At 39.1% G+C, this 144,179-nt stretch overlaps 1 protein-coding gene across 9 annotated transcripts; it reads left to right on the top strand.

The window, feature by feature from the left end:
* The first annotated feature begins 40,663 nt into the window (after positions 1 to 40,663).
* Positions 40,664 to 119,547, top strand: myt1b (myelin transcription factor 1b). Of its 9 annotated transcripts, none has more exons than XM_072556730.1 (23): positions 40,664 to 40,803; positions 51,404 to 51,510; positions 53,200 to 53,254; positions 53,594 to 53,624; positions 55,419 to 55,481; positions 55,749 to 56,017; positions 58,733 to 59,626; positions 63,633 to 63,767; positions 65,275 to 65,365; positions 66,510 to 66,617; positions 67,610 to 67,821; positions 68,224 to 68,426; positions 72,366 to 72,626; positions 75,013 to 75,167; positions 75,828 to 75,890; positions 76,018 to 76,086; positions 76,669 to 76,731; positions 78,536 to 78,619; positions 90,890 to 91,111; positions 100,567 to 100,658; positions 102,556 to 102,659; positions 108,326 to 108,469; positions 118,063 to 119,547. In XM_072556730.1, exons 3-23 carry the CDS (start codon positions 53,200 to 53,202, stop codon positions 118,204 to 118,206), a joined length of 3,462 nt encoding a protein of 1,153 aa, XP_072412831.1. In that variant the 5' UTR covers positions 40,664 to 40,803; positions 51,404 to 51,510; the 3' UTR covers positions 118,207 to 119,547. The 9 variants fall into 9 exon arrangements, with proteins under 9 accessions (XP_072412831.1, XP_072412833.1, XP_072412827.1 ...); XM_072556726.1 differs by lacking the exon at positions 40,664 to 40,803 and adding an exon at positions 41,128 to 41,233 and having other exon boundaries at positions 118,066 to 119,547; XM_072556725.1 differs by lacking the exon at positions 40,664 to 40,803 and adding an exon at positions 41,128 to 41,233.
* Positions 119,548 to 144,179: the final 24,632 nt, after the last annotated feature.

Below are 144,179 nucleotides of genomic sequence, written 5' to 3'. Positions count from 1 at the left end.
AAGTGTTTGATCAACATTGTCTTAGACGCTTTTGTTAAAGTAAAGATGCTACTAATTCAGATTGGGGCAGTTAATGGCAATAATGATAGCCAATAAATGTTGGCTTAGTCCGTGACACCCAGGACATGAACAAATAAATTTGTTAAAATTGTTGTTATGTATAAATATGTATCACAAGATATAATACCAGTTTATTTCAATTGAGAAATGAAGGCAAAGACCAAGAGCCCTCCCATGTGGCAAGTTTGAAAATGGCGGGGGTGAGGGTACACTTAGACAGTTTTCTTGATTTTATTTGATTGTTTATAACACAAAGGGATTTTGTTGTACTTGTGCACAGACCACTGAAAGCTAGACACACCAAGTAGTCAGGAAAGCTAATGGAATATTGGCCCTTATTTCAAGGCTGCTCAGTACTTTAGTCAAATGCCCTCACGTACGAGATCAACATCCAGAATAGACATTTGGGAGATCTAATAAGAGAAGAATTTACACAATGAATGGTAGGTCCCTTTGGGAATAATAAGGAATAAAGGGACCATGGTGTACAAGCCCATAGATGTCTGAAGGTGTCAGCACAGGTAGACAGGCTAGTGAAGAAGGCATATAAGATTGCTTTCCTTAGCCATAGAATATAAAAGCAAGGAAATCTGTTACAATTTTATAAAATATTGTTGGGCCACAGATGGAGTACTGTGTGAAGTACAGTTCTGGTCACCACATGATTACGCTGCAGAGGGAAGGCCATGATTACACTGCAGAAGGTTCAGAGGAGATTTACCAAGATGTTGCCTGAGATGAAAAGTCTCAATTATGAGGAGAGACTGGATACAGTTAGTTTGTTTTCCCTGGAGCAGAGGAGGCTGAGGGGGGAATCTGATTGAGGTATAGAATTGACTCATGTAGTCAGTAGATCATGAGAATTTCTTCCCCATGGCAGATGTGTCTAAGACCAGAAGGCATAAGTTCAAGGTGAGGATCAAGTGTTAGAGGAGAGCTGTTGTTCTACCCAATGGAGATAGATATATGAACCAAAAGGCCATTTTCTATGCTTATGACTGATTCTGACATGGCCAAAGAAAAGGAAAAATCAGTTGTACTATCATGCTAATCCCATAATATAGAATGAAATGATTTGCCCCAAAAACATATAGAGTAGCTCAGTAATCTCAGTGCTCTCCCATTTAGTACAGAAATAATCTTACTGTTCATGTTGACAGGATGTAACATTTTTAATTAAGGTGGACTGAGAGGCATATACTGAACAAGTGTGAAAGTTTGTCCATCACCTACAAGACAAAAGTCAGGATTGCGATGGAACAGTTCCCACTTGCCTGGATGGATTCAACTCCAACACCCTTAAGAAGTTTGATACCATCCAGGACAAAGCAGTCCTCTTGATTGGCACCACATCCACAAGGATCCACTCCCTCCACCGCCGATGCTCAAATGCAGCAGTATGTGGTATCTACAAGATGCAGGAACTCATCAAGAATCTTTAGCAGCACGATCCAGACTCATGACCACTTCGATCTAGAATGACAAGAGTAACAGATACATGGGAGCACCACCACCTGCAAGTTCCCCTCCAAGCCGCTCACCATCCTTACTTGAAAATTAATCACATTTTCTTTACTGTCACTGGGTCAAAATCCTGAAATTCCCACCCTAAGGGTCAATCTACAGCACATAACTGCTGCAGTTCAAGATGGCAGCACCATTACCTTCTCAAGGACAACTAGAGATGGGCAATAAATGCTGGCCCATTCAGCGATGTCCACATCCGACAAGTGAATAAAACAAATTGCTTTACAAAACTGTCTAAAATTATGAATTCTGATATATGAATTATATGCTTCTAGGTTTTAAAGAGGCTATCTGCATTTGTACCAATTTTTAAAAGTTTCACAGAACTGTGAAATGCAAAGAAAAATGGTTGGCATTAGAACATTTTGTTTGCATTCTCAATGCTTATTTTTTTTGCATAACAAGTGTATAAATTGTGGAAGTTCCCATACTCCTGACAATTCACCATTTATAATTTCCAGGGACAGAAGATAGAGGAAGGGTGGTGTAGACCTTTGATCTTGAAGTCTAAATATTGTAAAATTATTCTACACATTCTTATGATAGTAAGACTTTAGAGTAAATAATCTGGTACGTTACTGTGTTATGAAGTAGAACTTGGCATCAAGGTTATTATCACATTAAGGTTAGCGTCCATTTCAAATTTGTGCTATAGATACACTGAACAGTGGAACTACGAAAATTTGAAAATCCAACTTTGGAAGTTGCTCCATTAAAGGAAGCAAAGATTTAGATTTAAGTTCCAGTAATTGTACTGAGCATCATAGTTGCTGCATTGCTGATTTACCTATAATAGAATGACAGTCAATTTCTCTAGGATGGAAACTATCATGGGATGGTGTTCAATTGCTTTCCACAAATTAATACCTTTCTGCATGCATAAGTACAATTGGGCCTTTAAATCACTAAAGCTGGTTGGATTGCTGGTTGGCTAGAGGTACCATAAAACTTCACTTAGAACAGATACAAATGAGTAGAATTTGTTGTAGCTGCACCTTTAGGAATGGAAACTCGACTGATACAAGTTTCATCTGAGGTCCCTGCCCAAAGACTAGTGTGATTTATGAGTTTTTTAGTATTTGTGTTTAAAAATTGAAAACTGATTAAGTCATTATAGTTTTACCCTGTTATAAAGCCTGAGGGTGAAATCTTTCCATACCAAATGTAACATCGTTCACAGGGAGAAAATCGATGAGATATCGAATAAAGCCGTTCTGAAGATTAGAATAAAAAAGTTTCATTTTCTAATCAAGCCCCAGACATTGAGACAAGACTTTTGCTATTTTAGCACTGAAAGGCCTGTTAACAGAGATTATTGGTCATACTCATCAATATGCATTCTCTCATTCTCCCACTGTCTGGATAGAAACTAGATCCTGAGAATTCGCAACATGGAAGTTAGAGAGTGCCCAGCTCACTGCTTGTTCCTCCACCTTGCCATCTTCTCCACTGGACTTCCATCTTGGATACTGGGCTCTGACACCTCAGTGCCCACATGGATTCATATTCGTGGACATTGGCGACCAATTCTTCTGCACTTCAATGCAGTCTTGAAGTACCTTTCATTGGAATGCTGCTGCATGGACATGTTATACTCTGGGACAAGGGCCCAGCTCATGGATTGGGTCAGGGACCATCTCAGGACTGCTACTTGCTCTCTGACCACTCAATCAGTTTGTGTTGACTTGGACACTCACAGCACTCTGCCTTGCCATTTCATGCTTTGCCATCTCAGACAAACTTTATAGGTTCAAAGCACAGACACAGACACAAAGAAAAGCAGCATGTCATATTTGTTAGCAACTATCAGTCAGGTGGGTAATGTTGCATTGTGCTACATAAATCTCTCACTTACAGCATGTGACAGCAACCTACATGGCAAACATACGGTATGTGCTTCAACCAAATGGCCATGTCTCAAAGTTGAATGGGAGTAGTCCTCAGTTGATGGGGGGTGCTGCTGATGTGAAAGATACTGACAGAATCAGTCAAGACCAGTATCTACAATCAGTTCAATGGCTTAGGCACATTCAGGCATTCTCTTGGAGTGGTAAGAGTTGGGGACTTCTATCCCACAGTCAGTCCTGGAGGTTCGGTGCCAGCAGTCAGAGGATTTGCAGGTTGTCAGGGAGATGCAAGAGGTCAGCAAGCAGGCCTGTCTGTTCACTGGGTTGGGTTGGGGGAGGAATGTGGGGCTACTGTTGGTGAGAGGTAGTCAGTCCCAGGATCATTGGACTAAGTGTCAGGGAATATTGGAGGACATTGTTAGATTCATGAGATAGTTGGGGGGAGGGTCATCTTAATACCAGGAATTGGAGGCACCTAACTGGGAAGCAGAGACAAAAATGGTGAAGCTATGAAAACTCAGAACATAAATGTGCTCTGAAGCAATGTCACTGGACTTAAAATGTTAACTCTTCTTTCTCTCCAGAGATGCTGCCAAATCTGCTGACTTTGTCCTGCAATATCTGTTTTCTCTCAACAGAAATGTTGTAAGCAGTAGCCTCTTACTACGCATGGCTTAAGTTTTTCTGTTTTACTGTTTAAAGGTTTCCCAGCCTGTTAGTTTCACTGAAGAAGCTCTGGTGGCTAGCCATGAGGCATTGCTCTCAGTTCAAGAAGTGGGTGCACTGCTTGTTAAAGCTATAATGATTGGATAAAACAGCAGTTACTGACCTATTTGCATAAGACAATTACTACTCGACAGCTGTAAGCAACTTCTACATTTGCCTGTAAACCCACTCAGTTGAAACCTGGAAGTGAATGGGATGATGTGTGCTGATTCGATTTCACTTTTGGGGATTTAACTGTGGTTCCACTTAGCAGTTAGAATTCTGCCTGTTTTGTTTAAGTGATATTGCAGCTGTGTGGAAAGGTTTTTGACTGGCAGCTTGCTGTAATTTATCACCTTTTTACTGTGACTACATTTTATTTTGAAGCTACTAACTTGTAGAACCTTTTTTTTAATAGGTTGTGATTTCAAAAGAAATGAGTTGACCTTATAGTCTAATCTACAAAAATGGCAAGGTCCCACTTCAGCTGGCAAAGTGGCTCTTCTGATTAAGTATTCGGTTTTTGTTTAAAGATAGCCCAATACATTTCTGTATTCATTTCTGTCAAAACCTGTTGTGCTAAGTGAACAATAATAATTGTAATTTTGTGTTAAGTGTGTAGTTTTGCAGTCCATTAGTTCCACTGTTACATTGGACTCATATCCAGCTGACATAAGTGTGATGCTAAATAATAAGTAGTAAGAACAGCTGAGGAAAACCAGTTATCCTGTATTTCTAGCAAGTGCACAGTGTCGTTCTTTCTTTAATGTTTGAAGGGTAAAGAAATGGTCAGTGTATCACAGAAATTGCTTCAAAGGCTCAGTTCTACTTAGTTTTACTTAGCTGGCAGTTCCTGTATTTAGTGAAGTATTAGTGTTCTGATGTAAAACAAATGACCACTATGCTTGGTTTGAGCAATAAAAGATTTTATTTGAACATATACAAAGGAAAAGCTCATTTCAGTTATCCAAAGAACTTCTGAAAGTATAGAGTTTTCAGCATAGGTTTATAATTCTCAGCTTCATGCAGGGCTCCTTGATATCTCAAGCTCTCCAGCCTTTGGTCTGCTAGATTCCATGATAAATCAACTCATTTTGTCTGGCCTTCAGTTCCCCTTATTCTCTTGCTTTGTCTATGAATTATTAATTGTTACTGCTGAAATTGCACATTAACTATAGCTAAGACTGTCATGCACTTTTAGTTTAATTCAACTAATATTAACTCCCTCATTTCAACCTTTGTTATTAATTTTGTTTTTATTTGTTATTGCAATGTGAGTGACACTGGTACAACTATGTTTATGTTCCATTACCAGTTACCTTGGGAATCTACTGGGCCTTCCAGAAACGCTGTTGATGTTGATCCCACAATACTGTTCGGTAGAAAGTTACTTGATTTTGGTAATAAACTAGTGTGGTAGGTGTTCAAGTCAGGAGGACTTGGAGGGCAGCTTGTCGATGGGGCATTCTCTTGATGATAATACTTTTTTTCATCTCATCAGCCTACTATGATTCAAGATGTCTCTTCTCCAGTTCTGACCTTCTGTTTGCCTTTGACATTTATAGTGCTGCAATTGGCATCTAGGCCTTTGATTGCCTTGGCTTTAGGTTCTCGATTCTTGAGCCTTTCAATTTCTTTCTTCTCCTTGGAAATCTTTCATAAAATCCACCTCTACACAAGCTTTACTAATATCTGTTCTCACATATTTGCCTGTTGCTCAAGAGTAAATTTTATTTGATAACTCAGTCTGAGAGATGGATGAATATGTGACTGTCTTAAAAACCCCATTTAAACGTACTTTGTTATGGATGTCATCATCATTGGCAGAAATGCAGATACTTACAAAACAAAAATCCATTTGGCCTAATCAATACCTGTCAGCCCATTACCCTTTGTTCATACAAATAGTTCTAATCATAGTTACCCCCAACTTGTCCCTGTCCCATCAACCCCTTTCCGTTTATCCATCAAACTATCTAATCTCCAATTTTGTTATGGATTCTGCCTCAACTATCATGCCTGGAATGAAGTATACAGTCTCACATTGTATACTGTAGAAATGTTTTCCTTTCCCTCTGTCAAGCATCTCTCAAATTTATTCCGTAGCTCTGGATCCTCAACCTTGATCAATAAACTATTGTTTTGATCACTCACCCATTAAACGGTCTGCTTCTACCTGTCGTTTCTCATCTGTTGTAATTTTAAACATTTCTATTACAATGTGCCTTGTTCTAAGGAAAAGTGTTGTTGTCAAAGTAAGATTAAGAAGTTGCTGTAGTGCCTATTTTGGGTAGCATATATTTTTGGAGCATATTACCAAACGCCTCTTTACCCTCTAAATTATGCCCCATTTGAGCGTCGATAATGCAAATCCAAACATTTGTGTGAAGTTTAATAACAAGATGATTAAAAAATGTAAGAGAACACCAATTATTCCCTGATGGTTTCAGAAAAACTTATCCAACAACAGAAAATATCCTTTAATTGACCTCAGGATATACCTATTTACAGCAATTAGACCAGCGATATGGCAGATTACATACAATTCCACTTTAGAAAGAGCTTTATAATTTGTGCATTACATGGTGTTATGCTCCTGCTGTAATAAAATAACATGGCCTAGAAATTGGATGTGAAGGGCATGCGGTGTGCGTGATTTAATTCTGCACCAAGTATGCAGCACATGCTAGGTTTGTTAAAGTGCATTCTTTCTAAGATCCAGGGTACCTGCTATAAATCCATTGCTGATACAAATCATAAGACCATAAGATATAGAAACAAGATTAGGCCAATCAACCTATCGAGTCTGCTCTGCCATTCATAGTTGAAATGTTTCTCAACCCCATTCTTCTGTCTTCTCCTGTAACCATTGATCACCCTTCCTAATCAAGAAACTATCTACTTTAAATAAACTGAATGACTTGGCCTCCACATCCTTCTGAATTCCAAACATTAAGTGCCCTCTGCTTGAAGAAATTCCTCCTCATCTCAGTTGTAAAGCACCGTCCCTTCACTATGAGGCTGTTCTACTAGGGGAAACATCTTCTGCACATCCACTCTATTCAGGCCTCTGAGTATTCTGTAGGTTTTTTAGAGATTCACCCCTTATCCTTCTGAACTCCACTGAGTACAGATCCAGAGTCCTCCATCACTCGTCATCTTACAAGCCCTTTGAAAAAAGAAATAAGGAAGGAGAGGATCAAATATGAAGGTAGGCTAGCCAGTAATACTAGAAATGATAGTAAAAGTTTCTTTCAATACATAAGAAACAAACGACAGGCAAGAGTAGACATTGGGCCACTTCAAACTGATGCTGGAAGCCTAGTGATGGGAGATAAGGAAATAGCTGGAGAACTTAATAAGTACTTTGCGTCAGACTTCACAGTGGAAGACATGAGTAATATCCCAACAATTAAAGGGAGTCGGGGGCTGAGTTGAGTATGGTTGCCATTACAAAAGAGAAAGTGCTAGAAAAGCTAAAAGGTCTTAAAATTGATAAATCTCCTGGCCCCCATGGGCTACATCCTAGAGTTCTGAGGGAGGTGGCTGAGGAGATAGCGGAGGCATTAGTTGAGATCTTTCAAAAGTCACTGGAGTCAGGGAAAGTCCCGGATGATTGGAAGATCGCTGTTGTAACCCCCTTGTTCAAGAAAGGATCAAGACAAAAGATGGAAAATTATAAGCCAATTAGCCTAACCTCGGTTGTTGTTAAAATTCTAGAATCCATCATTAAGGATGAGGTTTCTAAATTCTTGGAGGAGCAAGGTCGGATTAGAACAAGTCAACATGGATTTAGTAAGGGGAGGTCGTGCCTGAAAAGCCTGTTGAAATTCTTTGAAGAGGTGACAAGTAGGTTAGACCAGGGAAACCCAGTGGATGTGGTCTATCTAGACTTCCAAAAGGCCTTTGATAAGGTGCCACACGGGAGGCTGCTGAGCAAGGTGAGGACCCATGGTGTTCGAGGTGAGCTACTGGTATGGATTGAGGATTGGCTGTCTGACAGAATGCAGAGAGTTGGGATAAAAGGTTCTTTTTCGGAATGGCAGCCGGTGATAAGCGGTGTCCCGCAGGGTTCAGTGTTGGGGCCGCAGCTGTTCACATTATATATTAATGATCTGGATGAAGGGACTGGGGGGATTCTAGCGAAGTTTGCCGATGATACAAAGTTAGGTGGACAGGCAGGTAGTACTGAGGCATTGGGGAGGCTGCAGAAGGATCTAGACAGAGATCTGGGAGAGTGGTCCAGGAAATGGCTGATGGAATTCAATGTGAGCAAATGCAAGGTATTGCTCTTTGGAAACAAGCATGTTCTACTTTCTAAACGGTGAGAAAATTCGTAAAGTCAAAGTACAAAGGGATATGGGAGTGCTAGTTGAGGATTCTCTAAAGGTAAACATGCAGGTTGAGTCCATGATTAAGAAAGCGAATGCAATGTTGTCATTTATCTCAAGAGGATTGGAATATAAAAGCACCGTTGTACTACTGAGACTTTATAAAGCTCTGGTTAGGCCCCATTTGGAGTACTGTGTCCAGTTTTGGTCCCTACACCTCAGGAAGGACATACTGTCACTGGAGCGTGTCCAGCGGAGATTCACATGGATGATCCCTGGAATGGTAGGTCTAACATATGAGGAACGACTGAGGATCCTGGGATTGTATTCATTGGAGTTTAGAAGATTAAGGGGAGATCTAATAGAAACTTACAAGATAATACATGGCTTGGAGAGGGTGGACGCTAGGAAATTGTTTCCGTTAAGTGAGGAGACTAGGACCCGTAGAAGGGGTAAATTCAGAACAGAAATGCGGAGACATTCCTTCAGTCAGAGAGTGGTGGGCCTGTGGAATTCATTGCTGCAGAGTGCAGTGGAGGCCGGGACACTAAATGTCTTCAAGGCAGAGATTGATAAATTCTTGATGTCACAAGGAATTAAGGGCTACGGGAAGAATGCGGGTAAGTGGAGTTGAAATGCCCACCAGCCATGATTGAATGACGGAGTGGACTCGATGGGCCGAATAGCCTTACTTCCGCTCCTATGTCTTCTGATCTTATGGTCTTATCACTGGGATCATATTTGTAAACTACCTCTGGATCCCTTCCAAGGCCAGCACATCATTTCTTAGATATGGGGCCCAAAACTGCTCACAATATTACAACTTGGGACTGACCAGAGCTTTATATAGCCTCTGCACCTCTGTTCTTGAATTCTAACCCTCTTAAAATGAATGCTGGCATTGTATTTGCCTTCCTAACTGCCAACTGAACCTGCATGATAACCTTAAGAGAATCCTGAAAATAGAACTATTCAGTTGATTTGCCATTTCTTTGTTCCCCATTACTACTTCTCAGCCTCATTTTCTAAAAAATCCAATGTCACTCTTGCCACTCTCTTACCTTTCATAAGTTTAAAATAAAACATAAATGCAGTTTTTTTTTCATGTTACTAGCTAGGTTACTCTCATATTTCATCTTCTCCCCCCTTACTGCTTTTTTAATTATTCTCTGCTGGTTTTTAAAGGTTACCACATTGTATACATTTTCTTTTTATTTTATGCTGTCCCTAACTTCTTTGTTACCCATGGCTGCCTTGAGCTCCCCTTAGGATGTTTTCTTCTTCCTGGGATAAAATTCTACTGTGTCTCCCAAATTGCCCTCAGAAACTCCTGCCCTAGCTGCTCTGCCATCTTTCCTACTGGACTCCCCTTCCAGTCAACTCTGGCTAGCTCCTCCCTCATGCCTTAGTTTTTACCTTTACTCTAATGTAATTCTTGCATCTGAAGTCATCTTCTCCCTCTCAAACATAGTTAAAAATCACACAACACCAGGTTATAGTCCAACAGGTTTAACTGGAAGCACACTAGCTTTCAGAGAGTCGTTCCTTTATCAGGTGGTAGTGGAGGGCTGCATTCTCAGGTTAGCTGTTAACAATGGTGATATTTAGACAATATGTTGAAGGTGTTAGCCCCCTGTGTTCTCTGTCTATGCCATGTTGTGTAGATTGATTCTAATCTAAAAATTGAGATAACAGAGTTTTACATGAATTCATGCAGTTTTTGAGCCAAGTACAATGTAACCCTGCAAGTACAAATTCACCCCACAAAATATATGTGTGCATGTGGGTCTTTGTCTGTCTGTGCGTGTGTCTTTCTGGGTTGAGGGTTGTGAGTGTGAGAAAGTGTATGTGTGTGTGTAGTGAGTGCAGAGTGTCGTGTGTGTGTGTGTGTGTGTGTGTGTTAATGGTGATCACCTGTAATGTGACATGAACCCAAGGTCCCGGTTGAGGCCCTCCCTATGGGTACCGAACTTAGCTATCAGCCTCTGCTCGGCCACTTTTCTCTGCTGCCTGTCCCGAAGTCTGCCTTGGAGGATGGTCACCCGAAGATCCGAGGTCGAATGTCCTGGGACACTGAAGTGTTCCCCAACTGGGAGGGAACACACCTGTCTGTTGATTGTTGTGCGATGCCCATTCATCCGTTGTCGTAGCCTTTGCTCGGTTTCCTCAATTGTACCATGCCTCCGGGCATCCTTGCCTGCAACTTATAAGGTAGACAATGTTGGCTGAGTCACATGAGTAGCTGCCATGTACAAGATGGGAGGTGTCCCCACGCGTAATGGTGGTATCTATGTTCACACTCTGACATATCTTGCAGCACCTACTGTGACAGGGTTGTATGGAGTTGTCCTGAAAGCCGGGCAGCTTGCTACAAACAACGACCTGTTTGAGGTTTGGCGGTTGTTTAAAGGCAAGTAGTGGAGGTGTGGGGAAGGTCTTGGTGAGGTGCTTATTCTCATTGATAATGTGTTGCAGGTCCCGAAGAACATAGCGTAGTTTTTCAGCTCCTGGGAAATATTGAACAACGAAGGATACCCTGTCGGTTGCGGCACGTGTCTGTCTCCTGAGGAGGTCATTACGGTTCCTTGCTGTGGCATGTCAGAACTGGCAGTCGATGAGTTAGGCATCGTACCCCATTCTTGTGAGGGCATCCCTGAGTACATCCAGGTGTCTGTCACGTTCCTCCTCATCTGTGCAGATTCGGTGTACGCATAGGGCTTGTCCATAGGAGATGGCTGTTTTAATATGTTTTGGGTGGAAGCTGGAGAAGTGTAGCATTGTGAGGTTGCCTGTGGGTTTGCAGTAGAGTGTGGTGCTGAGGTATCCACCCTTGATGGAGATTTATGTGTCCAGAATGAGACAGATAGTCGAGAGTAGTCCATGGTGAGTTTGATGATGGGATGAAACTTGTTGATGTCACTGTGTAGTTTTATCAGTGACTCCTCGCCAAGGGTCCAGAGGAAGAAAATGTCGTCAGTGTACCTGGTGTATAATGTTGGTTGGAGATCCTGCATAGAGAAGAAGTCTTGTTCGAACCTGAGCATAAAAATGTTGGCATATTGGGGTGCAAATTTGATCCCCATGGCTATTCCATGTGTCTGGATGAAGAACTGGTTGTCAAAGGTGAAGACGTTGTGATCAAGAATAAAGCAGATGAGTTGTAGGATGGTGTTTGGAGATTGGCAGTTGTTGGTGTTGAGTACTGAGACTGTTGCCACGATGCCATCATTGTGGGCAATGCTGTGTAGAGTGCGGAAACGTCCATTGTGACGAAGAATGTTCCCGGTTCAACAGGTCTGTGGGTGCTGAATTTCTTTAAGAAATCCGTAGTGTCGCGACAGACAGGAGTGTTCCCTCCCAGTTGGGGAACACTTCAGTGGTACAGAACATTCGACCTCGGACCTTCGGGTGACCATCCTCCAAGGCGGACTTCGGGACAGGCAGCAGTGAAAAGTGGCCGAGCAGAGGCTGATAGCTAAGGTCGGAACCCATAGGGAGGGCCTCAACCGGGACCTTGGGTTCATGTCACATTACAGGTGACCACCATTGTACTATACACACACACACACAGATACTCCTACACACACACACTCTCACACACACACAGGCACTCCTATACACACATATACACGGACACACATATACACAGATGCGCACACACACCCTTACAGACACACACACTCCCTCATGCACCCCCTCACAGACTTAAGACACTCTGCACTCACTACACACACACATACACTTTCTCACACTTACAACCCCCAACACGGACAGACACACACACACATAGACAGACAAAGACCCACATGCACACATATATTTTGTGGGGTGAATTTGTACTTGCAGGGTTACATTGTACTTTGCTCAAAAACTGCATGAATTCATGTAAAACTCCGTTATCTCACTTTTTAGTTTAGAATCAATCTACACAACATGGCATAGACAGAGAACACAGGGGGCTAACACCTTCAACATATTGTCTAAATATCACCATTATTAACAGCTAACCTGAGAATGCAACTTTTTTAAAAAAGGGTTTTGTGATTTACACATGAAAGTAGTGAAACTGTCATGGTATTCTAACAGATGAAAGGCTTAACAGACAATCAATTTTTCAATGTATAATTTCAGTTACTATAAATTTTTGCTATAAATTCTGTGTGTTAGGATTGAGTCCTCCACTACCACCTGATAAAGGAGCGACGCTCCGAAAGCTAGTGTGCTTCCAATTAAACCTGTTGGACTATAACCTGATGTTGTGTGATTTTTTAACTTTGTACACCCCAGTCCAACACTGGCATCACCAGATCATGACTACTCTCAAACATAGGGTGAATTCTATCATATTATGGTCACTGCACCTGAGTGTCTCCTTCACCTTAAGCTCCGTAATCTGCCACATTACATATCACCAAATCCAGAATTGTCTGTTCCCTAGTGGGCTGAACCACAAGCTGCTCCAAAAGAACCATCTGATCGAAATTCTATAAATTCCTTTTCTTAAGATCTGCTACCAACCTGATTGTCGTAGTCCACGTGCATATTGAAGTACCTCTCCAATAATTGTAATAGTGCCTTTCTTATAAGCCTTTTCTATCTCTTGATTTATTTTCTTTCCCACGTACTGACTACTGCTCGGAGGCCTGTACACAACTTCTATCAGGGTGTTTCTTCTTCTTTCAAAAATCACACAACACCAGGTTATAGTGCAACGGTGTTGTGTGATTTTTAACTTTGTACACTCTAGTCGAATACCAGCATCTCCAAATCATTTCTTCCTAACTCTCCCCAGACAGTTTCCATGTCTTCCAATTCTATATCTGTTCTTGCAATCAATTTCATTTCATTTCTTACTCACAAGGCAACCCTCCCCCCCTACCTAGCTGCTTGTCCTTTCATTAGAACATGTATTCTTAAATATTTAGTTCCCAACCTTGATCTTCTTGCAGTCATCTCTCTGTGATACCGACAAAACCATATCTGCCAATTTCAATTGGCACTACAAGCTCATTAACCTTGTTTTGTCTGCTGCATATATAAAAGCACAACACCTTTAGTCCTGTGTTGACTGCCCTTTATTCATAGTTGTCCCCTCATCAGCTGCCTGAAGTTAGATTCATGATCCTTTACTTACCCTCTGTCTTATTACTTGTTCTGAAACTTTAATAATTCCTGCTGTGCTCTCTCCTCTGTAACTTTTTCCCGAATTTCCTGTGCAGCTGAACTCCACCTGCTGTTTAGTTTAAAGTGCTAGCCACAGCTTTAATTATGCGATTCACCAGAACACTGGTCCCAACATGATTCAGATGGAGCCTGTCTCTCAGCGCAGCTCTCTACTGATGCCATCATCCCATAAATTTGAAATAAAAACAGAAATTGCTGGAAAAGCTCAGCAGGCGTGGCAGCATCTGTGGAGAGAAATCAGAGTTAACATTTCGGGTCCAGTGACCCTTCCTCAATGGGATGAATTTGAACCCATTTCTCCCACACCAATCTTTGAGCCAAGCATTTACCTCTTGTTGACCCTGTGCTAATTTGGCAATCATGGCTCAGGCAGTAATCCAGGGATCATTATTCGTTTGGGTCTGCTTTTTAATTTAGTTCCTAGCTGGTCATATCCCCTCAGTAGAACCTTTTTTTCCTCTTTCTACTTATATCATTAGTAAGTATGTAGACCACCATGACTTGATCTTTCCCCTCTGACTCGAATTTCCTTTGCCGCCTGAAGCCGGGCATCTTGCAGGCAACACAGCCTTCAGGACTCTTGATCCTGGCCACAGAGAACAGTATCTATTCCCCTGACTCTGCCATCCCTAATTATAACTATATTTCTAATTTCTGCCTCCTCTTGAATGGCTCCCTGTAACACAATTCTACGGTCAGTTTGCTCATCGTCCCTATAATCCACACTCTCATCCACACAGGGAGCAAGAATCTCAAACCAATTAGCTCAAGGGCTGACACTCCTTCTGTACTACCTCCTGGATCCCGCTGAAGGTCTCGACTCCCAGGAGGGGTGTCTCAGTTCTGCGATCAGTCAAATAATCAATAGGAATGCGGTGTGCTTCAGCAACATTTCCAGGCACAGGTTTGTCCAGCAATACAGAGGTTAACAGCTTCTGTGTTCCTGGGAGAAACTGCACAATTTCACTTGAAACAAAGACAATTTTTATATGTTTCTTAAGGAATAGAACAGCCTTAATTGCAGATTAAATCCAATAAAGTGTAATAAAATGACATAGTGGACAGCAGGTTAACCCAATGATATTTTCTGGGAAACAAAGTTGTTTACCACCTGTTATCTCTTCACACTTGCATTTCAAGTTTAGCTGGGATGATGAGTAATGTCCTATCTAACTTAGTTAATTCCATACTGTGAAGGCTCCGTTGTCTGCTTTATCTTTTGATTCAGTTAGCTCAGCAAGGCAGGAATGCAGCTTTTAGCAGGGTGAGAAGCCATTTTAAACACAGTGTTAATGTGCAACCTGAAGCCATTTTGTTATGTTACTTTGTATTAAGAAGCCATTTTGTGGTTAATAAAAGCATGCATAAAAATGGTTACTCCTGACAACAGTCTAATTCCAGATTTTAGACCCTCACCTCTACCTGCCTCGCTTGTAGCCACACCTCCTGTCCCTGACCACTGACAAAATTTGAGGTAGTTCATCTAAAGGGTGTGACTGCCTTCTGAAACACCAGGTCCAAGTAACTGTCCCCTCCCTGATGTGTTACAGTATTCAAAGCCAGAGTTCCTCAAGCAACCAACACTTGCTACAGATGTGGTCACTACGAGCCCCAATGGGGTCCACCATGCAGTAACAACACGTCACCTGGCTCAGGAAATCTACTTTAGTTACTTAATTTGATTTTTAAAAATTTCATACTCTTATTTTAGTTTCTAATCTGTAAGTGTTTCACCTACTTGCATTCAATCTGAAAGTAACCTATAATAGATAGTCAAATTCGTAGCTATCACCAACCAATGAACTTATGGCTTACCTGCGATGTCATTCTTTTGTTCTGGGCCCCAGTGCTGGGTTTTAATTTATCATGTTAAAAAAAATCTTTGCAATCTTTGTGCCAGGAGAAGACAAGCAAAAAGCACCTGTTCACCTCGCACTAAATTCTGCATTGCCTTCCAATCCCCCAAACTATATACTCACTCAAGCTGTGTCTCACTACGCATATGATTGATCCTTCCTGACTGCGCAAAGCTTACTGATAGACAATTTTCATCACATCAATTTTAAATACTTTTCTGTTTTTGGATCATGAATGATTTCAGCAAGTGGTGTGTATGCTGCATGCAGTTTTCTCAGATGAACACCAATTAAGCCTTTTTGTTTTGAATACAGTTATCCGATTGTGGAACCAGAAGGTGTAAGAGTACACTGCTGGCATGATTATGCTACTCATAATTTCCTGTTTCACTTTCTGGATGCACAATAGGTTTGATCTCAGCAGTACATCTCTATGACACAGTCATAGCACTGCTTTTCAGGGCACAACTGATCTTCCCAATATGCCAGTTGTGTCCTAATGATGCAAACAAACTTTAATTCCTTCTGGTCTTCTTGCTCATCCATTATGACGGGTGATTTATACTCATCTGAATTCAGATGCGGAACTATCTCATGGCCCATTGTTCTCAATGGGAGCAACAGCTAGTGGAGTATCTAAGAATGGAACTAACAAAGTTAGTGGTGCCCAGTAAAATTTTGTTAGCTTTTGTGTATTTGTAGGACAAAAATAGCTTCCAGAGGGAGAGTAGGATTTTATGAGATTAAGTGATGTTCCTACCTCCTTTACCTATTAGAGGTTAAGTATCTCAAGAGCCTTTGTGAAGACTCTGTTTGACTCATTCTGGTGTCCTAGCTGTAATTTGTTCCACATCACCAATATCACCACCAAAGACCAATATTCAACTCTTAACTATATGTCTTGTTGCACTCAAATAACAAAAGTGATAGTACTCATTGGGTATGTGTTAATGAGTGTTGGAGTAAGATGGTTTGGAAATTCTAAGGCACCTTTGATTGACAACTGTCAAATGTATGCATAGAAGAAATAGATATTACCCAGTGTGAAAAGCTCCAGTGAGGTATTATCCTAATAATCACATTTCTCCTTTTATTTGTCCCTGATTAGTTTCTCAAATGACATGACTGTGCTTGTTAATTATTTTCTGTGGTTTGTCTTGACTTTGTTTTATTCATTCACGGGATGTGAGCATCGCAGGCTAGGTCAGCGTTTATCATCCAACCCAATTTGCCTATGAGAAGGTCATGGTGAACATCCTTCTTGAATCTTGAATCAACCCTTTGCTATAGGTAGATCCACAATGCCATCAGGGAGGGATTCCAGGATTTTGTCCGAGACATACTGAAAGAATAATGATATATTTCCAAATTAGGATGGTGTGATTATCCAGGTTTGTGCTGAAAGTGGCAAATAACATTTGTGCCACACAAATGCCAGACAACAGAGGGAGCCCACCTCCAACGGGGGAGAATCTAACTATCATCCTTTGACATTCAATGGCATTGCCATCACTGAATCCCTACTGTCAACTCCTGGGGGTTATCATTGACCAGAAACTGAACTGTACTAGCCTTATAAATACTGTGGTTACAAGAGTATGTCAACTGTTATGGACCCTGCAAACAGTAACTCACTTGCTGACCCCACAAAACCTGTCCATCATCTACCAGACACAGTCAGGAGTATGACGGAATACTGCTCACTTGCCTCGATGCAGGCATTCCAACAACACTTCATAAGCCTGATACCTTGCTGGCTTAGTTGGGACTGGACTCATTAACATTTATTCTTTCCACCACTAATTCCCAATAGCAGTAGTGTGTACCTTCTACAAAAAGTGCTGCAAAATTTCACCAAATTTTCTTTGACAACAGCTTCCAAAACTAAAATCATGATCATATAGAAGAACAGGGCAGCAGATAATTGGAAACACTATAACCAGCAAGGTCTCCTTGAAGCAATGCAACATCTTGACTTGGAAATATAGTGTTATTCTTTCATTGTTGTTGGATGAAAATCCTGCAACTTTTCCTGTTACTGCTGTTCAGATCAATACACTAGATTGACTTCAGTAGTTCAAGAACACAGTTCCATCTTCACAGTTCCACAGTCAAGGGCAAGAAGAAATGGGCAATAAATGCTGGCATAACCAGCGATGCCCACATCTTGTTAAACAATAAAAAAGATTGACAGAAGAGCATGGAGATATGAATTTGATTTTCTAGCAAGGCAGGCTTCTGGCTAGAAGTGTTTCTTTAATTTGTTAGAAAAGATGAGTTCAAAAAAATGTTCATTGATACGAAAGCCTTGTTTTTTTATATGGGAATATATAATGTAATCCAGGTGTAATGTTAGGGTTAAATTTACAAAATTTTATTCCTTATACAGAATTTAGCAAGAAAGGAAAATATTAGACATTTGGGCAAGGAGTTCAGATAGTACTGTAGGTTACTTTGTTCATTAAAATCTGGTCAATGTAAGATCTTATGTGGAATTAAAAGAATTCAAGAAAATGCACCTGGTAAGCTATGCAGCTGTTTTAGGACATTTGACTTCTGCCTTATTGTTCTCATTCTTTGCTTCATAATGTGAAAGCTTTTCACACATTATTAAAAACTGTATTGTGTTAAGTTGATTGTATGGTCCTGTTGGAAGGATAGGATGAAAACTTTGCAGTTAATCAGGTCCAATTTTCCAGTGTGTTTCCTAGCTGTTGCCTGTTTTCCAGACAAGTGAAAGAATGTAGAAAGTTAGCTTCATTCCCTGTCTCTGATATTTGCACCAATCCAACATCTGCAATGGCAAATTAGGCTGAATTTTTCTCAAGCCTTGCTGGAAAAGCACCTTATGCACCCAAAGAAGTTGGCACATTTCTTAGGTATTCTGATCTTTAGAACTTAACACCTTGCCCAGGAGGAAAAACATAGTAAAATAGGCAAATGAAACATTCTGCTCTGGTTTCTTTTTCAAAATACCTTCAATTCTAAGCAAAGGTCAAAAATCCTTTATCTGAAAACCTCAAGGCCAACTGTTATTCAAAAGAGGATATTTTCAGTTTTTATATACTTACCCTATCCTTCAATAGGTTCATTCGAGTCCTTTGGAGATAAAAAAAAATTTGCTTGGCCCAAACAGATGCAAAAGTCAAGTTTATTTTCAAAGGGCCCAAATCCATTATGTCTACAGGTCCATTCAGGTCCACTTGCGAAAGGTTCTTTGCTTTTTAAGTAATTTTGGTTTTCAAAAGTGCAGATAAAAGGTACTAAACCTTTATTACTGTTTCTTTCCCTCTGGATGACCAGCTTATCTGAGAAAGGACTAGCAACAGAGGTATAGGAAGTCCAGATGGGTGAAGATTCACTTCTTTTTCAAGCCTCCTTTCCAAAGTTTAACAGTCGCACAGTCAGCAGCCAGACTTGGAGCTGTATTTGTTGGCTGCAAATCAAACATTTACGTCCAAGTCACTAGTGTGTACTTCTGCCTAGGAAAATCCTTCACTGGAGTTCTCTTTTGTAACATTTATCCTGTTTTCTCTCATTAACGGAGTAAGTAAAGGATCTACACCAAATTGTGAGGATTATAAGGTAAAATTTCTTGTGTGTGAGAATTACCAATGAGCAACACCACACAGATTAAGAAGTATAGATATGAAAATTATGCCTCAAATGTATAAACCTATACATACTGTGGAAGTGAGTGAGCTTTTAGGCCACTTGGCAATTTTTTTGGGAAGCCATAAGACACTTTAATCTATGCTATTTCAATGGGTCTACCAAGTATAATAATTTTAAAAATTGGATGTTGTACAGGTTTTATTTTGTGATAGTTTGTCATTGCTTTTGGACAGACTTGCACAGATGAATTTCTTGAATTTGTGTTTCCAGTGCTGAACCTTGCACAGGGCAGCACATAGCGTGAACTTGGGAACATCCGGAAAATCCTGTAATGTATGCTGGAATTCTTTAATTTAAATTTCTGAGATGGAGTGCCAGCATTTGTGGTTTGGCATTAGCACTGTGAATTTGTAGTCTACCCTATTTTCTGTAACTGAGTGATACAGGTGGTGAGGATGTTCTCTATTATGAATTACATGAGCATTTGTTAACTGTATTCCACTGTGATGTGCAATATTATATTATCAAACATTCAGAGTAAGAAGTGTCCTGACCAAGGAAAAGCCACCAATCTGTTCAGCTTGCTTCATTTAGTGTCTGTCTATGATTATTTGATCACAAACTTTACCTCCTCTATTTGCTGTTGATCATTACTTAAGAAACGTTGAGTCCTTCTGATATTTCTCCCCTTTCAATAGATACCAACTAACTTCTTTAGGTGTCTGATCTACAAGGGGCACTTGCATTTGGAAGGGAGTTTTCTCACACACCTTCCCCACCACCATTTCAAATATGTTAGAGAAATCATGAAGCAATGAGATAAGCTGCTATTTTTTATTCCACAACAGGTTAATAATTACACAGTATTTTTCATCTAAAACCTGATTTTGCTTTGATTAGAATCACTTATTCAAGTTAACAAGGTAGCAACTTTTGTGTTGGAGAATGAAGCTCTTTGTGTTGGACAATGAAGCATCCAGCACTTATAAAACAATATCACAGCCAGATGCTGAGTAAAACTCCTTGTACTTTTGTGCAACAGCATATTTAAATCATAGCCTCAAGGAGAATCTTCACTCTACTATTACTAACATTTTTTGCCCTACTGCTTGCACTAGCTACCCTGTGGCCTCTCTATGTGAGATTGTCAACTAACACCAAATTAGGAACACTTTTGCACCCACTGGAAACTGAATTGAGACAGAGAAACTCATTTCACACAGTATCTTTACTGTAGATGGCCAGGAAACTTCCATATTGTTTTAGGTTTGAAATCCGAACCCTAAAAGGAAAGTCAGTTCAATTTCTTTCTCAATTGCATGGAAGTTTCATTCATGGGGTTCTCAGGTCTCAATCTGTCAGTAAGAAGTGATTCATGTGAGAAAAAAGCTGAAGAGTTAAATTTAATATTTGCACTAAAAGACAATTTGAAGAATTTATAAATCATTCCTTGATTTTTAGTATTCAGTGTATCTTCTCCATTTTGATAATTGCTATTTTAAAGATCGTCCTGGAATTCAAATGACTGTGGTTATACTGTACTGTAGAGTATAATTGTATTTGCCATCTCAAATTAAATATTATTTACCATGACCTTGATGTATTAGAGATTTATTTCAGTGAATTAAAATTACAGCTGAATGTCTGCTCAGCAATGAACTCGCACAAGAACAGTAAGGTTCATATTGGTTGTTTATGGGTGAGTGCACACAAATCTATTCAAGAAGTTTCTGATTGTATATAAACAGAAAGAAGTTTCTGATTCTGTGATAACCCTTGTAGTGTGTTCTAATTTTGCACTTCAAGTAGCTGAAAAAAACAATTTAAAAAATCACAGCCATAAAGACCAAATTATTCTGTTAACTTGAGAAAGCAATGGCCTATCATTAACATTGTTTTTGTTCGAAAACATTTCTTCGTTATTTTGAACCCACCATTTACGATACACTAAAGTAGATTTTAAATACTGCATAAATCAATGTAGTCACTTTTTGTGATTCCTAAGCATTTTTTAGCATTCAGCTGAAATGTGGGCAATGTTTTATAAACTGTTATTCAATGTTAATGTTATTTCTTGGGCAATACTCACTGTTATTAGAGTCTGTTCATAAACCTTAGTTTATTCACATTTAGGTTTATGCGCATTGATTTTTATGAAACATGTTAAAGACACTGCCGGTTGCTGTAGTTGTTCTATTTCCTTTTTACGAGTCTGTTCAAATAGACCATTGTGAAGAGTAAATAAATTACGCACTGCTTTGTTGGCTTTTTGCAGCAGCAGGCATAGTTCCAAGCAGCTGCTTTATTATAGATGCAGACCCAGCTGAACACAAAACAGGCAGCAGGCCGCACACTTCAAGGTCAAAGGTTTACAAACTGATGGCCTCATGCATCATTGAAAAGTTTTGTTAGCTATACACCTACATGTCTTCTGTATGAGTTTTGCTTGTCTGTCAGCAGCTCAGGCTCAACAGCTGAAATTCTTGGGGGGAAGCAAAGATAAAGAAAGAATAATCATGACCAGAAAAAAAGTTTGTTTGTTCCAAACCTGCATGTTTACTTGTGTTAGTAATTGCTATTGGAAACAAAGACTCTTAATGTAGAATTTGATCACAGACCCTGGTTCACTTTTAGTGCAACGTGGTAATTGATACCAGTGTGACAGAGCACTTTATAGCACTGTCTACAGTTTAAACGTGTGTTTTTCTGAGCTAAACATTCAGAATAATAACAAAATGAATGTTTTAAAGAATAAAATCTGCTCCTTTGATATGTGGTTGTAGTATTAATTTTCATATTAAAAATTAATATTGCATAGAAATATTCTGAAATATTTTAGAACAGTACAGTGGTAAAATAATTTTGCACACTTAAGACTGACGTAAATGTTTCCAAACATTTATTGTTTTGTGATATTCTTTTTGTTTAGAAGTAGTAGTGAACTTAAAATCCTGGTAATTACTGTAAGTGATGCCAGTGTACAAATGATTAATACCTAATCCATGTCATTTCTACTTTAACTCTGCAGTAATTCATTTAAAACAAACAGATAATCCCACCTTTTAAAATAGGATGAAATTCAATGTGAGCATGTTAAGTGTTTAAAGAATAAAAGCATCCACAAGGGGTAATCTTACAAGTCTGAGTGCTGGCAGGAAGTCTCATCTGATGGCAGCATAGACTCATAAAGTTACACCTACAGTGTCAAGTAAAATAGTGAAGTGAGTCATCTGTTGATAAAATGCAATTAGTAGTGAATGGATTTAAACAAAATCATTGGTTAAATACAAGCTGCAGTGAACGTCATCTAATTTGTATCACCTGCAAAAAATGTTTCCCATTTATTGTAGCAACTATGATTACTACAATAAAGTTACGGGATTTAATTTGTCACCTAATCTACAGTTTTAAGCTAAAAATGAATCAGGCGCAACCTAACTATAGTTCTCAATAATTCAGCTGTCTTCATATTATTGTTCTCACTTACTCAAAACTAGATGCTACATGCTCTTGGTTTCAATTGAACTAATAAACCAGGAGGTTAAACGAACAACTTATTATGATGTAGAGGGAAAAAAATCCATGAATTGAATTGTAAACAATACCAACGGCAGGTGCTATCCCAAATTTGTTCCAGATGGAACTATTTGTTTTGTTGCTAAGTTTTTGTAACTTCTTTGTGTAAGTTAAGACTTTATTGTGAAGCTAAATGAAGGCTACCCCAGGCAAAGTTTGCTGCAACAGGTGTTTTCCAAGACCATTTACACCTAGTACTTTAAAGTGATTGGTGAATGACAGCAGTCCCCTGCAGAACAGGATGACGAGAAAAAGTAGAAGAATTTGAATATTTCAAGAAACTTTTACAGAGTCAACTCAGTGCTTTAGAATAAATCATGGGAGACAAAGTACCGTTTAAAAGTACTATACCTACATAGAACTTCTGTTGATTTCCATATAATTTTAAACCATGTTTTTTCCTCCTTGTTAATAAAATGCATTGCTAAAATGCATTCCCCCATACTTTGGGGGAAAATTTTGATTCGACCTGCTTTATGGTAAGGGGGCATAATTCATGATTTGCTCACACCCTGTTCTCCTTAAAGTTAAAAATCACACAACACCAGGTTATAGTCCAACAGGTTTATTTGGAAGCACTAGCTTTCGGAGCGCTGTTCCTTCCTCTCGTGTTTGTGGAGTATAAGATCATAAGACACAGAATTTATAGCAAAAGATTACAGTGTCATGAAACTAAAATGATATATTGAACAAACCTGGATTATTCAATATATCATTTCAGTTTCATGACGCTGTCATTTTTACTATAAATTCTGTGTCTTACGATCTTATACTCCACAAACACAGATGAAGTAGCAGCGCTCCGAAAGCTAGTGCTTCCAAATAAACCTGTTGGACTATAACCTGGGTTTGTGTGATTTTTAACTTAGTGCATCCCGGTCCAACACCGACATTATTTTCCCCTTAAGAAAGACAGCATGCAGTCTTTTTTGCTAACTCCTCATTTCATTGCAGCTTGTTAATTCCCTCAATGCTGTCTGGCTGCAGACTTAATCAGTTACAACTAAACTCCAACTCTTAAAGGCAAATTATTTCTCTTGAAAGAAAATTGAACTGACCCAAAGGAGGAAGATGCTGACAGTTAGTGTTCCAATTGAAGATGATTTAAATTGAACACCTGGGCAGAGAGGGCTATGCAGTTCACAGATGCAATACCAAATTAGAGACACCATATTTCCATCAGACCCAGGAAATGCCCTCTGAACGGTGGGTGTCAAAACAGGTCAATGCAAGGAGTCAGTTGTCGATAACTTGGCAGCATTGACAAAAGAGGTTAAATGGCCTCATTTAGGTGGTCAAGGTCAGTGAATGCATTCTCACATGAAATTCATACCCTCTACAACACCAGTCTTTCAGCGTGCACAACACATATTCTCACCCATCACCAGTCCACGGTATTCAGAACCCTTATCTAATATTCAGATTTTCCACCACATCCTCATACATCTTTCAATGAAGCTTGCTTCACATCCACCTATCACTTCATGCACACAATTCCAGCTATTCAATTATGAAAGTCACATCACCCAATATGTCTGCTGCCAGACACATTGCAATATGCTAACTGACATACTTCCCTGTCTTTTACAGAATAATAAGTTACAGTGAAGTAAAGGGGAGCACCAAAGAACTGGGTGGGATCCAGTCGTATCTTCACACTCTGCCTGGTTGAGAGGATTGTGGCCCACATTGTTAGCACTGTTGTGACAGAACTCTTAGCATCCTGCATCCTGGAGAGTTTTCAGGATATGCTCCTTTTAAAACTCCCAGCTCACTTTCATCTACAAACTGAAGATGTTGTGACCATTAGCTTTATCGTCCATTGTTCATCCACCTCAACACCACCCCTTTCCAACTGTATACTTTCAAAAGAGCAGGAGGTACCACCAGGCCAGCCACAGCAAGTACAAACACTGCATGTACTTTAGAGAGAGTGCAATCTCAACTGGATATTTTCATTAATGCAAGAAAAGTTGCTTATATTTAAAATCAAATATGCTGTGACTGAACCTTTAATCTGACTTAAGAATTTATGGACCAGCTAACCAGAATGAACCAACCCAGTGGCTGGTATTTGAGTTTGAAACCAAAGGTGGGCAGGCCCATAATTTTGTGCTGACAGCCATGTTGCCAGTTTGCTGCCACAATACAGCAAATCAACCCAAAATAAGCCTATTTTTGGAGAGGCTATGTCAGGCTCAAACTGTTTGCTGAGCGGTTGGAAGACATTTAGAGCCAGTTAGATGATTCTATGACACTACAAGAGCTTATTAGATCCTAACATCAGCTCTGATGACTGCCAGAAAATCATGGAGATCTTCCATCAGAAAGTTCATTTACCTGGCAAGGAACCCCACGCACACCAGTCACCGGACTCTCAACATCTCCACAGCCACTGGCCATCTTGTGGTGGGGTTGCCCCTCTGTATTCAAGGCCAGGCAGTGGTGATCATTCTAAATTTAAAAAACACTGACCACTTTTTCAGCGGACATCTCTATGTTCAAGCCTTGTAACACACTATAAGCAGCTCCTATCTTTGTGGTGGTTCAGCCTCTATGTCAGTTCTGGATAGCCTGCTATTGGCCTTTCAGCCTTGGCTGCCATACTGCGTTCTGTCATTAGTTGGTCCAGGCCATTTAACAATCCAGTCAATCATATCCGGAAAGCACCATGTTATGTCCAAAAACTGGTCCCAGTATTGGTTTATAACCTCAAATTGAAAAGCCAACCCCTGGTATCTACAAAATCTTTAGTTTCATTCTGGCAAAATCACCCTCATTTATTTTGGTCCATGTACTTGCTTATTCCAATCTCTATTGTCATAAGAATGAATGATCACATATTTAAAAGCACAAGGACTGACTATTGATCATTAAATGAAGAAAATAACAGTGAACCCAACTTTGGTCATAGTTTTGATGAAGATTGACACTTTTTCTTAATTGCATTCTGTGGAAGTTCTTACCAATGCAAGACTTTATTCATCTTTAAATGTGGACTATTTTGTTGAAACTGCAATAAGCTTTAACAAATGCAATCTAAAATGGGTGAATTAGAAAATGCTTTGGAAGACCATATTCACTGTCTGGCAAGTCCACTGTGAAACTAATAAAGCTAGCCCAGTGTGAGATTCAATTTTTTAAATCACTGTTAAAATGAATGATGCTCTAAAGCAGCACTGTTTTTTGCAGAGAATGTCCTGAATGTCAGAACTGATGTAAGATTGATTACAAAGCCAACATTCTTTCTGAAGTGTTCAATTTGCATTGTTATACGCTCTGCTGAGGATAAAGCAGTGGTATAGACATTTTAGACCTGTAATGCTACCTAGATATTTAAACATTCAGTTATTTGGTTGATGCTATCATCTGAACTTGGGATCCTGGAAGTTTCTTAGTTTTAAATGAACATATTTTGTCAAGAACAGATCTTACTCTTTGGTCAAACTTCAATCCTCAAAGTGTTCACGCATAGCTGTGATAATCTCTCACTTGATTCTGAGGATGCAATTCACCTTCACATAGTTTCAGTCTAATAACCAGTGTACTTTTATTATATGCTTGAAAAGTTCCAAATGAATCCTCAAAGTTATTAGTTTTGCACAAATCTGGTTCTTATACCCTTCCAAATGTATCTTGACTTGTTTGCTGACTTTCCTTAAACTTGTCAGTAATAGGAAGACAGAACAATTTGTTGACTGATGTCAAACAAAACCATGCAAAATCATTGTTTCATGAGTATCAAACAAGCTTCTAAAATGGAGAAGTGAAAACACTATGTAATTAGGATTGCTGACTTACGACTGAATTAATAACAGTCTGAATTTTTGGCAAAGTTGCATCCTGATAGCCAGAACTCTAATCTGAAATGTTTTTAAGATGTCCTTTAGACTTTGATGTCATTTTGTCTCTTCCTTCATCATTACCACTTCCTGCACATCAACCATTTTACAATAATATCATGAATCTGTAGTATATGGACTAAAATTATCAATTCCATTGACTGATTTCGTGTTTGGAATTTTGTTTTGGTAGAAAATATTTTTAAATGGACCTGTACTGTAAAATGGCTGCAGAAGCTATCTGGAAACTGGCCAGGTACTACAGAGGATTATGAAATGGATGCCTAAACAATACTTCTAAGGGATTGATTTGTATTAGGATAGTTTATTACTGGCATTAAATAGTAGAGCTGTCACCTATAGGAATGACCAGAGACAAATATGGTCGAACAAAATTCATGCTGCAAAGAGAAGGCTGAAGAACCCCTAATCTATTTTAATGGCATCCTGATATCATTGACAAGGGAGATCAAATCTCTTTGTTAATATGAATTGCCTCTATTGTGTGTCAATAGCTATCTGTCACATGGTCAAAACCCTACCCAGGAAGAACCTGTAATTTTGTACAGTTCATTCTGTTCTAACTTTTCATCAATGTGAATTTGCTATAATGCGATCGATGAATTGCGAATGTTGTTTCTACAGTGTGAACTTTTAAAACGTGTGCCGGCTGTAACGCAATTCGAGCATTGACACTTCAGGCACTGTTTCTAAAGCGTGATTTTTCTGTAACGATGGGTTACATCAAGAAGGCCTGTAGGATAGCTTAATGGTACAACAGATCTCTATCAACTGTTTTTGACCAGCTTTAACCCTATCGCTGTTAAAGGTTGGAATGTATCACAGAGATAGCGAATTTTTCTAAAAAGAAGGAACTCAAGTGCCATAGAATCTACTTTGTGAAAAGGGCTAACTGCAGGTTTAAAGAGATTGTCTCCAGGTCATTCATCAACTTACATTGGTAGTTATGCCTTGGACTTCCAAACAACAAAATGAACATCAAAGCATATGATTATTTTGCTAATGAGCTTTTTTTTTCAATTCCATTTCCTCCTACCCTATAACTTGTACTATTTGCTCACATGCTAGAGTATATGTGTGTCTGTCATGCGCTTCAGAATACACCTTACCTTTACATTTAACCAAGTGAATATTTTTGAGAAGAAAAACAAACTCTTTATTTGCAAAGTCACATGATCTGGCTGGTTTGTTTCTTCAGAAGCACAACTTTTTACAAAGTTCAAACTCTGTTACAGCCAACCTCAGGAGTGTCAAAGAAATTTAGTCAGCCCTCTGGACTTGGCCATAACAGTCAAGAGGCAATCATTTCCAGTTATATTTGATTAAATAGTGGTTGCTCTCAAGGAAAGCTGTCCTGGATTTTGAGATATATTTTCTTTGAAATTGTTTAGAGGGTTTTATTTGTCCTTAAGCAAATTAAAAGTGCTTGTGGCTGCTGCATATTCTGAACTGTAAAAAGATTTCTGACATTTGTTTCATTTCATCATGGGAGTCCTTCTAGGAATCTTACTTTGTGATGATGAATAGAAGGGCAAACCAAGCTACAAAAGAAGAAAGCAAATTGACAAAGTTTGCCCTCAGGATTTTCTACCTGTCCAATGGAGTTTATAGGCCAAAGACAGGAGAGCTGTAGTTCTCTAAAAGACACTTAATCAGGAAGCTGTATTTCTTGAAAGAGACTAATAGAATGCAGCACCCCTTGCAATACTATATGTAAACAGCTGCCACCAGCTAGCCCATTATCATCTGTTATAGTCAAGGTCACTACAACCCTGAACCTTTTTGCCCCTGGCTTCTCTGAGATTGCCACAGAGAATATTAGTAATAATAGTTAGTCTGCAGTCCATGTTTGCATTAATCAACTGATTCTTTGCATGTCTGAATAAGTTATCCACAAAGGATAGTGTGCTTGGCTTTGAACAGATTGCAAAATCTTTGTGTTCATGACATCATCAACTGCATCCATGTGACCTTGCACTGTCCTTCATATGACCCAACTGCCTTCATGAATTTTAAGGGCTTGGTTATCAATGTGCAACTAGTGATTTATCATCAAGAAAATGGTGGCTGCCATTATCTTTATGTATTATATCTTCTATCCCTAAAACATTTGCCCTGCCCAACAATTGAGAGCCTTGCTGTTTGGAGACAAGAACTACCCATGGCACATATGTTCACTTTTAGGAATCCATACTCAGCACCAAAACTGCATGCAATCAGATCCATTAGTCAAATGTCAGTTCCAATACGTGGAAGGTCTGGTGGCTTTTCATGGTGTAGCACAGAAAGAGTGCTCTCAATGATCACTATTTGCTTAATGCTTCTGTTTGTAAGGGATTGCTGCTGCTGTGTGAAAATGGGAATCAAGTCCCTGCTGAACCAGGAAACTGTTCAAACACATTGTCACAGCTGTGAAAGTCAGAATAAAACAAACAAAGCAGCTGAATGGTTCTCACACCATACAGTCACCATATCTTCCTCCCTGACACACCACACCACATGCCAACTCATAAATCCAAACACACTCTCCATGCCAATCTACTCTGCCTTTACCCACCCCGTGTCCTATGACAGCTCAGTTCTACCTCAAGCTATGTCATATTCCCCACCACCATCCTTTGCTATTACATCCTCATAAAGAAAGTGAGGACTGCAGATGCTGGAGATCAGAGTAGAGATTGTGGTGCTGGAAAAGCACAGCAGGTCAGGCAGGATTGGAGGAGCAAGAGAATCAATGTTTTGGGCATAAGCCCTTCATCAGGAACGAAGAGCTTATTACATCCTCATGTCAACTTATCCAGTAACCACCATGGGCTCTATGACTCTATGAATGTAACTGCAGAAGAGGAGCAGACAGTCAGCAGAAATGACTCCCTCCATAACCTACTGCCTGGACATGGTATAGCCAGCCCGGCCAAGCCCAAGAACAGACCCACAAGAAAGCCCTCCAATCTGCCTACACTCCTCCATACCAGAGTTAGAACTGAGTCTGAAATAAAATAAAGTACATAATAATGATAATAAATTAAATAAAGTTTATTGATGAATTCACTATTGATAAAATCCTCCCAATAACCCATTCACTATATGTAACTTCCTTTATTCCCTTATAAAAGCAAGCATTGGAATTCATAGAGTGAATCATATCATTCTTTGGCCAAGTGAGAGTCACATGAGTTTGATAGAGTGATTCTTACCTCGAGCCGAGCAAAGTTTTCTTGCTGTATCTGATCAAACTCGCCTCATTAATTGCTGTTTGAATCCTCATGGTGAGAATAATGTCCAATCTCCACCCCATCTTACCATGTGCTATCCACAGATGAACCTCTCGCTCACCAGGTCCTCCATAACACCAGCATCTCTTGGTACCATGCTATCTTTCAAAGCCTCCTGCACAAGTGCAGGACTGCTGCCATTTGCAAGCTGTGCTGCTCAACTGTGTTGTGCATCAAGAGAGGTGGAGAAAGTGAGGACTACAGATGCTGGAGATCAGAGCTGAAAATGTGTTGCTGGAAAAGCGCAGCAGGTCAGGCAGCATCCAAGGAGCAGGAGAATCGACGTTTCGGGCATGAGCCCTTCTTCAGGAAGAGAGGTGGCAGAGAAGAGAAAGCTGGCACCATACCTCTCAGAGCAGATCTGGAAGTGATGGAGAGAAGAGTCTCCTTTCTAGAGGACCATGAGAAGAGGTACATGACATTAACATGCAAGCCTGATTAGAAATGGCCACCCAGATCAATGCCGTCTACAGGGTGGGCATCAGTTCGGGAAGAGGGTTAATGATCTTCCCCACTCCACCACAGTAAGTGCAATACTCTGCTCTCTGCTGCCTCGTACTAATCTATGCTACTATACCCACCTCTCACCAACGATTATGTTCTGACACCCCTCAGTTGAATACAACACCTTCCCACACTTGCTTGTTAGCCCCCCCACCACCCACCACATCATTCCACACCACTAACCCTGCATACTGTCTGCATTGCTTCCTCACTCCTTCGAACACCTCAACACCTTTTCCCCACATGCACCAGCACTAAGAGCCATGCTACCCACTTGCATATTTTGCATTCATAACAGGAGAAGACATCCCATAATAGGGTGGTATGATGCCATATAGGTTGGAGTTGTTGGAAATTCAACAACTCTGAGGAAAGGATTCTTGCACTAGTAAGAGAAGAACAGGAACAGGAATATGAAGACATTCATGTACTGATACTAGAGTAAGTAACACTTGCTATCCCATTCTTATGGTGACTTTACCAGGCACAGAACACTATTACTAACTAGTGGCTGCAATGCCTTTTGTTTCTTATGTCTTACATCCTCCCAAAAACTAGCCCATCGTTTACACAGGAGATTTCCTCAACCTCCCAAGATCATAATGGGGAAGCATTGGTGAGACCATCATCCTTAGAGCCTCCTGTATCGCCATCAACACAGACACTGACATCTTGCTGGGCACCATGATGTTGCCCACCCAGTTTCACACACCTACAGCTCTGCACCTGGGTGAGGGAGAAACTCCTTAGGCTGCTAGAAGTCAGCAGAGTGCAGGAGACCAGGCATCCACTGAGCTCCCGACAGGGGATGACACTATGGTCTCAGCCACAAGTAACTTTGTGCAGATGCATATGGAGATCCAGCGGTGGCATACAGGCATTCGACTCACTGGACCTCATTGCTGAGAAGTTGGATAATGCAGCCACTGCATCAATGCACTGCCTGTTATTGTCCAGACTCTACATCAGTGTAGGCTGTCCATCAATTCACTGCCATTTATCATTCAGACTCTGCAGCCAGTTTTATGACCACCTCCGAGGCTTCCAGCCTCATTCCTGTTGAAGGGCTTCTGCCCGAAATGTTGATTTTCCTGCTCCTTGGATGCTGCCTGACCTGCTGTGCTTTTCCAGCACCACGGTAATCTTGACTCTAATCTCCAGCATCTGCGGTCCTCACTTTCACCTAGTTGATTTTAACCTTACTGTGAATCCTTTTGCAAGGATGCCTATCTTAAAGAAGTTCTCCTCCTCTCTCTACAAAGATCTCAATGAGTCTCTCTCTCACTGCACCCCCAGGTCATCTCCTCTGCCCCGAAGCTCTTCAACCATGTCTGAACCTCATTTCCCCTCCCCTCACCTTACCCCAGTTTCAAACTTCCAGCTCAGCACCATCCGCATGACCTGTGCAACCTGTCAATCTTTCTTCCCACCTATCCGCTCAACCCTCCTCTCCGACCTATCACTATTACCCCTTCTTCCATCCACCTATTGCACTCTCAACTACCTTCTCCCCAGCCCCTCCTATTTATCTCTCCATCCCGAGGCTTCCAGCCTCATTCATGATGAAGGGCTCCTGCCCGAAACATCGATTTTCCTGCTCCTTGGCTGTTGCCTGACCTGCTGTGCTTTTCCAGCACCACTCTAATCTTAACTCTAATCTCCAGCATCTGCAGTCCTCACTTTCACCTAGCCAGTTTTATGCATCTGTTTCCATGGACAGGTTGGAGACTGCCATGGCAAGTCAGGCCCAGCAAACTCATAGGTAGCTGGAGAGTCATCAGCTCTAGCACCCCATCGCCAACATATTTGTCCTCACAGCCAAAGACTGGGCTTCTGCAGAACATAGGGCCTTGGTACTAACCCTGATGCTTTCCCTTTCCTAATGAGACAAGACTGTGCCACAAGGCACCCAGCAGGAGAAGGAACCACACACAAGTCCTTTGATAGACTCTCCACTGATGAGACTGAAGGTGGCCAGGCCTTTCCTCTTCATTCCATTTGTCCCTGTGTGACCATTAGAAGTTCCAATCTGTCCATGGAGGTGGACAGTCAACTTGCCCCTAGCAAGAAGACCCTCAGCGTGTCTGTTCCACCCAAACCCAAGCACTCTGGGCCTACAGGCTCCTCTATGGAGCAGACTTTCTCCACCCTATCTGAGGAGCAGAAGAGCTTTGTACAGCACAATGGGAAGGACAGGAGGAGTAAAATTTACTAATGCCTCGTGGGCAATGGTTAGAAAACTTAAACTAATTTATGGATCATTGCTACACTATGGTTGTTTGCCACACTATGTTCTGTCCACAGTTTGTTTGGAAAACATTTTCATGTTTAAAGTTTCTGTCACAAACAATGATATGAAAATAGATTTAATATTTCATGAACCCTTGTGATTCACCTTCCGTGTGATGAACCCTATCTCCTTTATGGCTGTAGATGCTTTGTAACCCCCTGTGGCATTATTCCTTGGCCATCAATGATTGGGTATCTGCAACGATCACTCGATACATCTATTTCAAAGAGTCTGTAACTACTTGGAGCTATTAATCAAGTTGTAAACTGAGAGGTACCCCACTGTAATAATGAAAGATTTTGAAATCAGTCATGCAGCACCATACCTGTGATGATAGTTGTCAACACTGCAGCTTTTGAGTAAAATATTTAAATTCCTTGACAGCCTGTCAGTTCTAAGAGGATTTAAATGCCTTGGAATTTTGACCTTTCCATTGGGTTTTACATGAATACATATCAGACAATGTAGATTATGTGAAAGCTTTGTTTCACCTCTGTACACACCCATTCACTATGCTGTGATACCATCAATCACCTTTGAGGAGGATGATGACTTGATTTGTCAACATCGCCACCAAAACACAGGAAAACCTCAGGACCCTAGTGGGACTCATCTTTCTTGCTTCCCCACAGCTTTTCTTAACTCTCATATTGATTTGAAAATATTCATCCTTGTTTTCCAATACCTCACTGCCCCTATATGTGTAACTTCCTCCAAGATCTTTAACTTCTTCAAGTTCTGGTAAATTATGCAAATGTAATTTAAATTTCTCCAGCATTGACCATTGTGCCTTCAGCTACCTAGACTTCAGGCTCTGAAATTCAATTTCAAATTCTCATCACTTTCCTATCCTCCTTGTCCATCCTTGTCCATCTTGACTCTAAATTATCCTCTTTCACACCTCTAAAACACTGGACTGTACTTGATTAGTTCCACTTTAATTGTAGTCAAACAACTACTTGCTAATGGTTTCTCTCCATCCTCCCACCATCACCCCACCCACCAAGTTATTACATGCAGACAAAAATGCCCTTCAAATTCCTTAAGACGCATAGGACATACCTCTCTTTCTGATTGCAAAGTATACATAAACATAGAACACCTGACATCTTTCAGAATTGCATAGCCATAACCGTAAAATGCTGATTATGATGTTATTCTGATTACAATCAAGAGGCAAGGAGAGGGCCACTGGCAAAATGAAAGATAATTATGCAAAAATAACACTTGATATGTGAGATATGTTAAAACGTTTGAGTACAACAAAACATTGCTATCCTGACCTGATTGCAAACGCAGAATTTTGATTTCATCAGCCTTCAATTCTTAACAGGCAAGCCCTTTTACTCTTGAAATGATATTGAGTTAGAACAATTGTCCTTAATATTTGAAAAAACGTTAAATAAATCATGTTAGCCCTAATAATATCTATTCTCATGTAGCAAATTACCAATTGTTCTTTCCACTCCAGAAATGACAGTTAACCATATTAATGGACATGTATTTAATACATTCTTCTGTTAGATGTTAAACTTGTTTACTTTAAATGAGTTAATGCATGTGTTAATCCACTGGAGTGAAGGATGTCTTATGTTTCATAATGTTCCAAACAGATACTTGGTGTTTTGGGGGATTTAAAAATAATGCTCAACATGGATTGTTTATTATACTTATGTAAGCCTTTGCGATCAGGGTCTGATTTTGGTCAGCATCAGTAAATGCAGGATAGACTGACTGTGGCAATTAGCATTTGACTTCAATGGAAAAGAAAATAATACATGTTGTAAAATGTATTGCTGAATTGACAGTCCGGTGCTGCTGGGTGTTAATCAATTTCACTTTCCCTTCTCCTTAGTATTTTGTAAAAAAGATTTAAGTGCTTCCCATAATCGTTTTCACCCCTGTTCTGCTGTGTTTGATCCTAAATTATAAAGTGGAGTCTGGTTTACTAGATAGCTTTACGTTACCTAAGATAAATGAAAGTGGATTTTTGTCCCTGATCAAAATATTTAGGGTAAACAACAAAGATGTTTGATCATTCACTCAAAGGAAGTCACCAAGTTGTTGATAATTATGTTACCTATCTCTTTTTGTCTAAAAGACAATATCAGTTGAACAGTCTCATGAGGCAGGGAAATCAAATGGGTCAAGACATGCTGAGAATTATTTTCCAATGGGTGGCAAAATTTGCAATAGTTGCAGCCAAAGGTGCACAATCATCCTTTTGTATACATTCCAATCTGTCATTATCAAGAATAAAATTCAGATACTACTATTTCTGAAAATAGTTTGCAATTTGTACGTGGAGTATTCCAGATTGATTACGCTTTCAGAACCCAATATAATTAACAGAAAACACAAAGAATGCTGGAGAAACCCATCAGGTATGGAAGCATTTGTGGAGAGAGAAACAGTTAACTTTTTGAATCTGGTATGAATCATCTCCCTTTCCCTTCCTTGACTTCACCAGTTCCAATTCTGAGGATAGGCTATCCAGCAATATCAATTACGAGGCCACCAACTCCCGCAGTTATCTTGACTACACCGCCTCACACCTTGCTTCCTGCAAGCGTTCCATTCTATTCTCCCAGTTTCTCTGTCTCCATTGTATCTGTTCAGATTTTACCTCCTTGCACCAGACTACCTGTGATAACCCCCCATCACACTGTGGTTGACTGGGCCTTCAGCCACGTGCGACCCTCTCCCACACTCTGCCCTCATCCCTTCCCTTCTTCCCATAACAATAGAAGCATTCCACTTGCCCTTACCTTCTACTTAACCATCTTTCAAAGGATCATCCTCAGCCATTTTCACTACCAAACACATTGTTCCCTCTTCTGCATTATCAGCATTCTGCATGGACCGTTCCCTCAATGACATCCTGGCCCACTCTTCCATCACTCTTACTGCTACCTCACTTCCCCATGGCACCTTTCCATCGATCACAATCAGTGTAATACTTGTCCATTCACCACCTCCCTCCTCTAAGGTCCCAAACACACCTTCCAGGTGGAGCAGCATTTCAGTTGTACTACTTTATATTTAAAAACAAAGCTTTGGTAACAGAAGTGATGTAATAATGATCTGCACAATGTGCAACTATTCATTGAATTCCTTAGATTTAGTTATTTATGTATATATGAATTACCTCAGCTGCTTTAGAATATTACATTTTCCTACTCAGAAGTACTTAAATTTATACACATCTATTTTCATGATGCTCCAAAATTTTCAAAGGTTTCCAGAGTGAAGCCAGCCTTGCCAACTCAATTCCCTTCTGGATCAGGGTGACTCACTTTCTATACTTCGTTTAATCCAGAAGTGCTCTTACAGACACTGAATTCTTTTACTTTTCATCATTAAATCACCTGTGACTTTTGTTTTCCATCTATTAGCCGCCACCAGTAAATCATCCATGCAAAACCTGTAACGTCCATTGCAAACCATCAAAATCTGAGTGACTCAGTTTAGAATTGCTACTTCCTTTCACCTGTAAATAATTTTCATAATTGAGCCTATCCATTGTAAATTGAAGAATGTTTAAAGCCTCTCTTATGGCTCCTGCGAAAGTTGCAAGTCCCAACCTATGAAAACTTCAAATATTAGTGAAGTCCTATTGACACATAATGTGTCAGTGGACTAAAAGATTATGATGTTGTTTGCATTCAAACACCATCCACGAAAAAAAGATGTTTTGAAATCAATAAGCCATGTGATCACAACAAGTAAGGCTGTTTATTAATGGTGATGTCACTTGGTAAGTTTCTTTGTGGGTGGCACGGTGGCACAGTGGTTAGCACTGCTGCCTCACAGCGCCAGAGACCGGGGTTCAATTCCCGCCTCAGGCGACTGACTGTGTGGAGTTTGCACATTCTCCCCGTGTCTGCGTGGGTTTCTTCCGGGTGCTCCGGTTTCCTCCCACAGTCCAAAGATGTGCAGATCAGGTGAATTGGTCATGCTAAATTGCCCGTAGTGTTAGGTAAGGGGTAGATGTAGGGGTGTGGGTGAGTTGCGTTTCGGCGGGGCGGTGTGGACTTGTTGGGCTGAAGGGCCTGTTTCCACACTGTAAGTAATCTAATCTAATTCAATGTGGTTCATGCAGATTAAGGCCTCAGGTCTCAGAAAGTTCTAAAAAATGAGGAAGTTTTTAAACAAAGGAGACTGAATGGAGCATCGGTAATGGATCTGTGCCTATGAATCAAATATAGCTCCTGAACTAAGTCCCATGCTGAAATTAGTCAGCAGACATTGAAGTAGGCCACAGACTCTCATCCTTATTCTTCTCTGTTTCTTCTTCTCTGCTTCATTGCGTTTGGAAAGGGCAGTTCTCTCAGTGATGGATAATTCCTAACGCAAGACTGCAAGATCTATTTTTGTCACTACCTCCTTCAAATGGATGGGCATATAGCTTGGTCACTCCGCCAAGTATGTTGGTGAAGCCAAAGTATGCTCTCTATGCCAAGCTGTGGCTTTTTCTTGCCTGTTCACTCACTATATTACCAACAATCCCTATAATGACAAGTAGAGGTATTTAAAAAATTCTTCATATAACAGTTATTCACTTTCTTAAAACAAAAATGCATTCGCTGGCTGCCAATAAAACTGTTTCACCTGAACTATTTAAAGTACCAACTGCAGCAACTGCAAGCACTAAAATCTGTTAATCAGCATTTTTTTATTTTCCTGGGAATCAGCTGATGACAATCAGCTAACGTTCTAATGTCTGTCAATGCTGTCAATCAAGAATAAAGAATGAGACTTTGAAGAAACAAAACATCCAAGATATGTTAGTTATCCAGTCCTCTCCTTATTCACCCCAACAACTTCCTTCCTTCCCTTCCGTACCTTTCAGTGCAATCATTGGAGATGGATTTCAGCCATTTCACTACCTCCTTTCTCACTGTCCAATGACCCAAATATTCTTTGCAAGTAATCAGTAATTTAGTTCTTTTAATTTTCTCTTTTGTTTATCCTAACCCCTTCCATTGGCTTCAAAACTCTTAAATGTCTATTTTCTTGCAGTTCTGTTGAAACACATTGACCTGAAACGTTGTTGCTGTCATCGATGTTGCCTGATCTTCTTGAGTGTTTCCGGTCTTTTTTGTTTTTATTTCAGGTTTTCATTGTCTGCAGTACTTTGCTTCTGAAAACCTACATATGCTAATAAAACTTCTGGCTTTCCAATTTTTAATGTTTTCATTTCAAATTTTCAATTTAGATTTTCATTTTTATTTCTGTACTGATGTATCCTACTCAATTTCCCCACACGGATTATGACATTATTTCAGAGTGAATGATTATTGTCAAGATTGGGTAAAATTATAATTGTAGCTTTCATTCTCAGACCACAAATAAGAGATTAGATTACTTACAGTGTGGAAACATGCCCTTCGGCCCAACAAGTCCACACCTACCCTCCGAAGAGCAACCCACCCAGACCCATTCCCCTCTTCACCTAACACTACAGGCAATTTAGCATGGCCAATTCACCGAACTTGCACATCTTTGGACTGTGGGAGGAAATCGGAGCACTCGGAGGAAACCCACGCAGACACGGGGAGAACGTGCAAACTCCACACAGACAGTTGCCAATTGAACCTGTCTCTGGTGCTGTGAGTCAGCAGTGCTAACCACTGTGCCATCGTGCCGCATGGATATAAAAAGGGCAATAACAGTGAACCTTTAGAAGATTGCAAACCTTTAAAGTATTGTTGTCAAAAGAAAATACCTGTCCTAAAAAAATTTTTAAAAATCATAATTTAATGTAAAAATCATATGTATTTTAGTTCAGTATCTTGACTTAATTGCAGTTAAAACAACTTTACTTGTTCAAAGATTTAACTCTCATGTTTTCTCATTTACTTCTGTGATTATAATAATTGTTAGTTATGGTCTTCAGGGTATTAAACACTATTAAAGGAAAAAAATATACAGCTCTACCCTGAAAGTGCATTAGAACACAGCACTTTAGGGAAGGAACTGTTGCAGTACAGTTGTAATGAATAATTCATGTTGTATTTTGAGTGCCTTCTGCTATAATGGATAAAAGTGGTAGCTGTGTTTAAGAACTTGAATAAATTAGATCTGAAGAAGAAATAGCATAAAAATAAAACTCAAAAATGAAATGCTGATAGAAGGAAAAGGGTAATCATAGCAGTTTCATGATGTTACTGGAAGCTGGGCCTAAAATACAGCGTAGATAGTAGAAAAGTGTAGAACAACCATCACACAGGAGAAAACTGTTGAAATGCTCTATTGGTATAACACCTCAGCATAAAGTACTTGCATACCAAACTCCAAGGCAGAATGTGATTTGCATACAGATGCCAAAATCTCTGGCTCAGTTAAAGTTGAGGGTTGCATGTGTGGCCACCTAAATCCCCTGTAGTACATGAGCATGCTGACTCAGGGTGTCCAGGTGGCTGGACAATGACCATTCATTTGGAGCCATTATTTTCCCTGGGGTTCCCCCTTGCTTGTAGTTGGTAATCCTAAAACCCAAGATGAACACATGGCGAGGCATTGTTTTGGACTTTGCTGATTGCTCTAGATTTTATATCGGGGTGGGGATGGTAGGGAGAATGTGTGGAAGGCAGTGGTTAGTAGGAAGGAGACGTTGTTGGAATAATTGTCATTGGCTCACCGGCTGACAATCTTAATTCACTTTCTTCCATGACTGAAATTTAAAAGAATGCATTTTTTCTCCTGAAGTGTGCCACCATTACTTTAGGACATCTGCTAAGCTGATTTATGGGGCTTAACTGCAAGACTATCAAACAGATTACGTGTCAGTACAACTAATACAGCAGCAATTTCATTCTTTGTATGGAGCTGGCAGCAAAGTTTGTTTCTTTTACTGTGGTAATTTTCTGAAAATCTGATGCATTTACTCTGTTACAGAATAGTAATTTATTTTCTTTTGCAGTGCTTGTTTCTTTTAGAAAATCAAATATTAATTAAAAAGGTAGACAAGCTATTCAAATAAATATTTACATAGCACTTAGTTCAACAAAATTTTGGAGAAGGAGATTCAATGGATATATGTCAACAAACATAACATTAGGTAAAATACACTCTTAATTTTTAAATCATGCAGAAATTACGTATGCAATTATATTCAGTCTATATATCAGTTATACACCAAGTGAGTTTCAACCTATGAAGAACCATGTAAAATATGTACTATGCTTTTTTATTGTAAAGTGCTGATTTGAGTAGTACTCTTGACCAACTAAATTTTCTTAGTCTCTTTTGATTTATCATTGGACACAATCAGTAAATTGTGTTCAATTCATTTGTTTTTGTATTAATTGCTCCCTTTCACTGGCTGTCCTTAAATCCACAGTCTGGATCATTTTGCTATTCTATAGTGACAGCTGGTAATGGAAGCTTACACTTCTATAGAAAGCCTATTAAGTATGCCGCTCACTCAGTGGCCTGTGGTCCAGGATAGAGAGCTCCTCCCATAAGTGTGGCAGGCTTTTGTCATTGTAATTGGGCTCTGTTTGTAGAGTGCTGTCTGTATTTACTCTTTGCCAGGGCTCATATTTACACAGCCTGTTAGGGGGCTTGATGTCTCCCTGCCATGCCACAAATGCATGCAAATACTGCTACAATGCCTTTCGGCACTTCTGCTTTCTTGTAGGTCTGTTAAGTTACTCTGTCAAAGAGTACAGTATGTGCAGTAGGGGTAAAAGGCCTTGAGGGGTTGGGGAAGTTAATAGGTTAATGACCCTTAGACTTTGGGAATAATATTAAAGGTGTCTGGCGTTATGGGATTTTAAAAAAAAAGCTATCCAGAGACATTAGCTGGCCCTACCTCTTTCACTGAGCTCATTCATTCAAGAAGTAGAAAGCACAGAGCTAGCAAATTTAATAAGCGCTGCATCCATTACACATTTAGCTTCTGCCATAGCAACAGAGTCAGGGCCATTCAATCTCCTGTGCTCAGCCATCATTATCTCCTGAGCCATCTGTTGTAGAGGAGTACAATTCCATCTTATTTAAATGAAGTGAAGCTAGCATCTATTTAGCAGGACATATGTCACAGAAAGCATGCAACTAGAAATATAGCTACATAGATTTGGCTTGTGCTTTCTTTCGAGATGTTTGTATGCTATTGTGTTTCATGTGACAGACCAAGAAGAAATTTAGGAGTAACTCTATTAAGGTAAAGTGTTCATATGCTGCTGTAAAGTGGTTAAATGTGTCTGTGGTGAGTTTGTATTTAAATATGGTGTATATCATCCTGGGAAGTTGCCCTATTTAAACTTAAAATGAACAAATAACAAAATCGGACAAGGGAAGCTTTAACAACAATGGTAGGGCTGAATGTAGTTTTTAGTATTTTATTCTTCTTGAATGATAATTGTTTTGTGTATGCAGCATTGCTGCAATATGATTGGCTCTTGTGTGTTGCATTGAATTTTAATTATGTACAAAATTGGCTGTGATTGGTGCAGCTGTCAGGCTGCGCTTCCCCTTCAACTGATAAGTTGCATGCACTTGGCAGTAACTTTCCAGGAATGATACTCACTTCTGTACTATTCTTCCAGATATCCAGAGACTAGCAAGAATGAAGCTGTGTGGAACATTTCTTGGTTTGTGAAAAGCATAACTTATTTACTTTCCTTACAGTTGTTCCTTCTCCAACTCAGCTGATAATACAGGGCAATAGTGAAGCTGAGATGTTATAACATAAGCAATTGCAATTCTTCAATAATATTTGTACTTATTTTGTTGTAGATTATTGTGCATCTGCAAAAAGGAATTCTTATAGTTTAGTTTATATAGATCTGTGCAAATAAAATAGTGTTTTTGATCTATTTCTTGCATTATATTATGGTGTCTTAAGTTTGCATTCCAGAATTTTTTTGCTTAGACTTTGTTAAGTGTAGTTTGGAATATATTATTTTACATGTAAGGTGTTAGAGTCTGTAAACCTGAGCAGTGAGGATGTGGAAAATGTAATGTAAACTTTCCTTTCCTTAAAATTAGTTTTTTTTGTTGAAGTAGAAGAGAGATAAATATTGTCCTTAGACTTTGGGCAAAGAAGTTTTGTCTCTTCAATGATTCTGATATTCCTCTGACAAGGATCATTAAGACAATGTTAGCCTGAAGGCTTATTAAAAGTTTCTGTGTGCTGCTTCCATCTGCCAGGATCTGCCACAGGCAGGTTTCACTCCAAATGCTCAGCTGTTACGTATACAATATTAATGCTGACCAGTTGCATCCAGCATACAACAGGATTAATTGTAGTTTGGTGAATTAGGGTTGCCCATCTGCATAGGTTCAAAATCTGTTGCAAGACTAACATGAAAAATGAATTTAGTTCCAGCTGGTAATTGAAGAAGCTATCTTCATTGACTATGCAAAAAGTTTAACTTGGAACTTGCTCAAAGTAAAATTTAGCAGATGTAGAACTGGAAATACTTCAGAAATAGGCATATTCATTTTCATACAAGTTTAAAATAGCATTTCATCATTTCAAATATTTTTTAATGTTGGTTGAATAGTTTTGTTCTTTTCTGAATTTCTAAACTCTTTCTCACTTAAGGTTACAACATTGTATAAAATTTTAATGTTTAACTATTGTGAAAAAAGTTGGGAAACTTCACTTTGAAAAGTAGCTAATTAATAAGAACTGTTTAAAAGTGCAAAGTAATTTTACTTCACAAGATTTGTGAATAACTCCACTACTGAGCAATTTACTTAAAATGTATAAGTCTAAGAATTACTACAGGTACAATTTATGTATGAATGCTTAAGCTACACACATCAAATTGTTCTCTCTCTTTTATTTTAATTTTTTTTAAATTGCTAATTGTAAATATTATTTATTTAAAAGTATTGATAGAATTGCACAGTAATTAAGTAAGTTCGTAAACTCAGGTAGGTTGAGTTTTTGAAATGTTTGGGATTGCATAGCAGCTTTCTAACAAATTTTCACTAGCTACAGTCATCAGTATTTTCACTATAACTCTTCACTAATTGATGGATATGAATATTTATATTTTCTGTTTAGTAATATTAAGGAAAATCCTGGAATTGGAGTAATTAGCAAATTGAGGTTTGCACAGGAAGCAGAAATCCCTGGAGCTGACTGAAGTGCTGAACCATCTATTTGTTCAGGACTGATTATACAGGGACTGAAAGGAGCTGTCCAAGGTGTCTGTCATGCAGAAATTCTCATATAGGGATTCCCATTGCAAAAAAAATGTTATAATAACTCGAGCCAAATCTCTAGCTAAATTGATAAGATTCTAAGGTTTACTCATTGTGTTGTACTTTAATTTAAATTCATGACACAATTTAGATTTTTCCTAAATGTGATTTTGTGTGGAAATATATGTAGTTTGTGTCTGTCTGCTTTTGTTCTAAAAGTAGTTTGTGTAATTACACAGTCAATTCTATTAATCTGAGTTAAAAGTATGTTGTAAGAAACCAAAGTTTTCCTGCATCTAGAGATGTCCTTTGGTTGAGGCTTGTCTCTGTGCTTAGTCTCTGTGGTCTCTGCCAGTTGTTTGTTTCTTTGTTATTCTTTCTTAAAATGGCATGATACAGCTGATCCACACCAGACACTGCTGATTGATTTCAGCCATAATGCATAACAAAAGAAGTGCAATGTATAATACTGCCTGGTGCTTTGAGATAAGAATTTAATAGAATTTTGGCAAGGGGAGATTGGCTTGTAGAAGCTTACTATATGCACAACCTGGTAAAGTGAGATAGAAAATGACATTTGAATGCAAATCTCAAATGATCTTAATGAATGGCTGCTGTCCTTTGCCTCTAATAAGGTTTGAAGCCAACAAAGGAAGTAGCTTTGATAACCTAGGGCATCTGTCATATCCTGGGCCGCTTACAGTGTTTCTAATAGGAATCCTAGGACTCTACCACAAGTATGGATAGAGGGGGTAGGTTGACAGTTGTGACATTAACAAGCTTTTAGTTCAAAGCATTTATTAAAGTAAGCAATCGTACCCATTAAATTTTAATAAGATTGGATGCATTAACCAGTGGTGTGTGGCACTTCTTTTTAACACAGTGGAAACAAGGATATTTGAAACAATAGTTCTGAGATGTTTAAATTTCAAGGACCACCTATTAGATAGTATACAGTAAATTCATTTCTCCTCATAGAGTAAACAGATATATTGCAACCCCAAGGGTTTATGGGTAGTGTATTTACACAGAAAATGCATCAAGCCTTCTCTGCCATCTAACTAATGAGACTGGTCATTAAGTAAATGACACACAGCCTTTAGCAGGCTTATACGACACACTGGAGTATCAAATATTTAATTCAACCACCACATGTCTCATACTCCGTTGTGGACTGCCGTGGCCCAGCCCCTGCTGTAGATTTCATTATTGCTTTCCGTGATGTCATTTCACCGAGGTGGACAATAGCTGTGGGGAAAAGGTAAGTCAATATTAATGTTCTCCTCCTGACAAAGGAAGACAAAGCTTGTGTTCTTGCCCTCTGTTGAAGTCTGATAAATACAACTGAAACTGCCGGTGCTACCTTGTTGGGAAAAAACTATTTGTTTAACTGGGACAGCTTGGAGAGAGCTTAATTTACAGTTACATCCAGTATGTTGTTGCATCTCTTCTGTTCTCTGAGCTTTGTACGGACACAGCTGATCTGTTTGTCAATTGCAGCCACTTCTGGTTGAATTTACATTACTTTAACTGTATCTCATGAATCTCCTTTTCCTCATCAGCTTCCATTATCTTAATTTTCTGTCTGGTCATTTTAATTTTGGAAACAATGACCAACACGTCCTCATTCTAGAATTACCCTTTTGACGAAATTGATCTGTGCGTTCTAAAGTAAAAAAGGATTGTGGTGCTGTTTTGATATGTCAGCTGTTTGAACTGTCGGGCTCTTGTTAGTACAAAAACTATCTAACACAGTGATAAGTTACTTCAGAGCAGAATCAAATCAGGACTGACTTTTTGATGCTTTTTCTGTAGAGGACTTCCGCATTTGATAAGTCGGGTCCAGCAATAAGATCATTTTTCAAAAGAAAACAGTTGCTGAGATCTTTGATAAACCTGGAATTCAAGTGTTGTGTTTTCTCCTTGTTTCTCCGTGTTTTCAACTTCGGATTCCTGCTATAGAACTCAATCTGTGCACTGCAATTGGAATACTAATATCTGTTCAAATTAAGGATTCAAGAAAAGATTAGTTTCTATTGGAAATATTTCAAAAGGCTGGAATTTAGAAAAGCCTAATGTGATTATAAGAGAATGTAATTAAGTTGATTTACATTTCCTGCTTTATAATATTAATAAAATAATCTATCAATAAGATGTAATACAACTTTACACAAGCTTTAGTTAATTTTTCTAGTTTTTATTTTGATACCTTAAAATTTCTTTCTTCACATGAACTTTAGCAATATTTACATGCTGGTAAACCGCAATCACATGCTTTTAAATAGACAAAATTTAAAAATTAATTGTATCAAAAGTTCATGATTTAAGTAGTTAAATCCCATTAGTATATGGCTTTTTAAAAAAGGGCAACTTTCCAGCTAAGTGCAAGTTTGTTCATGTGTTAAAAATCAGAAATTACCTTTACATGAAAACCTTGCTCAATGTAAATTAGCTTGAGTACATCTCGTCTCCTAATTGTTTTGTGTTTTAGTTCAAAGCCGTTTGGCAGAATGTTTACAATGCCAGCAGATAATTTGGTGGTAGGTGTTTTCTGGGACTAGTTTTGCACAGATTTGTTTGCATGATTTGTGGGAAAGTGCTGATTTCTATCATTGATTACACAGTGACAGGAACAGGTGACTTGCTAATAAAGACCTGGAAAAAAAGCAATTAGCTGTGAGAAAAGAACAGCTGTTTCAAGCAGCTCCTTGCTTTCCAGAGAACATGGTCAATAATCAATGAAAAAAATACTTAACCTATAGAAACAAATCCTATCATTGCAGCAGTGAGAAGGAGCCTATTATTCCCATTCAGCAGCCTTTGCATTTATTATAGTGCAATTAACAGATTTGTTTCTTAAAACCACATAATTTGTGCATTTGTTTTTGGGAATTCTCATATTTTTTGAGATGGATAATTGAAAATCCTTCTTAAAATGGTTATTATATAACAGAATTGATTCACCAACAATCATGTACAAGTATTTAAATTGCTTTACAAATTACACCAATGCGAAATTAACCACACAACTTAGTTTTAGTGAGTGTTATTAGAGATGAGATGCTTCAGTTCTAATTGGAAATAATAATTACATTGCCCCATTTTTAAAAAATGCTGTATGAAGTGTCAAACGTGTTGTACTGTATATTTCCTGCAAGCTTTAAAGGAGCCATTTACATTTGTAAGAAAGGAATCACGTGGTTTCTGTAAGTACAGTCAGCAGGAAGCCTTTGTTTAACCTCACCACATTTGTCACATTTCAAATTGAAATCTGCTGAACATGAGAAGAGTCACAAAGGATTTATTTTTAAATGAGTACGCCAATGATCATTTATTTTTAATTTGATTGAATGATTTGAAAAAAACTATTACTGTATTTCGCAAGTAAAAGTTTTATTTTATTAAAACTTCAGCCAGCTGAACGTAACTACTGTGTACAAATGTATGCATACAACGTACAGCAAAGGGTCAATGTAACAATCTCATAAACTTTATATTACTTACATTTGTCATGTAGCCACCTAAAAGGCTTGATTTTGTAGTTATTGTCCATGTTAATATTGATCAGAACAAGCAAATTCTAAGGATTGAACATTATTTATCTCAGTCAGCCAACTTAAGACTCCATAAATCTTGACTTGGTTTTGTTTGATCTCTGCATTAATACTGCATATATTCCTCATAATATCACACCATTTTACATGAAATCATATTGGTTCACAGCAATTTTCTGATAGCCCAGTACAGGATTCTCACATCCATAGATCCAAAATTTAGCCCACTACTTCAAAAGGAAAAGCTAAGGATGCAATGTAAAAACCTTCTCCATTGCTGAAACTTGGGCTAGGATATGGATGGCACTGCCTTTCTGCAACTGTTTAAATAAGCCTGTAGCAGGAAGCAGGTCCCTGGAATCTTCTCATCTGCCATAATTAAGGCCCTTAAGTGGGCAAGCATCCTTTTGCCACTGATACCAATGGAGTAGTGGGCGGGAGACTTACATTGTGGGGAGCTGAAAAAGTAAACCCTGATGGAGTTCTTTTGGCGCTAAGGAAAAGAGGCAGGTTAATAAGCATCCGTTGCCTGATTGAGGAACCACGCATCAGGTAGGGAGATTATAATGTCATACAGCATGGAAACAGCTAACAACTATGTCATTACCCTTGCTGCCAAATGCCCCTGCCCCACTACCACTCACCTGTGCGAAGGTCCTTGCTCGATACAAGGTCTCATGTGAGTGAAGTGCTACCAACAAATACCCTCCCCCAATGGTATTGTCATACAATTAAGTGCTGCCAACTTTCAATTAGCTGGCAGAACTTGGCAGGCAGGACTTCCACTCCTGATGTTCTTGATCATAGGCATGGCTTGCTGCAGTACAGATTGAAACTTAGTTTGGCTGGTCTTCCCAAAAAGAGCTGATCTGGAGCTCTCGCTAGCATTTCAGGAGATCCCCATCATCTTGATCAGAAGCCATCTTAAATTTATTGCACTGGGAAAGAAAGTTTTCCAATTTATCAGAATGTATTTGCTGTTTTCGTCTCTAAAAGTGAAGAGCAGTGCCTGTAGAATATAAGAAGTAGAAAATTTTGAAGAAAAACAAGACAGATAAAGCTACTGTTACTGTAATTAACTACGTTAGTGTAAAATATTTTACTTATTTAATAAATCCTATCTCAACTGATGATTCATGGGATGTAAAAGCTGTCTGGCATATAGGTATTTGTTTTATTGAACAAGCATTTCAGTTCTGAAGTGTTGTCTGATACAGTGTATTGTTAATTGTAGCAGAAAGTTCAATAAGTATCTATTTCAGCTCATTTCAGATGTTTATATGCCTAAGTTCTTAAAATATAATTCAGTGGATGCCAAAATCACGTTCCACAATAGAGGACTATATGTAAGGGTAAACTATCCTCTAAACTGATCTGAACTATGAAATGGCCATTAGTTATTTATTGTTATAGCATTTTGAACTTACAGTGCTTAGAAAGCAACTCAAAAGCAATGTAGATTTAGTATACATAGTGGCAGATATTCAGTAAGGTAAAAATCAAAATCCCTGTGCTGCAAGCTTTACAAAACCTGTTTTCCCTTTATGCTCACAAAGTAATGAATTGATTCCAATATCACAGTGGAGAGTAAATGATATTGTTAAAAGGGTTATGATTGAACAATATGGAGTAGTTCATTTTTAACAGAAAGTTAAGATTTTGAGTTAAATATTGTAAAAATTCATAAGGTACAATTTGTTTAATTTGTGTTGATGCTCACACTTGTGCAGGTGGTAGTTATCAACTGTGTCCGATTCCTTTTTTTTAACTGGGAAAAAGAACAGATGGGGTTTCCAGCCAAGATCACTGTTGAACCTAGAAAATTAACCATATGTAATGAATAAGAAGTAATGTCTGGAAAAGTTTTTTATCCTGAAGCAAACAGGAAAAGATTTTCACATGGGAAAAAAAACATCTAATTATTTATCCACACACAATAGTCAATTGAGTATTCACAAATAAGAACATGACATTCCATGTTTAACTGATAATTTTATGACAAATTTGTAGCAATAATGCTATACTTATTTTCCAACAAATTAGATTCCTTCTTGGTAAAAGTCAAACATTTATACTGAGCAAACTATATGCACAACTGATTGTTTTTAAGTTATATCAGCTAGCAGCTTTGAGTTACAGAATTTCAATTAGTTAAATGTTAAAAAGTTCATTGAGCTAGTTGCAATAATTTAAGAAAGGGAACAACATTTATATTTTTGTTAGTTACCAACATCCACTGATCTGTGGGTTTCACAACAAAATCATCTAAACTGAGGATTGCAGTAAAAACTCAGTATAAAGTCAACTTTGAAAAGTATTTAATCCCATGTAAAGCAACTTTTCTTTTTGCCAGCATAAGCCATTGGAGGTAAATTATAAATGTGTCCAAATCAAAGCAAATTAAAAAATGGCATTTAATAAAAATAGATTTAAAGTCAATACATGGAGTAGTGGTCCTGGGTATCAACAGCAAAGGACAATATAAACTGTCACACTAAAGTAGAATAGAAAAGCATGTTCACCTCACTGTAAAAACTTTGGTGACCTATTAACTTTTCTAGTCATTGTCAACCTGTCAAATCTCACTATTTTTCTAGTGAGAATAGCACTTTAAAAATTAGGAAGTCTGTTACATACCTTGGAGTTTCATCAAAGACACAGCTTCAGCAATTTTAGACATACTTGAATATGAGTCTGCATTGAGATTTGAACTGATAGTATCAAGGTAGGAGTGCAGTGCTACTATCAAAGTGGCCTCTCATTTGAACTTTTTCAAACAAAAAGCAAGTTTGAGTCCTGTATCAGTTTCATTGAAAACACTTTTTAGTTGAATAGGTGTTGAATGATAAACATTAATTTTTTTTCTTTTTTGGCAATTTGACTGACATGTATTTATCTGATCACACTTTCTTGTTTATAATTGCAATTAAGTGGCAACATAATTAGATCTGTAGGGGTTTTTAACCATTAAAATATAGCTACATGTATCCAAAGGACATCCTATAGGATAGGTGTTTGGGATAGTAGTGAGGTTGTCATTTTAATATTTTTCTGAATCAGCTCATCTTTGATTTGAAGACAAAGCAACATAAAAGTGGAATATGAGACTTCTTCATGAAAAAGTACAGAAAAAACATGTTTTGATTAGAAGAAAACATTGAAATTAAGTTTTTCCATCTACAGTGGGAGGTGATTTAAGAGAATCTGTGTAGACTACTTCATATACTGATTGGACAGACAAAGAAAGTTTGCTGCATCATTCTCTTCTCCTGGCCAAAATCTTCTGAACACATGCTTTGTCAGCTGGATTCAATGAGAAACTGTGGAAACAAATCTGTCATTACTGAGAAGTGACATAGAATACTTTGATTTTCTTGTCGTTCTTCCAAATCAATCTATTCTTAGAGTTTATAAGACATCTCCAAATAGCCATCCCTCATTGAATCATAGAATCATAGAATTGTTCAGGAGAATTAGATGTGAAGTAGAAGAATTTACTGTGACCCATGTGCAACTCCCAGTAGTAAGCTGTGCCATAGATTTCAGTCAAATGGGAAACATTCATAGCAAAAGCTGTGACCTTCACCTGTCTTTCATTGAGTACTCTGCATGATGAATTGTCTCCAAACATGCCTTTTTATCAATATCCCTCACACAGACTTCTATGATTCTTTGCTACGCTGAGGGGAAGCTGTCTGTTCTGAGAAAACTTTGACTTGGGTTGACTAGAAAGTGGTGGCTGCAAATTTATGATGAGGTTAGACCGACAGCTGAAAGTTCTGTATCTCCGACGGTGGTATTTTGTTCCAAGAGCTATAGTATGTATTCATGCTTCGGTCGGAAGATGATGAAATGTTCTCATAAATTTTGTAGTGGTACTCATTAAGACACTCCTAAGGATATCCAAGTACAAGTGATCCAGTTAGCAGTGTTCATACCTGCACTTACCAGTTGTCCAATGACCAGCTTATGACTGTCTTCCTTAAGAGGAAGTGGGTGGAATTGAGATGGGGTTGTAAGCAGGCATAACTACCCGTGGAATTTCAGAGTTCATGGCAAATTCAGTAATCCAGTACTTAATCTTGAAATTCTGAATAGTACTTAAGATATTGTTGATTGATCTGGCAACCTGCTTCACTAATGAAATCTGAAGGGATAGACATGTCACTGAGATCTGATACTTTCTCCATTTATTTCTAAAATCTCTGAAAGTTAATGATTTAATTGCCAAGGTAATCTTGCCATTTCTGTATGCTAAAAGATTTACATGAGCTTACAGTATCCTCGCACACAGTTAATGTTCTCAAATCTTTGCTTTGCCAACTTGCATCAACGTTTTCTCTAATTGCATAAGTTGTATGTCCTTCCTGCAACAGGAGCTGTTCACTCTAACTCGAGCAAATATAAATATGGATTTCTCAGGAACATGCATTGCAGAGTATTGAGTATGGTGCAAGATATCTGTACATGTTGGATATTCAACTTGTCCAAAGGAAAATATCAATAAGGCTTTGAGGCACCAGCAACTTACAAAATAACTAACACACCAATTAATTTAACACCTTCTGGACTGTTTCATATAGTGAAATGAAATATAAAACCCTTTGACTTAAGAAATCCAAATACATTTTGATGTTTTTCTTGTCTATATTTTTGCTTTGAATTATGACTGCTTTGTTTATTGGAAGATACAATCATAACAGAGAAATGTAAATTTTAGAATTTATCAACACAACTATCAAACAATATGAATAAGGTACGAGTAAATGCTGTTGCTTGATATAGATTTAAAATGCTATTTCAATCATTTGTACAATGAGCTGGAAAAATAATTAAAAAGAGATGAGTGATCTCATTAATATTATGCAGGATTCATGGGGTAGCAGCTGTGCCACTGATGGCCAAATAGATAGTTTGCATGTTACTCACCATACACTAGGCATGTTTCTCTTTGGAAACTTGGCAAGTTTTCAAAATATGTTCAAGTTGACTGTAAATTGACTTTTGAGCGATGCTTTTTGTTTAAAAGAAATCTTACTTTAAATCACACAGAAAATGAATTTAGAGGTGAGCTGCTGAATCAGACTTGGACTCAAGGAAGTACTGAAAAGCTCAGAACTTGTGAGACACCCCATAACCTGCACAACAAACACATCAAGGTGACAAAAAAAGGTTTCCAATCTCTTAGTGCTACATTTGATGCATTCATGTTGTAAATAATAGTAAAACTGCAATAGTCCCAACTACCACTGATGCAATCATACATCTCAACATAAAATATGATAATATATAGGGTGTATACTGCATATAATATGCCTCAATCCCAGCAAACTACTTCTCATACTTGCTTTATGGTTATATTCTGATTAACAATCTGAGACTACTACATTATCAGATCTACAGCTTTTTCTCCTGCACCTAATGTAGAACTACAGCACGCTGATAACAATGAAATTTAAAATTGAGATCCTAATATCCTACATCAGCTAGTCTGTTATTTCCCAAGGTTATTTGTTCGTTTCAGCAATATGATTTTTTTTCTCTGTGGAAAATAAGTAGAATCAGATATGTAAGCTAATTTAAGTAGGATGCTACAACACATTAAACTAATAGATCACTTCCTGCAAAGTAACAGAATTTAAAAGACCATGATATCTATATCTAGGAAGTCTATGCCCTTAAATTACTTATCCTGCTGACATACAGTCATAGATGTGAATACTGTTGCGAGATCTAATGTTTCTGTATAAAATCTTTATTAAAAACCATTCTTCTGAACTCTTCTTTGCCTCCTTTCTGTTAAAATTTAGGAAAAGAATGTGATCTTATTATTTATTTCCCCCAGATCAACACACAGATATAAATTTAACAAATATTGTGCACTACACATCAGAGTTTTATGTGTCATCTATTTTAATAATTTATTTGCTGAAAGCAGCAATTGCCAAGTCATCATACATAAAATTTGCATTGCTGTGAAATTTCAAATGTTTATGAAGAAAATGCTAAACAGAGATTTAGCTGAACGTAGGCCTCCATGATGAAAAGTAATATACCTATTGTGATAAAAAAACCTTTGAGGTCATGGAATTGCTGCAGTCCTATATATTGAATGCCTAATAAATAGAATTGCAGCTTATCCCATACCTGCTTCACTGAGTAAGTGCATACCATGCTACCAATGGGAATTTACACTAAGAATAGAAATTAATTGTGTTTTCTGGTATGATTGAAGTGATAATATAGTATTGAATGTTTATTTTATTAATATAACATATCAACAAATCTTAAGTATATCAGTTACTTTGGAGATTATATCTTGAAACTTCAGTACGATCAATTATATTATCCAAAAAATATTTAGGTGGCTAAACATTCCACAGTTTAGGTCCCAGGACCTAGAAGTTTCTCTTTAAATTACTACTTCTCTATTTTCTTCTCCTTATTAACCCTCATTAAAATTCTACCACTCTGTTCAAGTTCTTAGTCACTACTTCTGAAATCTCTTCCATGGGTTAAAAATCGTGATTGTCTGTGAAGCTCCTTGTGATGTTTGTGGATATTAAAGGAAAGTTGTCATTGCCATTGTTGGTAGCAAATTCCTCTTTCTGATATTATATCAGAAAAGTGAACTAATTTAAACAAGGTCACGTCTCCACTAAAGTAGTGAAGAAAGGATTTTGGTCTGAGTCTTTTAAGTGTTATAACATCATAATTTAGAATAAATTATACAAAAATTTACCTTTAATGTCTTTGGAAATCAACCTGATCATGCATTATATAAGCTGCAAATTATTTGAGGCAAAATTAAACTTACAGCCCATTAACTGCAACTTTTCACTTTACAGATGAATCAAGATGTTGATGAAAAGAGGTTACGCACCCGCTCAAAGGGAATCAGGAGTAAGTATGACCACCTTTCACAGTTTGTCATATTTTGGTAATCACGGGTAATTAACGCAATGATGTAGTTTCGCAATAATTTGCTGCTAACTTTATTACTGCAAGTGCACTAACCAACAAAGGTGAAATGTAATATTATGAAATTGACCTTACAATGCTTTATAAAACTTTTATTGACTAATGCTGCATTTTCTATCTTGCTTTGTACTGCATAGATATATGTCTATTTCAATGTTACTTTTGTCGTAGTTTTGAAATTTTACTGCATAATTAAACTTAAATATCAATTATATCAAACTTAAGTCCTGATTATCACTTTTTTTCCATCAAATTGCCCAGTACCAGCAGAGCCTGTGGGACAGGATGTAAGGTATGATGTGTTCTTAATATGCTATTGCATTTTGGCTATTTACGTTCTTTAGGCCTCAGTAAAGCTTTTTCTGAATAGACATGAGGAGTTTTGCTCTGGTCCTACCAGGCAGAAATGGGATAATCATGAAAACCTTACAGTCCTGCTGCTAATCACAATTTGGCATATTTGGCCAGGTTCCACTAGAATTATGTAGGCCATTGCCATCCTGGCTACCCCATCTATCTCCAGGCCATTCAGTCACATTTCCAATCCCTGTCCCAAACCTACATTCCAGCTGGATGAGTTGTTCTCTGGGTTGCCTTATTTTATATTCCCAGTACATGTTTAGTGATGTTTACAACAGCACATGTGCAGTGCCTTTAGCCCAATGACAGCAGGCTAATGAGGTCTGGCCCTCAAATAGTGCCATCAGATGACAGGTTAATTAAAAATTCCACCCACTGCTTTGGGTCAATGTTGTTTGCTCCCAGTATTTATAGGCCATTATACATAGAAAGAAAAACACTGTACTGGGAAGGAAATCAAAAAAAGGAAACAGTAGAAGTTCAGTTTTTCCAAAAACAAGCTTACACGATTTTATTCCAAAATACTTTAAATCCGATTAGAATATAGTATCATTGCATGCTGAAAAATGATCTCAAATAGCAATCTGTGTGGATGCAGCAATTTAGCATGGCAAGGGGAGAGAACTCTGGCATGAAGGTTACTGTAATCTGGAAAGTATGTTGTGATCTTTTTAAAATAAGTGACTATGGTTCTGGTCTCAAAAGTGATCAATTTGCCTTGGAACAATAACTATTAAAAGTACAATTGTTTCAGCCAATTAGAACAATGTTAGAGATAGACCATATGAAATGTCTCCAAGCACCTGAGTCATGGAAGTAAATAGTATCTGTGGGCAGATAATTCAAAACTACAATTCTAGTGACAATCAAACATTGGCAAAAATAAACCTTGTATCTTTTCTTTAACATTAAGCTCCTAACAATGAGCAATTTTCAAAACTAAAACAAAAGATTAAAAGAAATTATTTATCACACATCTTTGAAAATTTATTAATTATTCCATGCTATTATCTGCAGTAATTACTTCCAAATGTTCATTCTTCCTTGCAATAAAAGGGGGACATTCACACAATCCATAATTTTATTGTAAAAGTCACTAGTCTTTGCAAAGGTATACTGATATGTAAATATTTCATGTACTCATCAAAAGTTCACTCACTGGTTTTTCATAAAATCATTAGAATCCTCAGAAGCAAAATTACAATAAATCTTTATATTAGATTATTGTAAAACGATATCATAGCACACATTCAGGACTGAAAACACATTTGGCTGACTTTGTACATCATGCTCCAATAGTGTAAGCAAAGAAAGATTGACAAAAAATTGTTGATTTCTTCTGGCCTTAAGCTAGGAATTTATTAACACACTTCTCAATTTTTGTACCCATCCTCATGATTTTCAGCGATTATGCTTTATATAATTTTAATGACTATTTTAAACAGTTTCCCCTGTAATATTTTCATCGAGGTGTCACCTTTTTAAAAATAAATAGGCTAATGCTTCCACCAAAGAGTGAATATTATTTCAAACAAATGTTTGAACACAAGTACGTGTATTCCATGGCGTGGTTTTAATGTTAGTATGGGTACAGTGGGAAATCCCATTTTGTACAAAATCCAAGCATTGCCACCACAAAGTCAAAAAGAAGAGGATGACCAGGTAATATTGTATTGCGTGTTGTAATGTGCAAAAGTGTTGATGTTGTAATCATTTTATTGTTCAGCTGTCCTACTCCAGGATGTAATGGCTCAGGTCATGCTAGTGGAAAATATGCACGGCACAGAAGGTAAATCCATTTTTCCAATGTTAATGACCATAGCCTGAAAATTGCACAATGGGATGCTAGTTTGTCAAAGTCTGATAACAAACACTCGATTTAAAAAGTGGAGATTAGATTCAGACAAATGTTTTTGTGTGTTATATCTCATGGTGTAATTTCAGGGTCTGACTTTATTTTCAGTCAAGAGTTAGAAACGCTTTCTTGAACTTGTTTGTTTAAAAAGATTGAAGTGCCTTTCAAGTAACTTCAAAATTCTGCTCTTTTTATTATAAGCTCACAAGGTTGTCCTTTGGCAAGAAAGAGAAAAGTACAGGACTCTGATTCTGATCAACCTCTAACCAAAAGGAAATCCCATCCATTGAAACTTGCTTTGGATGAAGGTTATAATGGAGATAGTGATGGAGTAGTTGAGTTGGAGATAAAGGAGGAGTCAGTTGTGGATGAATCAGAAGAAGCACTTGAAGTTGAAGAAGAAATGGAAGATGAGGAAGAGGATGAAGAAAAAAGTATGGAAGAAATTGAAAGCACTGAATCAGTACCAGGTGCATAATAAATTACCAAGATGCATAGAAATATTCTAATTAATTTTGCGTCAATGCTATAACAATAGAAAATACCTCTAAATCACCATGGGAAATGCCATGAGACCTTATAGTATTTATAACAGTTTCATATGCACCAGTTGCAATCCAGATCTTCTATTTTGCTAAACTACATTGCCAGTATTTGACAAGCTCCGTGTTTCCACCCTTCCCCCTGCCCATCACTCACAGCGGCATGAACAAATCCCTCTCATCCTCACTTTTCATCTCACCAGCGTCTGCATTCAAAGGATTATTCTCAGCCATTTCAGACAACTCCAGCAGAACACTACTACCAAATACATCTTCCCCTCCCTCCCCTTGTCTGCATTTCGTAGGGATCGTTCCCTCCGGGACACCCTCATCCATTTCTCAACCACCAACACCATCCCACTTACCACAGCACCTTCCCATGAGATTGCAAAAGTTGCAAAACCTCCCCTTCACCTCCTTCCTGCTCGCCATCTAAGGGCCTAAACGATCTTTCCAGATGAATTAGCATTTTACCTGTACCTCCTCCAATTTTGTATATTGTATTCACTGCACCCAGTGTCGCCTACTCTGCATTGGAGAAACCAAATGCAGACACGCAGACCACTTTCCAGAACACCTTCACTCCGTGCATAAACATGACCTATGTCATTTTAACACTGCATCCTGCTCACGTGCCCACTTTTTTATCCTCAGCATGCTGCAACGCTTCAGCGAATCACAGCAAAAACAGGAGGAGCAACATCTCAATTTAAGACTTGGTACTTTACAATCCTCTGAGGTCAATGCTGAGTTCAACACCTTCAGATTGTGAACCTAATCCCATTCCTTCCAGTGTTTTTAGCTTTATTTGTTACATTCCCTGTCACTATGTCCTCTCTCCCCTCCCCCCACTCCAGTGGGACAGTTTATTCTTTCCAGTCTGGCAGTTAGACACACCATTGTTCTGCCATTCTCACATTCCAATTACTTAATCTGAACTATCGACATTCTTTCTCCCCCAGAACTCCACCTTCCCCCACCCAACTATTGCATAAATACTGCCCCCTCCACTTCACATCAGCTCTAATGAAGTGTCATCTAGACTTGAAACATTAGCTTGTTTTCTCTCCATGGATGCTAACTGATCCACTGTGATCTCCAGCATTTTTTGTTTTCAGTACAGATTCTAACACCTGTGGTAATTTGCTCCTAAGTAGTTACTGTTACCTGGAATTGCTTAATTAGACCTCTTCCTGTGGAGTATATGAACAATGGCCGGACTAAACATCATTACATTTTTGTAGTTAGATAATCCAGGCTTCAGATTCTGTCCAGTCTACACACATTGCTACTAATACAATCACCTTCTTGAGTTCTGTCCTGAAGGCAAGTCCAGCTCAAAACACTGTGGTTAGGTCAGAGAAGACTAATCCACGCCAGCCAGAATGGAGTTCTGACTCAACTTTGTTGGTACCAATCTGATGATCAATTGAGCCAACTAGACCTCCCACCCTACCCCACTACCAACCCACAGTCCACAGTTCAGATTGCCATGTGGATATGCACTTTTACTTGCATATCGTATCTTAGAGTTATCGATGATGATATCTTTACATCTTGTGGTTGAATCACTCTCACTTTTATTTTCTGATACTTAATCTATTCAGCCATGTAATGAGATGACAACCTAGTGGTGTTATTGCTGGACTGTTAATCCAGAGATCCAGGTAATGTTCTTGGTACCCGTGTTCAAATCCCGCCATGGCAGATGAGAGAAGTTGAATTGATTTTTTTAAAAATCTGACATTAATAGTCTAATGATGACCATTAAATCATTGTAGCTAAAGCTCTTTAGGAAAGGAAACTGCCATCCTGGCCTTGCCTACATGAGTCCAGACTGACAGCAATGTGGTTGATACTGAACTGTCCTCAAGGCTATTAGGAATGGGCAAAACGTGCTAGCCTAACCAACAATCCCTTTATCTCATAAATGATTTTTTTAAAAATGAACACATTTTCCTTGGCCAAAATCGCCTTGAGTATCACTCTGGATTATAGTCAGGGATGCTATCATTGTGCCACCATACCTCCACTAGTATAATAAATCAGTGTAAATACATCTTGTAACTATATGCAGATGTGGTGATATTTTATTGCTGAAATACAATGATCATTATGGAAATCATTAACTTTTATCCACCATGCAATGCAAAGAAATGTTCCAAAGAATACTGTAATCCTTAAACAAAATCATAAATATGTTCGTTAGATTAATGTAGTAGACTAATGTATTACATTTGTAAAATAGAAAATACATTTGGACATCACACTCAAATGTGCCAAAAATTTCAATTTAAAAAGGTATAATTTGATACTGGTTTCTTCTGACTTAGAGCTAAGTTGTACATACATCTAGCAATCTGAAAGCATCATTCTCCAACTTCTAAATTCTCTAAATATCCCCAAGATTTTCAGTCTATTTAACCATAAAGGGACACATTTAAATGGTTTCATCTCAATAAAAAAATTTAACAAACATTCCAGCCATTAATTGGATATCTTGTGACTTCCCACAAGCAATGCCACAGGCGCTCAATTAGTGTAAGTTTAATTAAATATTTAATAATAAAATTCAGAGATATTTCTCCTGAAAGTACACAGTCATAATGGAAGTAAAACATGTTTCATTTTGCTTTGTTGCAGATGGCAGGCATAAAGGATCAGATGATCGGCATCGTTGGGAGGATGGAACCAAGAATGTCAGCACTCGAAAGGACGATTTTGTTAGCTATCAGGAATTAGTTGCCAAGTCACTTCTAAACCTGGGCAAAATAGTAGACGATACCGCAATTCCTGCATTTTCAGATAAAAAGCCAAGTAACAGTGAGTCACAACCTACAGAGACTTGCATTTATAGAAAAGACAGCACACATCAGGAGGCAATGGAAGAAGAAAGTGATTCTGGGAAGGAAATTATTGAAAGTGAGACTGTGACTGAAGATTCTGAATGCGAAAAGGAAGTTGACCAGGATCACGATTCAATTGAAGAAAATACACTCGAAAATGCGCTTCCATCTAGTGATGAAAGAAACGAAGAACAATGTAAAGAATTTAAGGACATGACTGATTCCTCTCACTGCAGCGAGCAGACAATTGTTTTCCAACAAGAGGTTGATGAGGCTGATAAAAAGGATATGGGGGAGAACAAGTCCACTGATGTGCAATACAAGGACAGTGCTGAAGTAATAGTACAGATATCACAAGAGACAGAACAGGAAAGCCATTGTGAAGGACAACCAAAGTCAGAAAGCTCAGCAATAGCGGAGGACAATCTGGATGAATGCATTGATGAGAGTGAGAGTTTACCTCCAAAATCTGCAATCACTGAGGAGTCAGAAATTTATGACATGATGACAAAAGGAAATCTTGGGCTCCTAGAGCAGGCTATTGCTCTGAAAGCTGAGCAGGTGAAGATGAAGAGAGAAGACGTAAACAGAGAACCTAGTAGGCTATCAGGGGAACAGATGAGGCATATCCATTTGGAAGAAAAAACAAATAAGTCTTTGGATTCCATCAGGAAAAACCTTTATAGTAAAGGTAAGTGGCAGGCTATAGCCTGGACAGCAATTACTTGATTATTCTATGTACATGGAATTAATTTTCAGTGCGGTGTACATTGTTATTCCACCACATTGAGCATAACACGTGCTGTACGGTATGCATAAAATAACTGATCACACACTGAGAAAATTACACATGCTCTGCAGCTGTGCTAGTGCTCAAGCCAGAGCTATTAAACACACTGAAGCATTTCTCTAAATTATTCAACCGAATGCAGTTTAAAAACACAAAATATTATAAAAACAGCAGTTGATTATAACATTTTGGTATTCTACTTATGTGAAAAGCGAAGAGAATTTACAAGTGGCTTATTGTTTATGCATAACATATTCAGCTGAAAGTCCACAGGATGTCTTATTGGCAAAATGCAGTTTATGGTGCTAAATAGACAAGGACAATCCAATTTCTAATCTTAGTGTGCGTTGATTTTCAAAAGTATCACAATAGAAAGCCAAAGTTGGCTTCTGCAGATGGGAAATAGGAAGGACAAAGAATTACCAGAGTTTTTGATTCTGCACTCCATCACGAGTCCTCTAGTTAAAGTCTGAAATCTTAATTTATCTCCAGTTGGTTTGATGGCCAAAAAAATCCAACAAACAATATTTAATATCATTCTATTAAAAGATCCCTTCATTTTAAGATATAGGTAAGTGTTGGAGTCTAACATGACCTACAATGTTCACTAAGCAAGGGTAACTAAAAAGAAAATAAAAATTAAAGGCCCTGAAATTGAGGCGTAATGAAACAGTACAAATACTTAATATGTTTTTTTTCTGGAAATTCCTGCCTTTGCTCTTTTATGATGTTATTTTCCAGTATAAAATCAATGGATTGTGGCTTTGTTGAAATAACAGAGAAGATTACATACAAAGGCATTCAGTGTTTATAGGTTCATGTCAGATGCAGTAATTTCAATATCAGAGATTCAATGCATAAAAGATAAGCCATTTGTCACTGTGTGTTAAAACAATAAAATATTGCAAGGGACTTTAATACAATTGGAAGAACATCAGTAACATACCAATGAATAATGCAATGGTCTATTTATTCCATGTGGATTCATTTTTAAGATTTAAGTCCTCCCTGAAATGACCATTAAGTAATAATTTGTTGGAGTGAACTATATATTTTTTTAATTTCATGTTGCTGAATAGTGGAATTATAATTCACCTCTTTGGAATAATGGACTTTTACACTCATTATTAACCATAATCAACTGTAACCCATGTAATTTTCCATACTTAATTGAATTACATTTTGCTCAGTGAAGATTGTATGAAACGATTATCATTTAAAATGTATCTTCAAATGTTCGTTAACGTGCAGTTAGTTCAAAGTCTTTATATTTAACTTGAATAAAACTTCTAAAATTCATCAGCAAAAAATGTAGCTATCTTTGAAGATAAGTGACGTGATATCAAGGGCATATTTTTCGATCCCCGGAAGAAAGATCAGTCACAAATCGACTGACTTAAAAACCTGTCCTGCAGATATAACACTGCGAGCAGCATAAGAAAGCAGAATTCAGACATTTCCAGCTTTCTGTGCACAGGAAGCCCCATGCCAGCATTTCTGTTTGTTTGGTTAGCTCCAGTAGTCCCAACAGAACTAGAACTCAATTGTACAGAAGCTTCAAGCATCTCCCAGAGAAGAGTAATGGTGATTGAAATTGGTAAATCTGAGCCTTTTTCGGGTTGAGAGTTTGAACTTGGTGAGGGTCAGGGCACACAAACAGACAGGAACAATAGGTTTTGGAGAATAGCCAAAGAGGAAGTAGTGGGGGTGCCCCTGATAAGAAAAAGACTCCCCTCAATTGATGTGTCACCTTTATACTTTTTTTTTAACTCACCCATGGTAAGTGGCATCACTAGCTGGCCCAGCATTTATTGCCCATTCCTAGTTGCTCTTGAGAAGATGGTGAAGAGCCGCCTTTGTGCACTACAATGATCCATTCAGTGTAGGTACATCCACAATGCTGTGAGGGACAGAGTTCCAGAATTTTCTCTCAATGACACTGAAGGAACGGTGATATATTTCCAAGTTAAGATGGTGTGCACCTTGCAAGGGAACTTTAAAAGTGGTGGTGTTCTCATGTATCTGCAGCCTTTTCCTTCTAAGTTATAGTGTTTGAGAGTTTGAAAGGTGCTTTGTAAGGAACTTTAGTGAATTTCTGCAGTGCATTTTCACATGGTACACTTGCTGCCACTGAGTGTTGGGGATGGAGGGATGAATGTTTGTGGATGTGGTCATGATGTAGAAGTGCTGGTGTTGGACAAAGCTAAAAATCACACAACACCAGGTTATAGTCTGACAGGTTTATTTGGATCTACTAGCTTTCAGAGCGCTGCACCTTCAGGTGAAGGAGCAGCACTCCGAAAGCTAGCACTTTCAAATAAAGCTGTTGGACCATAACCTGATGTTATGTGATTTTTAAGTGTGGATGTGGTGACGATAAAGTGGGCAGCTTTGATCCACATGGTGTCCAGCCTCTTGAGTGTTTTTGGAACTGCAAGTAGTGAGTATTCCATCACACTCCTGACTTGTGCCTTGTAGAAGGTCTATAGGTGTTGGGAGGCAGGAGGTGAGTTATCCGCTGAAAATGTACTACAATCTGACTTGCTTTTGTAGCCACACTATTATATGACTAGTCCTGTTCAATTTCTGATTAATAGTAACTCCCAGGATGTTGAGAGTAGGAGGGATTCAGTGATGGTTATGCCATTGAATGTAAAGGGATGATGGTTATATTCTCTCTTATTGGAGATATTCATTACCTGGCACTTGTGTGACATGAATGTCACTTGCCATTTGTCAGTCCAAACCTGGATGTTGTGCAGGTCTTGCTTCATTTGAAACGAACTACTTAGTATCTGAGGAGTCACAACTGGTGCTGAACATTGTACAATCATCAGCAAACAGCTGAAGATGGTTGTGCCTCAGACACTTTGCTGAGGAGCTCCTGCAGAGATGTCCTGGAGCTGACATGATTGACCTCTAACAATCACATCCATCTTCCTTAATTCCAGATATGTTACTCACCAGCGGAGAGTTTTCCCCTGATTCACATTGACTTCAGTTTTGCTGAGGCACCTAATGTCACACTAAGTGAAATGCAGCCTCATTCTGGAGCTCAAGTCTTCAAGACTGTTGCTGAATTGTTATCAGGACCCATAACCTTTGTAGTATCCAGTGCCTGCAGCCAATTTTTGGTTTAAGATCAAGTGAATCAAATTAGCTGAAGACTGTGATGGTTTTTGCCCTGTGGCCCACCTGCAACTGCAGTGAAAGCAGATTGAGGCTATTAATTGACAATAAATTGGGCATTTAATGGTGTCAATAGGGCTAAACATAGGCACCTACTGGGTGCCTTACCTGCTTGCCTATTGTGAGGTATGGATCACGGTTGGACAAGGAAGATATGGGCTAGTCACACAACATATTTTACATATACCGATGCCAAAAACCACTCCGAGTGGGGAGCTGTAAAATCCAAGTTGTTTATAAGATTGAGTAGGAGGAGGACAAACATATTCTAATGAATAAACAATAAATGTATTGCTAATGTCAGGAAGCTTTTCATACTAAGAATAGTCAACATATGGAATCAATTTCAAGGTAAAGTGTTGGAATCAAAACCTTTGATATCATTTTGCATAATGATGGTAGATTTTTTTCTGAATAGATGAGATTGCTAAATGACCTTAGGCTTGTGAATGTACCTTGTTGTCTTCCCTTTCCTTAAATTATTCACTGGTTTAGTTTAATAAACGGAAACTGTACCAGTAAAGTAAATAAATCTTAGTATTTGATCAGTAGCAGTGAGAGTGTATGTGACAGGGAAACAGCTTTTTTTACAGTTCTTTGCAGCTGACACAAACTGTGCTTCATAAGCTTCCAAAATGACCTTAGGCAATAAGCTAATGATAGGGAGTATGCAAAGGAATTCTGATTATCGGTATTTTCTATTCACACTATTGTATAGATCCCTCAAGGTCTGAGAAGAGGGAGATCAAGTGCCCTACCCCAGGCTGTGATGGCACTGGTCATGTGACAGGATTGTATCCACACCATCGTAGTCTTTCTGGATGCCCACACAAGGATAAAATACCTCCAGAGAGTGAGTAGCTTTCTTTTTGTAATAGGGACCCTTATTTGAAATGATTTGACAGCATTGCTAGATAGGGTTGATTTTAGCAATTGGTTCTCCCGGTTCAGAATTTCAAAGCTCTATTTAGGCAATCTTGCAGGTTTTCAGCCAAACTCCTGAAATTCACTTCCAGAAGACAAAGTTCTCAGTCAGGAGTGTCAACAGTAAATTTATCTTTGTGTTTCATCAAAGTCTTTTGCAGCAATTATATTGTACAAATTATCTTCTCACATTCATTATTCTCTCAGATACTTTAAATTGAACAGTGAACCCATTTAAAATAAATGTCTTTACAAAATTTGATATGAATATGCACAATAGTTGTGCACAAACATTGCTAGCAGCATTTGACAGGCTCAGCTTAGCAACTTTCTGCTGCTTATGGGTTTGAGGTGAACAAGCTAATTATGATTTATGATCCTGCAATAAAATATAAGTGAAGGTCATTATTTGCCAATCACTTTTAATTCAAAAGCATAATATCAAAAAATTAGTTATGTGAAAGCAGCTTATTTTGTTCAGAAAAAAAGTGATGTCAACTCAGCAAGTATGTGTTATATAGAATTACATTAAATATGAGACACAGAAAGAGACCATTCATCCCTACCAGTCCATGTCAGCATTTATGCACCACTCAAGCCTCCTGCTACCTTTCCTGAAAGCTCTATCAGCTGTTTCCTTCTTCTTCATACACCAACTGACTTCCCCTGAATGTACCCTATTCATCTGAACTACCCTTTATAGTATATGTGTGATAATAGTGAAATGGGTCAAACTTTCTGCATAAACTGAACTATTTGATAAAAACCATGAAATAAAATCAATACTTCTGAGTTTACATTGATATAAATGCATTCAGTGAGGTACTGTATCTTGATTAATTGAAATAACCCTATTAATAGGGTTATTAAAAGTAAGAGAAATGATGCAGTTTTTTGTTCACTTTGTGGATGAATTATTGCTTCAGCATTTTAAGATATTGATAATTTAATTTGGCACTCTCAGTGCCTCAGTCATTTGCCTACATTATATAACTTATAACTGAATCATATAGGCTTGAAGGTTCCATAGTCCCTTACTAATCAATGCCGAGGTAATAGCAACTGAAGTTCAGTACAGTTCACCTCAGCATTCCCAAACAAGCAAGAAAATCATTCAGGCTTCCTGTCCTTCATCACTATTCAGTGACCCCTGTTAGAAAACTGAGTGTGAATAGCATTTGACTACAGAATTATATTCCCCTGTGATTCCTTCCTTCCAAGGTTAGATATCCCGTAACATTTGCATTTAAAGAATAGCTACTTAACTGATGATTATGATTCGGTCCATAAAATCAAAGCACAACTGCCCAAAAGTAAAATTGCCAAACAACATGGATTTCACAAGCTTTATCTGAACACTAATACAAAGTCATGTCACTACGGACCAAAAAAGACAATTTGTGTTTGATACTTTATGTTTTTCACTTGCTATTCAGTCCTTGCCATGCATGAAAATGTTTTGAAGTGTCCCACGCCAGGCTGCACGGGACAGGGGCATGTCAACAGTAACCGAAATACACACAGGAGGTAGGCATCTTTCCTTAATATAACTGATTTGTTATACTTTGTCATAATTTAAAGGTGAAAGATATGGCAGAACAGTTGCACTTCAGTCTATTGAAATAGATATTAAATCTAGCTAAAATTTCTTCTTGTTTTTTGATTATTTTAAAAATCTGAAATCCTTGTTTCTTTATGTAGCCTTAGGTAAAAGATATTTTGTGCCAATTATTTTGGATGGGTAGATAAGGAGGCAGGGATAGCTAGTATTGCATGTTTATCCTTCGGTACACTGTGCCACACCGTCATGGCTGATGTCACAACAAGACCAATGCTAGGCATTTCCACAATATACAGTAAGAAAAATCAAGACAGTTACCTAAAGGCAGAGTCCTGGTTCTTATCTGTTCTCTCAGTCAGTTAATATATCTGGTTTCTGAATGAAATTAAGATACTATTTTTAACATAATAGGTTTTAAAAAGGTAAGCAATAAATTGTTTTGTTTGATGAGTCAGTGTCTCAAAATAAGAACTGAAAAGTCCCATGTCCACACACAGCCTGCAGTCTCCATTGCCTTCGTGCCTCTGGGTTAGGGGAGAGGGGGAAAAAAATGAGCTGTTCCTGATGACTGTCCAGCACCTCCTAGAAGACATCACATCTGAACCTGATCTTGTCCTCAACTAACACAATACAAGAAGCTGCCTGACCTGCTGTGCTTTTTGCCATGCACACCTTTTGACTCTGATCTCCAGCATCTGCAGTTCTTACTTTCTCCACAACCCCACCATTCACAGTGGAGCAGAAACACTGGTCACAAGCCTTGATTGGCCTGGACCTGTTGTGATCAATAACCTGCATGACAGAAAGTCATGGATTTAATTAACAATAGTTACCTTGTTGAATAAAAGGAATTACTGAATTCAGTTAGCACCAAAATAGTGAAATTTGATCTCGAAATTAAGGAATATATTTTTTTCATTTTGCATGAAGTACTTAAAATGAATGGGTCCTTCCTTACATTCAAAAAAAATGGCAGATGGTACAAGATGGTAAAGAATTCATACGAGGTTATCACAAAATGCAGCCTAAAGTAGCTGCAATATAGCTTTCTTTAGTTATTTGGATGCAAAGCTATCCTCAGACTTAAATTGCGGCTTTTCTTTATCACAGCCTTTCTGGATGCCCCATTGCTGCTGCTGAGAAACTGGCAAAATCTCATGAGAAACAGCATAACAGTGAATCTCCCAAGAGCAGCCAAAGTTCTGACAGAGTGTTGAGGTAGGTTTACTATACCAGACTAAGGCAAATTAGGGAAAACTGCAAAGGTGAGAGCAAATTAGAGGAAACATCTTCTGTGCACCACTATTTATGTAATCAAGAACAAAATGCTAGGTGTCCCATTTACATGTGCATTTCCTGAAATGGCATTGTCTGCACATTATTAAATAATTGTAACATTGATTAATGAAGTATATTTTGTTTTATCAATTTTAATATGGAACTTTTGCACAATGTTTGATAAAGCTGATATTTAAAAAAGCAATGGAAGCAATATCTTAGAGTATGCAAATATTTATGTATATTGGTATATTACAAATTCACACTCAGCATATATCTCTACTACAACAGCAGCACTTGTCAGGAATCTAGGCACAGTAATCAGCATATTTTTCAGGATTTATCATCCATTGGAGGACAGTTCTGTAGACCTTCACTGACCTTCACTCTTGAAATGAATTTCCGATATTCATTTCTATTGGGGGATGGTCTGTGCCAAATTCATGAAATATCAGAACAGTAAATGTTACATTCACTCACATGTTTGTGGCTGATTGTTAGTAGCTCGAATAATAAGTGATAAAATATTGATGGAATGTAGCAACCTCGGCAATGGTTCCTGTCAGCATATGAAATAGGAGCAGAAGTAGATCATTTGGCCCCTTGGACCTGCTCCGTCACTAAGTCAAAATGCCTAGAGATCTGGAACAAACTCGATGGGCCAAAGGCCTCCTCCTATACTGTAACAATGCTGTGATTGTCTGAATGCAAGTTGACATCCAGAAATTTCCATTGTAGGAGAAACTGTCAGGCATTCTCAGCTTGATTCTCCAGTTAAACTTTGTTTTGCATTTTTGCAGAAACTAGTATTGTAAAATGAATGGAAATGAAGACAGCTTTGCTCATTCAATATGACATCTTTAAATAAATGAATGCTGCAGAGTCTTAGTCATTGCTTTACAATTCACCTAAGAACTCCTTATGTCTTCCAGGCCGATGTGCTTTGTGAAACAGTTGGAGATTCCGCACTATAGTTACAGGCCTAACATGCTGCCAGTCACGCCTCGAGCTAACCTCGCAAAGGAGTTGGAGAAATACTCCAAGGTTACATTTGATTATGCCAGTTTTGATGCACAGGTTTTTGGGAAACGTGTGATTGCTCCAAAGCTTCAGGCATCTGAAACCTCCCCCAAAACCTTTAAATGTAAGTTTTTTTTGTATGAAAGACTGGATAAAAGCTAGAATCTGCTGCCTCTGTCACTTGATGTTAGGATATCACATTTCAGATTAAGTGCACTGAATTGATTATGTTATTAGCAATTTTAGCATGACAATTCCCCCTAATAAAATGGAAAAGCTGTTCTTAAGTGCTGACATAAATATTATCTTAAATATTTGCATTTATGATTATTTCCAATTGTATCTCAAACTGAGGCAAATACATTGCATTATACTTGAAAAGGTTAAGTCTGTTCAGAATCTAAATCTGCTACAGTCAGCTGTACCCTTGATATGATCCACATCATTTCATGAACAATGGTATTACTGAAATAATTTGAAGTGGAATCTTGCTAACCTATTCAAAATTATATATGTTCCTGCACAGCTAAACCATTTCCAAAGGCCTCCTCACCTAGTCACAGTTTGTCTTCTAACTATGTTAAAAGCTCATCCTCATCTGGTGGATATGACTATGCTCATGATGCTGAAGCTGCACATATGGCTGCAACGGCTATCCTCAATCTATCTACACGTTGCTGGGAAATGCCAGAAAATCTAAGCACTAAGCATCAGGATCATCCCTCAAAGGCAAGTAATTGTGTTCTGTTAACTATAAAACTGGATAGAATGTTTAGGAAATATTGGACAAGGCATGTATAATTCAGAAGGTGGTATATTTTTAGATTTGTCAGTAACAGGCAAAGCCAACTATGAAAATTAACAAAGTAAGTGGATTGCTGCCTTCAGCTCATGTGTTTTAACAGTGTTCTATATACGGAAATATTTTAAGACATGCCTGTCACAGTTGACACTGATGCAAATGTTTTTTTGTCACAAGATGAGAAAGAAAGTACTCAAAGGAAAGGCTATCGTGTAATGCTAGTTTCCTCTGAGGTGAGGAAAAGCCAAGTCTTTACACGCAGTCATTTTACTGTCCTGCAGTTGACCTCAGCCTGTAGCAAGTCAGGTCATTGTGCTTTGGTGATGTTATAATTACAAATCGATTTGCACCCAGCTCCATTATCCAGCAGAATAATTCAGGAAGTAAAATGAGAACTTCCAATTGGACCAGAAACTCTAGGTGGAATCTTTCAGGGCCTGGACGAGGTGGACTTCGGCGAAAAATGTGGCAGAGTCACACGTGAAATCTAGCAGTGCCTAGCTTGGCATTGGGAACAATTCGTTGCCTCCCTTAACTACAATCCAGGCCTCAACATGAGACTCTTTCTGGGAAGTGACGAGTTGCTTATTAAGGGGGATTATTGCTTGTTAAACTTATTAAACAGCATGTATGTAGCTTTCTAATCACCCACCACAAGCAAACTAGATGATGTGAATTCTTGACATGAAAGTCAGAGCAGATACCTGGTGACTGCAGTTCACCATGAACTGTGAACACCCTCCAAGTTGGTCATCACGTATCAACATCTAAGGGAGCAAGCCATGTGCACCACCCACAAGCACACCTGATCCAAGGACATGAGCGACACAGTGGCACAATGTTATAGTACTGCTGCCTCACAGAACCAGAGAACCAGTTCGATTCCACACTCAGGTGACTGTCTGTGCAGAGCTTGCACATTCTCCCCATAAAAGTATAGGTTTCCTCCCACAGTGCTAAAGTGTGCAGGTTAGGGAGATTGACCATGCTAAGTTGCCCAGTAGTGTCCAGGAATGTGCAGGCTGGGTGAGTTAGCCTTGGTAAATGTGGAGTTATGGGGATAGGGTGGTGCTGGAAGGTCCACAGCTAGCCATAGGCTACCCATGACCAGATGCCACTTGGCACAGCCCTTACAAGGAAAGGTCAGCTGGAGAATGCATCAAATCCCCATTCCCCTGTTACGATATCCTCAGCCATGAGGACCAATAGCTGAAACAGTGTTCGTGTATCCAGTAGACCTTGGGGTATTAGACCCAGCTCTCCAAGCGCTGTTGCCAAGTTGGCCTTGGAGTGAGCCGAATGATTGCATGCTTGAGGCAAAGTGGGTTACCATGGTAGTTGTAGCTTCTGGGCAGTCAGGGCCACTGCATCCCACATCCCTGTCTGCCACTCCTGCCTTCCTCCCCACTTGTGTGGACAAAGTCCCTGATAGCTGACCCCACAGGGTCCTCTCCTACCTGGGGCTGAGCAGGTACCAGGTCTCTGGCAGTCCTCACAATACAGGTGGCTTGGACAGTTTCTTCCTCAGCCATCTGTAAAGCTGCTGAAATGAGGTGCTCACCAACCTATGCTCCCATACTTTCTAAATGTGACATTTCCGCTGAGTCTGCATTCACAAGGAATGCAGGAGACAACTTTGCCAGTGTTTCATGTGAGTCTTCTGAACACTCTTCCTCAGAAGTCAAGGATGTGACTTCTGTCAAGCAGACCAGTTTTCCACAGGGTCGTAGACATCCCTACAAGACATGGGAGAGAAGGCTTCATGGCCAATGGTTAGAAGTGGTATGCAATGAATTATCCTGATGAGAGGGTTAATGTGAGGGTTAGAGTGGAATGATGCATGGTACCTACTTGGTTAGCAGTTTTTGGATATCATGACATCCCTACAGGAAAGGTCACGGTCTTCTTTTGCGATGAACAGGATTCTACCCTTGTACTGTGTGAGGAGCTTGATATCAGTCACCTCTCAACCTGTCATAGAATCACACAACATGGAAACAGGCCATTCGGTCCAACTAGTCCAAGCCAATCAAGTTCCCAAACTAAATTAGTCCCTCATGCCTGCATTAGTTCACATATCCATCCAAATCTTTCCTAATCCTGGCTCTTTCCACCCTGATATGGGCTGCTTTTCCCTGTAATGAGAGGAAGGGTGGGATTGAGTATGATGAAAGATGGTGGCCCAGCTGTTGGTGCTGATGTAAATGAAGGAAAGGTGATGAAGTGTTCCAAGCAAGTGGGTAGGCAGTGCAGAGGCCACACAAGGTAGGTGGTGTGGGAGGTTTGTGGAGAGTGAAGACAACTAAGGGAACATGTTGCATGCAATAGTGAGAGTGGCAGAGTTTTGGTAGGAGGTGGGTGCAATAGCAGAGATAGAATGAGTGTTAGATAGGAGAGGGAGAGTGTGGCCCTTACCCTGGTAGCAGTACTGAAGACCAGTGATCTGCTTGCGACATCGCTGACTGTTCCTCCAGACCGTTGAGACTGCACTGACCCAAGTGGAGACCTCAGAAGAGGTTGCCTACGTCTCATGATGTGCCTCTTATGCTAGGATGAGGATGGCATGCTTTGAACCACCCTGTTCACCAGGCCCTCCAGGTCCCTCTTAGAGAACTGTGGCACCACCTTTTTCTTCTCCAGAATGTTCAGAATGAGTCTCCATCACGAAGCGGGGCAGCTTCAGAATACCAGTGCTCATTCAAGTTCATAGTGGCTTTTTCCATTTAGCACAAGCACAGGGACACAGGTTTATCAGTGGCTATCCGGTGAGTGGTGAGTTGTTCTGGAACACCAAGTGGTAAGATAGGGCTAGAATTAGGTAAGAGGTATGGGTGGGTTGGGAGTTAATGATGCAAATTTGGTCAGATAAGCTGAGAGATCTCACAAAGACTTGTGGTGAGAAACCCTCCATAAGACTCAATGAAACTGACAGCCAAAAAAACCATAACATTCAGCTCCATATTTCAGACTCTGAATGGGCTAAAATAATACCATTACCTTCTTTAGATTTTTCTGAGGAATCGTGTAAAGGAGGATATTTCAGAAGTGGCTCAGCTAAGTAATTTGTCAGAGTGAGTGGTGCAGGGAATCCACATAGAAGTCATATTCCCTTTTTGTGACACCAGGTGCCAAATCCTGGCAATTAAAGACTATGAGTATCCCAGAGTTACAACCTGGAAGGAAAGTGTTAGATAGGTGTGTAGGATGGCAAAAGAGACAAAGTGGATAAGGTAGGGATGTAAGAGGTGAGATATGTGGGTAAGAAGGAAGGATGGACAGTGGATAGGTTGAATAAGGTGGCAAGTTGGAATAGGGGCAGGTTGGGGGGTGTGGGGTGGAGGTGGTGAGGTAGTCAGGGAATCAGAGATAATCCAGGGGATCAGATACAAGTCAGGAATTCAGGTATTTAGTCTGGACGTCAGCGAGTCAGTTTGAGCGATTGTGGAATCAGTTGTCTAGTTAATCAGAAGTTAACAATGATTTTTCTGTCCAGTAAGCAAATGGAAACTGTCCAAGGTGTCTGACTGTAACTCAGAGTTGGGGCAATTTTCAAGGGGTCTTGGGAAGCAGAGGAATTGCCCTTCTGAAGATCACATTTCTTGGGCAATTACCATTGTACATTGGGACTTCAGAGTGACCCTATAATGCGTCTCCAGGGCACATCATATTTCTGAAAATCTAGAAATCGGAAGACCTAATTGCATCACTCTATTGAATGGTATATTCAAGAAATTACAATGAGCAACAGTTCGGAGAGATCCATTCTTAATATCAAGTTGTTAACCATGCTTACTAAAGTAACAAAAGATATGATTTGATTCTCAAAAATAACTTTTTCATAACATTTTTGTTCAATTATTTTGTAGAATATGGATATTGAAGTAGATGAAAATGGAACTCTGGATCTCAGCATGAATAAAAACCGTAAAAGGGAAAATGTATTTTCTGCAATAAGCGCAAATGTCAGGTCAGCAGATTTATCATCCTCCTATCTTCATGGAAGCAACAGCACATGTAGCAGCGTCATGGGTTCACCGCAGTCCAGTCAGACTTCTAAACAAGATGAATATGATGGTCCTATTGACTACACAAAGCCAAGCAGACAACGGGAAGAAGAGTCTGAAGAAGTGAGTTCTGGGCAGGATCAAGTTTGATTGACAATTAATAAGAAATATGCTATTTGCTTTAAAGTCAGTGGCATCCAACAACAAAAATTGAAGGAAAAGTACACCATTCATCTCATGAACAAACTCAGTCATCTGATAAAAGCAGCATAGTAACTCACTAATTAGTTCAAATTAATTTAATGTCAATCAGTTATTCCAGTGATGAAATTTCACTGATTTCATCAATTACCCCTTTTCTCCCCATTTTCCTGCATTTGGTGATGGCTCATTAAGGAAACCAAATTGACTCAAGATCCAATTCTTCCTCCCTGCCTGATGAGTCAGCTCAAATTAAGAATTGTCTACATAGGATATTTTGATTATTGCTATTCTAGAACTTAGTGCAAATGTATGTAAGTGTCTTGTAAAATTAGATCATCTCAGAAATACCTTATTTATACAAATATGAGACTTACTGCACATAAACAATAGCTATGTGAATTTTAGCTATCTCCAATCCTGGAATTAATTGGGACTGTCAGAAGGGAAGTGTAGAATATGGAACACAGGAAGTAAACAGGTGCTGTTTAAGCAACTGTTTCCTTACCTTTCATTGAAAACACCTGCCAAGTATGAAAATCTTATTTTATATTTAGACCTAGACCACAGTGGGTAAATCAGACCCAAGAGACTCTGGAACAGCTGGATAGAAGGTGTTTTATGATGGTATTTGCATTGTTTGTTGATCTACCTTAAACATCAAATCATGACACTTCTCAACATACAGTATATGTGAACAAAACATAATGCCAAATAAACCATTACTAATTTTTATTAGGGCTACATACAATGTACCTGCACCATAAGAACTGCAGGGGTTCAAGAAGATAGCTCATCACCATCTCAAGGGCAGTTAGGAATGAGCAATAAATAGAAACATTGAAAATAGCAATAGCAGTAGGCCATTCGATCTATCAAATCTGCTCTCTAATTCCTATGATCATAGTCGATCCTCCATCTCAATGCTATATTTCCACCCTCTCCCCACACCCTTAGACAACTTTAATGTCTAGAAATTGATCTATTTATTGCATAAACATATTCAATGACTTGGTCTCCACAACCTTATGTGGTAGACAGTTCCACAGATTCATTATCCTTTGAGTGAAGAAGTTTCTCCTCTTTTTAGTCTTAAATGATATACCCATATTCTGAGACCATGGCCACTTTTTCTGAGGTAACTAGTCATCTAAAACATCATCCCTGCATCTAGACTGTCCAGCCCTGTCAGAATTTAAATGCTTCATTAAGATCTCCTCTCATTCTTCTAAATTCCAGTGAATATAAATCTATTCAACCTTACTGTTTACAAGCAATATCCACATTCTATGAACAAACAAAATGTAGAGAGGATAACACATTGAATACTGCAGCCTTCATCAGAGTAATATACTGGCACCAAAGTTTAGGTTACTTTCAAATTTATACAAAGCTGTCTGTGAGCATGCTAACATAAAATACTTCACCGAAATCCACTTCACTACCCTGCCCCTGCCACCCGCTTTGTCTACAGCTCCCGCACACCCACCCCCAATCCTGAAGAAGGGTTACAGCCAAAACGTCGATTTCTCCACCTCCTGATTCTGGCTGGCTTGCTGTGTTCTTCCAGCGTCCTGCCTGACTACTTAACATAAAAGTGTCAGTATAACTCTACAATCAGCATAACTCTACAGTCAGAACTCAACCACATCAAATAAAGACTGTCCCCAGCAACTTGACTCTTAAAAAGATATTTGCAAATTTAACATCTAAAAATTGCTAATATCTGGATCCTTAATTGTAAAATACATTTTAACATATTATCTATTTATGTGATTTCATTTCTTGGAATAAAATATTGTAAAATACAATACATAGTGTGAACATTCCTACCTAAATCCTCAGAATATTAAGATCTACTAGTCAGAGTGCAGAGCCGTATTTCAAGTTACATTGTGGTTGGAATTAAACAGCAAGTATTCTATGACTTCACCCTAGATGTCACCAACTATGGGACAGTGATGTGTGATGTGTGATTTAAAAACGAAACCAATAGAATTAACAATACCTCCAAACCAAGTGATGTTGTTTGAATTTAGCGTTCTGCTCCTTAAACAGACTGTTTCATATTTAAACCGATGACAGAAACAGCTATTTAGAAGGCATGTTACAATCCAGAAATGGTTTGGCATCAATTGAAAATAGGAGGTTGTGTGCCCAATTTCCGTTCTATCATAAACTTATGATGTACACTTCAGATTCAGAATTTAATGGATTATGATTTCTGACAAGTGGCAGGCAACTCGTGATTTTGAGAGGTTAGGAATTAATAAAGTACTTTGAAAATAATTATATTCTCTGATCCTAGATGGAACCTGCCACATCTTCATTTCCTTCATCAGAAGCAGGAGATCTGGAAGTGATGGATGAAAGTATAGAAGATAAAAAGTACCCAGGAGAGGTCACAAGTTCAAGCCTCAAACTAAAATTTTCATGCAAGGATGCCAAGAAAGAATTAATAACGTAAATAACCTCGCTGCCTGAAAGCTTTGTTACCAGTAGATAGCTAATAAACAAGAAGGATTGGCATGCCTGAAATGTTACGTTCTGTTTCTCGTTATACCACAGTGATAAAGTACCGGCTATCAAAGCAGATTGTTACTGTTCTAAGGCCTGAAACTGCTTGCTATTTCAGCATACCTGTCAGTGGGATTGAATTTCTACGTTCTTATTGTGTCACTAATGATACATAGATGTGTTATCATGGGGAAATTGAGATGGGCAGCTCACAGTACAGTAAACACCTTTCACCAAATCACTCAGACAGCAGATTATCCTCCCTTTCAAGTTGCTAGTGACAAACAGCTCTTACAATAAAAGAAAAATGCAAAGAAAAAATACATTTTGTATCTACGAAACATTTTAGGAAAGAAAAGCATTATTATCATTTTGAAGTAGTTAATTTTGGTTAAGATCTGAAGGCCCTTAGAGATGAGGCTTTTTTTTTTGTTTTATTCACTTGTGGGACGTGGACGTCACTGGCTGGCCAGCATTTTTATTGTCCAACCCTAGTTGCCTTTGTTTTTATTTAGTTTTGTTCAGACTCATTTCTTTCATATAGCTTCTACCAATAAAATGAACTACACTAGTCTTAACTGTCATGTTGCTTCAATTTTCTCCCAGTTGCCCAACCCCTGGATGTGATGGCAGTGGTCACATAACTGGAAATTATGCTTCACATCGTAGGTATGTTGGTGACTTTTTGTTCATGAAATCACCATTCAGTTATTTGCAACACAGTAAAAGATTGGTAAATGACTTATTTGGTGTTTGAGAATATATTTTATTGAATTCTGTTGTTTCTTCTGTGCAGTCTTTCTGGCTGTCCTTTAGCAGATAAAAGTTTAAGAAACCTCATGGCTGCCCACTCTTCAGAACTCAGGTATGTTTAGTTTTTATAACACTTGCATGTTCAGCCACGTATTGTCACTATCTTTAATTTCTTACAGCCATTTGACACTTGATTCATTTTCTCATTTAACTTAATTAGGACATTTTTTTTTGCAGAAACACATTATGACCATATTTGTTGCAATTAAATTTGCTTAGGTGCAAATTTAAAAAGGAGGAATTTTCCATAGGTTTGTTGTGTTCTCAAACCTCTTATACAAAAAGAACATGATCTATTAAAATTCAAGTGTCTTTTACATTTTTAACTTTATCTTTCTTAAGTTTTAAACTTATCTTTTGTCTATAAATTGCATTTTTGTTGAATCAGGTTCCTTTAAAAAAAACTACTGAATTGTTAAATGTCTGCTTCTACAATATTTGCATTTCTTTTCTACCAGGAAAGAAAATTGCATTTTACTCAGTCAATAAATCTTTGTGAATTGAACCTCATTCAGTGCTGTTATAGCTATTCTTATGTGATTTAACTTAAAAGGAACTCTTTTGTCCATCCTCTCTCATTGCACGTAAAAGGATCCTACTGAATATGCTAAAGTAAGTTTCATTTCATTTCAAGGTGCCCAACTCCTGGTTGTGATGGGTCTGGTCATGTGACAGGGAACTATACTTCTCACAGAAGGTGAGGCCTATAACATTGATCAGCTAAAGATTTCAATATCAGATGAGTTGCCTCTCGTGGACAGAAATGCTGATGTAGTTCATTGGTTTTTAAAACCAGGGTCTGTAAACTCTGTGAGATACTCAAGTGGATCCCATCAGGTCCACAAAATCATCAGATTTCTGTCCATCATACCGTCATCCTGTTCGGCAACATAGCTTCTCAAGAGTTCTGAATTCTACATTTTTATGTATTTTGTTCATTTGTTGTACAATAAGAAAAACAATTTCTACAGAGAGTATTAGTTTCCTTGAGTTAGCTGACACTTCCTGCAATTAGGGAAGGGGGTTGCTAAGTAAGTGCGTGTACTTCCCCAAATCGAAACATTTGGAAACCACTGCATAACTATCTTACTGTGTTACGTACAGAACTTGAAACATTCTTTGCTGATCTATTCCAAGAATAAATCAAGAAGTAGAACTAAACCTTCAAATCTTTTCAGAATTAATAAGGTCTGAAGTTTCTGGGTGATGATTTCCTTGCAATTTTGGGTCAGCTTTTCTTTTTATACTGCATGCTTTTAAACTGTTCAAATACAGGACAGTTTACTTGTCTTGCTGCTCTTGAATTTATTATTTGTTTTTAAATTAATGATAGGGCATTTAAAGAGTTTGCTACAAAATATCTCCTCTTGTCAAACTAGGAATGAAAAATTAAACAGAATGACCAGCTACCCTGAAAGGCTTTATGCTGTGACTATGGTGTGGAAATTCCTGTTAGCAATAATAGCACATCAACACTTAATGTCATTATATGCTTATTATTTCAATGGAGGTAGTCTGTTTAATTTAAATGGGTTAATACATCCTCTAAAAATGCTGATAGAGAAATGTTATACAAACTAGGGCTAATTTTAATTTGGCCTAGTTGGCCTTAAAAGAACCAATAGATGTGCTAGAAAAGTGCAGCTGGTCAGGCAGCATCAAAGGAGCAGGAGCTTCGACATTTCGGGCATAAGCCCTTCTTCAGAAATATCGATTCTCCTGCTCCTTTGATGCTGCCTGACCTGCTACACTTTTCCAGCAACACATTTTTAAGCTCTGATCTCCAGCATCTGCAGTCCTCACTTTCTCCCAATAGATGTGCTACCCTATTAACACAGATGCTGTGCTGTGTGCAGTTTTTAAAGGGTCTTTACATTGGGAATCCAGAAGATTGGCCTGCTTCAGGCCATATGCTATGATACAATGACATAGTAAAGAGTCAAATTGCAATTTTCAGGAATGCATAGCTGTTAAGCGAGTGCCACCCATTAATTCTGGCATTTGGCACTCTTAAAGACACCAGTGTCTGTTCCTAAAATAGTCCAAAAAGTGTGTAGATTAAAAATTTTGGAGAGTCAAGGAGTAGGAGAGCTTGCTCTGATTACGCAAAAAGTCACTGTCCCACCCGTATCTCATTCTTGGTGGGCTAGCACGACTGCCTAATATTCTAGTGATCCAGAGTTAGCAAGATGCAGCAGGAGATCATCACTATACCTGTATCGGTAACCATGGATATGAAGCCCATCTCTCTGACTGGCTTAAGACTCCCAATGGCAGGAATGAGGAGGTAGCCAGTACACTTTGCCAGACAGTTACCTGCAAGTTAAAATCTATCCCATTAAGTGTTCATAAGCTTTTATTGCAAACAGTTTCTACCCATGTATCTTCTCAAATAATTCACAGCGACCACAATTATTCATTTGTTTGAGATGCATTCATATCAAGCAGCAGCAGTTCATGCCCTTCATTATGAGTCAGTCCCATTCTGGTTGTTTTTACAGCTTGTCAGGGTGCCCACGTGCAAAGAAAAGTGGACAGAAATTAACACCGACCAAGGATGATAAAGAGGACCCTGAGCTCATGAAGTAAGTTTTGAACATATTGCTGGCTCTGCTCTCCTATGGCAGAAGCTAATTCAGTTATGTTTCATAACTTGCCCCAATAGAAGCTGAAAAACTGCTACAACTCTGAACTACCTACACATCCTGTAAATAGTTAGAGACCAGTTTGTTTTTCACTAATCACACCAGAGTTAGTTGCAAGTCAGTCAATAATTCAACAGCAACAACCAGAACGTATGTTTCACCATTAACAGCATAATTTCCCAAGGCACTTCGCAAAAAGAATTTGGGAAAAGAGAGTGACCTAGGAGCAGAGGTAGAGAAAGTGACCTAAAGGTTTTGTTACTGACATAAATTTTTAAGATACAATTAAAAATGCAGACAAAACATTCAAGTAAGACTTCGAGGAAATTCCAAAGGGCAAAGTAGTGGTGGCTCAAATCATTGCCACTGATAGGTGCAAAGTGAGCTCAAGAACAAAGAGAGTGAGCTAATCTGAACTATTGGAAGAAAGTAGAACAGAGTGTGATCACAGAAATTAATAAGGATGCGGGGTTTAGAATCATTATATTTATTGAATGGTGGCCAGTGGCTAAAGAAAATGCTTTTGGCAATGTTTGTGGGAGTTGAGAGGAGTCGGAAATGAGAAATATTGTTAAGAATATTCCTGAGTACATACAGAAAAGAGCAACCTGATTTAAATGGATACACGTATTAATTATGTCAAAGAAAGACTCCAAACTAAAGCTAACAGCTTATGTTAAAGTCACCACTATTTTAAATTTGGAATCTTTCTTCTTCCCAATTATAGTAAATCACTGGATCTTGGTAGACCATGGTTAGGGAACAAGATACAATTAGAGCATTATGACAGTTGAAGATCAAACGTGAGGTGGATATCAGGCACAAAAGGACACATGGGACTGAGTGGCACTGAATGTTCTTTTAATTTGACCATGGAATATGGATATCACTGACTAAGACAGCATTTATTGCTGATTCCTAATGCTTAGGTGGCAGTTAAGGGTCAATCACGTTGTCACGGATCTGGAGTCACATGTAGACTGCTTTGGGTAAGGATGCCAAACTTTCTTCCCTAAAGAACACGAGTAAACAAGTTGGGATTTTACAACAATTGACAAGGCTTACATGGTTGCCATTTGGTTCACTTTATATTCTAGATTTACTATTGAATTCAGATTTTACCACTTGCTGCAGTGGGATTCAAATCCAGGTCCCCAGAACATTAGCTTGTGATTTTGGATTAATCATCCAAAAGCATTACCACTTCACCACCCCTTCCCCATTGTAGTAAGATTAAGGCAAAATGGATATTAGCATTTATTTTGAAGGAAATGGAGTATAAGGAAATGCTCAAACTATTATAAGGTAGTAGTCAGACCACAGCTGGAATACTGTGAACAGTTTTGGGCCCATTATCTTAGAAAAGAGGCAATTTAAAGAGATTCATCATGATACTGCCAGGTATGGAGGTACTGTCTTATGAGGGGATGTTGAGTAGATTGTGCCTGTGTTTATTGGAATATCGAAGTATGAGAAGCCACCTTATTGAAACATACAACATTCTCAGAGGATAAAAGCTTTGACAAAGGGTCACTTAGACTCAAAAGATTCTCAGAGGATTTGACAGGGTCGAAGTGGCAAAGTTGTTTCTGCTTGTGAGAAAGTCTAGGACCAGAATGAGGGGTCACACATGAAGAGGAATTTCTTCTGTTAGAGAGTTGTGAATCTGTGGAAACCTTTATCTCAGAGGGATATTGAGGTTGGGTCATTACTTATATTAAAAGGTGAGATGGGCAAATTTTTATTCAGTAAAGGAATTATGAGTTTTGGAGAAAAGGCAGAAAAGTGGAGTTGAAGGTTATCAGGTCAGCCATGATCTAATTGATTAGCTGAATGGCCTACTCCTACTCCTACATTTTATGGTCTAAACATGGCACTGGTGGCCCAAATCTAGAAGTCCCATCTTGAACTCAGGCCCAATTACATTCGTGGGAGTGTGCCACAATGCACACCCAGTATTCACAAAGGAAGCTGCATCTCTTCCACCAAAGAAATATCAAAACAAAAACTCTGCTGTTTCAGCCTAGTAGAAGAAGTTCTGAACTTTGCAAAATTATTTGGAGAGGGAGCAATACTTTTTGAAACAATAAGGTATTCTCTAGATATGTTCCAGGGACATCTTCAGGATGCTTTTAGGAGAGTAAGTTGCTCTTTGAAAAAGGAGAACATCAAGCAGCCTTTAAGATTGTTAAATGCTGATAAATGACCATGTGAAGTGGATAAACTCACTGGAACTGTCAAAGGAAGCCATTATGCATTCAAGACATTTAAATCTGCCATCATTTAAATGTTTTAAAAATGTTCAAAAAAAATTCTGTTCTCTCTTGACATAAACCTCGGGATTAGTGCTGTGTGATTGATTTTACAACCACTCATTATCTCAATGTGGTTTACCTTTAGTTCACAGTTTGAAGTGCAGTTCCAAGTCCTTTAGAGTCTTTGAAGTGGGACTGTGAATACAAAAGCTTCCTTTTATAAGAGATTAAAGGAAGCTAATTGTAGTGATTGGGTTTTTTTATCATTTCAAACTATTTTTAAGTGAATTCAACAGTCAATTAATAACTTTATTTAATCTCAGCATAGGTTCTGAGATTCACCAATCATGGGACTGAGTGAATTAGCCTGGACGGTGCTAAGGGCAATGATGGCAAAATGATTTGAAAAAAGGGTATGAAAAGCCATAGGATGGGTAGAGTGACATAGGTTGGCATAAAGGAATTGAGGGGTCATAGGGGGCTGGGTGATATGAGGTGTAATAAATTGGCAAGGATGGAACATGGGGATGTGAGCAATCAGGGCTGGAAAATTTTTCTTGATTAATGCCTCTTTTTGTGCTGCAACCCCAAGTCAGGTCTTTCAACACTCCCATTTATGCACTCCGAGCCTCTTTACTCTTTCCGGGGCAGTGGGCAAAACTCCCATTTTCATGCTGATCTCCAGAACAAAAATCTGTACATCAAGGACAGTTTTTCCTCAGGTCTGGTTTGTAGAGCAGGAAATTTGTTCCAAATCTGAGCTCCTGACCAGGGGCCACATTTCAGACCAAGATTGATCATTGCAATTATCACTGAAGCCAAACTGAATTGACTTATGAAAATGAGGTTCTGAGATTTTAAACCAGAATATTACAAAACTTAGTACCTTCAAGTATTTTTTTCCTTTGTGCACACTTTTTAAAAATCATTCTTTCATAGATTTTGAGCATTGCTGGGTTTTAAATCATCAGTTAATATCAGGGCATGATAGCCTGGCAGTTATCCTACTACACTGCCAACCCAGAGGTCATGAGCTCAAAGGTTCCTATAGTAAGTTGTGAAACTGAATGAATAAATCTGGTAATTTTTCACTTAAATGCAGCGTAAAAACTGTTGAAGTAAGACTTAACTCATCTGTGCTTCATGTGACTCTGGTTCTACAATACGTGGTGTCTCTAAATGTTCTCAGGGCAACCAAGGATGAGCAGGATCAACATTCCAGAAGCAAATTTAAAATAATTAAGCAAAACATTAGTTTCAAAGAAGGATGAACTACTTCTTACCGTAAAATGAACTGACTCATCAGGGTCATAGGTTTTCATTACAAGCTAGAAACAATAGTTGGTACAGATTAAAAATATGGTATTAGAGGATTGAACTGGTTCCTTGTCATTGTTAAATTGAAACTAGTGCAGCAATGTTGTACGTGGCAGATCTGCTTCTGCTGCTGACATGTACAATATTCCTACTAAAAATAAATCAGTGTCATTCTATTCGCCAATATCAAATCTCAACATACTGAACACATAAAAAAACTAACAATTTCAGTTATTGCTGTTGCTTAGAACTGCACAAAATTAACAATTGCTTGCATGAACCTATTGTATAAAACACACACAGTACATGTAAATTGTTCCTAATTTTGCATAATGTGAAAGTTAATGTCCAATAATACATTTTCTAAGCACAATAATATTTGCCTCAAGCAGTAGAAAAGCTTTCTTGCAAAACTCCATTTGAGATTACTTTGGCATGGGAAAACAATTGTGTTTCTCTTTATAATGTTTGATTCAATTTACAGAGTAAATGGTTTGAAATACAAGATCTGTTAGAAAAGGATGTTTGTTATTTGAAAAACTGTTATTTAAAATCAATCATAGGGAATAATAATTTTTAAAATTTCACAAGCTGCTGATGAGTCGTTAAAATCATATAAATGCCTCAACGTTTATTAGTCCACTGATGAAAGACGTAGTTTTTGTGTAAAAAACACTAGATGAAAATTGAGAAATGCCAATTTACCCAAGAACAACAGTATTTCCAACAGCAATGCCCTAATGTTCATTTTAAATGATGATGGAAATTGGGGTCCTGTCCACCATCAGGTTGAAGGGTGTTGCTGTCCTAAATTATACCTTGGTATGTCAGTTCTATGCCCACAAAATATGTATAATGCAATCAAATTTCTCTGCTAACCCCCAGCACAAATTCTCCTCAGATTAATAATCACAGAACCTCCTTTTTCTTTTGTTTAGCAGTTAAATCAAATCAATTCCACACTTCACTTTTTTGCAATATCTGCCCGCTATGCTTGTCAACAGCAGCTTACATTTATGTGCCGTGTATACTCAAGTAATAGTTGAATTTTTGACTACTTTTTAAGGTTAAAATTATGGATTATTTTAACTATTACATGGACTATTATGGACTATTACATGGATACTACTTTTGAGGGGCTGAAATTCATGCCCGTCAAAATTGACGCCGTATCATTAGCAGAAGCCCAATTGATCTGTAAGCGAATAAAGGACGGGGAAAAAAAACGAATTATGGTAGTTCTGAAAACCCGGAGGAGAGCACAACAGCCAGTGGACTGGAAGACCGAGAGCAGAGCGGAACAAGCAACAGACTGGAAAGCTGGAGTTGGATGTGACAGTCAGCATACTGACTCATTAATGTTGACCTGTTATCTGTGAAGAACTGGGGTCGACCTTTACATGAGATCTAGGGAAAATTCCAGTTATTTAGCCAAAAAGGGGGACCTTTACATGAGATCAACTATTACTCGAGTATATATGGTATGCACCTTTTCTAATTTTCTATGGTTTGTGCCTGTAGAGTTGACGTTAATGCAATAGGAGTAGCATTAATGTGACCTTCATACCAACATTTCCCAAATTAATGAAAGTGGTTAATAACTGATTCAAGGCTCCATCCCTGAACTTACTCCTACATTCCTGATTGATGACTGTCATTATTAATATAGCATTTAGAATTATACTGTTAGGGTAACTAAATTACATCACTAAACGTTTCTTAGAAAATTATATTCTAAAGCTTTATGGAATGTCTGTATAAAACTTCAAATGCAGTTGATGTATTATTATCTAGAATATTTTGTTTATGTCATGTGAGTTTACAAAGTAGTTTTCAATTTTGACCTCATGCCATTCAAATATATTAACTCAAAAAACCATTCTGACAACCAATGACTAGGTGCTGTGCTTATAATTACATTAAGCACTATTTTAAAGCAACAAACATTTGTTTTTTTACAATATATTTGCAATCTTAATGTATGAATTTATTTTGCAGAGCAATGCATTTTTCAAAATTATACCTTTTCTACTTGTGAGTAGCACTGTTATGCCAGGCACAAGGCAACATGTAAGAGTATTCCAATCAGATGTAGCTGAGCCTCAAACTGAACTATTACCAGAAACTTCTGGCTTCTGAGTTTTACTCTGTTACCATTTTCAGGAATTCAAATGTCTCACCAGTATCTGGGCATTTCTTATTCACTCCTATTACTGCAACAGTGGCACCTCTAGGTTTCATCTTTGGTAAAATCATGAGACTCACTATAATTTTTAATTTGATACATTAGAATGCTTTGTCATAATGAAGCTGAAACCGGCAATAAAACAGCCACATTTGGGGTAAAATTAGTCTTTGGCAGGAAAGTATAATGACCATTAGCAAATGAGGGACCTAAGGAGGATCTAAAATGAGCTGTCGGTTTGATTTTCTTCATTTGATGCTACTGCCCAAAACCAATTTCATCACTTTTAACTCAATTTACTTTTTTTAAATTTTTTCAATAAAGCAATCACATTAAACAATGGTTGTGTTTAATTTTAACTGAAAGCACAGCCTTTTTATTCATATATTTTTGCTAACAGAAAAAAAATAAATATTATCCTGCGTTAATGAAACTGAATAATGTATTTACGTAATAAACACAGCAGCTCTATAATATTTGACACAGTTATCTCAAGATAGATTACCATGTACTGGAAGAAAAGGACAAACATATGGATAAGCAATGTTTAACAGCCTCTTTCCCAGTTTCTCAGTGCATTTTATATCAAGGGACTGCTGTTTAATTAATCAATTATCTCTGTGCATGCTAAAGGAACAATTTACACCAGATGCTAAATATAACAAGTTTAGCTTTTCTAATCGTCATTAACATGATGCTAGGTTTTCCACTCATTTCTGTTATAACTGCTATATATGATAAAGCAAGCGTAGTCTTCAAGTCAAGTAGTGTTGGAAAGTGGTGCAAGTGGACCTGGGCAGCTAATTTAACCCACATTTTAAAGTCATCCATTCTGCCATTCTACTTTCGGTATAAATTTATATGTCCATTCTCAGGAAATTAAACGCTATTGTGAGTTTCTGAACCAGAGTAAATACAGACTTGGTTCTTAAGGAAATTCTCAGATTTTTCTGCCTCATGCAACAAAGTGATCACATATTTCCCAGAAGATATCCCATATGTCCATGATAATTTTCAAATAAAACGTTCTTAATCCAATTGTTGGTGGATAGATATTTGTGAAGGGATATGGGTCTTCTGCAATTTTGCTTTGGAACTTGGCATGCCAAGTTCCTTAATTTCCACCATCTCTTCATTCTCCAACATATGTAATAATAAAGTGAGTAGTGTAGTCCCCATTGGTAAATCCATGTAGCAAACATTGTGGAAGCTTTCCAAACAAAAAACAAATGCCTGAAAGGAATGTTCTAAACAAAACTCGAAGCCTCAAAGGTAGCGAACAAAGAATTTAACAAAACCATGTGCTGTAAATAAGTTTAGAGTAAATAGAATGATGCAAGGCTATCCAGCCTGTCTAGTCATCCAGTCTCCACCTTTCTCTCATCCATGTTTCCCTTGGGTCGCTATATCTAAAGAACCAACATCTATAAATATATTGGCAATACCCAACTCTTATCTTTCCACCTCCTCTCCGAACCCCTGCACCACCTCTGTGTTGTTAGATTGTATATTCAACAAGTCCTGATGACATACATCTTATTATAGCTAAACATTGACAGAGTCAAAGCCATTACCTTTGACTCCTCTCAACAAACATTTGCTGCTGATTTTGACACATCTTCTATATTCCAAAACCTAAGGCTCTCCCTCCAGTGATTCCAAACCTTCACTGCATGATACTACCCAATGCCAGCCTCTCCATCTCAAAACTCTGTTAAATAAACCTGTTGATGAACACTAGAGGCAATGTTTCAGGTTTGTGTGCCAGAACTGCATGAAATTGCAGCATTTAAGATACAGTTCAAGTTCTGCCAAAATCATCTTCAATGAACTAGTGTAATTGGCCAAGGTAATAGAACATAGTTATTACCATTTTTTCCCATTTAAAAAATTCCCTGATTTATTAATAATTAATATTTAATATCGTTAGATTAGATTAGATTAGATTACTTACAGTGTGGAAACAGGCCCTTCGGCCCAACAAGTCCACACCGCCCCGCCGAAGCGTACCCACCCATACCCCTACATCTACATCAACCCCTTACCTAACACTACGGGCAATTTAGCATGGCCAATTCACCTGACCTGCACATCTTTGGACTGTGGGAGGAAACCGGATCACCCGGAGGAAACCCACGCAGACACGGGGAGAACGTGTAAACTCCACACAGTCAGTCGCCTGAGGCGGGAATTGAACCCGGGTCTCTGACACTGTGAGGCAGCAGTGCTAACCACTGTGCCACCGTGCCGCTAGGTTTATGCTGTTTTATTTATATGGTTCAAAAATTAAGCATGTTTAATTTGAGTGTCTCATAATCCACCTTTAAATACCTTAATTTATAAATCATTGGAGTTGACTCACAAAAACTATGCTGAGACAATTTGATAGTTTCATTTATGTACACTATTGATTTCTTAGTAAATGAGATCATTTGTGATATGAAAAAAGCTTTTAAGACGTGCTGACTAGTGCTTGTGTACCTAAGCCTATAAGCAAGATTTAAAAGATCTTCCCAAACCAGAACCTTCCAAACTGAATCTGGGGTAAGGGCAGTTTTGTGCATAAGGCCTGAGCCAGGTGAATTGGCATAAACCTTCGTGGTATACTTGGAGCTTAGTGGTTTGGGGAATACTTTTAAAATTCCTCGATCTCTTGCACTGATTCTGTTGATTCCACCTGGATTGCAGTGCTATTGCTAAGGAAAGAAATAGGACGCTTTACTCCCAGGTACCTACCCTTGCAAAAGTGAGGTTTTTATGGCTAAATCTGTAGTCTAAAAGTGGAGGATAAATTTTTACATAACTAATGTTTTGGAGAGATTGAAATCCACTATTCCATTATGCATAGAGCTGCTGGGGGAGAGACTATTGTTGCCAATGTTGCAGCCAAAAGTTGCAATAAATGAGCAGAGGCAAGGAGCTGAACAGTAGTTTTAGTGGTGCGTACTATTCAATAATTCTACCAGGTGAAATTGAATTCTGTGGCAAACAGATTAAGAGTTTTGATGTTTTTCCGATAATTTGGGGTCAACCTATGCATAAGGTACATGAAAAATTAATAATCCTTTTGGCCAAATGTTAGGGGTTAGCATTTACATGAGGTAAGCCATTCCTTGAGTACAGAGGGTATCTCAGACCGGGGTCATTTTGTACACCACAATGGTATACATTGTCACCTTCAAAAAGGGAAGAAAGTAAAATTACATTTACAACAATGTTTAGAAATTATAGGGCACTCATTTATAAATGTAGAAGAAACCAATTCACTATTTTACTAATTTCACAGTAAAAATGAACAGCCTCAGAATTAAGTCTCTTGAACACCAGTAAAAATTCCTAAATATCTAATAATAAAAGCACAACTCTCAATTACTAGCCTTGGCAATTTATTATCAATTCATGTAGCATCCATATTTTAAGGAAAAAGCTGAACTTTACCACACTATGAGCTGTACCCGCATATATGCAGATGTATGGGGTAGCACGGTGGCTCAATGGTTAGCACTGCTGCCTCACAGTGCCAGGGACCTGGGTTCACTTCCCATCTTGGGTGACTGTCTATGCGGAGTTTGCATATTCTCTCCGTGTTTGCGTGGGTTTCCTCCGGGTGCTCCAGTTTCCTCCCACAATTCAAAGATATGCAGGTTAGGTGAATTGGCCGTGCTAAATTGCCCATAATGTTAGGTAAATTAGTCAGGGGTAAGTGTAGGGGAATAGGTCTGGGTGGGTTGCTCTTCGGAGGGTCAGTGCGGACTTGTTGGGCCGAAGAGCCAGTTTCCTTATTGTAGGAAATCTAGTCTAGATGTAGTGTGTAATACTTACATATCAATCATTAACTGTGTCCATAATATTTTATTAAACACAACAACAGATATTGCAAACAGAAGTTTACACAATTGCTCTGGCTTTTTGTGCAAATACCTTGGCACCAACATATAATTCATACCAAAATTGGTGAAATTTTAAGCACAAATTGCACTCACTCAAGTTTCCACAATCTTTTGTGATAGTGTTAAAGGCAGTGCTCCAGAATAGTCATGACCACAAAGCTGACCATACCCCCAGTTAAATTAAGAACCATGGAGAATTCCTATCAATTGCACTTGGTTGCAGATGATCAATGAGCTACAAAATATACATTGAATCTTCTACCATAATAATTTTTGAAAGATATTATTTTACTAGGGAATTGACCGCTGTACACCAAACTAGAAAACTAAAATGACAAACGTTAACTCCAAATTTCGAAGTACCAAGCGTCAATACAAGTAAAACACTATCTTTATTGTAAAAAAAAGTATTGAATTTGACTCCTTTCACCTGATGTTACTGGGATAGCAATGGGGTGAAAAATGGGTCTGGTAACTTACCTCTCTGTTGTTAATGTGGATGGCACCATTTTGAGAATAGTCAGCCTCTGCACCCATCTGATTCATAAATGGGACTACCATTTTCTTTCAGTTCTGGTCAAAAGTGGTACAGTGAAATTTCAATAAATTTTATGGGTGATAGTAAAGAAGAGGCTTCTCAAAGGCAAATATAAATTGTGGATGTGGGTACAGTTACAACATTTAAAAAACATTTAGATAACTACATGAATTTAGATAATTACATGAACCAAGTGCAGGCAGGTAGGACTAGTTTCGTTTGGGATTATGGTCAACATGGACTGGTTGGATCGAAGGGTCAGTTTCCGTGCTGTATGACGATGAAAGTCCACAAAAATAATCTTTGACACAACTGCACTAGGACTCTCTTTGACTGGGTCTCCCCCCCCACCCCCCCCATAAATTACATTCTTTGCAGCAGCTCTGGTGCTTTTCCTGTGGATGCAGCAAACTGCGTCAGTAAATATGGTTGACATCTGAGCATTATGGGGGCCACTTTGCCATTGCAATGGATGGCTGACCAGCATGCCAAAAAGCCAAAATCAGTCCTTGGCAGACATTATCATCTGGATACTTCTGAATTCAATTGTAAATTGACAGGCAATACAGCTATCATCCTTGTCTGCTTCTTTAGTCCATCATCCCACCATGACAATTGAGTAGTGATCTTTCAGAGTCATGTCCAAAGCAAACATCCCTAAGCATTTTACAACACTATCTGTCAGAAATGTTATGTACACATACAGACAGCTTATTACATATTTTTTAAAAGAGCTGGTTAGCCAAGTTGGCTGGATGGCTGTTTTGTGACGTCACAGTGTGGATTCAATTCTTGCACTTGGTGATATCATGAAGAATTCTCCTTCTCAACCTCTCCCCTCACCCCCGGGGCATTGGTGACCCTCAGGTTAAACCAGTCATCTCTCTCTAATGAAAGAGTAACTTTATGGTTTGGTAGGACTATGGTTACTTTATCTATACTTATATTCTTAGAAAAAAATGTTTATGTGAGCAAACAAATGTATTTTACTACTTTCAGTCAGGATCATAAAAATATGGATTCAAAAGTCAAATCAACATTTTAATTGAGTTCACTGTAACTTGTAATGTATTATGTACATGTAGCTATAAAGATTATTATCAATTAGTTTATGTTAAAGTTGTAGAATGAAAGAAAATTCAATAAAAGTAGTGATGTCATTTTCCTATATATCTCATCAGTATCTATAAAGTGAATAAGAGGTGGGAATCTGGTCATCATGATATGATGGAAGTGTTATGAGCGGCCAAATTCTATTCAATTCTAATTTCACCCATCCTGAAATGGGTAATAAATACTTGCCAAAACATCTAAAGAACAAAATTAAAATCAGGTGGATTTTATAAGATCATGTGTTCAGCTCTCTTTGATTATCCCCCAGCAGTGAAGGTGTGTCTTCCTTTTTTTTCCCAAAATAATGTGATGGTAAATTTCTATTTGCAAGACTCTAATTTTGTGACATTTAAAGTCAAACAGCTGAAATGCAGAAGACAGACTTAAAAACAGCTTGAAAGAAATTGCAAACTAATAAATATATTCCAGTTCAAAGGTAGAGATGGTAATTACATAAGTTTTGAAGTCTTTACATCTCCTGCACATACATCACACACCAGACATCAGGCTTCAAAATGTCACACTTCGTGGATGCAAAGCCATGTTTTAAAATGAAGAACTAAACAATTATTGGCCCAAGGCTTGGTGTTTACATGCAATTTGCTAACTTCTATTTATTGTCAGTCACAAACAGCTACATTAATCCTATTGAGTATACGTGAGCAGCTGTCTTAAGACATATGCCTAGTTTGCAGTTAAACTTAACATCCATAGTCCAAACCCCATTCGACCAATGAATAATACATGGTACATTCTGCACAAATGGACTGCACTACTTTCATGCTTACAATTTAATAATACTTTGCTTTTTCCTCCTAAACATGTTTTCGCTGTTTTTCTGTGGCACCTTTGCTTATCTTAGCTAGTGTTTTTAGGACAATTATTTAGTATAAGGCCTTTCTTTTTCTTTAGATGCCCTGTTCCTGGTTGTGATGGGCTCGGGCATGTAAGTGGCAAGTATGCATCGCACCGTAGTGCATCTGGCTGTCCTTTGGCTGCACGCAGACAAAAGGAAGGATTCCACAATGGGTCACCATTTGCTTGGAAACCTGTGAAAGGAGATGGGCCAGCTTGTCCAACCCCAGGGTGTGATGGCTCAGGGCATGCTAATGGCAGTTTTCTTACACATCGAAGGTATGTACCATTAGCCTGAAATTAAGCAATCCAAACAAAACTGCTAGAACGGTATTGAAATTTGTATGATCAAAATATGCTCCTAATCTAAAATTCCTAAGATCTAATATTGCTGATGCTTCACAGTCTCATGCAAAATCTTTCTGTCATTTTGTCAAGGAAGGCATTCAAGCAGTTTGAAATAAAACTATCAATGTCCCCAAGGACACTTTCAACAGTGAAAGGACTTACAGAAAAAATGTGACAAACATTAGGACCAAGATTTATTTTCCATCATTTGTTGGTTGATATCAAACTTCTCCATGGAATTTACTATAAACCGACTGTCTCCCACAGCTACCTAGACTACACCTCCTCCCACCCTGCCTCCAGTAAAAACGGCATCCCATATTCCCAATTCCTTCGTCTCCGCCGCATCTGCTTCCTAACTTGCAATCTTCTTCCTGACCTCCCCGCCCCCACCCCCACCCCCACTCCAGCCTATTACCCTCACCTTAACCTCCTTCCACCTATCGCATTTCCAACACCCCTCCCCCAAGTCCCTCCTCCCTACCTTTTATCTTAGCCTGCTGGACCCACTTTCCTCATTCCTGAAGAAGGGCTCATGCCCGAAACGTTGATTCTCCTGCTCCTTGGATGCTGCCTGACCTGCTGCGCTTTTCCAGCTCTGGTCTCCAGCATCTGCAGTCCTCACTTTCTCCTCCTTCTCCATGAAATGCCAAACTTACAAAAGCTACTAATCTTCCATTGCTAATGCCACAATATTTAAGTTCTAATGATTGATAATTACTTGTACAACTTGGAGCAGTGTGCTATCAGTAAACTCAAACATCGTAGAGGAGTCTGACAAACAGATGAGTGAATTAAACTTTAGAATAAGATACTGCAGATTTATGGTGGAACTATAGTGTCATAATTCTCTTGTCAGCCCCTCTAGAGGATGCTGTGCTCCCTCAACGAGCAGTTGTTAAAAAGAAATTGGCTCACAACAGGTTGTGAAACAAAAGTTCTAAATCTATCTGAATACCAAGAGTAACTTCTTCACTACAGTATTAATCCTATATTATTTAAAATATACAATTGTTGATAATCTTAAGGAAAATTAAAAGCCAAAGGATTACTGTTGGTTATATTAGTGAAAACTTGCTGAATTCATATGACTGCCCAGTGGAAAAGTTAGCTCACGTAAATCAAATACATTACTTCATGTGATAAAATTACAGAAAAAGGCACTGAATACATTATGCATTCCACAGCTGATGAAGTAAATATTTCTAGTCTTAGGTAATTTAAAAACCTTTGCTTCTGCCTCAATTTCTTTTGTTTATATTCTTTTATATTTAAATAAGGCTGCTATTAACTCTGCTTAATTAATTAATTTTTCGCTGTCCACTTTTTAAACAGCAACTAATTTATTTACCCTTTTAAACATAGTGTCAAGGTGGTTCAGAAGAATGTTAGCAATCAAACAGTAAGCCATTTAAAGAGATATTAGATCAAATTACCAAAATCTTGATCAGAGAGGTAGGTTTTGGAGAGCATCTTAAAAGAGGTAAAGGAAGAAGAGAGGAATAAGGGGAGAATTCCAGACTTAAACCTTGACAACTGAAAGCATGTATGCCAATGGTACAGTGAGTAAAATCAGGAAAATTGGAAAAGCACAGTTAGCGTTAAGTCAATCAGGAGCTAGTGTGGGTCAGCAAGAAAAGTGTCAGGGAAACTTATTGTGTGTTCGAGCATGGGCACAGAGTTTTGGGGATCTCAAATTTACAAACTGGGGTGCAGGCTTTGCATTTGAATGGTCAAAAATAGAGGTAACAAAGACAAGAATGAGTGTTTCATTAGTAAATGAGCTAAAACACGGGTTATAGTAAGGCAGGAGGAATAGGAAGTCTTAGTGATACAAACACCAAGGTTGTGAATACTCTGGTTCAGCTTCATACAGCTCTCAGTGGGAGGGATGGAGTCAATGGCTAGGGAACAAGCTTGTAGACAATGGACTGCACCTTCCCATTAATTAGTTGTGGAATTTTGTTTATCCTGTACTAGATACTGGCAGACTGACAATGTCCAAACAGTGGTGAAAGTGAGGACTGCAGATGCTGTTGAAGGGCTTTTGCCAGAAATATCGATTCTCCTGCTCCTTGGATGCTGCCTGACCTGCTGTGCTTTTCTAGCACCGCATTCTCAAAGTCTAAACAGTGGAAGGTGTTGATGGGTGGTGTAGTAGAGATGGGTGCCATCAATGTGAACTGGGTGAATAATGTTGCTGGTGAATTCAAAGAAAGGGAATTCATTGAATGCTTACCGGATGGCTTTTCGGAACAGCTTGTGATGGAGCCCACAAGGGAGCAGGCTATTCTGGACTTAGTGCTATGTAATGAGCCAGACTTTATAAAACATCTTAAAGTAAGGAAACACTTCGGAGGCAGCGATCATAATATGGTACAGTTCAGTCTGCAGTTTGAAAGAGAGAAGGCAAAATCAGATGTAATGGTGTTACAGTTAAATAAAAGCAATTACAGGGGCATGAGAGAGGAACTGACAAAAATCAACTGGAAACAGAGCCGAGCAGGGATGATAGTAGAGCAACAATGGTAGGAGTTTCTGGGTGTAATTGAGGACCCAGTACAGAGAAAAGAAAGATTATCTGGGGTGGGATTAGACAGCCATTACAAAGGAACTCAAGAAATGAATCAAAGAAAAGAGAGACCCTATAAAGTGGCCAAGAGCACTGGGAAATCAGAAGGTTGTGATGGCTACAAAAACAAACAGAGGATAACAATGAGAGAAATAAGGGAGGAGAAGATCAAATATGAAGGTCGGCTGGCCAGTAATATTAGAAATGAGAGTAATAGTTTCTTCCAATATGTAAGAAACAAAAAAGAGGCAAAAGTAGGCATGGGCCACTCCAAATTGATGCAGGAAGGCTAGTGATGGGAGATAAGGAAATAGCTGAAGAACTTCATAAGTACTTTGCGTCAGACTTCACACTGGAAGACATGAGTAATATCCCAACAATTAAGGAGAGTCAGGGGGCAGAATTGAGTATGGTAGTCATTACAAAAGAGAAAGTGCTGGAAATGCTAAAAGGTCTAAAAATTGATAAATCTCCTGGCACGGATGGGCTACATCATAGAGTTCTGAGGGAGGTGGCTAAGGAAATAGCGGAGGCATTGGTTGTGATCTTTCAAAGGTCACTGGAGTCAGGGAAAGTCCCAGATGATTGGAAAATCCCTGTTGTAACCGACTTATTCAAGAAAGGATCAAGACAAAGGATGGAAAATTATAGGCTGATTAGCCTAATCTCAGTCGTTGGTAAGATTTTAGAATCCATCGTTTAGGATGAGATTTCTAAATTCTTGAAAATGCAGGATCAGATTAGAACAAGTCAGCACGGATTTAGTAAGGGAAGGTCGTGCCTGACAAACCTGTTAGGATTCTTTGAAAAGGTAACAAGTAGGTTAGACCAGGGAAACATGTTTTTGCTGATGGGTGAGTCCTGAACCAGAGGACACAGCTTAAAAATAAGGGGTAGGCCATTTAGGACAGAGATGAGGAGAACTTCTTCACTCAGAGAGTGGTGGGTGTGTGGAATGCTCTGCCCCAGAAGGCAGTGGAGGCCCAGTCTCTGGATTCATTTAAGAAAGAGTTGGATAGAGCTCTCAAGGAAAGTGGAATCAAGGGTTATGGAGATAAGGCACGAACAGGATACTGATTGAGGATGATCAGCCATGATCATAATGAATGGTGGTGCAGGCTCGAAGGGCAGAATTCCTGCACCTATTGTCTAATATTACCTATCTAGATTTCCAAAAGGCCTTTGATAACGTGCCTCACGGGAGGCTGCTAAGTAAGGTGAGGGCCCATGGTGTTCGAGGTGAACTATTGGCATGGATTGAGGATTGGCTGTCTGACAGAAGGCAGAGAGTTGGGGTAAAAGGTTCTTTTTCAGAATGACAGCCAGTGACAAGTGGTGTTCCGCAGCATTCAGTGATGGGGCCGCAGCTGTTCACTTTATGTATTAACGGTCTGGATGAGGGGACTAGGGGGCATTCTGGTGGAGTTTGCCGATGATACAAAGTTAGGTGGAAAGGCAGATCCTACTGAGGAGGTGGGGAGGATGCAGAAAGACTTAGGCAGTTTAGGAGAGTGGTACAGGAAATGGCTGATGAAATTCCCCATGAGCAAATGCGAGGTCTTGCACTTTGGAAAAAAGAATACAGGCATGGACTATTTTCGAAACAGTGAGAAAATTTATAAAACCAAAGTATAAAAGGATCTGGGAGTGCTAATCCAAGATTCTCTAAAGATTAGCTGGCAGGTTGAGTCCGTGATTAAGAAAGCAAATGTAATGTTGTCATTTATCTCAAGAGGGTTGAAATATAAAAGCAGCGATGTGCTTCTGAGACTTTATAAAGCTCTAGTTAAGCCCCATTTAGAATACTGTGTCCAATTTTGGGCTCCACATCTCAGGAAGGATATAGTGGCACTGGAGATTCACACTGATGATTCCTGGAATGGTAGGCCTAACATATGATGAATGGCTGAGGATCCTGGGATTGTATTCATTAGAGTTTAGAAGGTTGAGGGAAAATCTAATAGAAACTGACAAGATAATGCATGGCTTAGAAAGGGTGGATGCTGGGAAGTTGTTTCCATTAGGCGGGGAGACTAGGACCCACGGGTAAAGCCTTAGAATTGTAAGGGGTCAACTTAGAACAGAAATGAGGAGACATTTTTTCAGCCAGAGAGTGGTGGGCCTGTGGAATTCACTGTCACAGAGCGTAGTGGAGGCCGAGATGTTAAATGTCTTCAAGGCAGAGATTGATAAATTCTTGATCTCGTGAGGAATTAAGGGCTACGGGGAGAGTTTAGGTAAATGGAGTTGAAATGCCCATCAGCTATGATTAAATGGCGGAGTGGACTCGATGGTTGAATGGCCTTACCTCCACTCCTATGTCTTATAGTCTAATGCGCAAGTGGAAATTAACACTGCGCCCTCAATCCTTTGGGCCTAGAGGCAGTCAGGCTGGAGACAGCAAGCAAAACTTAATTAGATAGGATGGTAGCACTAGAAACCTGGCACCAACCTGATCTTGATCAAAGTAAGTCCTAGGCTGGAGGTTCCATGTACAACCTTCCTGTTCCACCATCAGTTAAGATGAATAAGTGGTCAATTAATGTCTTACCTGGGCTACAATTACTTCAGCTGCACACAAGATTGGAAAGAGTTGGCCTTTCCAACTCGTTGGAAAAAGTGTGGACTACAGATGCTTGAAATCAGAGTCTAGAGTGTGTTGCTCAAAAGGCACAAGTCAGGCAGCATCTGACGAGCAGGAGAATCGATGTTTCGGTCATAAGGCCTTCATCACGAATCTCAAAGAAGGGCTCATGTCCAAAACCTCTATTCTCCTGCTCCTCGGATGCTGCAGACCTACTGTGCTTTTCCAGCAACACACTCTCTTCCCAACTCGTTAGCAATGTATGCAGTCTGTCTGAGACAGTAGGAAGTTCCTTGATCTGCACTAATTCATGCACAGTCAAGGGACTGAACCACGGAAAGGTAGTGGTGTCCTAAGAGCCTTGTTGCTGGTGAGTCAAGAACATTGCCCTTAACCTCTTGCCCAGCATTTAGTTGCAGAGGTGATGAGAAGGGAGACAATTTTTTCTCAAGAGCAAACTCACCCAATTATTTCCTCTTTTCATCACCGCCAGGGAAGGGAAAATTCCGCCACTTGACACCTTCATGCAAAATGTCAGTCAAATCAAAGAAATGAAAAGAAATGAGATAGCAATATAATTCACTATAATTCAGTATATGTGGATGGCCACCTTGTTCTCTATAGCCACAACCAGAAGCCCCAAAGGTTGTGTTGCCTGCCCAAAGCCAAGTTTAAGGACATCTCAGTTCAGCTGGAAATGAGTTTAAAGTACAAAGACAAAGATCCAGTTATTGTGGTCCACTTAGGAGTCAATGACCTAGATAATTAGATTCCCTACAGTGTGGAAACAGGCCCTTCGTCCCAACCGACCCTCTGAAGAATAACCCGCCCAGACCCATTTCCCTCTGACTAATGTACCTAGCACTATGGGCAATTTAGCATGGCCAATTCACCTGACCTGCATATATTTGGACTGTGGGAGGAAACCCACACAGACACGGGGAGAATGTGCAAACTCCACACAGACAGTCACCCGAGACTGGAATCGAACCTGGGACCCTGGCTCTGTGAGGCAGCAGTGCTAACCACTGAGCCATTGTGCTACTAGATAGAACTAGGATTGATTTGTTCTGCTGCTTTTCAAGGGATAGATTCAAAATTAGCAGAACCTCAAAAATAATCATCTCTGGATTGTTCCTGAGCCATAGCAGCAATAAGTCAGAGAATTAAGCATGAAAATTAAGGCAGTTGTGGGAAGAAAGTTAAAAATCACACAATACCACATTATAGTTCAACAGGTTTATTTGGAAGCACTAGCTTTCAGAGCGCCACTCCTTCATCAGGTGTTCCACAACCACCTGATGAAGGAGCAGTCCACCCCAGTCCAACACTGGCACCTCCAAGTCTTGGGAAGAAAGGGTTTTAAGTCAAGGGGCATTGGCACCAGTACTCAGAAGCGAGAGTTGTTCCGCTTTCAAGAGTTCCATTTAAATTGAGTTTGGAACATTGTCCTTGTGAATTGTATATGGCTGGGCTTTAAACTAACTTGAGGGGAAGATTCAGGTGAAATGGAATTTAGAATTTCAATGAAAAAGTGGAGGCAACAGGACACTGTTGCAATGTAGGTAAAATCAAGTTGAGTGGGTCAGGTAAAGACAGAGAAATAACAGTAATAGTGTATCAGTAACTAAAGTCCATGCAGCAAGTCATTAAAAAAATTAAATTAAAGACTTTATATGTCAATGCACAAAGTATCTGTAATGAGATGAACTAGTTACGCAAAGAGGTCAATGGTTTGCATCTAATCACCATTACACGGATTGGTTTGGATTGTATGCTGAGGGTAGATTCCCCATACCCCAGAGTAATGTGTCAAGGGAAAGCGCATCTGCCCGATTTGATTTTTTTTTGGGCAACAATCCTTTAATTTTGTATAAAGGGGAAGAAAGTAACTGATGTAAAAATTGGTCCCTTAGGAGCAGAAACAGGGGAAGTAGCAGAGACTTTAAAAAATTTATTTTTGTCTTCTTGGGGAAAGAGGTAAGTTTCCTATCAGAAAGAGAAATGAACCTAAAAGAGCTAAAAAGAGTGGAGAAATTAAAAAAATTGATATCATCTGAGAAAATACTGGAAAAACTTAAGCGACTAATATCTGACAAATATGAATTGACTTAACAGCCTACTTTTTAGGATTCTAAATTAAATGGTTGCACTTGATTTTCTGGCTATGATTTTCCAAAATTCCCTCATTTCTGGAATCCCAGCAGTTTTCAAGTCAGCATATGTGGCACTATTATCCAAGAAAGGAGGGGGTGAGAAAACAGAGCTACTAACCTGTTAGGCTGACATCAGTCATCGGAAAAGTACTGAGACCTATTATTAAGGATGTTCTGCCAATGCATTTAGAAAATAATAATATGATCACAAAAAGTCAAAAGGAAAGGAAAACTGTGTTTGACAAAAGTACATGTTGTTTCAAGAGTGAACCTAGTTTTTCGGGAAATGAAGATCAGTGGCTGTAGTATACCTAAATTTACAAAAGCATTCAACAAAGTTATCCCCAAAAGGTAGTTGGCACATTAAGCTTTCTGGAGTTGGGAGTAATACATTAGTCTAGATAGAGAATTGTTTGTGTATAAGAAGCAAAACATAGACATAAATGAGGAATATATGGAGAGGAAGTCCTGTCTTCACATTGAGGACATCATTCATCATGTTGTGACACTCCCACTATGCTAAAGGGTCCAACTCCCAAAAGATCAATTCAAAACTTGGCATCTGTGAGGAGCTGTGGGCCATCAATAGCACAAAATTATATTCAAACATAAACTGTAACCTCAAGGCCTGGCAAAACTCCCACACTACCATTACCATCAAACTGGGAAATAAACTCTGATCCAGTGAAGAGTGCAGGAGAACATGGCAGGTGTAGTACCCGCCAAACAGCAGATGCAGCATGCAGTAGACAGTGCTAAGCAATCCCACAATGAACAGCTCAGATCTAAGCTAAGCCATCTTGCACATCCAGTGGTGAATGGTGTTGGGTGAATTATACAAATAACTCAATGATGGGGAAACCCAACACATCAATGCAAATATTCATCCAGAACTTCCAAGCGGATGATCCATCTCAGATTCCTCATGTGGCCTCCAATATCACAGATGCCATTTTTTTCCAAATTGATTCACCCCAAATGAGTACATTTGGCATACATTCTTCAAAGTTTTGAGGAATGAAAAGTGATCTCATTGAAACATTCAAGATTCTGAAGTGGCTTGAAAAGGTAGACCCTGAGAGTTTGTTTCCACTGATTGGGAATCTAGAATAAGGGATCGCACTCTCAGAAAAAGGAGTCAATCACTTAGGGTCGAGGTGAAGAGAAATGTACTCACCCAAGGAGTTGTGAATCTTTAGAAATTTCTCCGTTATAAAGTTGTAGATGCTCCATCGTTGAATATCTTAAAGGCTGAGATAAACAGATTTTTGCTGTCTCACGGAATTAACAGGATGACAAAATGAAGTTGAATCTTTCAATCAACTATGACTATACTGAATGGCAGAGCAGGCTATATAGGCTGTATGATGTGCACCCAGTGTGAGAAGCCATTGGAGATGATGGACAGGTGAAAGTAGAACCAGGCAAGTGCAGTCCCACCAAAATGGATGGTACAGGAGAGGCTTTGGAGAGGATAATTCACTTAACTCTGTTACATTCAGACAAATTGAAAAATTAAAAGACAGATCGTTGATTTGCTATTTTACTACTGTGACAGGTGGAAATCTGTAATCTGGGAAATGTCACACACTTGGGAGATATCAGCACTTTCAAGGAGCAATTGTTTTCAAGAATGAAGAGGTTAACAGGGTGTTTTTAAGCAGAGTAAAATGGAATATAGTTGAGACTTGTGTAGCTTTGAAAAAAGCAGTTGCATATGTACTTGTAACTAGTAAATTATACAAAACTCTGAGTAGTCAGAAACCAGTATCAAATTGGCTTTCAGCAGCAGGTTAATCTGTTTAGCCTGCGTCAAGTTACTGCAGACAGAGGGTAGCCGACAAACATTAAGCATTCATACGTAGACTTCACTGACCAGTATATCCAACCTCTTCTCTAAAGCAGTGAAGTGTTTTACAAGAGACATCTGTTTATTATGCTTCATTATTCATACTTTAATTTTGATTTTTGATACATGTGCATGATTAAATGTGTGTACAAAATTATTAAACTATTTCCAAACTTACCTTCATGACTCCTTCACTAGTGTAACTTATTTTTCCTTTATTTTAAGTCTTTCTGGATGTCCAAGGGCTACTTTGGCCATGAAGAAAGCAAAATTCTCAGGGGAGGATCTACTGACTACCAAATTTAGAGCTAGTGACGGTAAGAATTACAAGAAAACTAAAAGATCAATGCAATTTTCCATTGAGTTGTTAAAATGTGGAAATTTAGTTTGTAAGATTACTGATTGGTAGCTTTTAGAGAAAATGGATAAAATCACATAATTGGTAACCCTAGAATTTGCAACAATTACAGTATTAAACAAAATATTTAATTTAATAGGTTGCTGTAAAAGCATGGCCTTCCTTTTTTAATTTGTTCATAGGACGTGGGCACTGCAAGGCAACCTAGCATTTTTGGTCCATCCCTAAATGCCTTTGATTTTGACCCAATGACAACAAATACTGGTGTAATAATCAAGAGGGAAACTTGCAACTGGTGCTGTTCCCATGTATCTGCTGCCCTTATTCTGTTAAGTGGTAGAGGTCATTTGAAATATGGTGTCTAAGGAGCTTTGGTGAATTATAGCAATGCATGTTGTAGGTGGTACACACTGCTGTCACTGTGTGTCAGTGGTGGAAGGAGTAAATGTTCAAGTTGCGGTTCGATCAGGTCACATTGTACTGGATGGTGTCAGGTTTCTTGAGTGATGTGGAAGCTGCTGTCTTCCAGGCAAGTGAGAGTATTCAAGCAAACTCTTGTTTTGTGTACTGCAGATGTTGGCAGACTTTGATGATGCAGGAGGTGAGTTACATAATATAGGAGTCCCAGCTTCTGATCTGCTCTTGTAGACATAATATTTATTCGGCCTTCTCAGTACTGATTCTGGTCAATGGTAACCCCTAGGATCTTGATAGTAGGGAATTCAAAGATGGTATTGCTATTGAATTTTAAAGGGTAATAGTTGGATTCTGTCTTATTTAAGATGGCCAGATACTTCAGCATCTGAGGAGCCACAAAGGCTAGTAAACATAATGCAATCATCAGTGAACATCCCCACCTCTAACCTTATGATGGTAATGATGAAGCAGTTGAAGATAGTAGGGTCTAGGACAGAACCCTTAAGAAACTATACAGTCATGTATGGACTGGGATGATTGACCTTTAACAACTGCAGGTATCTCCCTTTATGTCACCCATCACTTCAAACTAGAGTAGAGTTTTTTCCCCCTGATTCCCATTTACTTCAGTTTTGTTAGGGCTCCTTGATGGCATAGTTGGTTAACTGCTTCCTTGGTATCATATTAACAACTGTATTGTGGGAGAAAATAACCAACAGAGTGATTGCCTCGAATGGGAAGAAAATTGCTCAGAGGTACTTATTTTTATACAAAAATTATACTCTCAGCACTTTTTATTAGATAGTCAATTTTATGTTCAATCTGGAAACTTTTATATAAGGTCTCTTTCAACATTCAATCTTAGCAGTGATAGCCAAGGAAGAAATCATTTGAAAGTGGCTCCATTGCAGAATTCAGTAGGTGAGACCAAAAAGCTGTACCAATGCTAACCAACCTCTAAGTTTGTATTCTCAAAATTCGTTATGACTCTTCAGAGTCATCCAACTCCAGAGTATCGTATGGTCACCTTCACAGAGATTGAGCTACTTTACAATGCTTTTTATAATTGACAACACTGGAGTAGGCTGGAGAGGAAGGGAAGGAGGGAGTTGCCATTTAGTAGTGTCTTAGATGGCAGCAATTTCGTGTTTTTGTTTAATATCTAGAGAGATTTAAAAGGAGGATATTTTGAAAAATAAAAGCTTTTCCAATCCTTTACTTCCCTTTTAATGTCTACATTTTCTATCTACATGCTAGAAAATGAATGTTGGCACTAACACCCGGCAAGCACTTAATGTATTCTTATGGACTTGTTTTCAAAATAAGGGATTAACACCTCCATTACAAGCATGAATAGTGGAATGTCATACAAACAGCTTTTCATAGATTTTGTGTAGAAACAATGACTACTTTCTCTAATTCACTTTCTGTTCTCACAGCAATTGAAAATGATGAAGAAATTAAGCAACTTGACAAAGAGATCAATGAGTTAAATGAATCCAACACTGAAATGGAATCCAATATGGTGAAATTGCAGTCACAGGTACAATTACGGGAGGGTGCTAATTCAAAGAAAGCTTTATTTTACTACAGATATTTTTGATCCAATGCTTTTACAACAGAAGTATATGAATAAATTGCTAACATCAAAACATACCACCTTAAATGCACAAGTAACTTTAACAAATACTGGAAATTTGACATAATGAACAATAGTTAATATTTCGGTTTGGTAAGTTTTCATCAGAAAGCCAATTATTTAATGTTTTAGCCTGCAGAGTAAACATTTAAAAAATGAAAGTATTAAGAAAAGTGCCTTTTTTTAAATCTTTCATACCTGTTGGAGTAGACTGGATTTTTATATCATATTGTAAGAAACATCACCTTAAAATGTTTTTGACTTAGAGAGCTTGAAGATATTCTTTTGTGATCTTTCCAGCTCCTATGCAATATATGTAGCTGGTTTTAGAGTAAAGTGGTCTGTACTCTGACCCAACATCAGAAGAGCACCCTGTCAGATAGCTGTGATAAATATATCCCATACCTGATTCAATGAATTACCAATTCATTTCAATTTTATGTTCTAAACCTTACCATAATTGAAGTTTCCAAACTCATATTACATTGGACCATTACAGGTACCAAACTGAGATTTTATTTCCTCAATATTTGAGGCTAGATTTAAAATATTAGCCACACATGAGCAGTAGTAATTCAGGACTGGACAGGTCACTGGACTCAAAACATTAACTCTGTTTTCTCTTCACAGATGTTGCCAAACTCGCTGAGTTTTTCCAGCAACTTCTGTTTGCGTTTTATAAATTGATCTGTCTTCATTGACATGCCTGCCATTAGCCCCTAGGATGATTTTACAAGCCACAGGGGAGCCATCAAGTGGGTTTCACAGCTTTGACCCAATTGAGGCCCATAAGAAGCCATTAAAAGTCCAATGAACAGCCTCATGCCACCTCCGCTCTGATATGACGAGCAACACAGGAGGCTGCCATTCCCATGCGCCCAGAGAGTTCAAGCTTTCAGATTGCCAGTGAGAACAGGGAGTTTTTCTTATTTACTCACAGCTCTGGCTAAGCCAGCATTTATTGCCTATCCTTAACTGCCCAGATGGCAGTTCAGAGTCAACCACATTGCTGTGGTCTGGAGTCATATGTAGGCCAGACCAGGTAAGGATGGCAGATGTTCTTCCCTAAAGAACATTCGTCAACCAGATGTGTTTTTCCAACAATCGACGGTTAATTCATGGTCATTATTAGTCTCTTAATTCCAGATTTTTATTGAATTCAAATTCCACCATTTGCTGAGTTTCTGGATTAATATTTGAGCAATAATACACTAGGCCATTGCCAATACTGTCTTTTCTCCAGATACCCAGTGCCAAATGGAGGGTCTCTTCCCTTTTCCTCCCCACACCTGCTGCCTCCACGCCACGTCCAACAGATTCCCCTCTCCCCACCACCCAACCTTGCTGGGACATGTCAGTCTGGCCCCATTAATAACCTGGACATTTCTGAATGTCCAGATATATTGCTGGAAGCCACCTCCTTGACCTACCTGAAATACTAGCAGTGACCATGAGTCCTGCTGGCACTTCAGTGTAGAGAGTTGTAAGTCTCTATTGGCCAGCAGGTTCATGATGCGGGACATCCTTCTTGAGAAGAACTGAAGACCCGGCTCATATTAATTAATGGATTGCTGTTCAAAATACCAAAGCAGAGTGAGCCAGCTAAGCAGAGGCAAGCTCAGCCCCGGTTTTAAACTGAAGTGAAGGGAACCTACCCTCAGTAGGTAATCCAGCCCAATGTACCATTGATTGTATACTTGACATGGCAACTAATCTGCTAATAATGCAATTTCCCATTTGTATTTTTCAGTTATTATCACTTTATGTGGTTACTCTGCTAATGTTAGTCTCTTTCTTAGTAAAAGGCAGTAAAAGTAACTTATTTGAGTTTATCTACGTGCAGTAAACATTCCCATGATGTAGAACTTTTAGGATCTGTCATGTCCCTCTGTTCTTACATTAATGTGTAAAATGAAGTTTATTTTTCTGAGGCAAGTTACTTACCTGGCAGGGATAGGTCATGATAAGGAAAGTGTGATTTATTATCAGTGATTTATTATCAGAAAGCATACATAGCACAATTTGGATGGCGATGAAGGTTGGTGAAGAATCTACACAGTAGACTGAATTTTCTTCATCAGGAACAATCTGTTGGAAACAAGTGGATTTGAAGCATCAGGCATCCATTGACTGTAGGACCTCCATAGCACTGGATACTTTGATGTGACCTTCACAAACATGTAGACCTGTATAAAGTTCTTCAAGGACAAGAAGAATCTGCCCAGCTGAAAATCCTCACAGCAGAACCATTCATTAATCTGCTGTCCCAATAGGCTTGAGTGGTGAATGTGCAACTTTATAATACATATGTTCCCATCAAGAATGTCCTCACCTTCCTAATTCGGTACATTGACAAAGTTAAGAACTGCACTGAAGATAAAGATATAATTGAAACCTGGACCAATAAATGGTAGGTGAAGCTAGCTCCGAAGGTCAATGATATGGGAGCAGTCCTCCCCCTCCCTCCATCCTTTGTGGCTTTGCCTCCCAAATGGAAAATCTGGCTAGGTGACAGCCAACTGCAGTAATGTCTTTTGGAAGAACTACAAGCAGGTTGGCCACCAGGCAAAGGACTGCAAGCAAACTAAGTAATGTTTCCTGTGTGACGTATCTGAAGAGATGCCCAAACCGCAGCCTCAGTTATACACAAAAAGCAAATAAAGGAGGGACCTGTACACAGAAAAATGAATGTGACCATTAGGAAGGAGTCCCTCGACTTTCCCCACCAAGTCAAGCTCATGAAGAGATCTGAAAAAGAGAGGCCGAGGAGCCTTTCAAGTGATTTCCAGCCAGTCATCCTGGGTAATGATTTCAATGGTATCATCGATGCAGCTGGATGATCCAGCAGGCCCAATAGCAAACTAAATGCCATATTCACACATTGGATGGAAACATCAAAAACACTCAGTTGCACAGTGTGTTCAGCAACCCTGAAGATGGAGTTTTTTTTATTCACTCATGGGATATGGGCATTACTGGCTGGGCCAGTTTTTTATTGCCCATTCCTAGTTGCTCTTGAGAACGTAGTGATGACCTTCCTTCTTGAACCACTCCGACAATGTTCTATAAGTAGCCCCACAGTGCCTTTAAGGAGGGAATTCCAGGATTTTGACCCAGTGACAGTGAGGAATAACGATATATTTCCCAAGTTAGGGTGGTGAGTAGCTTAGACAGGAAATTACAGCTGGTGGTGTTCCCATGTATCTGCTGCCTTTGTCCTTCCAGATGGAAATAGTCATGGGGTTGGAAGGTGCTGTCTCAGGACTCTTGGTGAATTTTTGCTGTGCACCTTGTAGATAGTACACATGCTGAGCATCGGGGAGTGGGGTGACTGAATGTTTATGGATGTGGTGCTTCGTCTTGGATGGTGTCAAGGTAAGTGGGGAATAGTGCGTCAGATCCCTAATCTGTGCTTTGTAGAGGGTGAACAGGATTTGTGGAGTCAGGAGATGAGTTATTGACTGCGATATTCCTAGCCTTTGACCTACTCTTGTAGCCACTGTATTTTTATGGCAAGTTGAGTTTCTGGACAATGATTTCCCCCCCCCCCAGGATGTTAATATTAGGGGACTCGGTGATTAAAAACAGCATTAAATGTAAAGGGGAAATTATTAGATTGTCTCTTATTGGAGATGGTCATTGCCTGGCATTTGAGTCGCACAAATCATATCTCGTTGCTTGAATGCGCAGCATAGTTACACCTGATTGAAGTGAGACAGGACTGTACTTTACAGCGTAGGCTTCCTGTTGATGAATCCAATGTGAATGCATGAGACACAAACACCAAGTCAGTGTTCCTCTCTGACCATAGCCTCCTACTGGCTGAATGTCATCAACAGGAAGAGGAGAGGTATGTCCAGGACACATGTAAATTAAACGTGAGTCTACTGACACCATGAAACATCGAGGAACTCTTTGAATCTTCCACATTCTGATGGGATGCAATCGACTCGAACATCAAGAGATTTCTTCACCCTCAAAGATGTTCAGAAGGCAAGAGAGGAACAGGGGAAATGCATCAATTCCAAAACACCAGGGAGAAAAAGGCAATGATTTTTGTCAAGATTCAACCCCAGCAGCTCTGTGACACAGGACACTATACATTCCAGGAATGAACACTGATGTGCTTTGGTCTGCTCATAATAAGACTATAAGACATAGGAGCATAATAAGGGCATTCAGTCTGCTCTGCCCTTCAATCTGCCCTCTCAACCCCATTCTCCTGCCTTCTCCCTGTAATTGAGAATCTATCTAGCTCTGTCTTAAATACACTCAATGACTTGCCCTCCATAGCCTTCTGCGGCAATGAGTTTCTCAGATTAACCACCCTCTGACTAAAGAAATTCTTGTTTATGTTAGTTCTAAAGGGTTGTCTCTTCACTCTGAGGCTGTCCCTTCAGGATCTAGTTTTTCCTACTTATGGAGACATCTTTTTCATGTCTACTGTATCCATGCCTCTCAGTTTTAAAAGTTTCAATGAGATCGCCCTCATTTTTCTAAACTCCACATCGAGTACACGCCCAGGGTCCTCAACTGCTCACCATATAACAAGCCCTTCATTCCCAGGATAATTCTTGTGAACCTCCTTTGGCCAGCACATCCTTCATTGGATATGGGCCCCAAAACTGCTCACAATATTCCAACTGCGTTTTGACCAGAGCATTACACAGCTTCAGCAGCACATCCCTGCTCTTGTATTCTAGCCATCTCAAACTTGCTGGTCTTCAAGTCACAGGAGCTGTTCTTGATTGAGTGCTGCATATTGGCATATTCCAAGATTGTGGACTACATGCTGAGGTGACATGTTAAAGCTTGGACAAGCTACTGCAGAGGCGCAATGGGAAAACGTTGTTGTTGAAGGCTTTTCAGCAGTAATACAATTGGGGACTGGGAACTGTAGAATTGCCTCAGTCTGTCTGCCATACAAAGAATGCACATTGTAAAACAGGAGTATTGAAAATGGTTTGAGGCACATTACAGTGTAGTCTTGTATATCCAAATTCTGCATCTTTTGTAGAACTTCTTGTAATTTTCAATTTGAATTGTTTTCCTTGGGTCTTGGGCTGTATATATGAAGTGCATCTTGTAAATATGAAGTCAGTTACATTCATATCGTGTGGAGACAGTTTTAATGTTATTATAAATTCTGTCAGATTCACATTGAAATATTTTTGTAATTTATAATATAAAATTATATTTATAATTTTTAGGAATAAAATTTTGTAAAAATAAGTTATTCATAATGTGTATTTCATCAGCATCATCATAGTTGATAGTAAGAGCAGTATCTGTTGTTTTCATGTGTTTAATTTTTACTCAGCTGAAATAATACTAGGAGCAATTGAAATAGTTGTGTGTGTATAAATGCATTAATTAACCAGATTAGTATGACTCTTGTGGTTCAGTGGTAGTGCCTCTACCTATGGACCAGTAGGTCCTACCTGCCGCAGAGTGTATCATAATATGTCTGAACAGGTTGATTGAAAAAAGGAACAGACTAATGACAAAATTGAAGGTATGTTAACATTCACCGAACCACAGTCCTAAAACTCAGTACTAATGCCTTTCAGATTTCTAACATGGAAAAAAATTTAAAAACTATCGAGGATGAAAATAAAGTGATTGAAGAGCAAAATGAAGCCTTATTCAAAGAGTTGGCTGGGTTGAGTCAGGCACTGATACGTAGCCTTGCTGATATAAAACTGCCTCAAATGGTAAGCAAGCTTGTTGTGCGTTATATTCTCTCACTATCTGCTTCTGTCAAGGTCTTTCATAGCTGAGTATTATTCTGATGATATTGCAGATAATTTTATACATTTGTGCTGCTGATGCAGTGTTTCTCCTGCTGAGAGCACATATTGAGAATTCTAACATTGAAATGAATGTGCCCACAAATTTTCTGCCTATAAGATTATTCATAAGGTGTATAATTTATGAAATTTCACCTGCTTATTTGCTTCTTCATGCTTTCAATAATAAGTTAAAGTCCGGTGCCATAATTCCACAAGAAATGTTTTGTATTGATGAAGGGAGTCATTTGGACAGCATTAGAATTTTAATCTGATTGATTGTATTTATGATTTATGATTCCAGAATACAATTAATACTCCTCGGAACTCAACATAATCTTTGCCGTCATCTTGTGCATTTAGCCATGAGTCAAATTGCAAACATCTGCTGGGCTGATATCACAACTGGTCCATGCACTTATATCTGCGATATCATGATTGCTTATTTTTCCTGTTACTCATTTTGTAATTCAATTCCATGTCATTAAATCTGTGAAACTTACTGGCTGCACTTACATTCCTGACCAAGGTTTCAGGAATGCATTAATGTAGTCACCAGCCTCAGCCAACTTACACCTGGGAGTTGGCAGCCAAAGACCAAAATAAAACAAATGTTTATTATTAGGAGCTTATAATTAAAATGCTTGAAATTGTTCACACACAGTCCAACATTAAGCTTATGTATTTCAAGTGGAAATTTCAAATTTTGAACTAGCTGTATCAAGGCCTTCCACAACATTGCTTGGTCACAAGCTTTTTTTACATAAAACCATGACATAGTAGAGTATATCTTTCAGCCCCTTATCCATAAGCAACAATTGTAAGCTGGGAGTATTGTGTCTCAGTCTGCAGCACCCTTGCCTCTAACCCACACTGTTTTGGGTTGTTGGCCAGGAGGGAACTGAGGTATTGGTGCAGACAAACACTGCCATGAAGAATTCTCCTTCTCAACCTTACCCCTCACCTGAGGCATGGTGACCTTCAGGTTAAACCATCACCAATTGTCTCTCTCTGATTGATGCAGCTCTGTTGAAATATTGTGCATTGGTGTTGATCCCCAGTGTGAAAAAAATGGAGAGTCTTAGTAGCAGGACAGATACCTTGCTATAAAGCAACCCACCAAATAAAATGAATGGCTCATCCAGTGACTGATATGATCAATTAGCATTGTGGTGACTCCATTTAACATGGGAAAAGCGAAAAGAGATTTAGGAAAGAGGGATCGATAACAAACAATTGCACACATGCATAGATATTGTGATGTGTTAGGAGTAGCTTTCCCAGGAAATAAACAAGCTGGGAAGTCGAAGAAAATGATGTCAGGTTGGGATCCCTCCACTGTATTTCACCAGAAATGGCTTAAAAGAGAGGAGGGCAAATGATAAATCAATGAATAAATAATGTCTAAGTTGTTGTGATTGTTAAGAAACCATTTCAAAGGTAATTTAGAACTGAAACCTGAATTTCTGAGCCATGTAAGCTGCATTCCAATCTATCAGCAACTCTCCAGGGTCACTCAGGTAGATGTACAGTGGAGAGAGCTTCAGTGAAACCGACAAGCTGTGAGAGCTTTTATCAACTGCACTGAAGGTTCCAGCTCTATCTATTGAGCGACTACTGTTCAAAACACTTCTTCCATCAGATAGTGCTATCATTGGTGATTGCTAACTTTTTAAAAGCATACCACCTATCAAGCCGATACTTATCTTCAGGAGCACTTCTCTATCATCAGCCTTCGGGATGGCAAGGAAGCAATTTAAGCAGCTCCAACTTTGCTGACAATCAAGGGTAGAGGCTGTACCATTGCTAATTGCTTTGTCAGCATCAAGAACAACACCAGCAGCACTGGCTGAATTCTCCTCAGCCAGCATGCCTCTTTAAATGGCAGAGAGAATAGATACTAAGATCTACCCAGAAGGAAGCAACACCACATCTCAAGAGGGAGTGCCCCAGGAGCCAAGACTGTCATGGTAGGATGTTACTGATACAATCCAGGGTATCATAAACCAAAATAAATAAACAGATCATACTTCAAATACAATGGCAAATTTAACCTTAAATAGTTGATACAACAAAGGCATGTGCCACAAAATCACAGGGATTCATATCATTCCTCATTCAAATGCGGCACTGCATGTAATCACACAGTATTTCCAACTTAGCCTGCAAAACATGGGATCTCTCACTTTCCACTCAATGGATTTGGTCCTCAAGTTGTACTCACCAGCAACCAAATTTTATCCATCATTCCCAGATAGTTAATACTGAGCAGGCGCTCACCCACAAACGTCTTATCCCCTTGGTTAGAACAGTCTTGATAACATAGTTTTCTTTGGGTTTTTTTCAACCAACTAACCAGCGCACCCTGTTTGCCATCTGGATCCCTGATAAACGTAGCTACTAGTGTACCTGAACTGTTCATACCATTTTCAGAGTTCAATTACTTGTACTGTGCTCATGCAATGCTTAACTGAGATCATCTTGAGTTGTATTTTCTAATTACTGTAAAATAGGGAATGAGGTTTTTCATTGAGCTTTCACAGGTTTCTCATATAAACTCTGTGTTTCCCTTTCTGCTTCAATTTGTTTTCTCTTTGTGGCTGCATCTTTGTGCTGCTTACATTCTGCTTACAGCTCTCCTTGGTGTCTGACAACACAACTTTGATGTTTTTACTTTCCTTTTGTTGGTACTGCTTTCAGGTCAAGGGTCACCAAGTCACAGGAACCGCTATTTCTTACCCAAATAAAATATAACTGACCCCCTTACAATTGAAGCAATCTCTTTAAAATCCTTACAATTTTCTTTTATAAAACAAGTACATATTTTCCAAATATTATAAAATCTATTAAAATCGCACCAACTATATCAGCAGTCTCATTGAAAAAGACCTTCTTTCCAGTATAACAGGTGTCCATGCATATCCCTCCTCTCACCATGTGTCTCTGCTTCTAGCCATATTGTGTACTGTCTTGTCCTGAGAGAGAGGAAGTATAGAGTAATGAGTGCAGATAACAGCTAATGTGCTGCAGAGTGAAATTTCTAAAGAGTAGGTGAGAGACATGGATGTGAAAGTCCAATAGACTGAGATTGAGTGCAAGTTAATGGTGCTCAGAGTTGGTGTGAGGTGCCTGTAGGGAGAGTAATAAATGTAACTTCAAGGTATGTTGACCTACCTGGGGAATGCTGTGAAGGTGAATGTTGGACACATCAGAGTGTCCAGTTTTGTGTCTGAAAGCTGTCATGTCCTCCTGGATCCTGTTTGATACTCCAGGTCAGGGAGACCATATTTCAACCACTAACTTTGTTGGCTACTTCCATACATGCCTCACGTGAGAGTGAGAGGCCCAGTCTTTCCAATCCTCCTCTCCATTGTTGTGGGTCCTGCAGCTTCTATCTTATTCTTATGTTGTCATTTTATGTCAGTATCATTTTTATGTAACAATAATTCTAAGTGTAGTTATTTTTTGTTATTTATTTTCAAAAATATTCAATGTTGTTGATTTCTAGCACTTAAATGTGGGTAAATAATTAAGAGGGTAGGGAGTAAGGTGTCCATGGAGGGGTGGGGTCAGTGGGTGTAGTAAGGATAGGGAGTTGTCACTCATGAATAAATTGTTCAATTTAATACTGACCAAGGACATGTACAGTAGGTCTAATTCCTCTAAATGTCTGTAGGCAAGTGAGTTAAGCGAGTTGGAATCATTCCTCTCAGATTTACTCATTATTCTAACTCAGAGTTGGGAAATTTTTCTGTGGTTTCCATACACCAAGTAATTGCTCATCAGGAGTTTCAGTTATCTCAGTAGAGTTAGCTGCATTGCAAGCTCCGCTTGGTCCCATCACGCAACTTTGTGTCTAAGTTGCTGCAAAGATTATCTTTCCATCGGAAGATCTGAGCCATGTTTGCATTGAGCTAGGAGGAGCAATGGCATTCACCTGACTTCAAATATTCACAATTGCACACCATCACCTCCATCTTCAGTCCCAGCATCCTGCACAAAATTGAAGAAATGAGACAATAATAATCCAAGGTTGATTCCCACTTTTAAATTGGAGTGGCTTTATCAATACCCAACTGGTTATGGCTTTGAAATTGGCCATAACTAATTTGCATCTCTTGAGATGGTTTATATTGTTTAAAAGAAGTAGACATGATTCCTAAAGGAGCGAACTATGATAGAACTCCAGAACATGTAGAATACTCTCAGTTCCTATAGATGTGATATTCAGATTGTGCTGCCTACAGGAGCTGCCTTCTTGTTGTGAGATGTGAAATATGCATTTGTTACCATGCTGCAAACTATTGTGAGAAGAGAATAATTAGTCATTTTATTGCTTAAAAAATAAATCTGTTTGTTGTATCAATCAAAGGTAGATATTAGATTGTAAAGATAAGGCAATGATAAGGCTTGTTAATGCAGTTACAATTGAATTTTCAATTAAACTTTCTTTGCAGTTCATATGACAGTTCAGATAATAAGCTAATCAGATAAATGTGAAGAAACATAGAGTATCAACATATATTTGGAAGCAAATCATATCTAAAATTACAAGATCCAGCTGGTGGTTCATACAGCAGTAATTATTGTGGACTACAAATTTTCCCATTTATAATGTTGTCTTGTGTTAACTGTAATTTATAAGGAGTATGCTTTAATTTCCAGAGTGTAGGTTACTCAACTCAGGTTTAGTAACCAGTGTTTTACAATCAAGGCATTTACATCTCTTTCCTGTAGGTAGTGGTGTGTGAATAAAATGTGTTGAAGCGCATTGTGCCAGTGTGAATCTGAAGCTCATTCAAAATAAATTTTAGCTCATAGAGCCATAGATTCTTAGAAGTTTACAGCATGGAAGCCAGCCCTTTGGCCCAACTTGCCCATCCCGCTCCGTTTCACAATTAGCCTAGTCCCGTTTGCCTGTCTCTGGTCCATATCCCTCCATACCAATCCCATTCATGTATTTGTCTAATTGTTTCTTAAATGATGAAATTGTACTCACTTCCACCACTACCTCTGGCAGTCCATTGCAGATAGTCACCATTGTCTGGAGAAAAAAGTGTCCCTCTGGATATTTTGTATCTCTCTCTGCTCTCACCTGAAACCTATGCCATCTAGTTTTAGACTCCCCTACCATGAGAAAAAGCTGTTGGCTATCTACCTTATGTATGCCTCTCATGATTTTATGGACTTCTATAAGATGACGCCTCAGTCTCCTATATTCTGGGGCAAAAAGTCCAAGCCTATCCAATCTCTCTATATAACTCAAACCATCCAGTCCAGGTAGCATCTAGTAAATCTTTTCTGCCCTACCATTGACTGTGTAAGTCCTGCTCTGGTTTGACCCACCAAAATACAACACCTTGCATGTATCTAAATTAAACTCCATGAGCCATTCCTCAGCCCACAACCCAGTTCTTCAAGATCTCGCTGCATTCCCAAATAAACCTCATTATTATCCAGTATACCACCAATCATGGTGTAATCGCAAACTAACCATACTTCCTAAATTTGAATCCAAAACATTTATATAAATGACAAATAACAGTGGACCCAGCACCAATCCCTGTGGCACACCACTGATCACAGGCTTCCAGTTTGAAAACAATTCTACCACCACTCTCTGTCTTCTACATTCAAACCAATTTTGTATCCCTATGGCTAGCTGTCTCTGCATCCTGTGAGATTTAACCTTATTCAACAACTGACCATGTGGTATCTTGTCAAAGGATTTGTTAAAGTCCATGCAGAAAAGGTCTGCTGCGCTGCCCTCATCTACATTCTTGGTCACCCCTTCAAAAAACTCAATCATATTTGTGAGGCGTGGTTTCTCAGGCAGAAAGCATGCTGACTATCCCAAATGAGTCCTTGCCTCTCCAAATACCTCTAGATCCTGTCTCTGAGAATCCCCTCTAACAACTTACTTACCACAGACACATGGCTCACCTGTCTGTAGTTCCCAGGCATTCCCCTGCAGTCTTTCCTAAATAACGGGACAACATTACTCACCCTCCAATCTTCAGGCACTTCGCCTGTGGCTTAAGTGCCTGAAGTAACATAGCAGTAACATTCGGTAACTTGTATTTAACACTTCCATGTTAGAATTGATAAAATGCATGGTTCATTTTAAAGAGTATATCCTTTAAAATTCTACAAATACAGCAAAAATCATCTTAACTAAATATATTCTAAATTTTCCTTTGCATTTAAACTTTCATACAGAACTTAATTTGTAATTCGTATTCCTAAATTATGTAAACCCAGTATCAGTTTTGCCTAAATCTATGTTTCCGATAGATATCCTGACTTTGTCATGTTCTTAATTTACAGTGTTGGGCTCTAAATTATATGTTGTCCACAAAATGTGTCATTTTTAACCATAATTGAGAGATTTCAGCCATTTAGATGCAGGACTATTAGTACTGTAGAAAATAGATATCTAGTTGTTCTACTATAACGTGAATTGGCTGTAATGTGATTGACGAATAGGTGGCGCTGTTTCTAAAGCACAAACTTTTAAAACGTGTTGGCTATAACACAATTCCATCGCAAACATTTTAAGTGCTATTTTTATAAGAATGCAACCATCGAATTATAAAAGAAATGACTGTATGTAGCATCAGCCCACTGCTTTGATATCAATCAGCCCTGCCCCCACCATTAATACATAGGATACTAAATGTTTAGGAGTTAAAGGTAACAAGACAAACAGATGTTATGAACTAATTAGTCGATGCATGACTAGTTGGCACATTTGAGGTTTCTTGTGACAGATGGGAACTGTGGGACTGGGGTGCATTATTTCCTCTTCCACATTTTGACTGAATCTGCCAGATTTTGTTTTGAGTTAATGGGCTGTTTTAGTTTTTTGACTCGATTTAGCAATGATTTAAGTTTTGCAATATGAGTATTAAGCTTCATATAAAGGAGAAATTCAGGAACTTTTAAATACAGGTATCTGAGATTGGATATTAAACAGGATAGCTCTGAATCACTGGTCTCTCAGGGGAGAATAGGATCCCAATAAACCCAACCAAATTCTCACCAAACAAAGACTGTATGACTCAGGAAGCAGTAGATTGGTTGAGAAGTTTAATTAAACTGGTGTTCTGCACACTAACTAAACCAGATATGTGTTTTGATGTACTAGAATGAAGCATCATGTTAAGATATGGTACTGTTGGAAAAGTGCTGAAGGTGAATAAAGCATTAAAATGGCATGGATGATTTGGACCAAAGGGTCTGTTTCCATTCTATACATCTCTATGACTTCATAAATTAAGTTAATAACAATGTTCACTCAGATTTCCAACCCTGGATGACACTGAAAGAATGAAATTAGTCACTATTTTAGTGGTGCCACACATGCTTATCTTACCAATGATTTTTTAATTTAATCTTTACCAATGATAGCAGGATTTATTATATTTTTAGTGAGAAGAAATGACAAATGTTGTCTGTTAGCTTAGGAATCAAAAAAGATTAAGAAGAGTATTAAAAGCACCTTAGCTGCAGAGAAACCTGCACTGGTAGAAGCAATACAGTCATCAATACAAGCAAGACAATGGCTATACAATCATCTAAAACTCTAAACGAGCTCCTACATAATGGCCAAAGAAGGGGAAAAATGTACCTGCAGAATGCTGTATTGATAATTATTCACTCTGAGACAATGCCCACTTGGTGAAGAATGTTGCAAAAAAAAGATCATGCACTGATCTCATGAATATGAACGAAATGTTAGAAAGGAAATTTCAAAAATAAGATGTGTTAATGCAAATGTTCAGATATCGGAGTGACTTGCAAAAGTCATTTTATGCCCTCAAACACAGTGTCCTGTGTTATATCAAGAGAACAGAAAATATTCACGTAATCTTACTGAATACTTTTTAAGGATGGGATGGTATATAGAGTTTGTCAGTGGCATTATTATATAATCTGTAACAACATATTATCATTGTGTATATTTTCCTTTTTACAGAAAGGCAGGAATCTGTTAGGATTTAATTCTTTTAATAAGATGCTAAATACTAGGAGTTAAAGGTGACGAGGCAAAATATGTTGTGTAATTACTTAATTGTATGCAAATGTAGAGGAGTCTTGTTCCAGGGTAGCGTTCCTACTCTAAAACAGAAGGCCTGGATTCAAGTCCAACCTACTCCCAGACGTGTATAATAACAGCTGTGAAAAGGTTGATTAGGAAATCTATCAAGTTGTTGAAAATACTCAAAAGGTCACATGACTTCCTGATGAGTTTGGACTACAAAGCAAGGATTATTCAAACATATAAGAGTCTTGTGGTCGGTGGTACCTCTGGTCTGTACCTTTGAACTAGAAGGCCTGGGTTCAAGTCCCAGCTGCTCCAGAAGCATGTCATAACATCTCTGTACATGTTGATTAGAAAATTATGAGCCTTAGAGGAGAGTGGTAGTGTCTCTTTTATCCTTAGTTTGGTGGGTCTTGATCTTTGGTGGTCAGATGTTCTGGCCCAGAGGTGCATCACAAAGTATGAATTTAAGCTATAGGGGATGGAGTAGACTATTCAGCCTCTCGAGCCATCCAGTGGTCATGGCTGATTTGTTCCGGGTCTCAACTCCTTGTTCATACACCTCATCAAAGAACTTTCTGATAGTTCAAAAATCTATCTACTTTTTTTTAAATACTTCAAGCAATCTACTCTCGATGACTTATAGCAACATAGGAACAGGAGTAGGTTATTTAGCCCTTTGAGCCTGTTCCACTGCCATTCATTGAAATCATGGATGATCTAACTGCATTAACCTGCCTTTGGCCCATACCTTAATATCTTTGCTTTACAAACATTTATTTAACTCTGATTTAAAATTAACAACTGATCTAGCTTCAACTGCCATTTGTTCGAGAGTTCCCTACCTCTCTTGTTACCGTTTGTGTGTAGAAGTGTTTCCTAACATTGCTCCTGAACAATCTACCCTTAATGTTTAGACAATGTCCTCTAGTTCCAGAATCCCCAACCATTGGAAATAGTTTATCTTGCTCTATCCTGTCTATTCCTGTTAATATCTTGAAGACTTTGATCAGATCATAACTTAGCCCTTAAGTCCAGATAATATTCTTGTAAACCTACATTGTATTTGCTCCTGTGCCAGTATATCCTTCCAAAGGTGGTGCCATTTGTCCAAACAAGTTGATCAAAATAACAATGTAAAAGTATATAAAGCAGAGTCAGCCAGAAGGTGACTGTGTTTTAGTGTGTGGTTGGAGGAAATAAAACTCTGACTGAAAGTGTATGCTAGACCTTTACCTAACTTGTAGTAGCATCCCTAACCTTCTCCAGTTCATGCTAAGTGCCCTTATAAACAACATTGACTGATTTCACTACATTGTAGACACAGTATAAGAAGATACTGTCATTTAACTTTGTTTTGAAGTATTGCCTCATACTTAAGTTTTACTGCATCTAGTTTTTTAAAAAGTACACTTGCACTAATGGAGGCTTCGTAGTGGTTTCTTGATTTTTTTTTTCTCCCTTTATTCTTTAGCAGGAACCAATCAGCGAACAGAACTTTGACGCCTATGTTAGTACCCTCACAGATATGTATACCAATATGGAATGCTACCAGAACCCAGAAAATAAAGCACTACTGGAGAGCATCAAACAAGCTGTAAAGGGCATTCAGGTTTAAAAAAAATTGTATATGAACTGTTCACTTACCCTGTAAATACAGTAAATTTGTGATTGATATTGGTTTAGAAATATTTATAGCAATTACGAACATAGAAATTGCACTTGTTTAGAACAAGTTGTCCGTAATCTTATTATGTAAATTTTAAAATAACGTTTAAAATGAATCTGGAAAGCAAATATGTAAACTATTCTGAATTCTGTATGTTGACTCTACCTATTTATTTAATGTTGTCTATTTATTTAGTTTTGTTTTTAATCCAGATAAAACTGAATTTAAAAGAAAGACACAAGCATCTGGAGTGCATGGGGGAGTGTTATTCCTTATGCTGATCCAGTACAAACTTTTAAGAATTTAATTAACACAAGTCAGGTTATTTTTGTATTGTATTATTTATTACTTTATTAGTGTGATTTATTCCCTTTTTATGTGGAGTGAGAATATTTTATAACTGACATGTTTTGATAATTTTTTCAGAAAATATTTTGATTTTGTTAATATTTTTTCCTATTCATGAAAATATTTTTCAAGCATTTACCACGGCTAAAGCAAAATTATGTATTAACCACTATTTATTTGATATTTAAGCAAATTAATTTAAAGAGTCCTTACTGTAATACTTAAGAGCCATTTTTTGTGATTGATGTATATTTATTTTGTAAGTCAATGTGTCTGTTACGTGACATTGAGTTTGGAATCAGCATAGTCTGCGAATTTAAATGTATTGTAGAGTGACGCATTAGAAGCCTTCCACATTGAATAATTTGAACAGTTTCAAATAGGGATGTAATGATCAGACATTTTAATATGGGATATTTACAGCCTTTTTGCTGCAACAGCAGGTATGCAGAGTTTTACAGGTGCTCTATTGCATTAATGCTCCGCTGGCCAAAATAAACAGTTAAACATAGTCAATGGAGTTAACAATGCAACATTTATAGGGCAGGAAGTACAAAGGGAAGAGCAATTATGGACTTCTGTACAATGTATTGGAGTCCAACTGTAGTTTAACACATTCCAGGTACTAAACTGTGTTTGAATTTGTTGAAGTCTCAGGTCATTGAAACTTGAGATCAGGGCATTAGTGGCGCTTTTGCCTCACTGACAGATATGTAATTTATAAGTGATGTTTGTAAATCAGAAACGAAAGCTGAACTTTGTTGCAGTGCTAAGTATTGTAATTATTTACAGAAATAGGCACTGTTCAAACATTGTTTTAGTGCAATTTTTGTTGTGATTGTGCATCCAAATGTATGTATCTATGTTAAAAGACAAAATTACTGTTTACTTGTTTAAATACGTACATCTTGTTGTTCCACCTACATAATGAAATAAAACAAAGCTGATAAAAAGAAAAATTTTCTGGAACCTTATTTTTTTCCTGCTGAGAATTCTGCTCCATATGCAGTTTCAAATATCTTTCATGCTTATTTTATTTCTTTATTTATTACTTTATTTCCATAGCATTTTGCATACTAAGTCAAATGGTAATTTTTTATGACACAAATGGTGTGTGCAACGTATTATTCCATTCTTAAGAGCTGGATTTTTCATCCACAAATGGAGCAGGCCTCACCCCATACAAATTTCAAACAGGACATGATAATGACAGGGCAACAGTATAAAGCCATTGTGCCAGTCTTCAAAATTACAGAATGCGAGTGAATGTGGAAATCAGCGAAAATCATTTTCAAAATGCTAATTAACAAGCTATTGGGTGTTTGAACAACCCAATCATATGAACTTTTTGTTTTCCGTTGAATATTTCAGGCAGGTGGCACCAAGGGGGTGAAGAATGGACTTGCTGCTCGAACCATGCCAAATGCGGCAGCAGATTCTGCAAGTTATGATGCCAGGAACATCTGCATTATCTAGAAAAAAAATCATCTTTGAGTTTTTAAGAACCTTCAGTAAAAAGTAGAGATTCAGAGAGCAGTGGTCCTTTAAACATGTAGCCATGAACAACTATATTATGTAATAACTATATTCTATAATATTATAAAATATATAATATAACTATATCATATGATATTAATCAACTATGTATACAAAACTTTATATTCATAGTATTATCCCTTTGTCACATGACTCCCAGCCTTAAGTACTGATTGGACAAAGACCTCTCATTCGGTACCTCTCCTTGGTCTCCTTCCCTCACCCCACTGAGAAACGAACAATTCAATACCAAGGTGCAACTATGTTTAACCTCCTCATTAAGGCGATAACATTTAACTGCTAAAAATATCAATAGCCTGAGATTATGTCGAACTTAGTTGATGTTGATGAGGGAAGCTTGGAGGTTGACAGATACTCGAAACTACGAACTGTAATATTTTTAAATGTACTAATAGTTCTTTCAAGACTTGCTTACACAAAATTATGTGATTTCAATAGAAGTGTTACACCATGTAACAATAATTATTCTTCTTTTAATGTAGATTTCTGTGCATGTTAATCAAAACGCTAATTATTGTATCAAGGATGTCCTCTGCTAAGTTAAAGGCTAAAGGGTTTTTGGCTGACCATGAGATTGACGAGAAAAGTATTTTTCATACCAGAGAATTTGGTAGATGTTTATAAATCTCAAACCTTCTCCAAACTCAGAAGAAAAAAACAGCAGGAATTTTATAAATTGTTTTTCTTAAGTATGGCACACAAATCTGTTAATGTTTGCACAAGATTTTTTTCATACGTTTCAAGTTCTGACACTTCGAAATATATTGGTTTCAAAACATCTGCCAGTATGTAATTTGACAAAACTCCATTAATTTAAGTCTGGTAAGCATTTTTATATGGACAGGATTAGTATTCCTCCATATCCAATCTGCATCATTTATTATGCTTCTGTCAAGGTGGAAGAATGCCTTTTAAGACCAAAACAATACCACAATGCTAAGGAACCCAGGTACAATCATGTTTAATCAAGAACTTTGCAGTTTGGCAAATGTTTGTCCCTTTCAAATTGTATGTCAGAAACAAGCAGATTAACTTTACTGCACTCACTTCAAATCCCTCACTTTGCTTCAGGGTTTAATTAGGTAAGAATTGCTCAAAGGGACTTTTTCAGCTCTCTATATTAAGGTTTTCTTATCTGCAAATAAATACAGGCTAGGGGATTCCCCTGTTTGTATATCTTTAACAGGAGGACCAGGGAAACCCAGCATTATAAATGTGGTGAACTCAAGGCTAACTAAAACTAAACTAAAACAAAGAACTACAGATTCTGGATATTTGAAAGAAACACGATAAGTGCTGTAGAAACTCAGTGCTTCAGACAGCGACTGTGGAGTGAAAACTGAGCGAACACTTTGGATCCAGTGACCAGGAAAAGGTGGTGTTTCTGCTGAATTCAGGGGTGAGGTGTGGGGGTGTGTGGGGTGGTGAAAGAAGTAAGCAATGGTTAGAGTCAGAGACCAGAGGAGAGAAAGACTGTTAGGTAGACATAGGGATGGATAATGGTAAGCCAGAGAGAAAGGAGAGTTGCAAATGGGGGCCATAAGTAGGTGAATATTAGTTGACTGTACTGAAAGCACCTCATGTCATGACAGAGCCTACAGTGTGAGAAGGTACTCAGGGCCTAAAATTATTGAACTTGATGTTGAGACCTGTAAGCTACAAAGTCCCCAAGCAGGAAATGAAATGCTGAGCTTTAAGCTTGGACTGAGCCCAGCTGGACCACTACAGCAAGCCTTGCGACAGAGATGTTGGCCACAGGAACATGGCAGTGCATTGAAGTGGCAGGCAAGCAATAGCTTGGAATTATTTTTATAAACAGAATATAGATGTTCTGCCACGTGGTATCCCAAACTGCACTTCATCTCCCCAGTGTAAAAGAGGTGACATTGTAAACAGCAAATACAATGTCCCTTGGATAGTGAGAAGGGGAAAGTAAATGGGCAGGTGTTACACCTTCTGTGGTTGCATGGGAAGGTACTGGAGGGGCTTTGGGGATGTGTTGGGAGTAGACGAGGAGTGGACACAAATAACCTGAATGGAACTGTCTCTGTGGAAGGAGGGGAAGGAAATATATGTCTGGTGGCATCCTACAGAGGTGGTGGAAATGGCAGTTAATGATCCTTCAGATGTGGACACTAGTGGGATAGTATGTGAGGAGGAGGGACCTTACCACTATTGTGGGAAGGAATAGGGGGCAGAAATGTTAGAAATGATTCGTACATGGCTGAGGGCCCTGCCAACCATGACGTGTAGATGCCGCAGTTGAACTGGAGTGGACAGGGTCAAAAATCAAATGACCACCAGGTTATAGTCAAACAGATTTTCTTTTTGAAATTGCAAGCTTTCAGAGCTCTGCTCCTTCTTCACAGCTGAGGAAGGACTGAAGTTCAGAAAGTTTCCAATTTCAAGTACACCTGTTGCACTAAAACCTGGTGTCATTTGATTTTTTACCCTGTCAACCACAGTATCAGATTGAGGAAAAAGGAAGACATTCCTGAGGCTCTCTGTGGAAGCTGGCATAATCAAAACAGATGCAACAGAGAAGCTGAGAGAATGGAATGGAATGAATTTATAGCCACGATAACTGTGGGAGATGGTTGGTTTGCATTGGATATTGGTGAACAGCCTATCCCCAGAAATGGAAGCAGATGTTGAGGAAGGGAAAGGAGGTGTCAGAGATGGACAAGGTGAAGATGAAGGTAGGGTGGAAATTGGAAGCAAAATAGATAAACATTTCCAATTCAGGACAAGAGAGGGGAACAGCAACAATAATGTTCTCAATGTACCAGACAGAGTTTCAGGGACGGGCCCGAGTAAGATTGTAACAAGAAATTTTCCACAAACTACACAAATAGACAGACATAACTGGGGCCCAGGCAGGTATCCATGGTCACACCTTTGACCTGAAGCAAGTGGGAGGACTTAAAGGCGAAGTGAGGATGAACTTGGTTGGTGGAAGAGGGTTCAGGCCCTCAGGCTTGCTGCAGTTCTCTAGCAGGCTCAGCACAATCTAAAAGAACAGCACCTCATTTTCTGCTGGGAATCCTGCTACCTTCTGGACTCAATAGTGAGTTCAATAATTTTAGCACTTGAACACCTTCTCCCATGTCCTTACCCTACCTCTCACACACCACACCCTATTGTGACATGGGTGCTTTCAGCACAGCCAACCCATTTTCTCTTACTTATGGTCCCCATTAGCAACTCTTCTATCTCCCTGGTTTATCGTTATCCATGCTTTTGTCTTTCTCTCCCTTTCTATCTCCACCTATCACTTACTCCTTTACCACCACCACCCCCACACCCCATACCCTGTCAGCATATATATCACCTTATCTATATCATTAACCATAACAATCATACCTGTTGTGCTGGATCTATCAGACACACCGGCAATGAACCTGTTTCAGGAACATTAAGAACTGAGAGGTTCTTAGCAATGTGAACACTCAAAAGTTGCATCTCTGAAAATTACCGCTGACATGCTCCTGCATCAAGTCAGACATGTTGATTCCTGAAGAAGGGCTTATGCCTGAAACATCAGTTCTCCTGTTCGTTTGATGCTGCCTGACCTGCTGCGCTTTTCCAGCAACACATTTTTAAGCTCTGATCTCCAGCATCTGCAGTCCTCACTTTCTCCTATGTTACATTTTGACAAGGACAACCATGGGATGACTCCTTTTGCCATTTTAACATGGAGCTTATTTCAACATGTGCTCCACTGATCATGCCACAGAGCAATTGTAGCAAAGTGACAACGCAGCATGAGCACGAATATCTTTCTTCCCCAGCCACACTTCATCCATGAAAGGCATTGTTGCATTTGATAGTCTCCCATTATGCTTACTGTTCAGATGGAGATGTAATTGGTTTCATGCCTTTTTGCTCCCTAGGCTGTCTTGCCTTAGCTGTGTGTGATGTGGACTGTGAATGCCTTGCTTAAAGGACACATATGGATCTGCAATTTGCAAGGACCAATGACACAGGCAACAATGGCTGTGACTAGCAGTAGACACTATGTACTTGTACACTGCATGCATTTCACATGCATGGTGATCTGATTTTAAATGACTTGAACCTGCTTGAGAGGCGCAACTACCTCTTGAAGAGCTTCCAGTCCCACAGAACTGGCGTTCATATTTTTGGTCGTCAAGCTACTAACTCTCATCCCCAGCAACTGATTCCCATTACTACAGCTTGGTGATGCCTGCCATCATGCTATATATTCTCCCCATTGAGGCAACAGTGATAGTGACCATCTATCAACCTTCACCTCCTTCAGCATTCCATGCACTACAATTCTTCCCCTTGTCAAGACACAACCCTCTCCCTATCTCTATCTTTGACCCCTCCATTTCCAATACTGCTGCCTACAAGCTCCACGGATGATTCCCTCCATTTCCTCACTTCCAATGTACTTGTTTGTTCCCTAACACCCCTTAACACTCATTTCACTGACATTGAGGACTGACCTTGGCCCATTCCCAGACTGTACTGAGATGTATTGAACATAACCACCCCAAGCGGATAACTGACTATGGCCAAGGCCTTTGACAGTGAATAGATGCTGACTGCAGCAAGAGCTCCTGACACCCAATAGTGCCCCTTGACTCTGCCGTAGGATGAGATATGCCATTTGGATGAAGCAAATTCTGTGTGTTTGTGTGTTTGCTGCACAGGCACAGCATCATGTGCACCCTTTTGAATGATGACAGCTAACAACCATGATAAGCTGCCTGACTTTGTGTCTGTGCTACCCTGCAAGGCAAGACAGAAGTACTGTGCACTTTTAAAGTGAAGCTGAAGGGACAAAGACCTAAATGGAAGGCAAGGCAAGACTGGTATGCTGTGTGCATCCAGATAGGTTTAAATTGAGTGCACAGTAAGACAGCAAGTGCCTGACTGCAATCTGTAAGCTGGGTGCCTGTCCCTCTATGTAAAGTATCTCTGCAATGACATTGTAGCAGATCCATCCAAATTGCAGCATTATAATGCAGAAGTGTACTTTAAGTGGATCAGAGATGTGCCATGATGGTGCGGAGAAGCACACGTCAGATGCCAGCCACCACTGGCATGGAGTGTGCGTTTTTCTACTCAGGAGAGTGCCATTAATGCCAGGTGTTCAAGGTGGTGGTCCAGAGGAACAAGCAGTGAGCTGCAGTCACCAGTAGCTGCTCTGAACTTCATGTCAGAAATTCTTAACTTCCAGTTTCAACTCGACAGGTGGGAATATATGAATCTAGATATTAATGAGGTGAGATTCGGTTCTAGATGGTGTTAACGAGCAATAATCCCCAGTAAGAGACACCTTGTTGCTCTCTAGCAAGAAGCATGTCTCAATGCCCGAAACTTAGTTGGAAAATGTGACTTGTTTCGATCAACATCAAAAAGGGACTCACTTCTGACCAGAGGTAGGGACAGTACCACTGCAGTACAGGACCCCATTAAAGTAGTACAAGGACACAAGCCTCCATGAAGTAGCACAGGTCTGGAACTGTTACTGTTCACATAATTCAGCGGCACACTCTAGTCAACTGAGCTATCTGACCCCAGTGTCCCCTTTTTAACAGGTTATAGTTGTATGGGATGAAGTACTTTTATAAAGCAACCTTAAAACAAAATTAAGCCAGTGAATTCACATTAAGCCACAGTGGTGGTTACCAGCCCCATATAGGCCACCATCGCTAAAGAAAACCCCAATTAAAAGTTACATTTTCAATAGTAATAATGCACTCCAGGCCCTGCAATGCTCACCGGACACGAAAGGCCTCAGGTTCACCAGTGGACCTTGCATGCTCTTCTCCAAGGGCACTCAAGGAGTGAACAAAACCTCAAAAGGGAGACAGGCAGTCAGGCCAAATGACCCCCTCTGCCCTCACCTTGGCCAGGCCCAGGAGCAGATTCATGAGGAGCTACTGATCTGCCCAAAGTTATTCTTAATCAGCCTATTTGGACATGTTGTGACACACCTTTCTAGCTACCACAAGCTGAGGTGGGACTTGAACCTGGCCCTTTTGGCTTATTATTGGATCTCAAGATCTCTTTAATGCAGGGCAAGGAAGTAAACCTCTATGAACTAGCACAGCCAGTGCAGGGCTTGAACCCATGCTGTTGACATAATTTGGCAGCACACTCTAGCCAACTGTGCTAACTGAGCCCTTTTCATATGTGCACAAAAACAATCAATTAACACCTGTCATCTGTTTGCCATTAACTATAAAATTGACTTGACATTAACAAAGTGGAGTTCTACTTGAAGTATTCAGACATGATAGTTTCTAAATCCCCAACCTTGCTGGGGCTGTCACCCATTACTAGGCCTCAGTGCTTCCCTTCTGTACCAACTAACTGCCTAGAGATCAAAGACTTGGTGTCTGCTTCAAATCTGCCATACTTGAGCCTGGCTGTTCTCCAAATCAGGAATGTCATTAAACAGCTCATGTGTTGTTATCAAGTGGAGGTGTTCAGGACTGGCTATATTAAGTTTCCATATGTGGATCTGTCCAGTTCTTGCAGCAGAGTCAACAAGAGCTTCAATTAACTTTTGACAATGTTAATGAATGAACTATTATTATATGGTTCCTGTTATTGAATTATTACAGGTGTCCTTGAGATCATCCTAGGAGATGCAATTGGTCTTTATGTGATACTATTAAGACAATATCACTTCAAACCAAATAGTTTTACTGTTTTGGAGTCTGAGCATGCTTTCATGAAGGCAGTTTGTAGGAATAGACTAAAAATCACTAAATCGCTTATTTATGCATTAACAGTTAAAACCTTAAGCAGTTGCTCACAGCACACTTTCCATTGTGTAAATGAATATTGTGAAATGGAACCACAGAAGTCAAGAGAGATACTGTTAGCGAGTTAGCTAACATCAGCTAGGTCAGCAATGTGAATGTTACAATTGTTTTCAATATCCTCGAATAGAGAACAGAAAAATTCTGTCAGTGACCTCATTCCGCATTCCCATCCAGTGATACTGCCAGAGCATGTTTGTAGGTCAGTTATAGGAAAGCTGTTGGAAAGCAATATAAAGCATACAATCACTTGTCAGGGATCCCTAACTTAGTTTCAGGCAAGGTAAGTCTTTCCTTACTAACCTGAGGTATGAGAAAGTGCACTTTATAGTGAGTAATGGAAGATTTTTACTAATATGCTGAATCCCGAAAGAATGGACTTGCAGAAGTTCAAGAAATTTAAACATATGCGAGTTATCAAACGTTCTATTTAGTTTGTGTTTTCCATGACTTTCTATCCTGGTTTATGATTCAGTTTATCAGACCAGACATCCCCAGTCAAGTTTCCAATATTCCCAATATATGAAACTGCACTATCTCTTCAAGTTTCATTGTTTTTGGTCAGTGCAGGAGCACTGGTAGATACATTTTCAAATTATTTTCACATCCGAAAAGTTAATTTACAATGAAACTGAGTGGTAACTCCACTTTAACCATTAGATAATTCAACAATTGAATGTTTAAAAGACATCTTCAGTAATAAAAATCATGTCACTTATGGTGGTGGCCACTAACACATTTCTGAAAATTGTTTTTTTTAAATGAGAAAACGCTTTCAGCTGTGTTTATAAAAATGCCCCATACTCTAAACATACAATCTGAAATATATCCAAGATAGAACATAGAACAATACAGCACAGAACAGGCCCTTCGGCCCACGATGTTGTGCCGAACATTTGTCCTAGCTTAAGCACCCATCCATGTACCTATCCAATTGCCGCTTAAAGGTCGCCAATGATTCTGACTCTACCACTCCCACAGGCAGCGCAATCCATGCCCCCACCACTCTCTGGGTAAAGAACCTACCCCCGACATCCCCTCTATACCTTCCACCCTTCACCTTAAATTTATGTCCCCTTGTAACACTCCGTTGTACCCGGGGGAAAAAAGTCTCTGACTGTCTACTCAATCTATTCCCCTGATCATCTTATAAACCTCTATTAAGTCACCCCTCATTCTTCTCCGTTCCAATGAGAAAAGGCCTAGCACTCTCAACCTATCCTCATACAACCTATTCTCCATTCCAGGCAACATCCTGGTAAATCTCCTCTGCACCCTCTCCAACACTTCCACATCTTTCCTAAAGTGAGGCGACCAGAACTGCACACAGTACTCCAAATGTGGCCTAACCAAGGTCCTATATAGCTACAACATCACTTCACGACTCTTGAATTCAATCCCTCTGCTAATGAACGCTAATACACAATAGGCCTTCTTACAAGCTCTATCCACCTGAGTGGCAACTTTCAAAGATCTATGAACATAGACCCCAAGATCCCTTTGCTCCTCCACCTTATTAAGAACCCTACCGTTAACCTTGTATTCCGCATTCTTATTTGTCCTTCCAAAATGGACAACCTCACACTTGGCAGGGTTGAACTCCATCTGCCACTCCTCAGCCCAGCTCTGCATCATATCTACAAGATATTTGGAGAAAGAAAAACAAGTAATTGTGTTCAATGAAATTTCCTGCTTGGGTACATGCAATATTTTATGCTTATGACCATGCAAATAAATTTTAATGGAAACTTGAACCATAACCTAACAAGTGTGATATGGTGGCACAGTGGTTAGCACTGTTGCCTCACAGCACCAGAAGCCTGGGTTCAATTCCAACCTCGGGTGACTGTGCAGAGTTTGCACATTCTCCCTGCGTCTGTGTGCATTTCTTCCAGATGTTCTGGTTTCCTCCCACAGTCCAAAGATGTGCAGGTTAGGAGGACTGGCTATGCTAAAATTGCCAAAAAGTGTCCAGGGATGTCCAGTTTAGGTGGGTTAGCTATGATAAAAATCCCATATTGGGTTACAGGTCTGGGTGCGATGATCTTCAGAGGGTCGGTGCAGGCTTGATGGACTAAATGACCTCCTCCTGCACTGTCAGGATTCTATAATGCGTTTTGGGCATAATTTCTTGATTGCGTCCAGATTAGGAGCTCTAATATCTTGATTTCTAAGCTTATTTGAAAAAGTGATAAGGAAAAGGCTGGTGGAAATTATTAAAGATAGAATTGATCGATGTTAATTTTAAAATCTCCCTCCATACCTTCAGTAAAAGATCACACCATTCCTTTAAAAACAAGACTTTCTTGTGTTAACATAAGAGTGAATATATTTATTCCTAAAGGCAAAAGAAAGAATAACACAATGCATATACACAGATTAAACATACATACATAGTAATAATACAAAATGAATCCAAATAAAGGTAAACATTAAAAATGTTCCAGATCAGTATCTCTAAGTGGTTCATGAGCAGTAGATAGGGGAATGTTGATAGATGGACAATTTCAGCATCGTTGACTTTTACAGCTAGTTGAAATCATTTTGCCCTTTTCTTTGACAGCAGTTTGCTGCTAACACTCAGAGTGAAAGAATCGTTTTTGTCCTGTTTCCTTTTGACTGGTTTGCTGGCTAGTTGGCTTCCAGCACTCAGAACAAGAGTTAATGCATTTAACAATTAACATCATCATACATTATTCAAATAACAGGCAAATACTTACAGTATGTGAATGTGATTGACAGTAATTTATAACTTTATAAAACTCTATCAATCAACAAAGTACCAACTACAACAATTGCTTAAATATTAGAAATATTTTTAAATACACACACATTTTTACTAACCCCCATGTGTATATCCATGTATGTGTATTTATATATGTGTACATATATATATATATACTTTGGTAAGCATACATATTATACAAATATGTTTCATATCTTGCCATACAACTGTCTGTACCACCTTGAATCATAAGATTTAAAAGGGACCAAAGAGACAACTTTTTCACACAGAGAGAGGTGTGTGTAAGGAAGTGTTGGAGGCTGGTACTACTACAACATTTAAAAGGTATCTAAATGAGTACATGAACAGGAAGGGTTTAGAGGGATATGGGTCAAATACTGGCAAATAGGACCAGATTAGTTTAAGATAAAGAAGTCTGGACTGAAGGGTCCGTTTCCGTGCTGCACACCTCTATGACTATGATTCTAAATATCTTAGAAAATCTTAAAATATTGACAATATAGCTATACATGTCTTTATTTCCTTCAGTTGTCCTCAGCGTTAATGATTCAAAAAATTAGCAGCATAGAAGTAAGTGGTTTTAACTGACATTGAACACGTGGAAATGTTCAAATCTGTAATAGTATTAGGTAAACGTTTCAACCTGTTTGTCTTTCATTATTATTTCATTGTTGTTTGTGAAATCTTGCTGCGCACAGAGCCAATATATTTGCCTACATAACAAGACAGTCTTTCAGATCAATTAATTACTTTTGAACTATTTTAAGACATTTTCTTGCGAAATGCGACTATATATGATATAGATGCACGTGATTCTTTCCTTCAGCCTCCTGAGAAGCATCTGGTTTCCACAACCTATCTCCACAAGCTGAGATCAGTAATTCACTTCATGAAGAATTACAGGCATAAATCCACATCCCATTAGGTAGTGGCACAGCATGCTGAAGCTCATCATGCTTTCCAACTACTTAGCTGTCTAAAATAATTTATCTTTTGAAAGAAAACTTGATTAGCAGTCACACTTGAATCGCTGACTTACTGTTTCAACCGAGTCTGATTTTGTGGCTTTTGTAATCCATACAACTGAAAAAAAATACTGATTTGCAAAAACTCTTAACATTTAATCCTACCTGGTTCTTAGATATGATTACCTGAAGAAATTACCTATCTATACAATATGATATTAAAATTTTAAAACTCTGTCTTATGCAATCAATCATATTTTAGTAATTAGCCTTATTCATTACTTTAGTTCAATTACAGCATCAATGTAAAAGAGTTATAAAAATGAGATTTTCAGATCAATCAGAATAGTTTTAACACTTTTAACGAATTCATCAGTTGTAGCTGACAGATGGCAGATGATGTCAGGCTTTCAAGGGAAAAGCCTTGAACAGCAGGAGCACCAGCCTTCTGACTCACACCTAATCTGTTAATGTGTAGATCTGTTTATAAATTGTATCTAAGGTTAACCCAATGTTCCTTAACAATCAGTATCAGATTAAATTAGTAATAGGAATTAATACCAAATTTCAATGGAATCCTGAGGATGACCTATTATCAATTACTAAAGACAACTTATAAAATTCACAATTTTAGGAAAGCTTAATGCATTAAAGGAAATAACTTCTATTTACCGAGCACCCCGCCATGTCTTCAGGGCATCTCAAAGTACTTCACAGCTAATGATTTACTTTTACAATGCAATCACTATCGTTACATGAGAAAGCATAGAAGTTAATTATACTTTGGAAGGTTCTACAAGCAGCAATTTAAATTAATTGGCCAGTTTTTTTTCTCAGAGAATTTTTAAACACTTTTTTTTTATTTGGACGGTAGATGCACTCCATCATCTCCTTTGAAAAATGACATCACATCTTTCCTATCCACTTAAACCATTCAAATAGACAGGTACTTGTCTCAGCGTAATGTCTCGTCTCTTATATTGTGGCACTACCTCAGAATGCACTGAAGGATCAGCCGAGGTGATGTACATAGAAGAGCTTAATTTCTTGTAGATCAGCTGAGATAAGCCATAACCAGCAGCATCCCTGTCTGGCTTTAATGTTGCCTGAAGGGGGTAAACTCTCCATTGACTGGAAGAAGAACTGTGGTGTTGTAGGTCAATCATCTCAGCATCAGGACATCTCTGTAACAGTTCCTCAGTCCTCGGTTCAACTATCTGCAAATGTTTCTTCAGTAATCTTCCATCATGTTCGCTGATGTTTGCAAAATGTTCAACACCATTTGCTACTCCTTAAACCCTGAAGCAGTCCATATGATTATGCATATGATATTTCATGGGGTAGGATGTGATGTGGTGAGTGGGCTTGATAATCATACAGCAAGCTCCCTTAACAGGGAATACTGGCAGGCTTAATCTACAAGTGCTTCTTTAAATTATATTCATTCCCAGGTGGTTAAGGAAGTAAGGATATACAATTTTAAAAAATGCTGGAAGTACCCCACAGGTCAGACAACATAAGCAGAAAGAGAACCAGGCAAAAGTTCATGTCATTATCTTCCTTTAGAACTGGAAAATGTTAGATATTAATGCATGTGCAGAGTCAGGGAAAAGACAAAGTTTGATTGTGGCAGGGAGAGAGGGCTGTGACTAGGTGAAAGGTAGCAGGAACGAAATGGCAAAGGAGTTGGGAAAGGGAGAGATAAAGAAACAAGCAATGGTGGATGTGTAAATGGGAAATAGCAGAAGTTTCATTAACAGCTGCAATCCAAAGCAACGGGTACAGAGATTATGAATAAAGGATGGTTTACCCTGGCCGACACAAGAAAAATGTATGAGGTTATGGACAAAGAGGTCTGAGAAAGATCAAAGCGTTTCCTTAAAAAGGGAAATGGTGGTAAGCTCAGGGGCTCCCAGTGTAGAGGAGACCATGGTGTGACCAGAAATGGGAGAACTAAACTGGGAAGCTTCTTTCCTTTAGCAGGATATTCACCAATTACTCCAAAAAATGTCTAAAGCAGACTCTGCAAACTAACAGTCATGAAGCCAATCTTCTGTAAACAAGCTGTTTTCATAAGATATGTGACGATCAAGAAATGCCTTGTTAAAAAAAGTTGTTCTAATGTCCTTTCATTGACCTTTTTGAAAAAGAGAACCAAGGTATTCCCAATCCTTCAAACTCAATTTCCAAAAATTTAGTAAATATGAAACCTTCACAACAGTATTCAAGGCAGCTGTGGGAGTCAACTGACCTTTGATGAATATTAATCAATAGCCCATCCAAAGAACTGAACACAGAAGAGTTGAAGCAGGAGAGGAAAGAATATGAGATTGTAGGATCACAGCAGGAAACATTTCGGAGAGAAGACCTCCAGCAGAGATGATATCTACGACAGTTTTAGAAACAGGAGTTGGAAGTGAGATTATGGTCTAACCAGAGGGTGGCAGAGCTGTTCAAGAGATGGCATTTAGTGTCCATTAACTAGAGTTCAGTTCCCCAGACAGCAACAGAACCACACTTGTCAGTCTTTAAGGATGATTGTTGGGTTCAACTTGTAAGAACATAATTCTGCAAACTCAGTGGGTGATAAGTTAGAGTGAGTGAGGGGTACAGAGAAATTCTGACAACTGAAAATATGCCAGAACTTTTCAATACAAATAATCTCAAGATGGTAAGAGTTCTGCAAGGAGAGTTTCTGGGAGTAGGAGGTTTCTGAAGACAAGAGAAAGGGTCTTCTGTTTGTGGCAAAGATCTTTGGTCTACTGAATATTTCTAGAATTTCATTTTCATTTCAAAGCTACAGACTTTTATTGTTGAAGCAAAGTGCATGACCTTGTCCAATAAAAGGACAATATTGTGGATGCTAGAAATCTGAAATATAAAGGGAAAGTGCTAGAGAAACTCAGTAGGTCTAACAATATCTTTGAGGAACACAGTTAATGCTTTGAGTTTGATATAACTTTTATAAAGAACTTCGTCTGCCCTTTAGAGGACATTTTTAACAGCATATAGCCACAGACCATGATCTCCCCCCCAGGGAGAAGATGGCTTAGCTAGTGGATAAGGTGCTGAATCAAGTTGGCTGCTTTGTCCTGGCTGGTGGTGAGCTCCTTAGGTATTGCTAGAGTTTTATTCATTCAGCCAATGAGTAAAATTCTTCCATTACTGCTTCACTTTCCAACGAGTTGCAAATGATACTGAACAGTTTACAATTATTAAACATCTCCATTCTCACCTTCTATCTGAGAGAAGGTCATTGTTAAAGCAGCTGAAGATGGTTAAGTCTAGAATACATTTCTGAGGAACATAAATGGGAATGCACATAGCTGTACCTCCCTCTGGAGGCCATCAGTGGAAACTGCACATTTTATGCAAGTGTAATAGCTTTATCAGTCATTTTGAGGAAGACATGGTCTAATGTTTTTCTGAAAGCTAACATTGCTGATGTTTTTTTGGATTTGCTGTTTCTCTCTTGATTTTGCAATCATCCACTTTGCTGTTCCCAGCAGAATATTTTCTTTTCAATTTAGAACTCATTTTACAACTCTCAATTCTCAGCATTGGTGCCTTTACCAGCTGTCAACCTCAGCTTTAACATTCCTCCTCAGCAGAATCATGACATTGAGTTTGCATTGGCTCAAAGGCTGTTTTAAATTTGGAGGAGGCAAAGAATTTGATCGAAAAGTGAGGAAGAGTCGACATTTCTCTGTCTCAGTTATCTGGCACTAACAATCAGGCTAGAAACACGCTTCCGGCCTCAGGCACACAATCATGTTTACACTATCTTCACTCCAAAAGGAATGCCATGAAAAGGTTTTAAAAGCAGCACACTAGATCCTGCACATTGAAAGTAAAAACACAAACTGCTGGAAATAGTCGACAAGTCTGACAGAGTACCTTCTTACAAAACTCAAGGAGACTCTGTCCTTGACTTTTTTCAGAGGGGTAATAAACCAGGCCGGGCTCCGATCAGTCTGGTTTGGTACAGAGATGAAAAGGTTTTGAGAGGCCTTTTGTTTATATATAAACAGATGAGACTTCAGGCCAAAGTGGTCATCTTGTAAAAGTGACCTGTATAAATAAAGGAGAGTAGTCAGCTCCAGTTGAGCTGAGCAGTTTTCGTTCAGTCTTGACCTGGTGGGAAATTCAACTGGGAGCTGTGTGGAAGGTCTCTCTCTTTCTTCTCTTCAACTTCAACCTGTAAACATGTGTTCCATTTATACAGGTTTTTAAAGAGAGTTTGCTTTTTGGGACAGCTGTGTATATTTGGAACAACTCCAACCTCACTATCAAACCGGCAGACAAGGGAGGCGCGGTGGTAGTTTGGAACACCGATCTTTACATTGCTGAGGCTAAACGCCAACTCACGGACACCTCCTCCTACTGCCCCCTTGACCATGACCCCACCTCCCACCACCAAATCATCATCTCCCAGACCATCCATAACCTCATCACCTCAGGGGATCTCCCATCCACCGCCTCTAACCTCATAGTCCCACAACCCCGCACCACCCGTTTCTACCTCCTGCCCAAAATCCACAAACCTGACTGCCCCAGCCGACCCATTGTCTCAGCCTGCTCCTGCCCCACCGAACTCATCTCTGCATACCTCGACACGGTCCTGTCCCCCTTACTCCAAGAACTCCCCACCTGCATTTGGGACACCACCCATGCCCTCCACCTCTTCCATGATTTTCGCTTCCCTGGTCCCCAACACCTTATCTTCACCATGGACATCCAGTCCCTATACACCTCCATCCCCCATCACGAAGGACTCAAAGCCCTCTGCTTCTTCCTTTCCCACTGACCCAACCAGTACCCTTCCACTGACACCCTCCTTCGACTGACTGAACTGGTCGTCACTCTGAACAACTTCTCTTTCCAATCCTCCCACTTCCTCCAAACCAAAGGAGTAGCCATGGGCACCCGCATTGGCCCCAGCTATGCCTGCCTCTTCGTAGGATATGTGGAACAGTTCATCTTCCGCAGCTACACTGGCACCACCCTCCACCTTTTCCTCCGCTACATCGATGACTGTATCGGCACTACCTCATGCTCCCACGAGGAGATTGAACAGTTCATCCACCTTACGAACACCTTCCACCCCAACCTCAAATTTACCTGGACAGTCTCAGACTCCTCCCTCCCCTTCCTAGACCTCTCCATTTCTATCTCAGGCGACCGACTCAACACGGACATTTACTATAAACCGACCGACTCCCACAGCTACCTAGATTACACCTCCTCCCACCCGGTCCCCTGTAAAAACGCCATCCCATATTCCCAATTCCTTCGCCTCCGCCGCATCTGCTCCCAGGAGGACCAATCCCCAGACCGAACAACCCAGATGGCCTCCTTCTTCACAGACTGCAATTTCCCCTCAGACGTAGTTAACGATGCTCTCCACCACATCTCCTCCACTTCCCGCTCCTCCGCCCTTGAGCCCTGCCCCTCCAATTGCCACCAGGACAGAATACCACTGGTCCTCACCTACCACCCTACCAACCTCCAGATACATCGTATCATCCTTCATCATTTCCGCCACCTCCAAACAGACCCCACCACCAAGGATATATTTCCCTCCCTTCCTCTATCAGCGTTCTGGAAAGACCACTCCCTCCACGACTCCCTTGTCGGGTCCACACCCCCCCACCAACCCAACCTCCACCCCCAGCACCTTCCCCTGCAACCGCAAGAAATGCAAAACTTGCGCCCACACCTCCCCCCTCACTTCCCTCCAAGGCCACAAGGGATCCTTCCATATCCGCCACAAATTCACCTGCACCTCCACACACACCATTTACTGCATCCGCTTCACCCGATGTGGTCTCCTCTTTATTGGGGAGACAGGCTGCCTACTTGCGGAACGTTTTAGAGAACACCTCTGGGACAGCCGCACCAACCAACCCAACCGTCCCGTGGCTGAACACTTTAACTCCACCTCCCACTCCATCAAGGACATGCAGGTCCTTGGCTTCCTCCATCGCCAGACCATGGCAACACGACGCCTGGAGGAAGAGCGCCTCATCTTCCGCCTAGGAACCCTCCAACCACACGAGATGAATGTAGATTTCTCCAGCTTCCTCATTTCCCCTTCCCCCACCTTATCTCAGTCCCAACCTTCGGACTCAGCACCGCCTTCTTGACCTGCAATCTTCTTCCCGACCTCTCCGCCCACACCCCCTCTCCAGCCTATCACCCTCACCTTAACCTCCTTCCCAACGCCCCTCCCCCAAGTCCCTCCTCCCTACCTTTTATCTTAGCCTGCTTGGCACACCTTCCTCATTCCTGAAGAAGGGCTTATGCCTGAAATGTCGATTCTCCTGCTCCTTGGATGCTGCCTGACCTGCTGCGCTTTTCCAGCAACACATTTTTCAGCGTAATTAAGTCGAGTTGGATAGACTGAGTTCTGTAGGGGTTCTTTAGTGTATTCTTTGTGTTTCATTGTGTAATTTTGTGAATACATTTTTGTCTGTTTTAAAATCTAGTAGTCAACCTAGCTAGCTCACTGCGGGTAAGTTTCACTGTACACTTACCGAAACAAATTGTAAAGTTATCATCTGGGGCTGTCTGCTTAAGAATGTTTTGAGTGGTCTGGCCTCGTCCATAACAGACTGGGGGCTCTTTGCGGGATTTTAAGCAGCAAGTGGTAGGTGCTAGTGTCATTATTTGTGAGTTTGGTTGGGTAGACAAAGCTTGGGATAGTAATAGCTCTTTCAGTTGCCACATGCTTTCTGGAAGTGGATGTGGTGACTTTAGAAGGTTTGAAAAAGGTGAATAAGACTAAGCTGCAGGAATTAGAGGACACGCTGGAATTGGAACTGCCTGCATCTGTGAGGAAAGGAGAGATAATTACAGCAATAGCTCAGCATTTAAACTTGCCGGAGAAACCATCAGAGTCTATAGAGATGACAAGAATTCAATTGCAAATGAAGCAGCTTGGGTTAGAGGCAAGAGATAAGGCGAGCTGGAATGAAACAGTTTTGAGTTACGATTAGAAGCAGAAGAGAGGGAAAAAGAGAGAGCAGCAAAAGAGAGAGAAAAAGAGAGAGCAGCAGAAGAGAGGGGAAAAGAACGAAGAGAAAGAAAAAAAGAGAGTTTTTGAACTTCAAAAACTGACATTTAAAAAGGAAAGGCAGCTTAAAAGGCTGGAGATAAAGGCTGAGGGTAGGCTTAGTGAGGAAGAGTGTGAGTGAGCCACTAGTAGTCAGAAGCCAAGTGAGAAACTGTTTATGTATGTCCAAGCATTGCCTAAATTTGATGAGAAGGATATGGAAACCTTTTCATCTCACTTGAAAAGGTGACTAAACAAATGCAGTGGCCAGTGGCAATGTGGGTTTTGTTGATCCAAACGAAGGTAGGGCTAGTGAGGTATTCATATCCCTATCTGAGGCGGTATCTGGGGAGTATGAGGAGGTGAAAAAAGCCATTTTAAGTGCATGTGAGCTTGTACCAGATCCCACAGACAACGTTTCAGGAATCTAAGGAGGGGCCCTGGTCAAACCTATATTGAGTTTGAAAGGATCAAACAGAGTAATTTCGATAGATGGATAAGAACTTTAAAAATTGAGCAAACCTATGATGCCCTTAGTGAGGTCATTATTATCGCGGAATTCATAAATTCACTGCCTGAAGTAGTGCGAACTCATGTGAAAGAGCAGAGAGTTAAAATGGCAAGGCTAGCAGCTGAAGTGGCTGATGATTATGAGCTGGTCCATAAAATTCGGATTGACTTCCAGAATCAATTTCAGTCCATCAGGGATAGAAACTGGGGCAAAGAGGAATCCTTACATGGAAAGGGTAAGGTAGATCTCAGAGTGAAAACGAAACCCTTGAGGGTGACAAAGAAGTTAAAATGCTCCGGTGTTTTCATTGTGATAAAGTGGACCACACGAATACAGTGTTGGTGGGCTAGGAGAAACACAGATGTAGGAAAACCGGATGAGCCTGGAAGTTAGTAACAAAAAGCAGAAGGGATGTTAGACAACTGCCTCAGAGTGTACAAGATGATCAGAGGTGGACTTAGGAAAAACTACCAAATCTGCTTAAGAAATACACATTATGTTTATTCACACATAGGCCAGGAGTAGCGGGTAAAGAGGTTATAATATTAAGGGACACAGGATTCTCTCAGTCTATGATGCTGAAGGATGAGGAGATATGCACTCCTGAGGGACTATTGCCAGACTATTGCTCAATTATGTAAAGTGAGGCTAGAGAGTCAGGAGAAGAGTGGAGAATTTATAGTAGGAGTACTGGACAAACTCTCAGCTCCAGGAATACAATTTGCCCTTGCAAATGATACAGCTGATTCACAGTAAGCATGCTGTCTATTGTTGTTGAAAAGCCAGTGGAGACACAGGCAACCGAAGACATGGAGAATGTTTTTCTGGAAACTTTGCCTGATTAGATTAGATTAGATTACTTACAGTGTGGAAACAGGCCCTTCGACCCAACAAGTCCACACTGCCCCGCCGAAGCGTAGCCCACCCATACCCCTACATCTACCCCTTACCTAACACTACGGGCAATTTAGCATGGCCAATTCACCTGACCTGCACATCTTTGGACTGTGGGAGGAAACCGGAGCACCCAGAGGAAACCCACGCAGACACGGGGAGAACGTGCAAACTCCACACAGTCAGTCACCTGAGGCGGGAATTGAACCCGGGTCTCTGGCGCTGTGAAGCAGCAGTGCTAACCACTGTGCCACCGTGCCGCCCTGATGATCACAGGATCACAGAGGCACAAGCTGAAGCAGGAGAGATCAAAAGGCACGGTTAAGGAATCTGACATAGTGTTATCCGAAACCTTTTTTGATCAGATAAGTGGAAACGAGAAGGAGCAAATAGGTAAACATGCAAGAATGTTTAGCTCTACTAAGCTGATTGAATTACAGCAGAAAGATATGGGGTTAAAACAGTTACATCAAAATGCATTTATTGAGAAAGAAAGTGAATGCATTCCTGTGTGTTTTTTTAAACAAATGATGTCTTAATGAGGAAATGGAGACCATCACACATTCAAGCAGATAAGAAATGGGCAGAGATACATCAAATTGTTTTGCCAGTAGGGTATAGAAAGGAGATGCTGTGAGTGGTGCATGAGCTACCACTTTGAGGTCATTTCGGGGTGAGGAAAACACAGGGTAAAGTACAAAGACATTTTTACTGGCTTGGACTACACAAGGATGTAGTTCAATTTTGCCAGACATGTCAGCTAATTGGAAAACCACAGGCAATAATAAAACCTGCACCTTTAATACCTATTCCAGCATATGAGAAACCTTTCACAAGAGTCTTGATTGATTGCCTAGGTCCCTTACTGCAAACAAAACGTGGGAATAAATATTTATTAACAATAATGGTTGTGTCAACTAGATTTCTAGAGGCAATCCCATTACGTAACATTGCAGCTAAAAGTGTTGTAGAAGAATTACTTAATTTTTTTACTAGATACAGACTACCAATAGAGATCCAATCAGATAAAGGATCAAACTTCATATCCAAACTATTCACGGATATTATGGTTAACTTGGGAATAAAGCAATTCAAATCTACTTCATACCATCCGGAATCGCAGGGAGCACTGGAGAGATGGCAACAAACATTAAAGACCATGTTGAGGGCTTATGGTCAGGATTATCCAGTTGTTTGCGATAACGGAGTTCTGTTTGCACTTTGTGCGATCAGAGATGCACCGAGTGAATCGACCAAATTCAGTCCGTTTGTATTAATTTTTGGGCATGAAGTAAGAGGACCATGAAAACTGATTAAGGAGAAATTAATAAGTCAGAATTCAGATCCACCCATTTGGACTATGTGAGAAATATTAGAGGAAGATTAAATTGAGCTGGGGAGTTGGCTGGACAGCATTTAAAAGTATCACAGCATACAATGAAACGGGAAGCAGAGAAGAAATCACAAATCTGCAATTTTGCAAACAGGAATAAGGTATTGGTGTTATTTCCAGTAACAGGTGAGCCTTTAAAAGCAAGGTTTAGTGAACCATATCAAATTGAGAGGAAATTGAGTGAGGTGAACTACTTAATAAGAACTCCAGACAGTAAGAAATCTCACAGAGTGTGTCATGTGAATATGCTCAAAAGGTACTTTGATAGAGAAGGAAAGCCAGAGGAGAAGGTGTTAATGATTACAGCACAGAAGGAAGAACCAAGTTCAGAGGATTCTGAATTGGACATTCCTCAAATCAAATTGGACAATGAGGAAGTTGTCTAAAATTGGGAAAAATTGCTGAGTTACCTTCAAAATGACCTGAAAGAGTTATTACTATCACATGGGAGATATGCAAAAATAAACTTTGAAGTACTAACCTAATTGTGCATGATGTAGGTGTAGGAGATGCTGTTCCAATTAAGCAACATCCTTACAGGCATAACCCTCTAATGTTGGCACAGGTTCAGAGGGAGATGGAGCACTTCATCCAAGATGGCATAATTGAAGTGAGTTACAGTGACTGGAGCTCACCCATAGTCATGGTGCCAAAGCCAAATGGGACTCTCCATTATGTGTGGACTATCGCAAAGTCAACACTGCTACAAAGACTGATGCATATCCAATTCCATGGTCGGAGGACTGTGTCAAAAATGTGGGACAAGCAACTTACATTTCTAAGTTGAACTTGATCAGAGGCTACTGTCAAGTACCCCTGTCAGACAGAGCAAAGGCAATTTTGGCTTTCATAACGCCAAATGGGCTTTATCAGTTCAAAGTTATGTGATTTGGTCTGAAAAACACTCCAGCCACATTTCAGAGACTGACGAATAAGGTCATTGCTGGATTACCCAACTGTGTGGTATATAATAATGACCTGGTGATTTTTAGTCACTCATGGAAAGACCATTTATAGCATTTATCGGATTTGTTCAATTGACTTCAGAAGGCAAGCTTGGTGGCAAACTTAGCTAAAAATGAATTTGCCAAAGACCAAGTCACCTTCCTGGGCCATGTTATTGTACATGGACAAATGGCTCCACGAGATGCAAAAACAAATATATTTGGGGAATTTCCCGCACCGTCGATGAAGAAAGCAATACTACAGTTCCTGAGATTGAGTGGATTTTCCTGAAAGTTTGTGCCGAATTTCAAGAGTTTGGCTGCTCCACTCACCAAATTGTTAAAAAAGGGTAAGAAGTTTCAGTGGACTGTGGACTTTCGAAAAGCATTTGACAGCCTAAAAACTGTGTTAACCTCTGCCCCGGTATATTAGCCACACTGGATTACATGAAGCCTTTCAAGGTGGCTATCGATGCAGTGATGTGGGTGTCGGTGCGATGCTCCTGTAGGAGGATGACGAGGGAATAGAAAGACCCATTGGGTATTATTCCAGAAAGTTGAACGATCATTAACATAAATATTCAACGATGGATTAAGCGACTTTAAGCTTAGTATGGCATTACAACATTTCAGTGTTTATATTACTAGCAATGCATCCAAGACAATTATATACACTGATCACAACCCATCGACATTTGTGAAAAGATTCAAGGACAAAAATGTCAGAGCTTGTTGTTGTAGCCATTCAATTCGACAATTGTGCATGTGGCAGGTCACGAAAACGTGATTGCTGATGCGTTATCGAGATTCAAATGAGATATGGAGGCGTTCGGGGGATGGGTGTACCGCGTCCTGAATTTGCATGTGGTCGTGCATATTTGCATGTGCATAGTTAGTATAGTGGTAAAAACAATGACTGCAGCTGCTGGAAACCAGATTCTGGATTAGTGGTGCTGGAAGAGCACAGCAGTTCAGGCAGCATCTAGGTAGCTAGTATAGTGTATATCTGCATTTAGACTACTAACCAGGTTTTGAAGGGCTAAAAATGAGGCCATCTTTTGGTATTGATGATTCATTATTTTAAGGGGGGAGGTGTCACAAAAGTTGGCCCCTTTCTTTTAAAAGCTGTTCCTTGGCTCAAGGAGACTCTGTCCTTGATTTTTTTCAGAGGGGTAATAAACCAGGCTGGCTCCAATCAGTCTGGTTTGGTACAGAGATGAAAAGGATTTTGAGGCCTTATGTTTATATGTAAACAGGTGAGACTTCAGGCCAAAGTGGTCTTGTTTTAGAAGTGACCTGTACAAAGAAAGGGGAGTGGTCAGCTCTCTAGCTAACTGAGCTGAGCAGTTTTACTTCAGTCTTGACCTAGTGAGAGGTTCAACAGGGAGCTATGTGGAAACTCTCTCTCTCTCTCTTTCTGCCCTTCAACTTCAACCTGTAAACATGCGTTCCATTTATACTGGGTTTTAAAGAGAGTTTGCTTATTGGGACTGTTGTGTATATTCAAAACAGCATAATTAAGTCTTGTTGGATCGGTTAAGTTCTGTCGGGGTTCTTTATTCTGTTCTTTGTGTTTCATTGTGTAACTTTGTGAATAAATTTTTGTCTATTTTAAAATTCAGTAGTCAACCTAGCTATCTTACTCCAGGTAACTTCCACTGTACACTTACCAAAACAAATTGCAAGGTTATGGTCTGGGTCTGCCTGCTTAAGAATGTTTGAGTGGTCTGGCCTAGTCCATAACAAGCTGTGGAAATAAGGGCTCAGTAACAAAAAAGGGAATCTGTAAACTGATGCAAGTAAATAACAGAATATTATATAAATGAGCTGTTCTTCTTTCCGCAAGACCATCGAATCACTATTTAAAATATATAGCATGTCCTACAGTTAGCTTTACTGTCAATAGGCAATGCAGTTTGGGAAACAACCAGTTTTTGGACTCCTGACTGCTAATGAGATATCCCTTCTGAAAAACAACATATGTACATTGCACAGAAGGCCCATCATTACAGTGAGTGTTCCTCACTGTTAACTACCCTCAGAACATGTACTATCCACATTTTATGAACCTCTCAACCTCCTATATTCCAGCGAAGAAAGTCTGAGCCTATCCAGCCTACTTTTATATCTCAAACCCTCCATCCCAGAAATATCCTGGTAAATCCTTGCTGAACCCTCTCCAATTTAATAAAATCCTTCATATAGCAGGGCGACCAGAACTACACATTACTCCAGAAGGGGCCTTCTGTACAATATCAATATGATAGAGATTTATCCACATTTGTGATTTTGAAGACTTCCAGCACTTCCTCTTTTGTATCATGAACTGTTTTCAAAGCATCAATATTTATTTCCGCGAGATCTCTAGCCTCTATTTCTTTCTCCACAATACAAACTGAAGTGAAATAATCATTTAGTATCTTTCCTATTTTCTGAGATTCAAAGCATAGATGACCTCATTGATTTTTAAGGGGCCATATTCTCCCTCTAGTTGCTCTTTTGCTCATAGGGTACTTGTAGAATCTTTTTGGATTATCCTTAACCTTATCTGCCAAGGCTATCTCATATCCCCTCTTTGCCCTCCTGATTTCTCTCTTCAGAATGCACTTACACATTTTATACTCTTCAAGAGATTCATTCAATTCCAGTTGTCTATATATAATATATGATTCTTTTTTATTCTTGATTAGAACCTCAACATATTTAT

The sequence above is a fragment of the Chiloscyllium punctatum genome, chromosome 37, assembly GCF_047496795.1.
Source record: "Chiloscyllium punctatum isolate Juve2018m chromosome 37, sChiPun1.3, whole genome shotgun sequence".
NCBI classification, from domain to species: domain Eukaryota; kingdom Metazoa; phylum Chordata; class Chondrichthyes; order Orectolobiformes; family Hemiscylliidae; genus Chiloscyllium; species Chiloscyllium punctatum.
Note: the sequence above shows the minus strand (reverse complement) of the source record. Positions and strands in the feature narration are given on the sequence as shown.

Excerpts from the sequence above, each read along its gene's own strand:
- myt1b (XM_072556725.1), top strand. The coding sequence starts at position 41,209 with ATGAAGCTGTGTGGAACATTTCTTG. Across the intron at positions 51,511-53,199 it reads TGCACAACAAACACATCAAG|ATGAATCAAGATGTTGATGA; the intron begins GTGACAAAAAAA and ends TTCACTTTACAG. Across the intron at positions 108,470-118,062 it reads ATATAAAACTGCCTCAAATG|CAGGAACCAATCAGCGAACA; the intron begins GTAAGCAAGCTT and ends TTTATTCTTTAG.